The sequence below is a fragment of the Ammodytes marinus genome, assembly GCF_949987685.1.
Source record: "Ammodytes marinus genome assembly, chromosome: 8".
Classification (NCBI taxonomy): domain Eukaryota; kingdom Metazoa; phylum Chordata; class Actinopteri; order Uranoscopiformes; family Ammodytidae; genus Ammodytes; species Ammodytes marinus.
In genome coordinates, this window is record NC_137212.1 from 19628696 (window position 1) to 19771431 (window position 142736).

The 142736-nt window shown below is 40.9% G+C and overlaps 9 protein-coding genes across 15 annotated transcripts in view; 4 read left to right on the plus strand and 5 right to left on the minus strand.

Moving 5' to 3' along the window:
- Positions 1–13531: 13531 nt before the first annotated feature.
- lpxn (leupaxin) lies at positions 13532–20285 on the minus strand. 3 transcript variants are annotated; one of them, XM_080033021.1, is made up of 9 exons: positions 20264–20285; positions 19344–19429; positions 19058–19125; positions 18747–18843; positions 18157–18417; positions 17830–18003; positions 17264–17345; positions 16987–17135; positions 13532–15113 (listed from the first exon to the last, which is right to left on the minus strand). In XM_080033021.1, the coding sequence occupies exons 1-9, from the start codon at positions 20274–20276 to the stop codon at positions 14847–14849; spliced, it is 1197 nt and encodes a 398-aa protein (XP_079889147.1). In that variant the 5' UTR covers positions 20277–20285; the 3' UTR covers positions 13532–14846. The 3 variants fall into 3 exon arrangements, with proteins under 3 accessions (XP_079889147.1, XP_079889146.1, XP_079889148.1); XM_080033020.1 differs by having other exon boundaries at positions 17264–17396; XM_080033022.1 differs by lacking the exons at positions 19058–19125; positions 20264–20285 and having other exon boundaries at positions 17264–17396; positions 19344–19430.
- Positions 20286–21953: 1668 nt separating this feature from the next.
- Positions 21954–28736, plus strand: scyl3 (SCY1-like, kinase-like 3). Of its 2 annotated transcripts, none has more exons than XM_080033013.1 (14): positions 21954–22215; positions 22350–22534; positions 23120–23305; positions 23485–23598; positions 23731–23787; positions 23869–23971; positions 24083–24194; positions 24277–24354; positions 24666–24805; positions 24937–25127; positions 25434–25605; positions 26199–26369; positions 26468–27255; positions 27891–28736. In XM_080033013.1, the coding sequence occupies exons 2-14, from the start codon at positions 22370–22372 to the stop codon at positions 27951–27953; spliced, it is 2340 nt and encodes a 779-aa protein (XP_079889139.1). In that variant the 5' UTR covers positions 21954–22215; positions 22350–22369; the 3' UTR covers positions 27954–28736. The 2 variants fall into 2 exon arrangements, with proteins under 2 accessions (XP_079889139.1, XP_079889138.1); XM_080033012.1 differs by having other exon boundaries at positions 21954–22209.
- Positions 28737–28816: 80 nt separating this feature from the next.
- firrm (fignl1 interacting regulator of recombination and mitosis) lies at positions 28817–40413 on the minus strand. The gene is made up of 22 exons (XM_080033016.1): positions 40333–40413; positions 39576–39680; positions 39267–39407; positions 38759–38921; positions 38579–38663; positions 38303–38441; positions 37820–37909; positions 37626–37690; positions 37359–37507; positions 36882–37011; positions 36494–36680; positions 34093–34175; positions 33607–33658; positions 32975–33064; positions 31770–31955; positions 31016–31135; positions 30801–30896; positions 30602–30715; positions 29911–30018; positions 29729–29809; positions 29518–29646; positions 28817–29059 (listed from the first exon to the last, which is right to left on the minus strand). The coding sequence occupies exons 1-22, from the start codon at positions 40396–40398 to the stop codon at positions 28850–28852; spliced, it is 2589 nt and encodes an 862-aa protein (XP_079889142.1). The 5' UTR covers positions 40399–40413; the 3' UTR covers positions 28817–28849.
- Positions 40414–46785: 6372 nt separating this feature from the next.
- On the minus strand, positions 46786–47784 carry LOC307254588 (14 kDa phosphohistidine phosphatase). The gene is made up of 3 exons (XM_080033027.1): positions 47545–47784; positions 47096–47220; positions 46786–46995 (listed from the first exon to the last, which is right to left on the minus strand). Exons 1-3 carry the CDS (start codon positions 47762–47764, stop codon positions 46903–46905), a joined length of 438 nt encoding a protein of 145 aa, XP_079889153.1. The 5' UTR covers positions 47765–47784; the 3' UTR covers positions 46786–46902.
- A 2296-nt stretch (positions 47785–50080) lies between these two features.
- On the plus strand, positions 50081–65614 carry selp (selectin P). The gene is made up of 26 exons (XM_080032824.1): positions 50081–50156; positions 50286–50364; positions 50479–50883; positions 51067–51171; positions 51502–51693; positions 51852–52043; positions 52174–52362; positions 52489–52674; positions 52770–52976; positions 53126–53305; positions 53415–53544; positions 53643–53670; positions 59892–59970; positions 60298–60669; positions 60858–60965; positions 61047–61232; positions 61335–61526; positions 62176–62361; positions 62448–62633; positions 62840–63025; positions 63136–63321; positions 63647–63832; positions 64054–64242; positions 64325–64513; positions 65104–65226; positions 65331–65614. Exons 1-26 carry the CDS (start codon positions 50154–50156, stop codon positions 65393–65395), a joined length of 4329 nt encoding a protein of 1442 aa, XP_079888950.1. The 5' UTR covers positions 50081–50153; the 3' UTR covers positions 65396–65614.
- LOC307254587 (L-selectin-like) lies at positions 56659–59342 on the plus strand. The gene is made up of 8 exons (XM_080033026.1): positions 56659–56739; positions 56860–56914; positions 57071–57466; positions 57552–57662; positions 58279–58458; positions 58678–58770; positions 58876–58897; positions 59071–59342. The coding sequence occupies exons 2-8, from the start codon at positions 56890–56892 to the stop codon at positions 59105–59107; spliced, it is 864 nt and encodes a 287-aa protein (XP_079889152.1). The 5' UTR covers positions 56659–56739; positions 56860–56889; the 3' UTR covers positions 59108–59342.
- A 2137-nt stretch (positions 65615–67751) lies between the features above and the next one.
- On the minus strand, positions 67752–79006 carry lmx1a (LIM homeobox transcription factor 1, alpha; the record flags this gene model as incomplete). Its single annotated transcript, XM_080033025.1, has 7 exons — positions 67752–67894; positions 68836–69009; positions 69282–69372; positions 69853–69930; positions 70277–70476; positions 71327–71547; positions 78828–79006. The coding sequence occupies 7 exons, from the start codon at positions 79004–79006 to the stop codon at positions 67752–67754; spliced, it is 1086 nt and encodes a 361-aa protein (XP_079889151.1).
- A 2394-nt stretch (positions 79007–81400) lies between these two features.
- On the minus strand, positions 81401–113364 carry rxrgb (retinoid X receptor, gamma b). Of its 4 annotated transcripts, none has more exons than XM_080033152.1 (11): positions 113190–113313; positions 107071–107226; positions 92097–92332; positions 88139–88283; positions 86208–86387; positions 85000–85160; positions 84633–84762; positions 83406–83538; positions 82865–82956; positions 82557–82662; positions 81401–81964 (listed from the first exon to the last, which is right to left on the minus strand). In XM_080033152.1, the coding sequence occupies exons 2-11, from the start codon at positions 107135–107137 to the stop codon at positions 81817–81819; spliced, it is 1398 nt and encodes a 465-aa protein (XP_079889278.1). In that variant the 5' UTR covers positions 107138–107226; positions 113190–113313; the 3' UTR covers positions 81401–81816. The 4 variants fall into 4 exon arrangements, with proteins under 4 accessions (XP_079889278.1, XP_079889277.1, XP_079889280.1 ...); XM_080033151.1 differs by having other exon boundaries at positions 86196–86387; XM_080033154.1 differs by lacking the exon at positions 107071–107226 and having other exon boundaries at positions 113190–113364.
- A 6122-nt stretch (positions 113365–119486) lies between these two features.
- atf6 (activating transcription factor 6) overlaps positions 119487–142736 on the plus strand; it is a 31316-nt gene continuing 8066 nt past the window's right edge. The window contains exons 1-14 of the mRNA XM_080032039.1: positions 119487–119707; positions 120653–120735; positions 121187–121265; positions 121639–121739; positions 123063–123186; positions 123599–123802; positions 125185–125354; positions 131492–131677; positions 131790–131881; positions 133463–133609; positions 135360–135455; positions 135558–135660; positions 137235–137305; positions 138733–138844. Coding sequence (XP_079888165.1) covers positions 119602–119707; positions 120653–120735; positions 121187–121265; positions 121639–121739; positions 123063–123186; positions 123599–123802; positions 125185–125354; positions 131492–131677; positions 131790–131881; positions 133463–133609; positions 135360–135455; positions 135558–135660; positions 137235–137305; positions 138733–138844 — 1674 coding nt within the window. The 5' untranslated portion in view covers positions 119487–119601. The remainder of the gene's footprint in view (positions 119708–120652; positions 120736–121186; positions 121266–121638; positions 121740–123062; positions 123187–123598; positions 123803–125184; positions 125355–131491; positions 131678–131789; positions 131882–133462; positions 133610–135359; positions 135456–135557; positions 135661–137234; positions 137306–138732; positions 138845–142736) is intronic.

A 142736-nucleotide genomic window follows, 5' to 3' on the forward strand; every position in this document is an offset into this window, starting at 1 on the left:
GATGCCTATCTGTCTATCTTCATCATCCAGAATGAGCAAAAGCAGGAGGAGGGGGAAGATGAGAGGAAGAGATAAAGTGACAGGGGTCATGGTCAGGGCTGTTTTTCTGGAAGCTATGTCTCCAATGGGGTTTCTTTTTTTACTCGTTGTTTTGGGGTGACGTAAGGAAAGAGGGACATGGATATGAGATGCATTAACTTTTATTTACAGTTAGTGAAGAAAAGTTTGGTCAGATCAGAGGAACTTTTATACAGGACTGATGAGGAACTTTGGAATGTGAATTTTAAAACATTAAAATTGCCAGCACATACAACAATTCTGCTCTATCCCAATAGCAGCAACTGCAAGACATTCATATACAGCAAATCAAACAGCAGCCGGTCTTAATCACAGTATACTGTATATAGCTCATAACTGTGGACTGGTGAAAGTGCATACTGTATATGCATGCATCTGTAGAGTTAGTGTCAACAAGTGACAACAGAATGTATGTGTGTAATTCACCAGCAAGAACATTTTGAGATATCTACTGGCAGAGAGTTAGATGAGAAGAGATGTAACTCCCATACCTGTCTGTGAGATAGCTGTTTCCTTTAATATGTCAGCCACCTAGACAGCTCTCTATAAAGGAGATTTTTCTTGGCAGTCCCAAACAAACTACTGTGTTTTAGGATGGCTCCTGTGCTGAGATTTTAGTCAAGCAACAGTTTTACCATGGTGCCCTTTTTGCACAAAAACACACATACTTACTGACTCTTTCCACTGATAACCATGTCCTTTTGGTTTCCTGGAGCTTATAATGCTCTCACATCAAAGGCTGGGCTGACAAAGTCACCCCATAATGCATTGTGTTCTCTCCCACTGATCATTGGCATTGTGAGTTAATGTATCCCCCCCTGCTATCTCTCATTCTGCCCCATTTACCCCTGAGAGCCAAAGCAGGAGAGGTGCAGGAGTGAAAGGCCCCTCATGCTGCTAAGCAGGTCTTCCTATTAGCTATCCCGATGGTAAAAGAAGGAGATATTGAGGAATAATGATATCTCCCCTTTTGTCATTTCAACAACCACAGTGATGCTGCTGCAAATCTCAGCACTGGACTATAGATGTATTCACATCATAATATTATGGAAATATGCTATATATATAGCTAATGTTAGTCTCTATAATACTTTTTGTGTTCATTGTCAATGTCCTGCTTGTGAACAATCCAAGCCAGGGGGGTTCAAGAGAGGGTGCCATTGTCGAATAAGGCCTTTTGTGTTGACTAAGGAACACAGAATAAACAGCATGCGTTACGATATCATTAAAATCAAAGCCTTTGGTCTGCACTGTTGTGCATGAATCACACGTGAATTCCAGCCTGAAGCATCTGATGATCTCTTCTTTAAGTCGAAAAAAAATCTGGATTTGGCCTTGACCTTCTTTTGAAGATGGTCATCTGCTCTAATGAGGTCCTTTGAAGATTATCTCATTGTCCAGGGTTCTTTTATGCCACACATGTATAGTCAATGCATGGCATCAAAGCTTGCCTCGGTAGAAAAATATGTCATCCTTAAAGATCAACAGAGATGGGGAACCAATGCTTTAACCACTGGTCTGCCCACATTTGTTTTTGTACACTGTGCTCTTCCTTGTGCTTGTGTAATGTGAGTTCACAGCACTGCAAAGCCTGGCCCTGATGTGTCTGAGTCAGTACAGCCTCCGTCAGCTTTGGATGGAGAAAGTCTGCTTTGGTGGCAGTGAAACTCTAACCGTGTTTATCCTGCATATATCCAAAGGTTTATTTGGTGTATGTCTAGCACACCTCTGTCTGTGCTGTTTCTTTTTTATCCTGGCTCCTGTGGCCGGTGTTGGATGTGACTGTGTTTGAGGGGGTAGTCTTAGGTCATTGGCTGTCTTGAGCTGTGTGTTTACCCACATCTGTGAATCCAGGTGTCCAAAATGCCACACAGTGGGTGTGCCCAGTCTTTGGACTTGAATCAGCTGCTCTCTCTTGGAGGGACATGTGGCTTGAACACATGTTCGGAAGTATAAAAACACTGCAAATGCATGACCTGTATATTGGCTTCCTTGCGGGTCAATGTGGACTTCAGCAAAAGGCTTCGACTGTCTTAGACTCAGCTGCTCTGTCAAACAGAACCATATGATGCTTCCAGGCGCTCTTTCAATGTTAATAATACTGGACTTGAGCAGTGAGGTCATAACCAGTGTAAGGCCGTGGGAGAGAGAGAGGGGCTGAATGATGTGAAAGCCCCCCCCCCACCCCTCACTATGCATGTAATGTTGTTTTGGTAACAGAAGATGACATTTCATGCTTCCTCTCAATCATCTGCACCTTTCCGGGGTCTCCGTGTCTTTTTCCCCCCACGTCTGCTTTGGGTTTTTCGGGGCTCTGTTCACTTTCAAGATCAATGCTTAGGATTCTGTAACACTTGGCTGATCTGCTCTCTCAGAAACCGGAGGCTTAAGCTTGTGCGTCGGCGGCGTGGATGTGCATTCGACTAAATATGAGACATGACGGGAGGAGGGGAGAGGGGAGAGGAAAATTAAAAGAAAAGAGACAGGAAGGGAAATGTGGTGATGGGAAGCAATTGATGTGAAGAGAAGCCGGAGATTATTAGTTCTGACTGACTACTCCGCATACTGATAGAACACAGACATAATTTATTGCTTTTAAAGGTCACATTTCAAGTGTCTAGAATGAATGGCTTGCAGAAAAAGCACAGAGGAGGAGTCGGAGGAGGAGTCGGGGGCTTTCATCATTTCAACAACCTGGCTGTGGAGTCAGATGAACACACAGGCACGCATAGACACACATTTTAGTTACACACACCCCAGACTTTTTTCCCTGCTCTCTATCTGGGCATCGCTCCTGCTGCTACTCCTCACTCACACATTGAGCTGTTCTCGTGCTTGACAGGGAGCAGAGGAGCTGTCAACAGGCCCGGAGCCTGTCAAGAAGCGGGCCGCGCTACCACGCTACACTGCTACACACACACACACACACACACACACACACACACACACTGATATAAACACATGCACACGCAGTTGAAAGATATCACAGACCGTGGTTTCGATGACAAATACACACAAACACATAGTAGGCAAAAGAGACGCACATTAAACAGCATGGCTTGTATTACTGAATTGTATGCGCACACACACACACACACACACACACACACACACACACACACACACACTCACACACACACACACACACACACACACACACACACACACACACACACACACACACACACACACACATACACAAACACAAGGAACAGAAACACACAGAACAGCATGACCCCTATGACTATATACACAAACATGCACACTCACTCAGACACACGCAGAGACAAATACACAAACAGTCAGCAGAGGAATGGTCTAGTGAGGTAATTTTCTGCTTCTTCAGCTGATCCTGAACATGTGTCAAGGTTTATACTGTAATCTACTGTAAGAGACTGAGAAAAGAAAATACACCAACTTCTGCCTCTCTTTTCATTTGGAGATTTATTTATGGTCCTGCCTGGAGCTCTGTTTGGACTGCCACAGGACGTGTGTGTGTTGTTCTGCCATGTGGGAGTGTGTGTGGGTGTATGATAGCTTTAACCACTCACTATATGACTTAACTTGCTGTTAACTTCACTGCATGAGGCAGATAATCATTAAATGTTATGTTAAATCCGGATCATCTTATAGAGTAAAGATTTCCCTGGTGTTTTCTGTTAGCAGACCAAGCCTAGAGTATAGCTCAGTTCCTTGTGGCTTAGCTCAACCCATCAATAACATGACGATGACAGGCTCCAGTCTCCACCTGGCCTCATAGAAGATGAATTACAGCCTAAGTCTGACTGAGCTCTGATGCTCACGTCCAGGTGGAGGACATACTGGAAGCCTTTATGTCCCACCAGGGAGGCCAATAATACAATAGGAGCAATGCAGATGCATATACAAACTGTATCACTAAATACATACAGTATAGACTGTAACACATTTAAACATCTGTGATGTGTTCAGTGTGCAAAAGGAAATTGGACATGATTCAGTGAGTCACTTACTGTCTACAGTTTTCAAATATTATTAAGTGTATTCAAATATATTCAAGTGCTAAATGAAAGAAAAACTTGCTGTGTAATCTTTCTTCAAAATCAGAAAAAAACAGTGATCCTTGAACAAACAAAGGGAACATCAGTTTTTGTGTTTTCAACAAGGCTATAGCAGGCAGCTCTGTGCGGCTGTACTCACACACAGTGGTGTTGTGAGCTAAATGCTAAAGTCAGCATGCTAACATGCTCACAATGATTGTGGTGGCCATATTCATTTAGTTAAGCGTATTAGCAAGCTAACATTTACAATGCAGCATTAAACACAAAGTATAGGCCTGCCACTGAGGCTGATGGGAATGTCAGTATAATCTGGGAAACATAAATGCCTGTATTGTGTTTTTTGTCAATCCATCGAGTTGATATAGTTAAATATAGTTAAAATATTGCTCAAGATAAGTGAAACTCTTGACTTGCTGGTGGTGTTAGATATAAACTCAATGCATAAACAAAGTCATGCTTGAATCTTTGGGCACTATAACATTATAGCAATCCATCCATTAGCTGTTGATGTAGTTCAGACTTGACCAAGTGATGGAAAACCCAACCAATTTTCCCACAGGCTGTTAGAACATATACTTGGTTCATTTAGCCCCTAGCAGTAGTAGCCAGTGGCTCTTCCTGACCTTATATCAAAAGGGGTCTGTTAAAAGTGAACCAGTAATGTGACTACTGTGCAATGGCTAATCTATTTTCTCTACACAGCTAACTTTTTTTTATTCTCTGGAAACAAGGTTGTGAGCAGCACAGTACAGCATGTTAACCCTCTGCACTCCTGCCGTGTTCCACTCTTTACCTGCTGACAAACAGCAGTCGTGTACAGTACAGACATGAGGTGTACTAGTGACCCTGCTGACCACTGGGCCTGTATGAAGGCCTGATGACAGCATGCTGGCCTGACTGCAGAGGGTTAAAACATACAGTACATTAGACTCTGGGGAGTTCAGAACTCTACAGCCGACTCAGTGAGACAGTCGGTTGATTTATGAGCCTGAGCTAAGCCTAGCGCAGTCTACTGGGTCCAGGCACGCCACCATGATTGAAAGTCACATCCGAGCCAATGTGCGAGCCACTCACTCACCACACTGCACACGCCCAGAGATAACTGTGTTCTGTTTTGATACCGTATGGTTTCAAATGAAGTTGACAGAGTGGCATTTACAAAGTAATTTGAGCACACAGGATACAGAGTCTACTGTTCTTGAGACGTGGCATTAGACTGTAGTCCCTCGTAAGTTTTTCTCTTTCACTCCCTTTCCCCTATTTGCTGCCATTTTATCTTTGCCTTCCCCTTCCTTCACACACACACACACAAACACAAACACACACACACACACACACACACACACACACACACACACACACACACACACACACACACACACACACACAAACACACACACACACACACACACACACACACACACACACAATATTATCCCCTGTAGGCATGCAATAATATACAGTAAACTGAATGTACTGAATTCTATAAGCAATTTAAACATTTTAAATCAGATGATGCAGTCCGAAAATTGGAGAAATTCTCTCAGCTCACATTCTACAGGGATTACTTCTGGCCTTCCAAATTAAGCACAAAGATTGAGTATTGTGACAGTTACTGTACCACTTACTCATCATCAGGTTGAGATTTTTAATTTTCAAATACTACAGTTTATGTCTAAACATCTGTACAATTTATGACATTCCCACCAGCCACAGCTGTAACTTGTGCTAATAACAAATATAAGCACGCTAAAATGCTAAACTAAGACGCTGAACATGGCTCCCTTGCGCCTTATGTGTTCATGTTATGGAGAATTAATCGTACAAACGAGTTTCCTTTTTGTTAATAGTGTCCCCTCTCCAAGTCACAATAAAAACTGTAAAAACCTTGATTCTTCTTAAAGCTCTGACATATCCAACTTGGCCTTATGTGCCTAAAAACCAAACAGATATGGAGCCATCACATAAGCCTAAAAACGATGATCAGTGTAATTGATCAATTGTTTAGTCCAAATGTTATGGATATGCTGTTGCAAGTTGTTAGCATGAGACTGTAATTTATTTTCCACCCCATATGACGTGAACGCGGCCTCACAGAGCTGCTAGTAATAAACTGTATGCCTGCAAATGCTTTTTTGCAAACACATCTTTTTTTACACTATTGCTGAAACTGGTAACATTGTAGCCACTGCAAGCAGTACGTTCTACATTGTCATACAATTCATGTTTGTATATACAGTTTACTTTCCGATGGATTTTGACAAAAGAAGTACATGCAATGCTGCTAGGCTGCTAAGATGCAAGTTCTGTATCACAAAGTGGTTCCTGATCACCACAACATACCCTCATCTCCTGAATGAGCTTGTGAAATGTTGTGTTTGGATGCAATGGGGGCATAGCAATTGCAACTGAAATATCTCAAACCACCGCTCTAAGCCAGCTATCTGGCAGCATTCAGTGATAATGTCTCAGAAGATGGTAAACAGGGCATGGCATGCTGTCAACTCTGTGGTTTTGCAGACAGAGGAGGGAGATAACAATAGTTGGGTGATGCAGGCTTAAGCAAACCACTCACACTGCAAACGGACCGATGAAAAACAAAATATTTTGCTACACCAGTGACCAAACTATTGTGTAGTCAGTGGTTAGAACTTCATGACTTTGTTGAACATATATTTAAACTTCAGTATAAATGACACTTGACCATTTTGTGCCAATACTTGTTTGATCCAGTTCCAAAGCTTTGTGTGATTTTCCTTATCAAAGCAATAGTTACCGAACAATTTCCTAAATAAGAACTGGATCAAAGGCGACTGTTGGGGGAGTAATTCATAATGTAAATTCAAGACTGTTTACACAGGGAAAATTGATTTGGATTGACAATAAGTAGGTCACTAGTGGGAAGCGGTATCATTAATCACTTTGGGGTCATTTTATCCATCGTTGACATTTGTGTTATTATTCTGTCCTCAGTTCAGCCTCATGAAAATGCTAATGGTGTAATGAAGGCAATTAAATGAATTTATGACGACCAGTTGGCTTACCATTACAACTATAACTCTTATTACTTGTAGTGCTATACTGCCAACAAGTCCACTTAGTATTTGTTTTACTCTGTTTTTCTCAGATAAATTCTAAGTTTCTTCTTACTACCTCATTCTGTCGCTGTCTTGTTCAGCTTGTTCAGTCCATCAAAAAGAACATCTTAACTTTTTATCTCTGCTTCAGCCTTTCACATCCTCTATGTGTATGTAACATCAAACGTTACACATAAAAGCCTCTCGGCGGCCCTGGAAAGAGTGTCTCTCTTAAAATGTGTTTCTCATTTCATGCTATTATCATATCACTGGACATGTCCGCATGCAACTTTTGTTTTGAAGACTGTGGATTCAGAGAGTAAATGAGCCACAGAGTCAGTAATTTGAGCCCTAATCCCGCCGTAAGCCCTGACGGAGACTCAACTGTTTAGTGGGAACATTTCCCAAGCCAGACATCATTCGGAGGGGAGTGAAGAAGATGTGGATTGAAATGACCGAATAATCTTAGAGTTCCTGTTTGTCTTGGCTTTGTTGGTTGCCATGTGACAATGGTGTGTTTGAGAGGGATAAGAAGACAGATGGAGAGAGACAAGGAGAGAGAGCGAGATAGAGAGAGAAAGAGAGCAGATGAGCTGCATGGGGAGAGTGGTGTAAAGGGAAAAATTAAATTTGGTGTTAAAAATCCAAAGGTTACTGATTCTGTTTGGAAGGGAAAAACTGATATGAAATGGAATGGTCATGTCATGAATCTGTAACAGTTGGTTCTCATAAAATAAAGCAGCATTTTTGGATAGAGTAACCAAGTGGGACAGACGTTGGTTCATCTTCTCACATACAGAAGTGTCAAACACAATTATTTTGAATTGTTCGTTTTCCCATTACAGTTTACAAGAAGAACTAAAACATAAGAGTCCATAATTGAACTTCCATCACAAATAAAGTCAAACAGGGGCGCCCTTAGCTCAGTTGGTAGGGCGTCCCCCCCCCATGGGCCTCGGCCAGCAGCGGACCCGGGTTCGATTCCAGCCCACGGTCGTTCTCTGCATGTCACTCCCCTCTCTGCCCCATTTCAACTCTGTCTCTACACTATCAATAAAGCATAAAAAATGCCAAATAAATATCTTAAAAATATATATATCAATAAATAAAGTCAAACAAATAGAGGCATTTAAAAATATAATTTCATATCTGCAGATAAATGCTCTCTTATAACGAAAGTAAAATGCAACGTTCTTCTTCGTTGAAACTACCTGAAAATAAAGGAAAGTTTTTGTGGGCGAATTCACTGCATTTGTTTGGATAATTACCGGTAACAACAAATAGAATAGATAGGGGCAGCTCTACATTGATGCATATAATTCCTCCACATTTCAGTATTTTCACTTTGCCAAAGGAGATTTTCAAAAGAAATGTATCCCAATTCAGATGAAATGCAAGTGAATTAGTCTACTAGCGTTATGCGATTTTGAGATTGAATATTGCATTTAAAGAATTTGATGTTTTTTTTATTGTAGTATATCCTGAGGGATAACTCTCTGTAATATTCTTACAAATGAAGTGAAGTTGCAGGATTAAAAAGATGAAGATGTAATCATTATGATGAAAGCAATGCAGTGGTGTTGAATTACTGCGCACTAAATCATTTTTATGCAAAGGAGTAACTGCAGCTCCATCAGCACATAGCTGTGGACGAGACATAGGCCCTGACAAAGGCTTATGATTGCTTCTTAATGGGTTTAGTGGGAACAGGGTGTCACAGAAAATACTGGGGGAATAGTGATTAGATAAATGTCTCCTCAGACCATAAGGTTTTGAGCAGGCTGCTAATGTATCCTTAAGCAGGGCAAAACTGAATCCTCTCAGTCCCATTTAAATGGAGGTTCTGTCAAATATGCCAGAGCTGGAAAGTTGACACCTGATAATGAAATTACTGTAGGAACCAATTGGAGATGCCAGGGTGAAATTTGTGTGCGAGTGTGTTTTCGCTATTAAATTCATTAAGGCAATTATAGGCCTCTCTATGGATGTGTATGTAACTGTCTGTGTGGTTCTACACAAAGTTTCCAAGTGTTTTCCATAGCAGGCCTGGGGCTCCCCCAGCAGCGGCTGTGATTTATCAACCCCGATCTGCTTCTCTCAGCCCTCAACCAACCTCCACAAGCTTGTCTAAACCCAGGAGGCCATTCAGCTCTCAGGCAACAGGGCCGTATTGCGGTAAACCATCACTCTTTAAAACAAATCTTATAATGATCCATGCTGTGGCTGCTACAGCGGCAGTGGATTTGGATTAGAGCCATATTACCAGTTGGCCCCTTCCCGGTCCTAGGGCCACTCTGCTGAGTGTCTGACCCCTGGTCCAAGCCTCAGCCCTAGCCACCTATAGGCTTAGCCAAAAGCTGCTGTCCTAGCTGTCAACAATCTATCGCAAACTGACAATGCAGGGGTGCAATGGAAATCCAAGTCTGCACAACTTCAACCTCCAGTCCAGTGTTGAATTCCCAGATTTCAACCCTTGTGAAAACATGGTCCTAACCTCAGCTTTTCAAACCAATGTCCTGTGATCTCAAGGAACTCAACCAAATCGTTGCAGGCTTGCCCACCGTTCAAAACATGTTCAAACAATTAATTGAAGGGTTTGACTTTCTCAAAGGGTTCCATCCATTGCAAGCCTAGTTTCCCTGAGCATATCACAGACTCGAACGCTCTGGCACACTGCATCAGCCACACATGGACACAATGAAGCAGCATAATGAAACCATCTATCTTCTTGACACTAAAGGCTAGCATACAGAAGGAGCTTACTGTCTTATAAATCTTTCTCATAACCCCAGCCAGTTTGGTCAGTGCCTTTTTCAGCATCCAGATAAAATGTGCCATGCTCTCTTTCTCCCACCCTTTCTCCTTGTTTTTCCCGTGTTAAGCATGGAGGTCCAACTGAGAGACTTGGCAGGAGATGTAAGGGAGATGAGAAAAAGACACGCAGCGAAGGAAGAGGAGCTGAAGTGTTTTGAAGTTGAAAACCTCCCATAGCATTCCCCCTGGGAGCTGACTCCATTTAACCCATAAAACTCGAGACCTCAAGTTCACTTGGTTAAGGATCAGCAAGCAAACAGAGAAGGCAGTGATGCTCGCACAGATATGCTTTGTATCAACCGAACCAAAGAAGACCATAGTCTTCTTTATGGGTGTGTGTGTGTGTGTGTGTGTGTGTGTGTGTGTGTGTGTGTGTGTGTGTGTGTGTGTGTGTGTGTGTGTGTGTGCGTGTGTGTGTGTGTGTGTGTGCTGCGTGCGTGTGTGTGTGTGTGTGTGTGCATGGGAGAGAGAGAGAAAGATGGAAAGAGAGACGAGAACAAAGTCATGAATAGCAATTATGTTTATATATGTGCATGTGTTTTGCATCTGTGTGTATACGTGATACTGTTGACCAAACTGGGAGATAGCATGCATATGTATGAACTGATTTGTGTGCATGTGTATGCATTTGTACGTGTGTGCGGGTAAGCCGAAGCTATTCATATTAACTTGTTTTTGTGTTTGTGCATGTCTATGCATGTGATTGTGTAGACCAAACCCAATAAAGCATGAATAGAAAATCCACAAATAGTATTTACAAGTTTGTTGGGTTTTTTGAGTGTGTGTACACATTAATATGCCTGCTGGTGTGTGAGAGAGTGTGAGATAGCATGGAGCACTCAGTGTTCAGCCAAGGACAACAAGAAGTTCCTTTTGGACAGAGAAGCCAGTCATGAATCAGGTGTGATACCTGCACTCAGCATCAGCAAAATGCCAAAACAAACACACCCAAAAGTGGAGCTGCGCTCCAGCTCAACTTCTCTCTGTGTGGAAGTAATTACTGAGGTGTTGAAGTTGTCACTTTTCCTTTGCTGTTAAAAACACATTCATTTGAACTCTCACACAGAAACACTCTATTTCTCTGAAAACGTTGCCCTTTAAACAGGCTTTATAGGCTAACCAGCTAACCTTTGTGCAATTGATGGAATTTGCATGAACTTGTTTGGCGGATAACGATGGAGACACCAACTCTTTCCATTTAGACGACTTTAGTTCTTCATAGTGTTTTGATTTGATGGCTGTTGAAATGGCAGTTACCTTCTGGTCCCTCCTTTGCCCTCTCACTGCTGTTCAGTTTCATGATGAGGGGATAAGACCGTTTCTCCAAATGTGATGAAGAAGCTTAAACTTTCAGCAAACAAGTTCAAATGTATAATTTTTTCCAGTCTACATTGGGGCATCAGCAGCTTTTAATGCAGCAATGAACTCAATGACTCAAGACTTGTTGTGTTGAAAGCATTGACATCCTCCAAGACTCACAAAACAAACAAAGATGGCATAGATGGCAAATTGACAGGTGCTTACGCCAGGTTCAAGTCATATTGTTTAGACTGCCGTTATGGGCTAGCAAGTCAGAAAGTCATGGTCAACAAGCTACGATGCATTCTTGTGAAACAGATTGGAGACTCATTGTTCACTGAGGGAACATTTTTGTACTGGCAGCAAATGAAGATAATTGGTATGTCTTCAAAACAAACTAAAGGTTTGTTAAATGAGCTGACTCAGTTATGTTTGAAAAAGGAATTGGCCTATTTCTGCAACACTGATGCAATCACAACTGCATATTCGATGAAGATTTTAAAAGGATTTCTAAAAATAAAACGGGACAAATGAATGCAGATTCAAAAAATATTGTTTTTCCTAATTATCTTAGGAGCATATATGGTAATTTCAAGTGATGTATGAGCATTCACTTATAGTCCTAATGGATGAATTGACCTGTTACGTCCATCAGTACATATATGGACATGCCTATAGTAACGATGCTTCAGTAATCTGATCTATCTGTGTTTTACTGCACCTACTGGAGCTGTGATTTCACATTGTGTCAGGGCAGATTTGCAGCTGGACTTGTCTCCAGATGGCGTTTCCATGGATTTGTGTCTACAAGCAAAATGTACTGATTGGCGAGTGGGTCTGTATCTGAGAACTATCTGACAGTTATGGGTTCAAAGCTGACGTGAACTGCTGGGTTTACAGGGAAAGGGCAGCAACGCGGCCGGGCGTGACCCATACTGGGGCCACTGAATGGGTCTGCGACAGGCAGCTCTATACCGTCCCCAACACGGGGGTGGCCGAGCGGACACACTCCTGAGCCTTTTTTACAGGAGACGAGGTAAGTGTTGGGTTTCGGTGTCACGCAGGGGTAACTCTTGCAACTACTCTCCTTTCTCGCCTCTTGCCCTCATCACCAGTCTCCACTGTGTCCCAATGTAATGCCTCACTCCCTCATTGAGGCTCTATAGCTGCCATCATGGCCCAGTGCACACCCAGACTATTCGTACTCTGTTTCAATGCCGTAAATGTCACCTGAGTTACACTCTCCCTGCTTTCCTACAGACGGCCCTTTATTTGCCACCCTTTTAAAAAAGACCCCCGCTCACATTTCATGTTTTCTCATTTTTACTGCGTGCCAGAGAACCCCTTTCCTCCCCATTCACTCAGCCATACGATAACACTCATATTTCTTCTGTCGAATGCCAGAATGTCTTTCCCTGCATCGTATTTTTTAGTTTTCTTCCGTTATACTCAAGGTTTTGCAAAGCGTTGGCGTTGTTCGTGTAAGTAAGTAAATAGCTAGAGTGTCAATATTTGTGCGCTAATCTAAATTTAAGCTAACCGCTAGTTTACAGCTCTTTGATGCAGGAAAGCAAGCGTTAAACAAGTGTTGCCACTTATAAGACAGTGCTGGCAAGTTCACTCACAATAGCATGCAGTTGTGACAGTGAGTGGTGCGGAATGAAACTAATACTAGAGTGAATATAATCGGCCCTCAAGTCATCATGGTCATCATGTGAGGATGTGAAATGTAATAACTGTGACCCACGGTCTAGGACTCGGATCAGTTCCAAGCTGATGTTGACTGTATGTAGGCAGGTCCAAGCTGGACTTTTATTAGACAAAATACAAATCTCTCCGGTGTGTTTAAAAATGTTGAACATTTGACATTACAGTATGTCTTTGAGTTCAGTGGGAATCTGGGCACAAGGCTGCTCGATCATTAAACACTTACGATCTTGGATTTTGACCGAACACGACACATTCACACTTCTTCCATGATGCAAAGTGCATATTCAGCAGAGGTCGGTTCTGACAGTGATGACAGCAAGATGAATGCCCACCTCCGTTCACGCTCACACACTAGTTTCACACAGCAAGTCTAAGTGTTTTGACGAAAGCTGCCAACAGGTCCAACAAAAAAGTAGCCAGTGTTCATCTGAGGATAAGAGGCTGTTTGATGAGATACACTTTGACATTGGCAAGAATTCTGAACGCAAAACTGCTTTACACCATGTACTAATAAAGTGATTTAATGGTCTTTTCTTATGTGCCCATCAGCTTCATTTACTTGTTTTACCTCACTAAATTTTAGTACTGCATCAAAATTGTTTGCAGAGACTTGAAATTTCTTAATCCACCACTTCTTTAATTTAATTGAGGGTTGTTGCAGCATCCTTAATGGTGTGTAAAAGAACAAGCAAACATCAGACATTTGCAAGCTGTGCAGATAACTCATTCAATTCCAAATCTTGCAGCAATAAGTGTAATTTAGAATTCACATTTTTCATTGGTACAGCGATTTTGTAAAATCTCACATTTAAACAGATGAGCAAATACCTCACCTTGACATATCCCAACTATTGTGCGAATGAACATAAAATTGTCCAACGGCAACACAAAGAAAAATTTGGCCCAGACAAGCAGGGTACATCACCAAATATAAATCAACTCTAAAACACTTAGTGGTGGATTCATCCCTCAACAGAAGTGATGCAGTGATGTGAAGGAGCTCCTTCTGAAACCACCTTTGTTCCCATCATGAGCATCATTAATCTTCCATAGGCGTCTATAAAGGGGTCTATGTGGGGAATGAAGAGGTTGTTTCAATCCAATGCATGCCAGGGGCCTAATGGTAAGTCAGAGTAGAAGGAAACTCAGGTTGGCACGGTGAGTCCATGCCAGTCACTGCCAATACAAGCTATCGGTCCACATAGAAACAAGCCCCTTGACAAACTTCTCCATACTGCCAGAGAATCTTTCTGGACTGCCAAGTTTTATGGCAAACTGAGGATAGCTTAATGGAAACCATGGCTTAAAATGGCACCTTTGGGTTTTTCTGTCTCCATTTTTACATTTATGTGACTGTGATGTATTCAATCCCATTAAATAAGGCACAAAGTGTCAGCAACACACCTTTAAGAACCATCTACATTTTGGGTGTAAACGTTTCCTTGATGTTTTTATCATTGGAAACCGGCGTTTTCTTTATGTTTTACAACCGTGTCATTAATTATGTTACAACTTTAGTCATTTTCCCTGTTATAATTCTTTTTTTACATAATCTATTTATAATTTATAACACATCAAATGTGACAGACTCTTAAATGGAAATTCATCATATTAGTTTCTACCATTACCTAAAATGCAAGGTATTTCAGTTGGCCATGAAGAAGTCAAACATTTATTGCTCACCTGTACCAGTGGAAATACAGTCTTGTAATGTAGCTAATGTATTCTGAATAGCTTAGTTTCCTCATTTTAATTAATCATCCATAGCATGGACATTTTTAACCTCAACAATGACAGTAGTATTTGTATGGTATATGTATCATTTGCATCACACAAAGAGTTTGTCATAGCAAGGCGAGCAGTAGGGCTTCCCTTTCTGCTCCTTGAAGAAGCCTTGGTTGAGCTGCCGCAGACAGAAGGCACACACAAAGTGCTCGGGGTGAAACTTTCGATCCAGAGCAGAGATGCAGCGGCCCGTGATGGGCTCACCACAGCCACCGCACAGAGTGCCCTGACGGGAGTGGAAGTGCTGTGAACACAGGGGTCGGCCGTTCAATTCCATGAAAGAGCCACCAGCGAAGGGCATCAGACAGTCCTGGATGCAGGAATAGAGGAGAAAGAGGCGAAGTGATGGGGGAGAAGATGGGAGAGAGGAAGGGAGATTAAGAAATACAGTTAAAAAGGTTTGCTTTTATCAAACGACTATACCAGTGATATATCATGATTCACCCCATACTTATTATTTTCCAACTCATACAATAGCTTTAGTAATGCATAAAAAAATTACTTTTTGAAAGAGGCATTGAATAACATATTTTTTCTAAGTTTTATGATCATAATATGGTAATCAGCATGCTTAAATGCTTGCTCATGTTAATGTTTATAAAGCATAATGTTACTGTGAATGTTCACCATGTTATTTGAGAATAAGCACTAAAGTGTGGCTCTGTAAAATCAAGGAAGTTACATCATCCCTTACTTAGAAAATGAACTAGGAGTCTGGGATACAGCATATTGCACTTTGGTTGATCACACACATTTTTCTCTTGGCAGACATTTTGGATAACAGTAAAGCACAGGTGTAACTCCTAACATTACAATGGCTATGTTTCAATGATATATGTGCCAGAAACCATGACAGTGTGCGCCAGTATGCACAACACCATGGGCCTGGCACAGGGACACCGGAATGGAAAAATCCATTAACAACATTAGTATCACCTCAGTCAAAATACCCACAGTGAGAAAGGTCTGTTTTTCTCAGTGTTGGTGACAACTGTTTCTCAAAACTTCTTGCAGCTAAAACTGTAGCCATTCCTTGTGATTCCTAAAATTCCCATACAGACTACCATCAATTAAAAATCTGTTTTGAGTTGAAAGTCATCTCTCATAAATGAACTTGAATGTTCAGACAATTAACTTTCAGTAACTTGACATGTGTCAACTGCTATATTCCTGCAGCCTTCCTCAGAAGGCCAAGGTACTAAAAGTTTATACTAGTTTGAATACAATAACATTCAAGTTAATTTATCAAGTACGACTAAATGAACCTTCTTGGATTGTCATCTGTAATAGTTTTCTTTTTACTGACAATACCACTGCAGCCTGCAATACAGCTCAGCAATGCTTCCAAAACCTCCAATTTGGGTCTGTTTTGTGGTAACATTAATGGTATGGAAATCCCTCCTATGTTTAAAAGGAGCAGGCTGCTGCTTCATAGTGAAACTGGCGAGGAAGACCAAATGAGGAGGAATTTGATTATTAAAAAGGCTCTGTCCACTTCGTACTCCTAATGCAGTGTTTAACCTCCTGCCTCTGGAGTTAGATTAAGGTTACCAAGGGCCGAGTAAAATTCTCACGTTGTTGACAATAACTGCTCCACATGAAATAATGTTTAGTGGCTGTGCTAATTACTTGCAGTCATGACTGGTTTAACTCATAGTTTGATGTAATCCATGTTTTATTTGATGAATATTTGTATGAATGTCATATTGAGTGGAAGGTTTAAACCACAATGTATTTTGTGTATCTGATGTGCAGGTTTACGAACATAGTATTTTTCAGTAAATAAAAAGTTCTTGAGGAACATTAAGATATTACAAAGTAGAAGTTTCTACCTTGTCACAACATCTCTACTGAGGGCATTTTATGTTTAACAATGGCTCTCGGCTGAGCATAGCAGAAGCCGAGATGCACACTGAACCGTTTTTGTCCAGATGCTGCATACACAAGTACTTTTGAAGGGAATGTAAAAGATACCCACACTAAGGAATATGGTTTCCCTGATTTATTTGCATCATTTCGACCACAACGTATTCATCAGGCATAAGGTTTTCATCAGCCTTGTGGTCTCGATGTTGCAAATAAAGCAAACGTGTGGCTATCTCTCTCCATTTTTTTTTGTTTTCCCGGGCGTGTGTGTGTGCGAGCCAGAGCCATGTGTGTGGTCTGAGGTATGAGAGACTCACTGCGCAGACGAAGCACTCTGGATGCCAGGTGCCATTGGCTGCAGTCAGGTAGTTCTCCCTCACTGACTCCCCACAGCCCGAGCACTTGGGAGCAAAGAGGTGGTAGAAGTCCTTGCAGCAATACGGCTTCCCATCCTTCTCTAGGAAACCTGGGGGCAGGAATAAGACATATAAGATGAATTCCCGCAGTCCTCCTAACAGATACAAATATTTCCAACTGTATAGGCTGAGGGTTGTGGTTTCCCGGGCAAGAGAAATTCATGCTCAAGCCTCTCACCTTCAGGTCCAAAGCGGCCTCCGCAGTGTGTACAGAAGAAGTGCTCGGGGTGCCAGGTCTGGTCGAGGGCTGTCAGAATGTTCTGGTAAAACCAGCCAGACGTAGACAAATTACCCCTTTTGCTTGTACTTCCCTTAAGGATTAACAATGTTTTGTCTCATCTCACATGTTTCGGATGTCAGGAAAAGCACCAAAAATGTGGATTGTGAACCGCACAAAGTGAATGGGAGAAGTTGCATTCGTTGTTTGATAAATGACTTTGGGCTGCAGCGAAAGCCCAGACTGGAGAGTCCAAATATGGTTTTGTGCTGTATTTATTAAGATGACATGTGGGATACCGTCTAAAAAATGAACTACATACTACTGTATGTCATCATCCAATCATCAAACAATTACCGTGTAAATAAATGGATGTAATATATGACAGGACAAATTAAAGTATGAATAAAGAAACAAAAGACAAGTGTATGAGATAGGAGCTTCCAAAAGTTAGAAAACAATTATCTATTTTTAACATCATCAACACACAATTAACCAAAAATAATATTAAATAATGGTTATCTCACCTGCACGATGGGCCCCTTGCAGTAGGCACAACGAGGAGAGAAAAGCTGATGGTAGTCTTTGTCACAGTACGGCCGTCCGTCTCTCTCAAAGAAACCTGTGGTGCTCAGCTCCGTCTTACACGCCACACAAACAAAGTGTTCAGGGTGCCACACTTCACCCAGCGCTGTAATCATCTACAGAATAAAACAGAAATAAATGCAACAATTACAAGAAGAGGATTTTTTTTTCTGTTGCTGTTTTGTTTTCTTGTCCTGTGGGTTCATGGTATATAAGGCTGACATAGATTTATCATTTCTATATTTATTTGTTTGTGTGACTTATTGTACCTTTCCCACAATGCATTTTTTGCAGGAAGCACAGTGGCCCTTGGCGGAGGTGTGTACACCAATCTTCTCCAAGTCAGAGCTCAGCCCACCTAGCAGGTCATCGATAGCATCTGTTTTCTTGCTAGTGCTCGAGGCCTTTGCTTCTGAACCTGCTGTGCTGCTGCTGCTGCTGTCCTTGTTCTCCTGTTGCCCATTTTCTGTTTTCCTTTTCACAGACTGTTTTTGCGTGAGTGGTGGTGGGGTCGTAGAAGATTCTGGATCCTAAGTGATGACACAAATAAGCACAAAAATTCTGTTTTCTGCCATCAATTTTTTTTTCTTATTTTCTTTTAACAGTTGGTGCTTAAAGATGATTTGACACTGAAATTCTATTAGGATTATTAGACGCTTTGCAGTGTTGACATTAGTGCAATGCTGCCCTCTGCTGTTCAACCAGTTTAATTTCAGGAATGCATGGAAAGTTCCTATGCTGTTCATCTATTGTGTTTTATCCAATCACTTTAAGGAATTGTTCTTTAACAAGCAAAGAACAATGAATATTGACAACGTTCAATCCTTCTGAGACATGCACTTGCAGACACCGTACTGACCCCTTGTCCCAGACTCATCAGATCCTCCAAGATGGATTCCAGCTCCTCTGTGGGTGAGATGGACTTTGGTGGCGCAACAACAGGAGCTGGCAGATCACTAACACCCAGAGAGGAGCAAATTAGAAAAGCTCAATATATAGCTCACTACCCCATGATTACTACACATTTATAATGAGGAAAAAAACTGTGTCTCTGACTATGGTATGAGGTCTTATGAGGTGCATTCATGTTCCATCCACACACAGTTTACACAGTGATAATAGAAATCAATAATGTTAACGGTCAACAGGAGCTTCAAGCTTTTTCTTCACCTGTAGACATTTGAGCAGACTGGGCCTTTTTCTTTTTTAGTAATTCCAGAACAAACTGCACCTGGAGCCTGTGGACATGTAACCAACATATACTGGAGTTTCTGCACCAAGTACCATGATGACATATCAATTTGATCATATGTTTGCTCTGTTGAGAAACGTTTAAAGTTTTGAAATCTTGTCAGCTGGTTGTTGAGAATACATTTTAGGTTCAACTAAAATGTTAATAGGTGATAAGATAATTACGGTACAGTCTTAGTATTAACAAAATATGCTTGGTCTTCACCTCTACATCAGCTGGATCATTGTTCTGGTTCTCACTGACACTCGCTGAACTTTCTGAATTCAGGGCCAGCTCCTCTAACAGCAAATCTGTGGCAGGACACAGACCATTAACCTTCTAACCACACACATACAAACATAAATACATAGGCATCATGCAAACTTATACAGTAATTCAACAACGCAACCACTATTACATACTGATTGCTCGTTCAGGGTGTGTAATGTTGTATGTGTCACTTCTACTTTTGAAAGATTTCCTGTGAAATGAGGCAGAGAGCACCTCGCGTATACAGATCAAGGTGCCGGCGGATCAGTTTTAGGTTTCTTCATGCATGTCAGCTTCCTCAGGAAGTGATTGCAGACGTGTGGCAGAAGTGAAACTCATAATAATGTTGCAAGTCTCTGGTGACACATATTAGACCAAATTGAACTCTCTTCTGCACACAGTGTATTCTTAGATATACCATGTAAGAAAATGGGAAGATATTTGTATGAAGTCTTAACTGGGAAGTAGACAACATAGCTGTTAAAAATAAAATAATGTTTAGCTTTTAGCACTGTTGTCTGTTTGTTTAAACTTTATTCTACCATAATACTTGTATTTTTAATAAAATAGCAGCACAGCCAGACCATAAACAGCAATATTGAAATGACAAAACAATACAAAGACACAGTAACAACAACACTGTTGAAAAATAATAAATGATAGCACACATTTTAACAGAACAGTATACTGTTCTTTGTGTGAGTCCCAAAATACTGTAAATAACATTCTGTTTTTTATGATAAATCATTCTTTGAACATCTATTGTCTACATGAATGTTTAAGAGTTATACAAATCGTTCCATATCTAAAAATCTGTCTACTGATCAACGCAAGGGTGATCTTCAGTGTAAAACATGACGGACAGTTTTTCTTACCAAGCTCTTCCATGTTGTCTCCTGCTCTCACTACTTGACTGTGTGTGTGGTTTTTTTCTTCTTTTTTCTCTCTCTTTTTTTTGCAGCTGTTTAGTTACTAAGGTAACCAGCCCAAGTTTTCATCTAGTCAAAACCGTCACTTCCTCTGACGGAGGTTTGTTTTTCGTTTTGTTAGTGAATCAAGACCTATTCACAGTCAGTAAGAAGGAATACAATTTATTGCAATTTCAGTGCTCTTTACCACTGTTTGTCAAAAAGCAGTGGCCCTTTTTTGAGCAGAAAAATCTTTCCCTGTCACACTCAACCCTGTTATTTGTTTCACTGTAACAGGGTTGTGAGGTCAAGTTGGTTAGCCTTTATATTAAATAACAGCTTAGTAAATAATATGAATGGTTAGTTTATGTGTAGTTAATGCTTATTTAGCATGAAATAACCATTAATAACGCTTAATAAGCATTACTAAACACTAACAAACCGCTAATACCATTAACTACTGTTAATAATGTGCCATTATTGTACTTTACTGCATTTAAATCTTTTGTCTTTCTTGTATGATTACATAATGAAATACAATGTTTATAGAATATCTTACAGTGAATTTGATCTGTATTTGTCCCTCCAACCCTGTTACCATTTTTCTTCAACCCTGTTACCATTTTCAACCCTGTTACCTTACATTTATAATGATTATTTTTTTAAAGCATATAAAAAGATAATTAATTTTTGTTGAACTCTGTCTGAAATGCTTACAGCAATCATAAGAATGTAAATTCTTCTTAAAATTTAGAAGATAGACCACATTTTTCGATGATGAAAAATGGTGCCATCCCTGTCACAAAAAGTACCCCTTCTAGACCTAAGTGCAGAGAAGGTCAAATGGGGTTAATTTTAATATTTGCAAATATTGAATAAGTGTGAGGGACATCTGATTAATACAACATTTTAATTTGTTTAACATTAGTTTTTTATGTAACCATATACAAAGAGATTCCATATTGTCCATAACAGGGTTGAAAAATAATAGTGCCCATATCATAAAAAAATTGCCAATATTTCAAGGCATTTGATGCCTGAGATGGAAAAAATATTATTTCTTAAAGTTAAATATGTCCTTGATGTTGTAGGATGTTGAGAAAAGTAATACATTTTGGTAGAAAATTCAATAATGTCAAAGTCTAAATCGGACCGGTTTCATAGAATGACTCAGGAATTCCACCTGTCATGTAGGCTACTGTAGCTGTAATTTAGGCCTAGCTTTTATACTACACAACTTCCTAACTTAACTCTCCTAACCAACTCTCATACTGTTGCACTAGCACAGAAACTTGAAGATACTGTGATTTCCCAATAGCAAGGCTCCAGAGTTGGGGTCACTTCTGTCCCCACGGCAGGGGCACCTCTCCTCGCCTACACCTGCGGTTATCTCGCGCCACTATGGTCGCAACCATTAGCCTCAAGAGTAGGGGTATTTGTGTTTTTCTTGATTTTGAAAACATCCAAATTGAATACTTTAAGATGTATGAGTAGGCGATATAAATGTAATATATTCTGAAACGTTTTAATCCTAACAACTTGAAAAAATGCGTTTCAGAGAGTCATTTTTAACATATTTTAAAGTAACACTGTCCCCTGCTCTCTAGGTTCGGTCTCGTGTTTTACCGGAAGAGTCCGTGTTTACAGGGCAGCTTTCTCTCCACGTTAGCATCGTTCATTTGACAAGAAGCGACCAGGAATGTGTCGTGTTTTTTTTGTAACTAACAGTTTGATAATTTTGTCAAGTGACTCGTTTAATTTCACGCCACAGTGCGCTTAGCATGATTTTTTGTAAGAGAAAGTGCTACCGCCAAGCATAGCAATGACAAGCTGGCTAACGTAGCCAGCTAGGCAAACATAACAACACCAGCTAACTTCCACGTAACAGCGGTACATCCGGTACGGTGAAACAGGTAAAAGTATGTTAACTTCACGCTAAAAACAAGCGTTTATAAGTCTGTGTATGACGTAGTACAACTTTGAATGACCGCAAATTGCGTTTGGTTTTGCATGGTTCACGACCCTCTCTATCCCTCTAACATTTGCCCTCCAGGTGCGGGAGGAAGCTTTGCCATGGGTGCGGAGAGTAGTGCGGTACGAGGCTGCATCCTGGAGGAGCAGCTCCTCACCATGCCCTCCGGACTCACCATGTACTCGGCGCTGCTACAGGACGGAAAGCCTGCCTCTGTTTTTGTTCACAAGCGGGGCAATGAGGACAAAGTCAACAAAGCTGCTAAGGTAATTTTAACTGAAGCCTCGTCCGGATGCAATATTACACCAGCTGTGGCTGCCCTACAGTTGTAGTATTAGTAGTAGTAGTAGTAGTAGTAGTAGTAGTAGTAGTAGTAGTAGTAGTAGTAGTAGTAACTGTCAGGACAACAACGTAACGTTGCTGTAGTGAAGCGTCATCACTCAGAAAAGTATACTATATACTATAACTCAGAAGTAAATGTTTTCAGGGTTCTAGCAGATCCTTAAAATGAAGGCTGTGGTCGGTATTAAAAATATCTTAAAAACTCAGAATAATTGGTAGCAAATGTTTCTCTAAAGTAATTAACAAATGCCTTTTTGCGTCAATGCAACAAAGATCAGCACGTCATGATTTGATATGGTCAATTTGCAACATTGGGTCTCATAGTGATTTGAGTGTCATAAGATATTTTTAAGATTTCTACTGGCGGAAGTCTGGATTTGATTTAAGTTGCTTGATTTAGTGGTTTTGGCTTTCTGGCTTCAAACTGTTTCCACACATTGATTTTAGATCAGCTGCATTGCATTAGCTTTTTACAGGAAATGAAAATAAAATACTTTCATTCCCTGCAGCACCTGAAGACCTTGAGGCACCCGTGTCTGCTGCGTTTCCTGTCATGCTCGGTGCAGGACGGAGGAATCCACCTGGTGACGGAGCGTGTGCAGCCTCTGGAGCTGCTGCTGGACAGCCTCTCCCCAGAGGAAGTCTGTGCAGGCATCTATGACCTCCTGCAGGCACTCGTCTTTATGCACGAGAGGGTGAGCAAAAATGAAGCACGGAGGAGTCATTCTGTTTTGCGAATGACCCCTGCACAATTATCATAATGCATCATAACAAAAAGTAACTATTGAGGTGCTGTTTCTGGTTTCACAGTAGTCATAGTCCATTCGGTGTGTTAAAAAGGCATATGTCCTAACCTGTCTTCTTTATCTACCAGGGCAAATCAAGCCACAACAACGTCTGCATTTCATCTGTATTTGTCAGCGATGATGGCCATTGGAAACTGGGAGGGATGGACACCGTCTGCAAGTTCTCTGAAGCAACGCCGGAGGTAAGAGATTATATAATAAAAATAATTGGTTTCCTTTAAAAAAATAAATGTAACTTATAAAACTATTTATGTTGCACGTTTAATGTGTCAAGTATGTCAGTGCTATATATATTTTTTTCTTCAACTCCTCAGTTTCTCAAGAGCATTGAGAATGTGAGAGAGGCCAGCTGCGTTCCCCCGGAGGAGAAGGTAAGCACATTGAAGGTCAGAAGGGAAATTTTGCCCCATTTTGTTAACAAGTTCTCATGAAACTTTTTTTTTCGTTGATAGATTGAGGGCTTCAAAATGCTTCCAGATAGAAATGCTCACTCTCGGGACTGTTACTCTTTTGGAATGATGGTGGAGACACTCATCTCTCTGCTGGATGGCTATGGTGAGCGGAGTAAATGGCTTTTTGACCTCAGCTTGAATGTAGCACAGGGTATACACACATGAATCTTCTCTTACACATGCTGGTCCGTGTCTTTCCTCTGTTGTTTTCCAGTGTCACAGGAGCTGTCTGACAGTCTGAAGAAGACCCTGCAGACAGACCTGCTGAACTCTGACCCGCTGTGTCGACCTCCACTCAGCTCTTTGCTGACTCATGACTTCTTCAGGTTTGTGGCGTTATGTTTGCTTTCGCTATTGTCAATACATACTTCAAATGTTTTTATTTTATACAACATTTTCTATCAATAGGAATGACTTCCTGGAAGTGAAGAACTTTCTGAAGAGCCTGACCATGAAGACGGAAGAAGAGAAGAATGAATTCTTTAAGTGAGAAAATGATGTGATGTAAATAGTGCATTGTGCTCATGCAGGACAGAGTAACATATACATTAACTATGTTGTCTCTTTCCCAAGCAGTCCACAATTTTAGACTTTTCTCAGAATAGTATTGTTTTTTTATATAATTGTGTTACACTGCAGGTATATGATAACCACTACTGGGAATTTGAAATAGATTTTCTTATTAATTCCTACGATTAAATTAAAATACTTTTGTCTGCACTTAATTATTCCAATGATCCTCTTACCATGCTCATTGTGTGTGTGTGTGTGTGTGTTTTTTTTTGCTGTATGTGTAGGTTTCTTCTAGACCGGGTCCAGAGCATCTCTGAAGAGCTGATAGCCACACGCCTTGTTCCCAAACTCCTCAACTCTCTCATTTTTGCGGAACCTATGGCTGTCAAAAGCTTCCTGCCTCATCTCTTAAAGCCAAAGACGGGTAAGATGGATCTGCTTCCACTAACACAACCTTCTCAAAGTGAACTGTAGCTGCAGGGCACAACTGTTTGAGTGACACTAAACGTGTTTGTTTGTCTTGCTCCTCTTCTTTCCTTCCCCTGTGTTGGGCAGATTCCAGCGGTGGTAGCGGTGGTGAAGAATGCCTGCTGTCTGCATCGCTTTACCGCAAACATGTGATTCCTCAACTTCTGAAGCTCTTCAAGGTCAACGAGGAACACATCCGAATCGTGTTGCTGACTCACCTCCATATCTACGCCGAGTTCTTCTCTCACGATGAACTCAAAAACCACATCTTACCTCAGGTGGAGTGTTGAAATAGCACCAGATTTTTTTGTTCAGTTTAAAGGAATTGTCTGACCGTTTGGAAAATATACTCCACTACTACACTTTTTGGGCTAGAAGATAAATGCCACACTCATGTCTGAGCATTGCTTATTAAGCTTATTGAGACTGGAGCAGCTCAGCTTTGTTTCAACTTATTGAAGTGCAAATTGAAATAACATTTGATGTCTGTTTCAAATGGGGGGGGGAGGGAGGGGCAGGGATATGTCATTCTTCAATTATTTTAGTTACTTGTTATTACATTGTTTTGTTGTTGCTGGCCGCAGGTTTTGCTCGGAATGAGAGACACCAGTGATTATCTGGTTGCCATGACGCTGCAGAGTCTGGCTGTGTTGGTGCCCTTGCTGGGGGCTCAAGTTGTGGTTGGTGGACAGAGAACCAAGGTCTTTAAACGCACCACTCCCAACTTCTCAAAGTCTACCGAGGTCACCCCTGAAAGTAAGCAACACTGACCTCATAATGACAAGGCGATAGGAGCGGCTGTATCTTTAAGGTTTTAAAACGCACACAACAGATCGATTCAATTATGTCAAGGGCAAACCAAGATACAATATACCAAGAATACAAATGCTTGCGGAAGTGATTGAAGACTGGAGTATTTTTGACTGTTGAGACTCCTCGGGGGATCCGAGTTTGTTTTGTGAAAACAGTTTAATTTTCAGTTAACCTGTACAACAAGGTACAAGGTAGGTCGAACTGATAAGGTTGTTTGACGAGAAAAGCGTTAACAGCGTTATTTTAGATATACGTAGGTATAATCTGTCTCCATTTCTGTGTCAGTCAAATTATAACCGGTTGGCCTCAAGGTTCAAGAAACTGGTTTGTCTGGTTGTATCTGTTGAAGCTGAAAAGACTGGATTTGGATGAGTGCAATGTCACTCTTGAATAATCAAACTGCTCTTAAACAGCCAAGCATTAAATACAAAATCCCAGTTTAAAACCGTAAAGGAGTGAGCACCATATTTAGTATTGGTGAAGGTGTAAACATTTGGTTGACTCTAATTTTTCTCCTTTCTACCTCTTTTCTTTAGCGTCACCTGTCCACATAGTCGGAGGCTCCCACCCACAGATGGCCCAGCCTTTGAAAGTCTTAAATTTGTTCCCGAGACCGCCTGGGACTGAAGGCCTGGTCCTGGGTCACATTGGTAGCTTAGTGGCTAGTAAGGAGACTCCCAGAAGACATCCTCTGCCACCAAAATCAGGTATAAACCCCCTCCACATGCCCCCAATACTTTGAATTCAGTTCAAGAATCTCGAAGCCTGAAGCTCAGTCTGTCTCTTTTTGACCTTTTTGTTTCAGATGTGACTAGACAGATGTCTCTACCTCTGAACGGCTTGGGTCAGGACAGTGAGTTGGCGGCGCCGCTGTCATACAGCTTGGAGCAAGCTGACGGACTGGAAGGCCCAGTGGAAGACTGGCCTGACTGGAGCGACCCTGAGGACAATGAGAAAAGAAACGGACAGTCCATCCAGATCCACATTCAGGCCTCAGACAGAGAAGATCCTGTGGACAACAGACTGCCACCCTCACACCCCAACATGGAAGAGGAGCCGTGGGACGACTTTGAGGACACTGAAGCTACCTCAGATCTCTCCCCCACGGTTCATTTACCAGTAATACTCACACCGCCAAGAGAGGGCTCTGCTACACCCATAAAACATGCTCCCGAGGCACCAAGGCTGGGTACCTTCCAGCCCCTCAAATTGACCCCGGCACTGAGACAATCCACCCAGAGCCACACCACTTCTTCTTCCTCGTGGGACAATGGCTGGGCTCAAGAAGACGTAGACTCAGAGATATCACACAAGTCGTTGAGCCCCAGGCCCAATGCTGCGGTGAGACAAAAGAACGGTGGGGTTGGAGGTCTCGGGGAGGAGTTCACCATTAAGGTGAAGAAAAAGGTGGAACAAGACCCAGAGCTGGATTTGTTTGCAGACATGGTCCCAGACATCAAGCTGTCTTCACCGGCTCTGCTGTCACTGGACCAGAGCAGTGTGAGCGGTGCTGGATTCTCCTCTTCACAAAACACAGACTCCATCGATACTGTAACACTCACTGCCAAGTTTGCAGCTGCCAACCAGACTGAGGTGAGAGTGTGCGTGTGAGTGAGTGTGTGTTATTGGTTTGTTGATGATGTATTGTTGGATCATGTTTCTAGGTTGGAAGTAGGGCCAATAATGTGCCAATGCTTTTTAGGCTTGCATAGCAATCTTAACAAATGGTACAACGATCATTCAAACCTGAGCTGTAGAAATGCATATGTTAACACATGAAAGACATAAAATTATTAAACATGTTTATCCTTAACCTTTTTTCCTTTGTGATATGATATGAAGCAACGTATACTTGCAACCCCCTTATAACAGAGCTCATGCTAAATAATTGTGAGCTCAAACAAATTGCAATATTTTTTTATACTTATATACTGTTTCTTTTGAATCGTTTTTTAGAAGCCTGAAAAGATTAAACTATATTAGTACACACAGGATTGGAAAACTAACATATTTTTGTGTTGTAGAATATAATAGTATAGTAAATATACTTACTATATGTAAAAATATACTACACTTTTTTCCGCAACCTACAATTTTGTAACAAGATTAGAAACAGTTAAGAAATATGGATAAAATAAATACGTTAGAAATATGACAAAGTATATAATCATATAATCTAGTACAGTATATAATCAATGTTTCATTCATTTCCTGTTTTTCTTTAAAAGACTGAAACAGATGGCTGGGGAGATGGAGATGAGCTGAACTGGGAGGACGAGAGCGCCTGGTGATGACATATGAGCCGTCTGCTTCGTCTTGAGCAAAGTACTTGACCGTTGAAAAACTTAAAAAATTCTCAAGATGCACCATTTCTGGAAGCCCTACTTTACAGACAGCCAGTAAAAGCTCTACTTTACAGACAGCCAGTAAAAGCTGAACGTTCTCTCATTTAACGGCATGGATGCAGTTAGAATGATAATGATGGGCTGAGATCCTATTCTGTTGGTCCTCAGATTTTTAACTTGACGGATGGAGGCATATCAGCTGGGTTCTGCTGGACCTGGACAAATGAAACTGTTTTTTTTTTTTTTTTTGCAAACAGTCACCTTGAGAAAGATAAGGATCTTAATCTGAGGTGAACTTCATTTTGTTTTAATCTGCTTCTGAATTAGTTTTTGTTTTATATGTGCCAACTTCACTACTGGCATTGAGATCAAGATATACTTTTTGGGGGAGACACAACTTGTGTCAGGTTTGATTTACGGAAGGCTTGCACTTTGAATGAATGTGAAATAGATATTAAATAATTTATTAGTAGCTTTTTGGTTGCCGGTGAAAGTAAAGATTTTACTCTATCAAATGTGACCCTGTTCTGTTTCAGAAGAAATGTGTCCAAAGTTATCCTAATTGCTTAGGACTACTGAGAGCAAGTACTACTCACTATGGCTTTCATGAAATTCAATTAGGTGCACGATACAGGCATTTCTTAAGCGCCTTAATAAAAACAAATGCACAATGTTTTGTATTCAAACAGGTTTATTAACAAAATAAATCAACAGACAGGTTTTAAAAAATGTGAGGTTAACCTTTCAGCAGCAGCAAATGGTAAATGTAAAGACTTTAACATGCCCAGACCAAGTTTTCTATAAATTAAGGTTATCATTTTGGTTGAGAAAACAATGAAGAGCTAGGTTGTGTGTCTGGCTGTACTGATGTGGGTGATCAGGGTCTGCAGTTCCTTTAATCTGGATTCCAGCCAGTGTGGAGGTGGTGCAGTGGTGTTGGCTGTATCCTCAGTGAGGGCCTGAAGGGCTTTCAGAGCACTCTCAGCTGTCTGGATGTAGCGGTTGTACTCCTCCTCTGTGCTGGTCTCTTGCCGAGCTCTCTTTGGGCATGGCTGAGCGGCAGGGATAATTACAGGGAAACATAACTTAAAAATCTTTTCATGAATCAAATTTTTTCAAAAGAACAGGCAGAAGTCTTGCTTGTACACATTTAAAGTGTTGCCTTGCCGAGCATGACATAATCTAATAGTTTTAACTGGAAAGTATTTTGATGAATAAATATATACTATTTTACAGTTCTCGTGTTATTGCTAAGGGAAGTTTGGACTGAGCTACTAGAAATATTAAATATTAGGATTGCATCAATTGATATTTATAAAACATACATACATCTGCTCATTGGAATCTACCAGTGGGGTGTGCACCATCTAGTGTACATGAGTTATGTGTATAATACTGGGAGGTAGTGAGGTAGGCTCAAAGTGTCTCAGGCAGTGTGGATGTAAACCAACTCTGCATGAGCATGGATATTCATGAAGCCAATTAACTTGAACTTAATGCCACCACTAACCTCTGGATCTGCAACTGCTTCAACAACCTCTTTGTCGTTCTCCAGCTTCTCATTGTGTCGCTCAATAACTGCCGTCTCCAGTTTAAGCCTTTGTAACCGTGCCTCCACGTCTTGCTGTGCATTCACAGTCTACAACAAAACATACTTGTTTACATGATCCATCCGTTTTATACAAGGTTGACCTTCATCAGAATATGTTGGCATCCCTTACCTTGCTAAGATAGTTCACCACCTTGGTCTTGGTATCTTCTTCACACAAACTCTGGGAAATGACCTCTTCATGGTTTGTGATCTTAAATAACCAGGGCGACACATTAAGGTAACGACAAGGCATGAACTATTGGTATATTTGAAACATGAGTGACACCTACAGTAATGAGCCCTCCCCCATACCTCTGCAAAGTGAGAAAAGGCCTCCAGGGTGTGCTGATGTAGCAGCCACGATTTGTTGTCAGCCAACAGGAATCCAAACAGGCCGCTCAGCCTCGGCAGAATTTGGTTCTAAGTGGAAGTGTGAAAGAGACAATATGAGCGGATATTTACATTATAGAATTCAAATCTCTTATCTCCGGTTTCAACCAATGATTAAAACAAATAATTTATTTAATAAATAGGTCAACTATAACCAATGCAAATAGCAACCTTGGCAACACTAAACTATTAACTCCATTAATACATGAAGAGACTAAACAGGTAAACAAACTATTGGTATTGTTGTTTTCAAAAAAGGGTTCAAGAGGTTAATTAATTTGCTGACCTTTGAACTCACTTCTAGGTATTGCAGGGTCAAAAATGTCAAGAGCCACTCACAGTTGATTACAGTTTTTTAGCAAATGTTTACGTGATGCAGAATTTTTCTCACTGTCAACTTTACACACTGGCCAAATAAGACACAGCACTTAGTGATACACGTCTCCCTTCTATGTCAAAGTGAAACTGTAATGTTAAAAAACCAAACAGTAGTATATAAAAGGATTTTTTTTTTTTCAATTTCAGGTTTTTGCAAAAAACAAAAACAAAGAAGACTTGATTTACAGTACAGTAATCAATTCAATGTTTTACTGTAAAGTCTCTTTTAAATTACCTGGCTGTTAGGAGGGACAAAGATCTTCCCCAGGGAGCAGAGGAACTCCAGTGATGCCAGAAGCACCTGATCTGCACACTTTTGAGACATCAGGGTATCCACACACAACAGAGCCTGGGACACATACACAAACACACACAACAGTCAGAAGAAGAATTCTACATCTGCTTTATATCAACTGTGGAAATGAACAGCATACCTGAAGAATGACTTGATGTTCGAGGCTTTTCACTAAAATGGCCGACATTGACAGGAGCAGCTGCAGAGTTAACTGGAGAACTGCGTGGGTCTGCACCTGAAGAACGAGAGGTTACAGAGATTGTCATGCCTTAACATAGCATTGGTGCGTGCGTCTGTGTGTGCAATGCGTCTGTCTGTGTGTGCAATGCGTCTGTCTGTGTGTTAGGACCTCACCTGATCTGGACTCATTCGTAACCAGAGCTGTGTGATTATCCTCATTGCAGACAACACACATTGTTCCTCTGGAGATGACTGGCACTGGACCACCGCTAGGAGGGATAACAGGACCACATTCTGGGCACAGGAGGAAATATTACATTTGACCTTATTTTCCATTGCAAATGTTCCTACCCCTGCTTCCTTGAATTGTTGTCCTGGCTGGATATAATCATTCTGGCAAGAATCGGACTTGATAGCAGCTGAAAAACATGACAAATATACTGCAAATCCCTTAAACAGGAGATTGTTTTTTTTTTACAATTACTAAAGGTGGATGAAAGGACAGATGACTAGTGTACGATGGACCCATTTTCCCATTATAATCATTAAAACAACCTGATGATTAACTGCAAAAAGTATCAATACTTAAAAAGGTTTTTAGAAATACTAAAAACATTAGAAAGTAGCCTTGCCCCCAATACTATTTGCGGACATTTTGGCTCTCACTTCAACGTGACCAACAAAGGAGAGAGGTCACTAATAACAATCTTATCTTAAATCATTTGTTTTCAACCATGGGAACAAGGTTATCTAACTCTTGATATGCCGTTGTTGTTATTTTTCATCTATCTATCCAAGTGCTCAAGGACAGAATCTAAGCAGCAGCCTTGCCCTCGATTATTGGTGTGCCCATTTTCTCAATATCTATAACAATCGTTCTCGAGAATCAGACAGATGGCTGCACCACCGCCGCTACAACTGTCCTCACCACTTTGTCCACCTCTCCTAGTCTGTAGCCTCCATTCTGCCAGTCGCTCAGAGCTTTTTGAGCGAGGTCAATGATGCCTGACTCTACATGGTGACGGGCATCAAGTGACAGAGCTCTGAGGAGGACGTGTTGCCACACTGGAAGGTTTTCCACCTCAGAGGGTGGGAATCGCACCACCAGCTCCATCTGGAAAACACAAACACTTTGGATTAATGAAGGAAAAAAAAACTGCTCATATCAAGGTTATGAGCTCATACATTTCAATGTGTTATTGTTTATTATCATATGGACACACAATCAACAAGCATTATCCAAAACAAGAAACTATGGCTCCAGTCTGGTAGTTTTCTTGGGGTTGGTTCAAATGATTGACTAATAAAAAAAATTAGAGACAAACCCGAATAAAGGATGGGGGAAACAAACAAGTGTAGCCAATTTCATGCTCGGTAAAGAGTCTCAGAATGATTAGCATAAAAAGCATCAAGTACTATGGCTTTGCAGTTACCAAATCTCAACCCAACTCAACACCTTTGGGCAATTTTGGACCAATTTGTGAGACAGCACTCTCCACCCCCATCTTCAAAACATGAAATGAGCGAAGCTTTCTAAGAATGGTGTTTATCAAGCAAGTAAAAAAAAAAGACTCTACACCAAGGACCACTGAGACTGCTCTGGCGGCTCAGCCTCTTTAGTTCATTTTGAATTTCACCAATACATAAATTAAATGTACGTTTCTTTTAAATAAATCCCTTTTAGTGCATAAAAAATATAATTTATAGCCAAATCTCTCTAAATGTTAAAGGCCACGACAAGAAAAAACTACATATTGAGAAACAATGCAATCCATTTCTAAATCTCTTATTTGCCATAATCGGCAACAAACTTTTGTGGCAATAGACGGTTCACAGAATAATATTCAAAGACACCCTTTTGTTCAGTTCTATGACTTCTGGATGTATATCGAAACCAAAAGTACCTACACAACTTTCATTGTGTAGGTACTTTTCCTCCATCCTTTCATCTTATTTGGCCACACATTATTTCTTCACAAATAGTTACTGAACTGTCAAATATGTAACTCTGGATACTGTTTTAGTGAATTTCAATACAAGAGCTGTCAGTTACATGAGATGATGATGATGATACTCTACAGTTGTTTTGTGGATTCATTGAACCTTTTAATTTCAGTTCTGAGGATCTCTAACCTGGTGGTTCGGTGTCATGAGGAAAACCATGCGTTTGAGCAGCAGGCCCAGGTGGAAGGACTGGTAACACTCAGTGGTGCCAGCTTTCACCTGGAGGAGAAGCAGAGAGAGTGTCAGTGTGAAAGCTCATGAGGAGCCAAATCACCAGGACATCAGGGCAGAGGAAAGTTGGACAGTCGATGGTAGGGGGGACAGATATGAAAATGAGTGGGATCCAGTCCGCTCTAATGAGGATATGACGTAACACATTATGAAACTGTGACCCACAAGGCATCACAACACCAATTGTCACCTCCGTTGGGGGTGCCACAGAAAACGGGGAGGAACCCATACTGATCCCTAACCCTACAGAGAGAGATTAAGGGGATTTAGAGTTATTTTAGGGTGTTCTAACATGGAGAAAACACAAATGACCTTGTGGGTGACTACAGAAGAGAGGCAAGTGTTGGGATGAGGTACTGCAAAAATTTAACAAGTCTATGTAAAAGGTCTATTGGGCATCGTTATAATAATAATAATATCTGAGAATGGGTTGTACAGTACCATTTGCTGAGATATCTCTTGCTTTCCAATCAAAGTTCCTAAAATATATTTCCTTTACTTTATTTTCGCTCTTGTCGTTTTCTACCCACCAGCTGAGCAATCAGAAGGACATGATGTAGACAAAGTTCTGCTGCCCCATACCTGTAAGCAGAGAAGACACAATCACCAGTGGATTCAATATAAACTACAGAGAGACATTAGACTTTAGTGAAACAGTATCTGTAATAAATCCAAAGGTGCCTTAAGCCCCGATCAGACCAAAGATTTGCAAGAACGACTTGCAACAAGACGGTTTTAGAACGTCGCGGGGGAGAAGTCGCAGCAGTCTGAACTGCTTGTTGCAGCGCGTTGCAAGCCGTTTCAAGCAGTCGCCAAAGATTTAACATGTCAAATTGCCAGGTCCAGTTTTAGAATGTCCAGGCCAGCTCGTTGCGAGCAGTTGCGTCTCGTTGCGAGACAAATTTTTGGTCTGAACTTAGCTTTAAACATTGGGCTTGTGATATACTGTAGAATGCGACAGAGAATGCCACATAGTATGCCGCGTAAAAATAAACTGTTTATGTAAACTCTCTCACCGTGCTGTAAAGCACCACACATCTGTTGCCAGTAGGGCTGTCTGACTGTCAGCCTGCAGTACAGCCTCCACCAAACAACACTCCTGAAAAATAGAGATAAAGGAGAGGGGAAGTCTGAGAAGGGAGTCTGCACCAATAAAATGGGAGGCAGAATAAGCCAGGAATCAGGACCTTTCAAAGAAACAAAGAAAACGAAAGTAAAAATTTGACTTGCACTAAATGAGGGGAAATCCTTCACCCAAACACACCCAGCATTTGATTAGATATCCAAAGTAAACCCAGAATGCGATTCCATTCCAAAATAAACAGTTGCTAAAAGCTGGGGCCTATTGCATAAAAGTGGAATAAAGACATCCAGGATGATTGATAAAGCCAGCCTTGACAACGTCTAGCCTGGGCACTTTGGATTAGTCAATTGCATAAACGCCAATCCAGGATGTAAAGGGGCTGCTTTGTCAAGCCAGGTGTAAGTAATTCTGTTAAGTGCCAGCCCACAGCTTTCAGAAGTAGACCCAAAGATCGAACACAGATTTACTGATGGAAAAATGGAAAAGATGGCCCATTTTCCCACAATGCCTTGCTAGTTTAAACCGTAAGTGAGGGGGCAGTTCATTTCATACAGGAGATGTATTCTCTGCCAACTGTTCTTGATGTCCCTGCATTGTTTTATGATAAAATAGTTGACAGTGAGCAGTCTGCAGGTGCATCTAAAAAATTGAATATCATGGAATGTCCATTCAAAAAGTGAAACTTTCATAGATTCATTACACAAAGTGAAATATGTCAGGCCTTTTTTTTGGATGATTGATTGATCATGGAATAAAAAATCCAGTATCTCAAAATATTAGAATGTTACATACAACCAATCAGAAAAAGGATTTATAATACAGAAATGTCGACCTTCTGAAAAGTATGTTTATTCTAGATTAATTTCACTCCATGTGTAATGAATTTCTAGAATATATTTAAGTTTCACTTTTTGAATTCAATTACAGAAAAAAGGAATTTTTCATTGATATTGAATTTTGTTTTAGATGCACCTCGATATAGTGATAAGTACAAAGTGAATTTATTTGACCCACACTTGCAATATCATCTGCCATCGATAATCAATTGTATAAATATAGCCTGCAATATTGAACACCAATTATTATAATCTATATCATTGCATCTTAATCTAATTATAATTAAGTTAATTATAAATGGTTCAGGTTAAATAAATAAAAAAGAAGAACTATTTAACTAAATGACAATGCAGTCTTTTATGTGGTACCTTAAAACAGGCTAATGAATTTAAAGCAATACACAGAAGATCATGGAATAACTGTTAAACACCTTGATTTCAGATCGGAGTGACAGCTGACTGAGCCAATCAGGCAACAGAATAAGTTTATCCTTTACGTTTAGCCTGGTCGGGACCAGGCTAAACGTAAAGGATAAATCTCCATGGTAACTTCTGTCCCTCCGCTTTTATGCAACCGGATCATGGCTAACGCAAGCCAGGATAACCGAAATATCCTAGGTTAATCCCTTATCCTAGTTTTATGCAATAGGCCCCTGGTCTCCATCTACTTCGGATGTGCACGTGTACACGTGTTACTGGATAGATAACCATAAACGGTTAGGAAAAATCCATAAATGAAAACTATTTTTTTTCTGTTTTGTTATCAAAAAAAGTTTTGAATTTTCAATGTCTTTGAGACACGCATTCAGTAATTTAATTCATCAAAAATAACAAAACTATTTATAGAGATTTACTTACACTAACTACGCCCGTAGTTACTGTAGGTGCAATAAAACCTTCGCAAGTTAAAACCCAAAACTTTATCAGTACACCTGTTCAACCTGTATAAATGTGAACATGTAGAAAGCGATATTTTAATCTGATATGTCTAGAGTAGAAATGAACCCAGAAATTCAGCACGCTAGCTCAGCAGTCAACTGCTAAGTGTTACAAACAAGCTAAGCTGTCTGTTTGTATGTCATCTTCGCCTGAATATACAGTATCTCTAATCAATTCTTTAATTTATTTAAAAACATGTTGGAGGGGACCGGGAAAAAAACAGTTATTGCTAGTAAAGGAACTCAGAAAGTGATAGTCAAATTCATGGCAAGTAATGGCAAGTAACTCTTTGTTACTCTTGACTGAGACTCAATACAATTGAATTGCAAACACATTCTGGCAAGTTCCATCGTAACCCTGCTGTGAGGTTGGCCCCTATTGTTCTCAAGCACTGCAACCGCAACTGGGACAAATCCTGTTTGTGTTAAGCAAGTTATCTTGATTATTTGCAAGACAGCTTGCCAATCGGGTTCCTCTGGCCAATGTAATGAGCAAAAACTAGGTCAAATACCATGTATGCTTTTGACACAGTGTATGTGATATGAGTGTGTACCTTACCAGTACAGGGAAGTAGACTGGGGGAAGCGCAGCTACACTGGCACAGAGTTGTACACAGATGTGGTGGTGCAGAGTGACCTGGACCTGGGCCTGACCCTTCATCATCACCCCTGGCAACAGCACCGGTACCTGGCGCTCTGTATAGCAACGCCTGAAACTAGAGAACAAGGCCTGGTGGAGAGGAAGCCTGGAAACAGAGGGCATGAAAAAAAAACTGAATACTTTTTGATATACTTATGGATACGATTTACAAAATTAAATACATAGCTGAATAGTGTATCTGATTTTTCAATCATCTATAGTTAACTGCTGGTCCCAGCATACACAAAGCCCCAAAAGTTTATACAAAATACATGTTGTTGATGACAACAAACCCTATATTTATCACCTGGGTGTCTCTTCTGAGAAGTGGCTGCCAGTGTACCAAAGCTGCAGCACCTCCTCTGGTTGGGAGTTGAGCTGCGCCAAGACGCTAACCAGCAACAGACACTGAGGAAGCTCATGTTCAGGACTTAACCCTGCAGACAACAAGACAGGTTTTTTTTATGATTGTATGTTGCATATTTTGTTGGACAAGTGTCAAGAGGACAATATTGGAGAGTCAGCAAGCTGTGCCCAACTGCATAGTGTACTATGCATTATATTAGTGATGCAATATACTGAACTGGTATGAGCGCAGATGCTGATCCTATTTCCACGATCGGATGTATTCCTACATCCGCATGAGTTTTGAGAAGTAGTTTTATTTGATGATTAGAATTACACTTGACTGCCAATTTAAATCACTGATAAAATACTGCAAAGTATCACTACATATTATATTACCTGGGTAAAGGAGCACACAAAGGACAAGCTTTAAACTCACGCATTTCCTTTTGGAGCACAACTTCAGCGAAAGGCCTTAAGGGCAACAGCTGGAGCAGGAGGATGTCTGTGGGAACCAGAGCCGCTGCATTCAGCTCCTCAGACAGAGCGGAGGGAAGCGATGGAGCGCACAAGCTGGGGGGAAACTTACTGAAAGACATCGGGCACATCATAATGTATTCAACTGCACCACTCAATAATTGTCAACTCAAAAGGATAATTTGCCATTTAAGCCTGCTTCTTAAAACCACAGCCAAACCCCACACACCTGATGATCTGGAGGTAGAGTTGGTGATAGGAACTGCAATACTTTGTCAGCAAAAACTTAAATTCCTGTTTGGATAGGAAGGATGGGACATTAATTCAGCTGCCTTGTATTCTGAAGTAGAGAATTAATGATTCACCATAGATATGACATGTTTTTTTATAGGAGGGTTGCACAGAAGTTCCACACTTTTGTACCTTTATGTAATGAACCAAAGTGTTGGCAAAAAATCGGCACATCTTCGCAGATTTCTGGAAGAGCTTGTATTCTGTGCTTTGTGGCGCCTCCTTTTAAAAAGGACAAGAGAGCATCAACAAAAAATATGACAAGTATGTAGACGATGTCTGTATGATAATTCTGAGAAAAAGGGGTAGAACAAAGTGAAAAAAAATCCTTATTTGTCCTATAAATAGGATACGGTGAATTCTGACTATCAAATATCCACCACAGTGGTGGCTCAAGTTGGTATCTGGACAAAAACAGATTAGAAGAGAGTACTGGAATTAGGCTACCAATTTTAAATGCATTATACTGAACTTAAACAAAATAACTGCTAAAATCGTAGGATTATCGCTTTAGAATACATTCATACATGCATAGCATAAAGCTGTAAAAGGCTGCTGAAAAAGCTGTTAATAAAATTTGCATGATCTTTTTTGTATCAATCATAGCTTTCCTACCTGTAGACCAGCATCTCTAATCTGTTCTGCCATCTCCACACAGTTGTGGAAAGAGGCCAACAGGTTGTCACACAGGCTGTTGCTGATGTCACCGTGATGTAGATGTTCCTCCACCAATGACTGGTACTTCAGACTCTGTCTGGACAAAGTAATGGCCGCTTAAAGTTAGTCACTCATTCACCAAACTAAAAGCATAATGAATCAAGATCTTATTGCAAAGCGATTGCAGACAATAGGACATAAATGTAAACATGTGTGTCAGGTTGCTTTACTGACCTGATGAGGAATTTCCATGTGTTTGCATGCAGTGCTATGTCGAGGTTGGAGATGATAGAGCAGATATCCAGCAGGCTATGGATCACTGAGGAAGATGAAAAAGAAATTAATAACAAAAGTGGGTGGCAGTGAAAAACAGAGAGAGATTCACACACAGAAAATCAAAAAACAAACACACACCTGTTACAATATCAGAGACCTCCTCTTCTGAGGCACTGTTGTCAATGGAGACCCCGTCCAGCAGCTCCAGCAGACCCTTCTGGAGGGAGTAGGCCTCCTTGAAGAGTCCCTGCAGCAGGTCAGCCACCAGGGATAGACGGCCACAGTAAACCACCTCACTCTCCTGAGGACAACATGCAGAGTGCACTTTTTACTTCTTTGTTTTCCCTGCACCTCGTCTTTAAAGTTGATCATCACAACACTTTACAGTGAGGTCCCACAGTGAACTGTTTAAACCTCAGATAATACTCATAATAATGAGCCGTATCTGACATATCTTAAGAAATATCTGAATATGCTATTTATGTTCTTTTAGTCCAACAACTCATGTAATTAATCAAAAAAATGCAACCCATTTTACTGGGTGGAGGTGTCTTGTTGTCAAAATCACTTTTTGTAAAAAACATGTCACACATCTCCTCTATATGGAATGAATTCCCACAGTCAGTGGTGAACTTAACTGACCAACCTTGCAGTGCTGGAACGTTTCCCTCAGGACTTTGAGGATACAAGTAGGTAACGAGCGGATAGCATCAAGGTCAGGCGCTTCCTCAAATGTGCCAATGTGACGCACGCAAGTGGAGAGTGCATCAATTATCTGCATCATTGCCTAAAATAAACAGCGGGATCTTGGTTATAGTGGGTGAGGAGAGACGTGAGAACAATGTCCATAAAAACATATAATACTTACAACAAACTTTCAAGGTACTTATTATATTATTTTGAAATATACAGCATTACTTTATACCAACGTCATCAGTATATCTAAAAATAGTACCTGCAGAATGTTCCTTAGTAAGGCACATAGTTCAGTGTTTTGACTGGAAAGTCCTCCAACTTGGTCCAAGATTTCTCTCATCATGCTGTCAAACATCGTCCCCACCTGCAGACATTTGTGCCAGATAAGGACAGAGAGAGAGACACACACAGGGCCAAGAGAACAAAAAACACTTATAGATGAGATCTTTATGTTTGCTTTTCTTTTCTTTTCTTTTGTTTGCGTCTGTTTCCTTGTTGTCCTACTGTGAAATGTGATCACCATTTACAGGAAGTGAATGTTATCATTTGAATTTGATACAGTTGTTGGTGTCTTATAATCCCGAAGGGGATGGGTCCTTGTTTGGACATGACACAATAATAAAAATGTATTAATTAATTCATTCATTCATTCATTCATTCACACAGATACAGACACAGACACACACACAATATATAACAATACTTTTATTCTAAGGGAAAGTGTAAACTGACCAGTTATTCAGAAGACAACGTTCGTTCTATCAAAAAAATGATTTGATCACCAGAAAACAAATCCTTTACAAGACAAATACAAAGACATCAAACCTAAGATATTTACATTAGCTCTAATAATAACTAATATAAATGCTGTTAATTTAGGATCTTTAAATCACCTATAGTTTAGATATGTTAGTACATTTAAGGACTTAACTCAGGACCTAAAGCCACCCTGTTCTATGTAGTGAAGTTATTCATCTCAGGCGCTAAAGACAATATGCATTCATCATGTTGTTTACCTTTGGTAAGATCTTGGAGAAGCATTCATCCTCCAACTCCGACAAGCCAATATGAGGGAGGAACATATCTGTAATTATCTTCAAAATACCTGCAGGGATGTTGTGTTTTTAAGAAAGTTCATACTTAGATCACCAATGGTACACAGAGTAAGCAGTTTGTAATTAGAAATGATTGTGCAATGTACAAACTTACGTATATGATCATCCCAACTCTCAGACTTGTGATGCAAAGAGTGCAAACAGTCAAGGTTAACAACAGTGTTACAGCCAATTAATGTACACTTCATAAATGTCAAATGTTATGTCAGCGTTTCAATTATAGTGTAAGAAAATGATAATGGAGTAAATTGAGAAAAAACACATTTGTGCCCAGCTTTGAAAATAAAAACGTTTTTCAATCTTCATCCTATAGAGAGGAATATAGATTGTAATATTTTCCATACTTCAAATATTTAGTGCATTTTATAAAACTTTACAACACCTGAATATCAGGACTCTTCCTACAGAAACAATAAGTATGAATGATATTATGAATCATGATATCACAAGAATGACACCGAGTTACTTGAGGAGGATATAGTGAGTTTAGGCAGGGCAGAATTGAGCTTCTGGCGGCAGGTTTCCTGACTCCACTGCACCACTTCGTCCAGAAAAGACGTGTTGGTCTGGGACATGATGACAGCAGTCACCGGTGAAAGTCAGGACAACTGTCGAGTGACAGAAAGTTTTAGAACAATGTCTCCGACTGAGTGAGTCAAAGTGTATTATCTTCCAAAACAGTTGATGTTATTTGCTCAAGTGAATGAGACTAGCGTTAGCTTATGTGTCTATTTGTTATGGTTTGGTGTGCTAATGGTACCGTTCAACGTTAGCATGTTAGTAAATGTTCATTTGTATTATAAGAATAGCTCCTAACCATAAACGCAACACTGTACCTTATGTTCGGAAGCATTCAATCACACACCCGTTGCGTTAACTTCTATCAACGTTACTGTTAATATTGTGTTAACCACTCAAATGTACGACACAAGGAAGAAAAAAAAGAGCAGAGAGTTTACTGAGCAAAAACATACCGCGCGCCGTTGTTGTGTCGGATATGACGTCGTGAGCGAGGCTGCCCATCTGACCTCACTCTGATTGGTTGACATGTTGAACTCCATAGCTTTCGACCAATAGAAAGACTGCACACTTTAGATTAAAGGGAACAAAATAAATACATATTTTTTATGAAGTACAGCTTCAAACGTGTTCTTGCACAACTGCAGTTTTATGTATACATATATACAGCTCCGGAAACATCAAACGTGTTCTTGCACTACTGCAGTATGTAGGCTATACAACATTTAAGAGACCAGTCTGGATTTTTCTTAAATCTTCCTCTCTACATAACTTATTGAAAATGCTTTTAATGACAAAAAATGTATTGGAATTTGGTAGAAATCTTGTCAGTAGTTTATATTTCAAAGCCAAAATGTTCATTCTACTCAAACATATGCCTATAAATAGTACAATGAGAGACACTGAACATTTGGAGTGGTCTCTTATTTTTTTCCAGAGCTGTATATGTGTAGGCTACTGCTATACTACTGTATATATGTGTGTATGTGTGTTTTAATCGGCCTATAGATATAAAGTGAAATCATATTTTTTGGGAAATCTTTCATTTATGTGAAAAGGAATATTTTGACCGTTCCATGTGTCCGATTTAATCAACTTAAATGTTGTAAGTATTTCAGTGTAAATTTGATACAAAATGCCATATTGCTCCATGATATATAGTTATATCAGAAATTTCTAACATAACAATATACATTCTGAAAAGATTGGATTTATCCTGAAGTTAGACTTTTAACAAATCATCTTTCATAAAAGTAAAATACCCAAACTTATAACCTGGTTCCTGTGTTATCTCCATACAACACTATAGATTCACAGAATCTAAAGTCTATTTAAAAATATATAACAATATGTGAGTTATGTTATGCACACTTTCACATTGATACATTCTGCCTTTTAACTTGCTTCAAAGATGACACATTTTAAGAGTTTTTAATGTTTCTGTGTTTTGAATTTAACAAGAGTTTAAAAATAAAAATGGGCTTAAAGGTGCTCCGAGGAAGGTAGCACATCTAATTCAAATATAAATAGTAAGGATCTCATGACGATATATAGGCAAAAGTAACAGTCAACACTGATGTTATGGTTATACATGATGTACATGGTTATATTTTGTCTTATAAAGTCCTGCATCTTTTCCGGTTTCAGTTCTGTCCCTTTCAAAATCAGTTTCTACACTTTCAAAGTGAGCAAAATACATCTCTGTTTAGGAAAGTCTACTCTACGCTGCTTATCAAGTTTGACCTGATGAAAACTCTGCCTCACAGTATGAGGCATGCCATTGATAAACATTGGAAAGCATAAACCTACATGTTTTTTTTTGTTTTAACTGGCTACATACATTGTAATACATGTTTGTATATATGTTTGTAATAAAACACTTAATCAAACAACTACCAGGACCGTGCAAGTGGGCAAAAAAATTATGTTTCAGTATTTTTAGATTTGTATTTAAATCAGTCAAGGGAAGGCTGATGTATACCCTTTGGGATTTGGAATTTCGGCTGGCTTTGACTCCATGGTAATCAGTGTCTAGCAAGCTATTGTTTCACTGATAAGATCTCAATCATTGAAGTAAACTATCACGCTTTTGCTGCAGCTTTGCTTCCCGACAACCTAAGGTGTCAGCGGCAGTTGCTGCAGGAAGGGCCTAACTTCTTGTTTAGGAAACAGGACTCCACATTGATGCTTATCTCCCTTCACATGTAGTATATTGTGGTGCGGCTTGCAGTGTACTAACAACCTTTACAAATTATACAATATACAAGTCATTCAAAAGCAACATGCAGTGTACCAAAAAAAACAAGTCACTTGGAACAAAAAAGAGAACAAATGAAATTCTTCTGTGGGGTTGAATGTTTAAGGCTTCCAACTAGATTGTAATTTGCCCTTTTAACCATAAAGATGACTTCACAGACTGACTACGAAGTGTTTCATGTGAAATCTCATTAATACCTCGTTGAAACCAATGCATTTTCCAAGAAGAGGTTGGGTCTCTAACACAGTTTAAGACTCATCCCTCCTGTGCTGACCTCCCTGTTTGTAGATAATGGAAAGGTTATCAGTTTACAGGAAACTGGGAATTGGGATGGAAACCAGGCGGAAGATGTCTTTCTTTTTTTCTTGTTTTGGGGTCACAGGGGAACAGGCAGAATGCGGTCAGTATCAGTATCAGTGTTAAGTCTACTGATGAGGGTCAAGGGGAACGGAGCTCTCCTCTGTCTGTCGACGGTAGCTATTTATGTTCATGTAGTCAGAGGGTCTAGCGCAACTCTTTCTCAAAATGTTTCTCTAAAATGTACCATATAAACGTGAGTCACAGGCAGGAAAAAAAAGTAATCGAATGGAATGTGCTGCACTGCTAGAATTCAACATGTTACTTTAAAGGGCCAGTCAACATCATGTGGGAAAATCCAGAGGAAAAGGATTTAGACTCGATATTGAAATGGCATGGGACCTATTGAAGATTTAGAGAAGCATGCAAATCTGTCTCGCTTATTAATTCATCTCTAGTATCATGACTTCCTGAGAACACAGATTCAAACATTTTAACTTTAGCATGGATCATTAAGAGATGCTTCATCTGCCCACTACTTTGATCTAAAAAAAACTCAAACAATACAAGAACCACTGGATTAATTACTATAAAGCAGGGCTGTACGCTTATTTTTTCAGGTGGTAGCACTGGTGCTAGCAAGCAAAAAAATTCAGTAGCACAAAAATAAATTTGGTAGCACACAAAGTAGGCTATGATTGAAAACTTGCATAACCTTAACCCTTGCATTTTGCTCTAATTACCTTTGAGCATGTCATCCTGGTCTCATTTGAGATTCACAATTAATATGATATCCTAGTGGGTGCAGTAATAATTGTAGAAAAATTAATAGGGGTGCACTGATTGCAATTTAGAAAAAAGAATCTAACCTGCCAATTGCAATTTTTTGCTGATTCAGAATTATTATTATAATGTCCTTCTGTTAATTAAAACCAAACTTTAAAACATTAAACATAGCCTATTAAATAAATAAGTATAAATATTGGTACAATTTAGGATAAATTAAATAGGTTGTTGTGAATGTGTTGGGAGTAGCTTTTCAGTGGCTTATTTAAAACTTTGTAAATAGACTAGGCTACTGTTGACTGCTCTCTGCAGCTGAATGAGTTGCCTTTCAAGCTAGAAAAAAGCGCTAACTTCCTGTTCTTACCGGCTTCAAAATAAAAGTCAACTCACGTTTGGCTAATAACAGGCTTTTAATGTGAAGGCGCACAGGAAATGTTCTGTTTGTACACGAGCTAACTTAACTGCGGTAATGTGCCGTCTCCTTCCGGTAATTGCCGTTGGTGAAGTTTTTATACCTAGAATCGCTGCACCCGCACAGATCCCGAGGACACATCTTTCACCAGCCAAAGTGGAGGGTGGATTCAATAACTTACTTGCCTAAGACTCATTTACCCGCAGTGTTAATGTAGAGCCCTCTAAGCAGTGTTGTGCATCTCTCCTCTGTGTTTCAAAGACAGCCTCTCCTCATTAGCAAGCTGTCGCACGAGTGCTAATGGGTTCGTATTCATCATCGCACGTGATCAATTTCAGTAGCAAATGCGATCAAAACTGTCGCACTGTACAGCCCTGCTATAAAGTGTTGTATAGACATGTGCGGTCCCCAGGGCCCAGTTGTTGTTGTGTCACATTTTTGTGTGGTTTAAAAGAAAAAAAGGGAAACTGAAAATGACATAATCCAGTCTTGGTTTTGATCTGGATTATACCTCCAGGATGGATTGTTCCAAACTGTTCAGTAGGATTGTGTGTACATTTGATCCCAAAACACAGGAATATCCTGATCCAAGTTGAAGAATGGATTCAGGGTGGATTTCTGGAACAAAATGTGTTAAAGGTTTACAATTGGTATCATGTATTAACAAGACATTTATCCATAGTTTGCACTTGATGTGTCACCCATGAAAGTGAATAAAGTTGATCAAATAAACCTTTCTGTACAGAAAAGTAAAAACAATGATAAGAATATAATTATGATCTATAAAACAATTGCCTGAACTGCATTCAATATAAAAAAAACTTTTAATTGTCAATCATCACTGTTGATTAATTACAATGACAACATCATCAGAGATGAACAAGAACTCTTTATTGTGTTGGACATTTAATTTAACCTTTTTGTGATCAAAATATCCACAATGCAATTGTGCAGAATGTATATATCTTTGTTTTTATTTATTTTATCAGCTGAGGGGTCAGACTATTCAAAATATATTTAAAATGGAAGAAGTTTGAGCCATAAGGATGAGGCCTACTAACTTTGGTGATCTCTGACTTTGACTAACGCTAAAAGCAAGTCAAAGTGTTCACTCATCCTTTGAATTATACAACCGGATGGTGTGGCACAAAGTATCTGTACAGACTTTCATGGTTACGACCTGAAACATTTTGGTGATCCCCTGCATTTCCCCCGGAGCAACCTTGAAGTTCACTTTAATGGTTTTCTAAGAAAAGTGGAGGATTGTCATGCAATTTGCTTCAGACATTAATGTTCCCCCTCAGGATAAGTTCTTGTAACTAACTTACTTATTGTATACTGTTTCTCTAGCACCATCATCAGATGAAAATGTATATTTGTCCAAATTGTTAAATAATGACATTCCCATCAGCCTCAACTGCACTTTGTAAATGTTAGCATTCTTTACAGTGTAGCGTTTCTTGATTTAGTCCATTCTCACGATAATAATATAAACCTGCTTAAAAATAAAAGTATTGATTTGAGACTCCGTTTTTGTCTTGTTTTTCTTGATATGTTTTCCAAGAAGGAAAACGTTAGATCTCACAGTTGCTTCACATGTAGTTTCCCTTTGTAAAATAGATTTTGTGATTCTGGCCCAGATTCTTTGGACTTAATTCTTTTTCACTTTCGTGTGTTATTGTATTTGGTAGGCATATCATTGTTGAATCCAGTTTGAAGTTTATCATTATTTAGCTTTGCCCAAAAATGAAAGTGTGTAACCATGATAACAAAAGCCCCCCAGCCCAGCTTATCTGCTCCTGTTAGTTTAAACAAGAAACTTTCCCTCAGAGTAACAGGATATGCGTTTGTGATTGATTCCCCCCTTGCTCACCCTTTCCTGTATGGACTTCACGCTTGGCACCTGGCCTTCAACTCTGATTAAAGCTGTTTATTTCTAAAGGGAAATGCCTTTAGCAGAGCTCATACCACATGTGTAATGCTTTGGATGACTTTGAATGATAAAGCAATAAAAAAAAAGTTAAAAAAATTGCAAAGTGCTCAACACTTTCTTGTGCAATCAGAAGCAGAAACAGTTGAATGAAGTGAATGTGTATTTGAATCAAACAGTGGTTGTACAGAAGACTCAAAGCATTGCCTTGTGAAGATCTTTTATGGGAATGGGCAGACTATTGAAATGAGATGCATGTTGGTTTACGCTCTATTTTTTGTCGTCAGACCAGGTGATCTCATAGTCAGCGAAGGCACTCTTCAGCTTATCTGCAGACACAGAATGGTCAGCCTTTCCAAACGCCTGCAAATGAAAGAGAAAGTGTCCACACTGTCAGATTACAATATGACTGAGTAACCTACTTGTTTCAGCTCGTAATGCCTTTCTGATCCAAATAACTTACAGTTGATTCACCAAACACCCTTAGTTTTTTCTCTTGGCTGTTGTGCTCTAGCTTCCCTCCTCCAAGGCATTTACACTCCATCCCCAAAGCCTCCATAGCTGGACTGACCTTCTCGAATATATGATCTGGAAATAAATACAAATCATTCCATCATTTGAAAGTAACATACAAGCTGGTTTAGTTACTGGGCAGTCAAATAAGCAAAGCAAAAGTGTTTAAAGCATTTAGCAACCCTAGTCATTTACTGTCAGTAGGCTAATCTACCACACCTGATACATATATTAAAAAGATAGGGAAGCTTTGCATCCGCCTTGATTTTGCAGTATATGCACGTGTTTGCAGGGTCAAATCAGTCCATGCTTATGCAGCAATACATTTGCGTAAACTCGTGTTGAGCTGACACACTTAACGCTCCTCAGAGCCAAACGACAGTAGCCTAATCAACTTACTGTGGTACTCTGCACTTTTTGTGCCACGGACTATGTCTTTATGAGAATCGCCATCTTTCACTTTCACTCTGACCAGTATGTACTTAAAGGTTCCTTCTGGATCAATCTCAACCTCGGGAATTTTAGCCAGAGTGTCTGCCATTGCGACTGTAGCTTTAAACACGGCACCGGAGACTAGTCTCAGACTGTTCAGAGGTCTACCGACGACTGACAGCAACATGGTGCGTTGCCGCAAATGCCTTTATTCGGATCAGGACTTCTATTTCCTGTCTTTAAAGAGACAGGCCATTTGCACACACAGCAAATGGCACCAAGCAAACTCGCATGTTGGCGCCCCCCTATGGCAGGAAGAGGGAACTGCTTGAATTGTACAGCTCTCCAACAACAGAAATCCTGTTATATAGTACATTTTAGTTATCAGTGGACTGCAGCTTATGACCAGCCCAGTTTAATGGAAAGGGAAAAGATCAACAGCTATGTCTAAAGTTGGCACGCCTATTTTCCACCCACTTTAATAATATATGTTTCTGCTTTATTTGTCATTTCTTGTCATCAGAGAAGATTAACAGCTGGTGTCTTTCGTGAAGGCCAGAGGTCAGAGTAGAAAGTGGTGGAATGAAGTTGTTGTTTAAAGAACCCTCAAGCAGACAGCAGGATGGATGGTTTTCGCCCATACGTGCTTGAACCTCTGGTTGCTGTATCGTCTCTTGAACCAGGAATCCATCCCGCAGCCTTTCATTTTGTGCCAAAACAGTTCAGAAGTTGGTGAGACAGTCACAGAACCTTTCCCGCTCTATCACAACAAATAAAGACAGTGTGATAATCAAACAGTGGAGTTTAATCCCTGTTTTGATGTTCTGTGATTTCAACTAAACCTGTTTTTTCCTGTCCTGTCAAGTGCAATCAATCAAAGTGGTAGGTGTTTTTATCAATCTATACACATAGTCTATAACAGTAATGTTGTGCTATGGTTGCTAGTCCCACTTTTTTTAAATGCATGATGAATTACAAGAATAGATGTGTGCTGTGGCCCTAAGCGAGACCCCTGATAACTGACCAGCTCACTGCAATCAGAGCACACATCTGAATCAGCATCTGTTTAGGAAGTTCTGATCAAAGCTGAGTTGCTCCCTTGGGTCTTGCTTTTGTTCTAAGTTAATTGAAGAGTTTATATAATGTTTTTAGGGGAAGGGGTGGAGGTAAATAGGTGTCAAGCGACCGTGGCTACTATCCAGTACTTCGGGTCAGAAAGGAAGGATATGGACTGTCACTTACGGAAACACAGGCAGCCAGCAGGCGCCTCTGCTCCTGCACCATACATTTCCCGTCCCTGGACACTCATAGAAAAAATACCATAAAAAGTATTTGTGAACTGTCCTCCTTTCTTCTTTTGATGAGCACATCCTTTGACGGGACATGTCCATTATTTTTCCTTTTTTTTCTTGACTGTGAAAGCAGGTTCCAGTCAGTCTATGGATTTTCTGTTGGCACACTTCGTACTTCTATTACTATGCTTTAACCTGAATAAATGGACACACACAAGGGTCTCATATGTGCTGCATTTGATTTCTTTTGAAGTATTTAAACTATTGAATCCACAAAAAACTGTGGGAATATGGAGGGCACTCGAATTCTCTCTCAGACACTCACTCTTATCAGCTTGCAGTATTTCACAGCTTTCAGCACAGCAATTTCCTTCTCAGTTGCCTTTCAAAGTATACTGCAAAAGAATGTGCACTGTGTGTTATTGTGCCCTTCCCCAGGAAACTATCTTATGTTGTGCTAATTATTGTTTATTTGCTAATTTGCCAAGCTTTTAGGCACATTAGTACATAATCAGTATAGTACATTTTAGGGATATTGTATACCGTTTTTCTAAAGTACTAACACAACTATATGAAATGCTCTATTAGCTAAAGTTCTGCACTGAAAATTGTACCTAGCAGCACATTTTTAAAAATAAAACAGCCCCTTTCACTGAATTATTGTATAATTTATAATACTGAATTATTATTAGAGATGCATGAATGTAAACAGCATGTTGATGTCGTAGCTGTTTTTACTGACGCAACTTCTGAATACTTGAATACTATATATTGCTGTGTAGGTTAATCTATTAAAAACATACCCAAATATCATATTTCATAAGTTCATCAAATGTTTTAGTTTGTTATTTTCCCCAGAAAGAAGTACAAAGTAGCTTAAAATAGAAATATCCTTCTCCCAAATCGTACTTAGATTCAGTACTCAAGTTAATACTTACTTTCCGGTGACAACAATATCAATACCAACAATATATTTATAATATTCACAGACAAATCCCCCTAAAACAAAGGATTTTTTTTTAGGCGAGGAAGAGAGAGGGAAAGCTTCCGAGAAACCCTGTGGGATGGGGTCAGTAGTGGTAGGTGGGTGGGTGTGTGGGTGGAATTTCCAGGGAAAAGCCAGAGTGGGAAGAGAGCTTCCAGACAAACCAGAGCAGTCTGGGGAGGAGTATAAAAGCAGAAACTATGGCACATGCAACACAGTCATCTCATCCTTAGATGCGCTGAGACTAAAGAAAAACTTAAAGAATATTCTGTCTAGGGTTATTACACATACAGCTGAAAATGGTGAGTGTAGATGTATCACTTTGAATACATTTCTCATTAGTGCAAATTCCTCAGTGCTTTTTCCTGGGGGTCCATGATGCATCTATGGTGTCAATGTATCTGAATATATAATTTGAATCATTTTTACAGGACTCCTGCTTTGGATTACCTTCAACCCGTGGATCTAAGACCTCTACCTCATGGATCAGCTTGACCTTTCTTTGCTCAAGTATGTAAAACTAATGCAAACAGAAATTTTTTATAACTAAGTTTTTTAATTTATTTCTTACATTCAACCTTGTTACCCTACCATTTAATACCTGACTTTCTCCTCCCTCCTCAGTGCTGTGCATGTGGAGCAGAGTAGAGTGCTGGTCCTACTACTACTCTAACACTACCATGACTTGGCAGCAAGCAAGAGACTGGTGCAAGGAGCACTACACGGACATGGTGGCCATCCAAAACCAGGCAGAGATCGCCCATCTCAACAGCAAGCTGCCTAAGAAAGACACCTACTATTGGATTGGGATCCGCAAGGTCGACAATATCTGGACCTGGGTGGGGACCAACAAGGCTCTGACAGCAGAAGCAACCAATTGGGCACCGAATGAACCAAACAACGGCAAGGGTTCGAAGCGTAAGGGCTCGGGCGAGGATTGTGTGGAAATTTACATCAAAAGTGAAAGTCAGCCAGGCAAGTGGAATGACGAGAGGTGCAGCAAGGTGAAGACCGCTCTGTGCTATGCAGGTGAGAACAAGTTCAGAGTTGAGATACAAGAGCTGCTCATTTAACTCGCCTAAGTTCTGGCATTTAAGTTCATTATTAGGGAATGTTTTCATGTAAGAATAAAGTTAAGAGAAAAATCTATCATCGATCATATCAATTAACATCTCATTCAAAACTAAATGGACGTTTTTTATGTTTCCCTAGCTGCCTGTAAGAATGACTCGTGCCTCTATGGAGAATGTGTAGAAACCATCAACAGCCACAAGTGTGCTTGCTTTGAAGGCTTTTACGGAGACAAGTGTGAGGAAGGTAAGAAAAACATACTGACGCTGTACTTTAGGTTAAAGGTGCTCCGAGGAAGTTTCAGTTTTTGTTCATTCTTGCACCCGCTTTGGACGAAAGCAGTAGTGTTTTTACTATGCTATAGTTCCAGGGTGAGGGACCCATGACAAAGGCATTAAGAAAGACTATGTTAAAATATCAATCTTTGCACTGATGGTCTCGTTTGCTGTTACATGTCATTTTTTATGAAAAATTAGACTGTTTCAGAAATATCGAAAAGTTCCTCGTAGCACCGTTAAGGCACCTGCAGCCAGGACCTGATATCTAACCTTATCTTGTGTGTTTCTTTGTTGGTAGTTGTTAAGTGCAACAAAGAGGAGGTGACCGTCCCTTACAAAGGAAATGTAATCTGCAGTCACAAGTACGGAAACTTCTCCTACGACTCCACGTGCCGGTATTCGTGCGAGGAAGGATATCAGCCGAGTACACCGAGACCCTTGAAATGCACTGGCTCTGAAACCTGGTCGGAGCAGCCTCCTACATGTGACTGTGAGTTGAAGTGTATTGCATACCTGAGAAAAAAAATATTAAATTGACCATTAACATGACCATGATTTCAAGTGATAACATTCAGAGCAGCTAAATATTGTTATTACAGTGATGAGGCCTGATGTAATTTTGTTTTCTGATGGTCCTTTCGTCCACAGTGGTTCAGTGTCAGGAGCTGTCTCCTCCAGAAAGAGGCTCCATGAAGTGCTCAGATCCCCTGGGCCCCTCCAGCTACCAGTCCACCTGTTCGTACCGCTGCGATGAAGGGTATGTGCTGGCTGGTTCCCCGTCCAACACTCTGCAGTGTGAAGCATCAGGACATTGGAATTCTTCGAAGCCATTTTGTGTCGGTACGACCCACCTGTTTTATTTGCTTGCACTTTATAATTCGGCCTCTGATTATGAGGAGAAAAAGCAATATGATGTTTTACAAAAAAGGAAACTGTTGACCTCTCCCTCTTTCCTCACTGTGTTTTGCAGCTGTCCAATGCCCTGCTCTCAGAGAGCTAGAGAATGGCCTTGTCAGCTGTGGGGACGATGCAGATGTGCGCTTCAGCTACGGAGACACCTGCACCTTCAGCTGCGACCCCGGCTACAACCTGGTGGGGCTGAGCGAGGCGACGTGCACATCGGCAGCAGAGTGGAGTGAGAGGATGCCTCGCTGTGAAGGTGAGAGCGCACCTCTTGAATCTAATCCTTCCACCTTCTGTCCAATAAGAAGAGCTTTCTTGGGTGGAGTGCCTTCAAGATACACAATACTAAATATACTTTTCTTGACTTATTTTCCTGTTTTAGCCATCACCTGCCAGAATCCAGAGGGAGAAGCTCACCTGATCACACAGTGCAGCCAACCTCTGACTGAACTGTGGCTCAGTTCCACCTGCAGCTTCAGCTGTGAAGCAGGCTTTGAACTACAGGGGGCACACACCGTTCAGTGTTCCGAGGGAGGACATTGGAGTACAGCCATACCCACCTGCACAGGTATGGTGGTATATCGAGACAATTCTTTTTACTATTTGTACTTACATTAAGTATGATGTACTGACATCTAATTTCTTATTTTTTCTCCTTTTTAGCAATAGGATGTCCTGCCCCTGAGATTCCAACAAATGCCCAGATCAGCTGCAGCCCTTCTCTGTCCTCACATGTTTCTACCGTGACCCCCCATCCACGTGGCATGGTCTGCACTTTTAGCTGTGATGAAGGCTTTGAGCTGCAAGGGAAACTCAGCATGGAGTGTGCACATCCAGGCCGCTGGACCTCCACGTCACCAACTTGCACAGGTATACACACACGTCATGCCTGTTTCATCGTTATGTTCATGCTCAATGGTTTTGAGGCAGTGGGTTACTGATACCTCACTAGAATGGGATCTCCTTTATCAATATATATCATGGTTAACATTTAAATTCTTCCTTTTTTTCCCCCGCAGCCGTGAGATGTCCGTTGCTGGAGGCTCCTGAAAGCGGTCGCATGAACTGCTCAAACGATGAGCAAGTTTATAACTCACAGTGCTCCTTCACCTGCAATCAAGATTACTCACTAGAAGGGCATGAGCTGCTGACCTGTGATCGTCATGGCAATTGGACTGAAGGGACACCCACCTGCCAAGGTAAAAAAAGGGACAAATGTCAGATGAAGTGTAAAAACAAGATAATAACAAAAACATGTTTGAGTTCAAATGGGAAAAATGATGATCACATTTGAAAATGTTTTCGCAGCTCCCTCGTTGCCAATTACTGCCATTGCTGCTGGTGTAGCAACAGGGGGCACTCTTTTGTCTGGTCTGTCGGTGGCTATGTGGGTCCTGAAAAAGCTAAAGCAGAAAGCCACCAAGTTTGAGTTGAGCAGGTAAGACAGGTTATCTCATTTCTCTCTTTTTTTATTTTATTTTAAATAATTGTGTATAATTGCAGTGCTCATCCTTTTCTTTTTGTGTTTTCTTACAGCAACTCCGACATAGAGGACCCTCCACAGGTCTACAAAAACAGCATTGACAGCCTCATATAGAACACAGCTCTTAAGAGACAACTTAGGACAATTGTATATATATGTACATAATTGTATGTGAATCAACCGTCATAGTAAGGAGAACAATATGACTATTTCAGATAAACATAAAACGTGTGAAGAGGACAACTCACCATGTCAAAGCTACCAATACCATTATGATTATTATAATTTGTGGAATTTCATGACTTGCTCTGAAATGACATTTGCTCCCAAGGGGAGTTTTTTTATTTATTGAACACGTTGTTCTACAGCTTCATGAATATGCTGGAAAAGTGGCTCTATTCGTATTATTTTGAAACGTTACTTAACATGGTGGGTAGATAGCCATTGTCATTGCAGAACTGTGAATAATTGTACGGATTTCATTATTTATGTACTATTTATTGAAATATTATTTTGATATTTGTGTATGTTTAAAGTAGTGCTGAATTATATTCCTAATAAAAATTCAAACCATGATTTGCTTTTGGGTTTCTTTCATTTCCTTCTTTTTTGGATCTGCTATGACCATTATCCACTGTCCGTATTAATGAATATGGTCAGTCATGTCACCACACACATCCACCATTACAAATCAAATCAAATATTTATAGAGCACTTTTCAATCAAATAAAATTTACTCTACATAATAAAATAATAGCCACCCCCACTCAAAACAATTAGTGCAAACTGCAAATCCTAGTGGATAACCTGCAAAAGTACGTCACTTGCTCAAAATGGATAGTCTATTCCTCAAAAGCAAGTATTCATGTCAATGAAACTGCCAGTGTCATCAAAATGAGAAGTCTTGACACCATTGTTTATGAACAAGATAGTCAAATTACTTTGTCATGTTTTCATTATGACAGTTTATTCTCTCAGTGTTTTCCAATGCAAAAAAAAGGTCAGAACTCGGTGACACTACCTGAAAATGCTCAAGACAGCACTATACACTACTTGTACAGCCATTTGAAAACTACAGTAAAGTTACACATTGCTGTAGTTAGGGGAGTAAGTGAGTACAAGACACTGAATACGTATGTTTCACATTTTTACTGTATATGCTCTTTGCAATTCTACAGCATTGTGCAAAAGAAAAATACACTTCAGTCACTTATTTAGAACAAACATAAAAAAACACCCTTTTGGTAGAGCTGTGCACAAATGTGAACAATATAACAGGACATATTGTAACTGAACATATATAGGTAAATCATTCTGGCACATCCAGACGTTCCTGTCTGTCTGGGCACATATTTTCATCTACATCACAACGGATATTATCCCTTGCAATGCAGCGAGGAAAGTATCTATGATAAAGAAAAGGTATAAAATTTGCTTGACAGAATTTGATAACTAGTTCAACAATTTTGTATGTAATGACTCAAGCAATGAAATGAAGACTAGTAGTTTTATTGGGAACGACTATTCAGCATCCATAAGTATAGTTCATTTTGACTGACATGAGATAAGCAAATGACAATGTTATAAAACAGCAGAGAATTGTATGAAAGCAACTGATACATGTCCAAAAGCATTTGCAATTTGCTCAGAGGAAGGAGAAATTGCTACTATGAAGTGCTCAAATTACTAAATGTTGCGGCGGTTGAACTAATAGTTATGAGAATTTTCATTCTGATCTGAGAAAAGCACCAAAGCAACTGAGAAAAACTGTAATAAAAACATTTAATTATAGCACAAACTCCATAAGACAGGAACTGATAAAATACAGGAACAGAAGAAAAACTGTTGCAGAAAATCTTGGAGAAACCACAGAGACTGAACCCCCAGCAGTTGATGTAAAATCAGTGTTAAAAGTGGAAGTTAAAAATAAATAGACTATAGAGTAAATAACTAAATAAATACTAGGAATAAGTCAAATCAATACAAATAGAATACCAAATAAAAGGATAAACTATGAGCAAGTAGAACAAGATATATAAATAAAGTTAAACAAACAGCATTCTATTAAAAGCCTAGATAATCATAGAAGTAATAAATTAACAAATAAATAAAAATGTCAATAAATTAATAACTTAAACGGTACAGGTCTTGAGTTTGCCTTTTAAAAATATGAACACTCAAATGTTCAACCCAGCACACACTGTATGACGCTTGGCACTGGGATAATTATGCTGACATTGCAGGAGGATAGCATTTTGTTTTTGTTTCTCTCAGGTCCAAGAAGAACCTGTTTTTAAAAAGAAAATACAGACCTTTTGTCTCTCTGTGTGACCTCCATCACAATGGTCGTGACAGAGACAAATGTTAGAATAACAGTGCGAGGGAGGAAGGGCTATGCTGCTGGGCTAATCTGTTTTGCAGATCATCACCATCGTTTGTTTCACCAAATTGAGAGTCTTCTGTGTCAGCATTTCAGCAGTAACCCCAAACAGTGCTGCAGCTTACATCAGACCTAAGGTGACAGCTTGGGCATTAGTCTGTCTGGCTTTAATTTGCTAAAAGGATGCAGAAAAGCAGTGTCCCAAAAATACTACTGGCTACTGCGATACTGGAAGGCGTCACAAGTCAATAATTCAAAAGTGACGAAGATTTAAAAAGACCAATGTGTTCTCTCAGTAAAGGTCATGACTCATGATGAAATACATCGACTGAAAAAAGCGTTCAGGTTCCTCGCGTGTCATTGAAATATTATCACTTGTTTTCTACATGGTATTTATTTGTGTTGGCTCCCAGGTTCAACTGTGAAGCTCACAGTTTTCCATTGTTTTTTATTTCCTTTTATAGATTTTTTCCCCCCCATGCGCCCCTGGTCCCACGTTTACCAGAAACAGGTGACATTATTTCCCAAGAGGCCTGTATAAGTAATTCAGGCTGTCGTTCAGTCAATCATTCATCACTCGCATTTACTCTGTAAAGTAAACATCCAGGTATTATATGATAATGTTGTACTGAATAGCTGAGGAGAAATATAAAAGGTGGACACTTGCCCCTGTTTTCAGCAAACTAACATTCACTTACAGTACTGCTGTGGAATAGTGTTTGATTTTTCTTTTTTTATATGATCAGAAAAACAAGGATTTTGCTTTAGAGGTGAGCTTATTAAAAAACAAATTCATATATCAAAATATGGATTCTAGGTAAGTAAGAAAATCCTTTGTATTTTTGATGATTTTTGATGTGAATTTTAATTGTATTTATTTATTTGGACAGACTACAGGCTTTTGTGGGTCACTCTTGAAAATGAAGTGGACATTACTCCTCCTCTGTGAGTATTAGTTTAGAACAGCAAAAGCAAAAATGTGTATTCGATTGCATCTCGTGATGTGAGACGTAACATTGTGCATGAACTCTTTTCCAAAGAATGATGAATTCTCACAATCGAATTTTCCTTCACCTTTCTCTTTCAAACATTATATTTCAGGTAGCACCTTGGCCGAGACGACCTTGGGCTGGACCTACCATTATTCAAACAAGACAATGAACTGGACCCAGGCCAGGCAATGGTGCCAAACCAATTACACAGACATGGTGGTCATCCAAAACCAGAAAGAGAATGACTATCTGGTCTCACTGCTGCCAACCAAGCGCAAGGCTCCATACTTTTGGATTGGAATCACTAAGAAACACAAGAATGAAAACTGGACCTGGGTTGGGAATAACAGCACGTGGATCAGTGAGCAGTCATGGGCAGCAAACGAGCCCAACAACAACCATAGCAATGAGTTCTGTGTAGAGATCTATGTCAACAAAGGTGGCAACCGTGGCAAGTGGAATGATGAGAAATGCGCCATACAAAAATACCCTGCTTGTTATAAAGGTATGGTACAGCTGAATGTGTTTAAAGGTTGTTATGGTTTCAAAGGTGTTAGAGGTTGATTTAGTATTTCACTTCTTCTCAACAGCCCAATGTAACGTGACATCATGTAACAAAGGAAGATGCTTGGAGACCATGGACAACATAACCTGCCTCTGTGAACCTGGCTTTGAAGGAGACAGGTGTCAAACAGAAACAGGTGAGGAGAGCTGTCTCTGAAATAAAGTCACCAATTATTGTTGCAGGTGATGATTATTCAAAGGGTATAGGTACACACTCTTGAATGCATTCGAAGCAATTCTTACCTGTACACGTATGTACATTGAAACTGTTTTTGGTCACTGTAATGATACAGTCTACAATGATAAAGATGACCGTTTTCATACTTGTACAGGGCTCCTGTCCTCTTGGAAGCCTTTTATTTTAATTTTATTGTGCCAGACAACTTGTTTTTTGTTTTCTAGACAAACAGTAGGCTACATGAAAACAACCACAGTCTGCAAGATCAGGCTGCAGAACATTCATATTACATAACAAACCATCATTCATCGACTTTTCACTGTTCCCCCCGGCCTCGACAGGATATCCCCCTGCATAGTTCACTCTCTAATACTGCACTTTCTTCAAGAAAAAGTAAACTGTATGTTTCACAGAATTTTAACCTGGTCAGCGTAAGCCCTGAGTCAGTTTCCTCGTTTTCCTGAGACCATGCTGAGGATCAAAATACTGAGGAAAATGCTAAAAAAAAAAAAAGTACGCGATGGATGTTACATAACTGTATCTCTGGCTAAACATGGATCTGTTTGTGACCCTAGCTCTGGAATGCCCCCCTCTGTCTCAGCCTGATAACGGATACCTGCGCTGCTCGGGAGGAAACCTGACATCCAATTCGACCTGTCGCTTTAAATGCAACCCAGGCTTCCTGATGATAGGCTTGCCCACTGTCACCTGTGAGAACCCCGGGATCTGGAATGGCCCGAGACCTATTTGTACAAGTAATTATTTGTTGTCTGTCTCAAAGGATAAATACATCAAAAACAAAAGGCAGATCATATATCATTATACTGTTTCTCTTGTTGCATGTATTGTCTGCTGCTGCTCTGTTTTTAACACTTTGTTACACATCCTCTTGAAAGGTGCTTCCGAAATAAACTCTTTATTATTATAGATAAAACATCCCTGTGTTCCCCCCCCCCCCCCCCCCCCCCATGCAGGCTATAAACTGGCTCTGTTGGCTTTAGTTGGGTGTGGAGCATTCTCAACCATCTTCTGCTGCTGCTGTTTTTGCTGCATGAAGCACAGAAAAAGTTAGTGTTTCTCAATAACATTTCATGTAAAAAAAATAGGGATGCAATGCAATGTTATTGCAACAGACCTCAGTAGTGAATCGTTTGTCTGTTACTTTCTCACAGGAAAGAAACTTGCCCAAGGAAGGTCAGTGTCGAAATGTACTTGTCCATAAAGCAGCTCCACCCATGCACATTCACTGTTTGAAAGTGACTGAAATGTTTGAGATTATTGCTTTAAAAAAAGAAAGTATATTGCTTCTGTCAGTTAAAATGCATGTGTGTGTGTCCCTATAATGTCTCCCTGCTTGTTCTTCATAGGCAGCCTGAAGAAGTGACGTGTCAGCCACAGGGATGAAGTGCAACCTCATTTATGTCTTATTAAAATAGATATTTAATGACCCAAATGCAGTTACTTTATTTTTTTCTACTTCTTTTGAGTATACAGTATATACACTAGTAGGCATCAGCAAGCTTAGCGTTTTGTTTAATGAATTGCGAGATAAAGCTTGATTTGGATATATTGCATGAATATTAAGTGTGTATGTGATGGTTTACTGTATTATCAGGTCATGTAAATGTACTCATGGCATGTACTTAAGAGTTCTACAGTTTAGGCAAACTGTCAATTTGATTAAATAAAATACAAATGTATAAAGGTTTTTGTGAGTGTGTGCGTGTGTGTGTGTGTGTGTGTGTGTGTGTGTGTGTGTGTGTGTGTGTGTGTGTGTGTGTGTGTGTGTGTGTGTGTGTGTGTGTGTGTGTGTGTGTGTGCATCCATTTCTGGGTCTCGCTCTCTATGTGTGTGTGTGTGTGTGAGTGTGTGTGTGTGTGTGTGTGTGTGTGTGTGCTTGTGTTCCCAGGGCGTTTTATGGGTGGTACAGTGGTGCCCTTCCGGTTGCGGTGATATTTCAAAATTGGTCATTGACTCATTCCCTGAAGGACAATTAATACCATTTAGTCATCCATCTTCAGCAAAACGGGGTAAATGCAACGACTAGAAGACTGACTGAAGACAGCTCAAACGGTAAGACCTGAGAAATATCAGTACAAGTGGTATGCACTCTCATACATGCCTTAATATATACTTTACATTTACACTCAAATGACATTATGAAAAATAAATGCTCTATTTATTTCAGATGTTTCGATTATCAGTTGGTACTAAACAGAGCCTGCATCAGAGGGTGCTGATAACTGCATTCATTGTATTTGCGCAAGGTAGGTCTGCATAATCTTACAGGCTCAAACCTTTTCAAAACCATGTTTGTTTCTTGATTCAACCGTAAGACTCTATCTATCTATCTATCTATCTATCTATCTATCTATCTATCTATCTATCTATCTATCTATCTATCTATCTATCTATCTATCTATCTATCTATCTATCTATCTATCTATCTATCTATCTATCTATCTATCTATCTATCTATCTATCTATCTATCTATCTATCTATCTATCTATCTATCTATCTATCTATCTATCTATCTATCTATCTATCTATCTATCTATCTATCTATCTATCTATTTCATATACCTATTTTAAGGAGGTGCACAGGCATGGACCTACAACCACAGCATCGGTTCAAACCGCAGATGGTTTGAGGCCCGCCAGTGGTGCCAGCAGCACTTTACAGACATGGTGTCCATCCAGAACCAGGCGGAAAGTGACTATCTGAACCATCTGCTGCCATTCAACCCAAAGTATTACTGGATAGGCATTCGCAAAGAGGGTGAAGGGTGGATCTGGCCATCGACCAACAGGAAAGTTCCCGAAAAGGCTCAGAATTGGGCGCCAGAGGAGCCAGATGACATAGCGGGTCAGGACTGTGTGGAGATGTACATCAAGAGGGGCACAGAAACAGCCAAGTGGAACAATGAGAACTGTCGCAAGAAAAAGGGAACCGCCTGTTATGCTGGTAAATAACTTGTCTTTATTTAGACGGACACCTTTACTGACTACGGTCGACTTGTTATAGCATGTGAGATCTGTGTGTGTGTGTGTGTGTGTGTGTGTGTGTGTGTGTGTGTGTGTGTGTGTGTGTGTGTGTGTGTGTGTGTGTGTGTGTGTGTGTGTGTGTGTGTGTGTGTGTGTGTGTGTATTTAGCCTCATGTACACAGGATTCCTGCAGTCCCCATGCCGACTGTGTGGAGACCATAGGGGACTTTACCTGCCAGTGCCATCCTGGTTTCCTTGGGACAGGCTGTAAGGAGGGTGAGGACATTGTCATAATATATTTAAAGCAGCCGTGACCTCTTTCTGTGAGGAGTGGGGAAAACAATTTTTTTTTCTCAGCAATTGCATGCACACCCTTGCTGGATCCAGGACAAGGTTCCCACTACTGTTTCCACCCCTATGGGTCCAATCGTTTCAACTCTTCCTGCCATTTCTACTGTGATCTTGGCTTTCAGTTGGTAGGCGGGCCCCAACTACTTTGCCAAGCCAATGGAAGCTGGAACCACCCGGTTCCTCTGTGTCAAGGTATATGCCAACTGAATATCAACAATGTCAATGTCCATAGTCACTTAAGATGTCCAAGTGGCAATGACAGATGATCTTTCTCTCTGTTTATCTTACTGTAAGTTGAACAGTGTCCAGTGCTGAACTACACCAACGTCGATGCAGGTAGTTTGAACTGCAGCCACCCCATTGCACCTTACAGCTACAACTCCACCTGTGATCTCACGTGTGATGAAGGCTATGAGCCCAGTGCACTGGACCGGATACATTGTGACCACAGCGGCCAGTGGACGGCCAGTGTTCCAGCATGCTCAAGTAAAGTCATTGTCATTGCCTTTGAATGTTAAAAAAATAGACCGTGCCTTGTAAACTATATCAATAATGGGTTTTTTTAATGTAATAATTTAATGTCAGATTAGATTAGACAACTTTATTGATCCCAATAAGGGCAATTTATTTGCAGTTTACCCCACCTACAATCAAACCAACAAAATCCATGTTGTAACATGTCAGAACCGCATAGACATAGAGAGATTGGTAAAGGACAGCAAGGTAAAGATAATAAGGTATGAAATAATATAACTGAATATTTTTTGCATGCCTTCATGTACTAAACCCCTGTGACGTCCACCTTGTTACTAACACTTTGCTTGCCTCGGTGTGTAGTCACATCCTGTCCAGACTGCACGGCAGATCTGAATCAGGTCACTCCTGTCCTCACTTTACTTCACACTCATTTACTTCTGCATTGCGAAAACAACATTGTGATTTGATGTGGGTGAGCCGACAGACAGACGCTGTTTCCCTTGACTGTAAATAATGTCAGAGAGGTTATTCATACCACCATCCTCTTGCTCATGGTATGTTTTTGAAAGTGGAGTCATGAACTAAACGTATTTCGTAAGAGCATTGATTTCAATTGAGTGAGGTTTTTATGTGTGATAGAGATCTGTATCTGCCGCAGGGAAAAAGTGCTCCCCCATTTTGTTTCCTGTTACGGGCAACATGTCATGTTTGGACGCTATGGAGCCTTTCTCTTTTGGCTCACGGTGCAGCTTCAGCTGCCAGGAAGGCTACCACCTGAACGGAGACAACGCCCTCGCCTGTCAGGCCTCTGGACATTGGAGCAAACCCATACCTACCTGCACAGGTGGGTCAGAGGAAGAATGACTCCCTGAAAGAAATACAAGTATCTTAAAAAAAATGATAATTCAATGTGTCTTTTTTCTCCTCAAGTGGTAAGGTGCAACAGTCTAAAGACTCCACCCAATGCATCTATGCAATGTCAAGACCCCCTAGGAGAGTACAGCTATGGCTCAACGTGCACCGTGCAATGTGACCATGGATTTGATCTGATTGGCACAAACCTGACGAAATGTTCTCCACAGGGCAACTGGAGTCATGCACGTCCTGTTTGCCAGGGTATGACCCCAGATGACTAAGTGCTTATGTATAAATAAGCATGAAATGCAATCCGAATAAATACTGCACAGTCTGCACTCATTGCTCCTTGAGCTTGAATTAGGCAGCCAGTGGCTTAGTGGCAAGTTTGGCATATACATGGTACATTTGTAATATATTTATCACTTCATACTAATGTAAAACTCTCCATTGTCTCTGTTTTCCAGTGAAGAGATGTGATCTAATACATTCTCCTCCTCATGGCTCCCTTTCCTGTTCTGATCCAAATGGCTCCTTCAGTTTTGGTTCTCGATGCACAACAACCTGTGACGAGGGCTTTCTACTGAATGGGTCAGCCGTCACTGAGTGCACCTCCCTGGGCAAGTGGGGTGCGGACACACCGGTTTGCTTGGGTAAAAAAAATTAAATGTGTGAATCATAATTTATTTTCTGGTATCATTTTAAAATATAAAGCTCTCACGTTATATTATTGGGTGATCTCTCTGTTCACTTTGCCATGCAGCTAAAAGATGTCCTACTCTGAGCTCTGCCTCTCATGGCTCCTTATCCTGCTCTGATCCATATGGAGAGTTCAGCTTTGGCTCTCTGTGCACATCCACCTGTGATGACGGCTTTGACCTGAATGGGACTGCAGATACTCAGTGCACCTCTCTGGGCTTGTGGAGCACAGACATCCCTCGTTGCTTGGGTGAAATATAAGAACTTTTTTTTAAAATAAAAAATGAAACCTCTGCACCATTAGGCCATAGGACATTCTGTTGTTCACACCCATCACATGAGCTTTTTAATTTTTAATGGTTAGAGTGGCATAACTTTATCTTTACCATCTTAAGTGCTTAAATATATATCAGAAATCCCACATTGCTTGGGTAAAGTATAAATCTTTGTAACATCTGTTGATGATCATCCATAGAGGCACTCCTAATTGAATGGGTCCAATAACATACCTACAATTCTTAACCACTTCAAGGCCTTGAATCTCCTCTTTTCTCCCTCTGTCTGTTCCCCTGCAGTTAAGAGATGTCCCACTCTGAGCTCTCCCTCTCATGGCTCCTTATCCTGCTCTCATCCATACGGAGAGTTCAGTTTTGGCTCTCGGTGCACATCCACCTGTGATGACGGCTTTGACCTGAATGGGACTGCTGACACTGAGTGCACCTCTGTGGGCACGTGGAGCGGAGAAATACCCCAATGTCTGGGTAATAAATCAAATAATATGAGACTGCAGCACTTGGCCCTTGGACTTACATGTCTCCATAATTTATATCATGATTTTTTTTTTAAAGCCACGTCATTAACTTGTCATGTCTAATCAATGGTTAATGGAAAATATCCCTTTTTTGCTGATTTGTTTCAAAATATGAGGATTATTTGGGCTGCAGCTGATGCTAATATGTTTTTGTTGATTTGTTATCTACAGCACGCTTATGCCCTCTACTGGCCAATGCTCCACAACATGGGAGGATGAACTGCAGCCACCCACACTGCCCTTCCAGCTATGGCTCCCACTGTGAATTCAAATGCAATGAGGGATTCAGGCTGAGAGGAACACCAACCATGTCATGCAACAACTTGGGCCACTGGAGTCAGGGTCTACCCACATGCCAGCGTGAGTAGCCCAGCCGCACAAGCTTATAGGGTAGTCTTACCAACGTAAGTCATTTCACATTTGTGTCCTTTCCGCATCTCAGCTGTACAGTGTGAGGCCATCCGTGCCTTGTCTTTACCACTGTTCATGAACTGCTCACATCCTGTGGGGAACTTCAGCTTTGGCTCCCAGTGTCTTTTCACCTGTAAAGAGGGATTCTCCCTCAATGGAACACAGGTGCTGTTTTGCTCCTCCACTGGGTTTTGGAGTGGCAGACCACCTAGCTGCACAGGTAACTTCACTTTTGATTGATTACAAAAGCAATGCTAAATTAAGCAGGTATAAAGTGTTCAAAGTCCCAGCATATTAGCATTCTAACTTTTGCTTATAATCAAAAACATACTACAGCGGAGGCAGACGTTTTGCAGGTACTGGATGACATTATATGTTGACCAAATGATAGCCTAATGGTGGTGCTAGAGGAAAGTTAAATGTACACTATGCTGTTTTAGGGTCAGGTAGCTTTCTAACTTCAAAAAGTGTTACAGGGATCCAATTTTCCTATGATGTAAGTTTGTTTATTCAGTTATGAGAAAATAGCTTAGAAAAAAGTACACACCTAACTTTTAAGTGTTCACCAAAGTGATTTGAATTTACCCTGTGGAAATCCAGCCGCTAGTTGTTGATACTTCATACTAAAAAAAAACACAAAACCTCACCTCATGGTGGCACTAGAGGAGAACAGAATCATAAGGATTCATCCTTTGGGAAACATGAATGTGTGTACAAAACTTCATGGTAATTCATCTAGTAGTTGTTGAGATAGTTGAGTTAGAGTTGATAAATAAAAAAATAGTTAACTGTGTTGTTTATGTGTTCCAGTGAAGGGTGTGCCAGTGGGGACTGCCTTGCTGATATATACAGGTGTAGGAGCAGGCTCTGCTGTTGTGCTTCTTGTCCTGATAGGAGTGGCTTTGCTGATTATAATGAGAATTAACAGAAAAGGTGAGAAGAGTAACAGTAATGATGCTGGGCAGTTTCATACAGCCACATATAGAGTGTTGTAGCACTCACAGTCTATCCTCTCACCTTATTTCTGGACTTTGCAGCGAACACGATCAGGTCTGACGCACCACTGTGGGGAGTCCGAGAGAATCCAGCATTTGAATTTTGATTTTTTTTTTTGCAGCAAATTGTTTCAAAAACCCAATGCTTGCTATGAAGCTTGTAGCTTATAGTACGATACTGATACCAAAAAATTACAGTAAAATTTGTTATGCACATTCACCGACATTTCAGTTTACTACCAATCCATAGAATGTTGCTAATCATGCACATTTATGTATGCAAACCTTTATATTGTGTATTTAAAGAACCCTGATGTTTCATTCATGCATGCTATGATACATGAAGTAAAGTTTGCGTGTAGTTTTTTTCTTTGTGTCCTACTTGTATATTGCTCAATTGTTAATAAACTATCAACAATCCTTGAATGGTTTATTTTTTGCCAATTCCCCCAATGTTGGCATTATTTCAACAATGCTAGTGTGATATGGTGCAGTATAAAGTGACCTTATCCTGCTGGTGCCCTGAATGGCAGCTGAATTGACCCACGTTTGACAATCCCCCATAAGAACTAATATGGTGGGGTCGATTGGGGGAAGTGAATTTGAGATTTGAGGACTGCCGCAAAGGGTCAGTTTAGCACATTTACTTGCCATAATATTCCTGTCACTGAGTGGTGAAGAGGTGATCTATTGTCAGTCTCATCTATGTCACACTGTCACACTGGGCACCGATCCCACATGATACCGCCGTCACTATATTTAATTTAATCGCCCTGAACTGTGTTAAAAAATTTGCAATGATTGACATTTTGTAATAACCAAATTAGGTGAAAATCCTTTGCTGCATTAAGTATGAATTTTCTATTGTTCGTATGGCTGTATCTGCTGTATAGAACCATCCCTGTGTATCTGTGCCAAAAGTATGCCCCCCGACTTTAAATATGTGCTGCAATTGGCCAATAGACTATCCCTTCAGCTAAGCGTGTGCATCTGTCTTGGCGCTGCAACAGCATGAAGCCAATTATAGCGGTTAAAAGACAGAGGGTTTGTGGCTCATGGTTGGCATGAAGGGTGCAATAAATAACCGAACTGTTGACAGGAAACTGTTTGGCTACCATCAGAATAATAATGAGGTTATTGCTACCCGCTGTGACCGTATGATCACACTTTGATTATTTTTCTCATCCCACCCACTGCTGCTGGCAGCCATATATGTGTGTGCCAGACTCGAAGGGAAAAGGCCCCGCAGGTGAACACCTTGGCTTCCTTCCCTGATATTTACGTCTGGCTCTTCTCCCTTTATCTACCTCTAAAGATGCAAGGAAATACAAGGAAACACATTATGATTCCTTCGGTTCCTACAACAAAGAGTGTTGTTTCTCTTCACACATGAGCGTGCACTCATGCGGCATGCCATGCAAGCGCACACACTTAGAGCAGATACAGACATAGATATTAAGACTCAAAGAAACACACACTCTGCTGCACACTTCTTCAGCTCTGGTTGGCAGAGGCATTCCTTGGTGACAGACAGTTAGATTGTTCCTGACCATTGACTTGGGGCTGCTCTGCTCTGCGAGGCCTGGTTTCATAGTAGGGAAATATGAGAGGGTTCACGGCTGGGGCAAGGAGGCACTCCATACAGTGGGGGGCTTCATATCTCTGCGTCACCCTGGGCATTCTCCCCTGACACAGCTTTCAGCCCCTCCGTTTGTCCGCAACTTTTCTCTCAACCTCACCTACCCTGGGATTGGTGCATTCCGGCTGGGCACAGTGCCTGGGTGGTCCACCCCCCCCCCCCCCCCCCACCCTGCTCCCTACCCTCCCATCCTCTACAACTGGAAGGAAGGAAAAAGCAGAAAAATGCAGCGAGGGCCTTTGACCGTGAGGAGCACAATGTGAGCGTTGATGACGGCGGCGTGCATGTGATGCTTACCTGCCACTGACCCATACAGCTGTCATAGCCCGGCAGTTTTTTTCCATCTCACGATCCAAGCCAGCAGCCAGGGGAAGATGCCTCGCTGACCTGTCACCTAGATCGGACGGATAAGCACCGAGGATGGACTGACCCTGCTCTAACCCCTTAGTATGAATGCCCAATCTTCATCCGCCTGCCTCACGCTCCACCACAGCATTTATACATAACATATATTTTTATCATAACCATTATTTATTGATCATTGTTGACTGATTCAAGTTGAACGGCATACACACACAATTGTGAGAATAAATACACACACCCAAACAGCTATTTACATTAGTACTGTAGATGCCAATATAATCTCATGATCTAACATTCAAACATAGCAAGAGAGGTCAAACAGTATGGTGCATACACAGGAGCCTGTGTCACACACACAGTGGGATTGTATAGGAGGCAGTATCGTTAATCATGTTTACATGGAGGTGAACATGGTATATTGCATGGTACCACATGCTCCTCGCTAAGCCCATTTTCCACCCTCAGGAGGTGAAGTAAGAGTCCTGCATGGAGTAGAGGCGGTCAATAGGGGTGAGCAGAGAGGATTCCCCTAGAGACAGGCAGTCGCTGTCAGCCATGTGACACAGAGGGTCTCTGTCCATGTCACAGTACAGACCCTTAAAACCTAAGGAGAAAAAAAGGGAAACTTTGGCTTCATTAGGGGTATGACTTTGCCTCAGTTGAATGATGTAATTTGTGGACAAAATAACCGTGCTGATGTCATCAGGGTTGTCATGGTCCTGTCTACCAAACTTATATTTTTTTTATATGAACAAATTAAAACAAGTCACTGGCATTGTGGGAGATGTAGGACCGAGCATTATTTGATCTTGATAAAGGCCTGAAACTCAGCCTCTGCTTTACTAATTGTGGCCATTTCTGACTCTAGTTATGGAAGTCCAATATTAAATAGGTAAAATATAAGAAATAATTTGAAGAATCTGTGAAGGACTTTTAAGTTATTTACACTCGGCATGGGATGGACAAAAAATAATATTATGAAATACAAAGGCCCAGCAATAAATACTACGTTTACAGAATAATGTTCTATAATGAGCCTATTGATTCAGGTGATTAGAATTGTTTATACTCAATTATATTGAAAGATGTTTCCTTGTTTTAATTATAATTATTTATTATTATTTTGTCCACCCACAATATTAATACCCTGAAATTATTCTGGACAGCCAGATAGAAAGTCACACGAGAGTACAGTACAGAAGTGCACAAGTTTTCTAACCTCTGTTTGCTAACATGTAAGCTAGATGTTAAACAAATTTCAATACATCAGTAAAAATGTATAAAACTATAATATTTGAGTAAAGAGTAAACGTGAGTTATGCTACAGCAGAATGGAACATAACAGCACCCCAGGAACAATTGCTACATAGTAAAGCTAATTTTAAAAAAAATAAACCAGTGTGTACTTCAGAATTAATTAAAACTAAAGTAAACTAAATAATAGTAAACTAGGAGAAAAAAAATAATGGCGATAAAATGACATGGGCCCTGCTTTAAACATTTAATTCTCTCATCATGGTATTACAGCAGCACTGAGGGCTTTACCGTAGGGGTGCATATGATCCCCTGGCATCTGAGGTGGGGTCAGGCCCTGTCTGAAGGGGTCCATGTCGTAGTCCTGTTGCTCCAGTGTGGTGAGACCCATCTGCTGCTGCTGAATGTGGCCATAAGAGGAGCCCAGGCACTCCATCTCAGAGGTTAACCCGCCACAGGAGGGCGCTGTGGGACAAAGCAGACACCCAGTGGGGGTGGGAGTGTTCACTGCTGTCTGTACAGTAATGTCTTTTCATGAGCTTTTTACTGTGCTACTAACACGTTGCCAAACCATTTAGCCACTTCAGAGCTGTGTTAATTAGCCTTACACTTTTATAGAGTATATTTAATAATAAGTCATTTTTATTGTATGAAATAAATAGATTAGTTTCCCATCAGTGATAAGTCAGAGGTATAACATGTTTGGGATATCATATTTTTTCCATGCAGCATTTTACCTGTGTGATGTGGTGGGTGCTCACGCTGATCCTGGGTCTGCTGCTGCTGCTGCTCCTGCTGCTGCTGCTGTCTCCGGGCCAGTTTCTTCATCTAAAAAAATGATATGCACCGGCAGACATTAATAACACATAGAGGGCCTATAGTGTGAAACTTTTCTCTCACTCCACACAGTCCCTCTGCTCTGCCACCCAGGCATTTCTAGTGCGTCCGCTCAATTGCAAAATATTAACAGCGAGGTAGAGGACATCTTTCAGTGGAGGTATGGGGGGAAACCACACACGAGCCCACTTTGTGAGGAAATGTGGGCTTTAATCTACAGCGATCTCGCAGTGAGATGTCATCAGTTTCCTGTATGAGGAGATAGCCGGGCTGATTTCCACTCCTCTGGCATACAAACACGGTGCAGAAAGAGTGCTTTTATTAGCAGCGCATATGACTTTGTATGTGTGTGTGTGTGTGTGTGTGTGTGTGTGTGCGTGTGTGTGTGTGTGTGTGTGTGTGTGTGTGTGTGTGTGTGTGTGTGTGTGTGTGTGTGTGTGTGTGTGTGTGTGTGTGTGTACTTTGTATTACCTTGGCTCTTTGGTTCTGGAACCAGACCTGCACAACCCGGACACTAAGACCAGTCTCTGCTGCCAAGGTCTCCCTTACCTTGGATCAAGATTCAGGGGGAAGGACAAAAGTAAGAAAGGGAGGGTGAATAATAGAAAAAAATAGAAACAAAGAGGAGGGTCACTTGAAGGTTAAGAAATCTATATCGCTTCACCAATCTGTTTCAAACAAGGGGAAAATAATATAAATGTATGGTTGATATATAATAGTTAATATAGTTATTTTCAAAGAGTGCCCCTTCATGAAAAAATAAATCGTGCAACAAAGCCTATGGCATATCTGGAACAGAATCTAAGAGGGTGGAGAAGGGACTTCAGCCCTGTTTCCACGTACCCCTCTGCGGTGCCCCCAGACTGCCGTGTCAACACAGAATAGAACACTCTACCTTTCGGCAAGGCTTGGATGACACTTCAAAGGAGGCTTTAAAGGTCCGTCTTTGCTGAGTGGTCAGAATGGTGCGAGGCCTCTTTGGCCGTTTGCTCTCCGGGTCTTCTAATCGAACTCTTCGGCCTGTCGCCTTTACAGATCCCTCCTCCTCCTCCTCTTCCTCCTCCTCTTCTTCTTCTTCTTCATCGTCACTTTTACCTAGAGGGCAGACATGATTAAAAAGCAAATGTTTATCCGTCTACAAGGTGTTCGTTCAAAGAAAACTAATGTCGAGAGACAGATACAAAAATATCAAATCTAAGTCATCACTCTGAGATGCTCATTGCGTCATTTGCATTTAGCTGTATTGTGATTAATAGTTTCCCTCAACTTGCCTGATCTCTACTTCAGTATGTGGTTACCTACATTTCCCAGAATGCTTTTTAACAAGCTAAAGGTATGAGAATGCCCCTGGACCTCAATGTCTTCATAAGTAGATGGAAACGTGGTTGCCAAGTTATAGTTTTTAGTCATTGTCATGAACATTAGAATAAAAGCAGACATTTGGTCAATATTTGACACCATATCCATCTGTCCATTATCGCTTAGATGCAAGGAGACTGTTGGGTCATTTACCTAAACCAAAATATGGTTATTTTGACCCAGTGATAGACACAACAAGCTAAAGTTTGAAATTCAATCTCTCAAAAAAATGTTGTCAACCCATACAGTGTATATGAATATCAAAACTGCAAAGGAAACACACATTTTACAGCGATAATCAGTAAAAAATAGTGACACGAATAAAAAGCCTGCAACCGCACCATTTAAGTTTGGGTAAACATGACATGAATTAGAAACTAATACTGCGTCAAAACAATTCATTGTCTTAGGGTTTTTATCTTCTACTTTTGTGTAATAGACAAATGTAACACATTGCATTGGTATTTGGGTCAGGTTTGATCCAGTGATTAGTTAAACACACACACACACACACACACACACACACACACACACACACACACACACACACTCACACACACACACGCACTGCAAACAGCCTGTATACCTGTGTCAGAGGAGACGGGGCTGGCCAGACACCGGTGGTAGTCCTCTCTGGCACACAGTAGCTGTCCCTCCCTGAGGACACAGTGGTCTCCGGTCTGCAGGCGGCAGGAGCACACGCTGCAGGAGAAGCAGCGCAGGTGGAACACAGCGGCCCCCGCACGCATCACCAGCTCTGCAGGAGAGACGGCCTCCACACAGCCCCCACAACGCACTGCAAACAGACTGGATAGGAGGGGAGTGAGAGGGTGTTTAGAAGGGAGGAAATACAGAGAATTTGTGAGAGACTCAATAGATAACAATAGAATAATGCTTTTTGTTTGGCGGACTAGAGCTAGACTAGAGACACTTGAGAGGACCCCTCACACCTCAGTAAGAATTGGACTCCACGAGAAACAAACAATAATGCTTGGTTGACTTGGGGAATCTTGCTGAGTCGAGCTGTCACTCAAAACAACTGCCAACCTGACTTCTCCCCTTTCCCTCCTCCTCCTCCTAGCCCCGAGCACTCAGACACATACCCTTAGCGTGGCGGTTGTGCGTCTTAGCGCCCGGCAACCAGGACCGGTGGGCTTAAGCCTGAGAGACTGTTGCCGTGGCTCCGGCTGCCGTGTCCGAGGCTGCGCTCCCGGGGAGGCAGGAGAAAGGCTTCTCGGCAGGCCATGGCTCCAGGCAGAGGGAGGGAATCAGGTCTCCCGGTGGGACAGGCTGAGCCGCCGGTCCCATGAATTATCCGCGGAATTATCCTTAAGTCTGCTTTACCAGAGCAGGACAAAGACATAGCCAGCCCCCAAGCAGCAGGACCATTGTCCGCTGGCTGACACCGCGGCATTTTGGGTCTGTCACGCAGGATGATGCGTCATCATTCTGGAGCTGGTGTTTGTCTCTAAGACCTGACTTGGGTCACCAGACCAGTCAGTGCCGGAGGCATGAGAAAAAGTGATAGTGATTTTTTTTTCTCCCCCATGTTTTTGTTGTCAAAAATACAAATCCTTCAGGCAGCCCAGTAGAGTCTCATGTATTACTTATTCAATGTTAATTATTTTTATTTATTTTCTCTTTAGCAAAGAAAACTCACTTAAAGTTTTTAAGATTAATGTACAATAATAAAAAAACTATAACATGAAATGTTCCTGAACACTGAATTTTTTTAAAAATATATAATTATTGAAGAATAATAATTTTCAATATTAATCTTGCTGACCGGTGTGTGATACAGTCAACCACAGCGATAATCTGTGTGATCAGAAAATCACAATGCTTAACTTGTCTATTTTTACAGTGAATTAATAATTGTATTGTTTGTTTATGTGTTTTGTCTCAGGCAGTTATGATTTCAGTCAGTGAAAGGATGTGTGCCATACGGTCTTTCAAAGTAGGCCAATTTGCACTATCCAGACGTATCAATTAAACAAAAATTTAAAAAAGTCCATTAAACAAATATTGTATCTGACTACCTTTCGAATAATGTTAGGTGCAATATTCACAAACAAACAAACAAAGAAACTCAGAAAAACAAACAGCAAGGTTGATACATCCCTATCAGAAGAGGCTGGAGCTGCAGCATCCTAAAGCCACACATTGCTGGGGACCTTTCAATGTTATTGCGGGGTCGCCAGGGAAACGTTAAAGCCCATTCTCAGCAGCTCAGGAGGGTCATTTGGGGCTTCTTGACCCATCCAAGTCGTCTGCCCCACGGCCTCAATGGTATGTGCTTTAATATGGCCAACAACATACCGTCTGTGGTATGTGCATTCCTGTGGCAACACAAGGTGCAACAACGTATACACTTTCAAAGGAAAGTGTGGCAGAAGAAATACCCGGAATGTTTGTATGATACGGCAAAGCACTCGATTTGACGTCTTAAAACATGATGCTAATGCTACGTGTCAGCAAAGAAAGAAAACTAAAGGCATTAAATGTGCTGAGATCAATTCAAGAAATGCTCTTCCATTATGGGCCCTGTGCAGTTCGTCTTATCGTACCCATGTATTCCTAAGCATTCTTAATGCAAAGGTAAGAGTAGCTCGGATACTTATGGAGCGTTTCAAGGTGTTTAATATTTCAGAGTTTCCGTTGACATGATTGACCTGGAGGCCCTGTTAGGAGAGCGGGAACACTCAGTCACGCTGGATTTATAGACACAGCAATTAGTGACAAGATCGTTCTAAGAGAAATAAACCAGCAAAATGATGCACCTTTCACCGGAGACATGGCCAGGGTCAGGCACTCACCAATCGAAGATGCACTGTTTAAGACAGTGTGTTGTTTAGACACATTTACTCCAGAGCAAAGAGCCATCCTCTCTCATTGTTTTTGCACCTGACTTCAGTGCTGACCTTTGGCAGTCAGACAAACAGACTGCTGGTCTGGTGGACATGCAGAGGCGACAGATCCTGTTTCTTGTATCAGGTTAACCTGGATCCTTGAGCTGAACACACACACACAGAGACACACACATACACACACAAGCAGAGGCCACATATCAGATATAGATCTGCGGGTCAAGTGCACCGCCAGTCACACCGCCGATCCGACGACCAATCTCATGTCCATTCCACCCGCCAACTGAACCGTTTAGCCAACCTAAATCTAGTGACAATCCAGCCAACCCAAACATCACATTGTCAGTCAGGCATTTGCATTCCGCTTTATTAAATTACAGTTGGTCCGTTGTTTATACTGTGTGTCCTGTGCGACCGCCGCGGGTCAAGCAAACAAATACTTTATGAGGACAATAAAATCACGTCAAGAGTATGTATGACCTGGGGCGCCCTTAGTTCAGTTGGTAGGGCGTCCCCCCCATGGGCCTCGGCCAGCAGCGGACACGGGTTCGATTCCAGCCTCTCTGCCCCATTTCAACTCTGTCTCTACACTATCAATAAAGCATAAAAGTGCCAAAAAATATCTTAAAAAAAAAATAAAAGAGTATATGACCAATAACGCAGACGATCTTCTAATGTGTTGGAAAGTTATATATCACACAATATATATGTATAGAGATTTTCTTTATCAACATGATCGTTATGTAAATACTCAATCTAAGTGCCATTGTTTAAAATAAGGAAATAATACAACACATATGAGGACAGATCTTTTCATTTACCATGAATGGCCAAAATTAGACAAATCAAATCCAAATACTATCATCTCTAGATTAAATTGTCATTATTACTGAGTCACTAAATTGAGATAATCTCCAGTGGTTATCTCTCATTTGGCTTTATACCAATACCATGAATATCAATATAACAAAGAACATGAATCTGTTAGTAGTTACATCTAAAAGATCTAATCCACTTTACTACATTTGCATAGTCCAAACACTGCAAGTTTTTTTTTCAAGACCTTGTTTTTTGTGTTAAACTTTGCTTTTGTTGTTTGTTGGTGTTGATCCTGTTTGTTTTCTTGTATTTTATGTTTTTAATAATAAACTGGGAAGGATTGGAATTGGTATCGCCACTCTGGCATAAATCTACACATTAACCCTTAACATGTGAAATAAGGTAACAAAAGCAAGCACTGATACATTTGGAATGACACCATATTCAAATACGGGCATTTTTTAATCTTTAAGCCTCCATTAACCGGCCAAACCTGGTGGTCTGCCTGGCATTGATTTTCCACGCGAGCAACCGTAAAAACAAGACGAGATCGGGGGAATTGATACAGTGTGTGGTCGGAGACAAATGTTGTCACAGTATGGAATAATCATCACTTGGCTTCCACTCGTCCCAGATCAAAAGAAAGGGGAAAGTTTGCAATGCGAGAGAAACACTGGCACAGGTTTTATTTTAAACCTATTGTGGACAGAAGTGGTGCTCATCATGTGTTATAAGGTATAATACCACAACCCCAGACAGGACTAGAAGAAGGTAGGTTGGAGACATGAGACCTCAGAGGCAGTACTCTGGCACCAGGCCTCCTGCTAATTGGTCAGGTCAGATAACTCACGGTCGGCTGGGCGTTGTCCCATCGCTCCACACAGGGGCTGCTGTGAGCAGAGCTTTCCAGATGCCACGGCACATAACGCCAGGGCCCATGGAGCGCTCTGTCCCCCAAAATAAGTTCACACCACTAGCCTCTCTTGTAGGGATGCCACAGATCTTCTGACATATGGCTTCTACTCTCTCTAATTACCTATCAGTCCTGCTCTTCCCTTTGTGCTCCGGCCATCAAGCGTTAGTACTTTAAATTGGGTGTTTTTACAAGAATCCACTCTGACTTCCATCCATTAGAATGCCAGTTTATATATCAGGGCTGGGTCATCATTGAAGGAAAGTTTTATATTTTTAAATGTTCTGCTAAAAAAATACTCTGCTCACAAAAGGTACATAGGCCTTCAACCACTGCAATTTAGCAGAGTGGGAACACTATGGCGAGGAGCATTCTGGACCGATGAGTGCAACACTCCTTATTTCCCTGCCTGCTTGGCAGAAAGACCATCACTAAATTGTTCAGAAATAATGTGAGCTGCCTGTTAGGGTGTGCAGTTTTAGTCTTGGCTCTTGTTATGGTGGTAGCGTGTTCTGGAGGTAGAAAGAGGGAATGAGGCAGCGGCAGTGGGCGATTGGTGATGACGGTGGGACTTTTGGGGGGGAGGGACCGCCTCATGGACGAGACCATATGTTGTCCCCAGCTTGCAGTTGCCACGCCAATGGGCCTAGCAATTTTAACACATTTTGACAATGTGTCAGTTGAGCTCTACCCCTGGTTGTGTGCTGTACGTGTGTGTGAAGGTGTGAGCGTGTTGGTTTTTTTGTTTTTGTTTTTGTGTGTGCATGTGTGTGTGTGTGTGTGTGTGTGTGTGTGTGTGTGTGTGTGTGTGTGTGTATGGGTGTAGAGTAGTGTTCTCACATTCCAGCTCCCTCGCCTCCCCTTCCTCCTACAGTCACCTTGTTCTCTTAGTGCCCTGTGCCAAGTTCCCTGGAAGTAAACTTATACCATATACGCAGGTACACAACCACACATGCACACACACACAAAAACGTACATAACACCATGCTTTTCCCATTAACTATAATTCATAGGCTATTCCTACATATTTAGTGCAAAGTAGGAAAAGCTGCATTTAGATTACAAATGCACACACACACACACACACACACACACACACACACACACACACACACACACACACACACACACACACACACACACACACACACACATACACACACACATACACACACACACACACGCACACACACACACACACACGCACACACACACACACACACACACACACACACACACACACACACACACACACACACACACGCACATAGACACACACACACATTCTTAGTCAAGGTCAGATCTGCACAAGGGTTCTGTTGTAAAAAATAAATGGCTTTGCAAGATTAAAAACAAAAGTTTTTGGACCTTGTGCCATGTAATGAGACTAAATTAAAAGTACATTAGCCGAACGCCATGAGATGTTTTTCATATAACATGGATTATGATGATAACTTCACGATGACAAGAAGACTATGAAAAAAAGGAAATTATTCTGTAAAAAAAGAAATGGGGTACAGTTAAATGTGTATATTTTTAGCATACACATTTTAATGGTTACTTTTTAATCACAAACTGTATTTATATAGGGTACTCTCTCCCAAAATGTACTGTAATCTCATTGAATTAGAATGTCTTTTACCTTGACTTTACAGTCTTATCACTCAGAAAAATTGGCATGATTACACAACTTACTGTAAGAGGCCATTTCTATAAACAAGTTTAACTTTTGTGATTGCATTTATTAATGAAAAACTTCCGAGAAATAATGATATTGATTAGTTGAGCTCGACCTGGAAAATTCCTTGGATGAGGCTGCAAATGACAGTCTCTCTTCGAGTTTGAAAAGTGAATATGAATGCTTGTGAGTTTATTATTAGGGGGCCAAGCCCGAGTAGGGCTGGGACCGCGTTTTGCAGAGCAACGCGGTTCCCAAGCCCTGCGGGGCAGGGAACCCTATTGTTCTTGTAGGGATTATTATTCTTTATTCTTCCATGCGTAAAAGTGGTGCTGCAGCCCAAACCGTAAAGGCTTGGGACATGCCACTTGCATGGCTTATCCAGGTCCATGGTACGTACGCAGACACAAAAATTCAGACATGCTGGCCACTAGGTGGCGCTACAACAAAGGAAAAGGCGTTTTGGGCTATAACTTCCGCACCGAAAGTCCGACAGTCAAAAACTTTATATCCACAGATGCCCACAAGTCAGTTGCATCGTTTGTGATAGGCCACGCCCATTTGCGATAGGATATATTTTTTGCTACTTCGCAAAAACTGTTTCAGTCACCAAAACATACTCCTCCTACAGTTTTCGCCCGATTTGGACGAAACCAAAAGCATTATGCCCTCTTAACTCCCACGAGCAATAGTTGGTCAATTAGTTTTTCTACGACCATTGGAAGACCAAACGGTAGCGCTTTAAAAATTTGCGAAAATCTGTAAAAAAAAAAAAAAAGAGGGATTTTCTTGAAACTCAAGGGAGACTATCATGGGGCATACTTGAGTCTATCGAAAAAATATGGGCAAGAAATTCCTTTGTGGGCCGGACTTATTAAAAAAAATACTTTTTCAATTTTTTTGCCTGTTTTCGCCATTTCCTAAGTCTTTCGGCGGGAAAATTCAAAAAAGTGTCTTTGCAATGGAGAGGTTGAGAATTTGATTTTGCTATAACTCCCCAACCGAACATCGCACATTCAAAAACTTGACATCCACTTGTTTGGTACATTGAGCTGCATCTTTCTATCTAACGTAGTTTTGCGAATGTCCTCCATAGGGGGCGCCAAAACCACAAAAAGCAAAGAAAACGCGTTTGGGGCTATAACTTCCACACCGAACATCCCACAGTCAAACACTTTATATCCACAGATGCCCACAAGTCAGCTGCATCTTTTGAGATAGGCCACGCCCATTTGCATATGGGATTTTCTTTCGCTACATCGCAAAAACTGTGTCAGTCACCAAAACACACTCCTCCTACAGTTTTTGTCCGATTTGGACGAAACCAAAAGCATTATGCTCTACCGACTCCCACGAGCAAATGTTGTGTAAAGAATTTTTCTACGACCATCGGAAGACCAAACGGTAGCGCTTTAAAGATTTGCCTATTAGCTACCTTTTACCAAACTGCTCCTAAATCCAAAACGATTTATCCTATTAACACCAAACTTCACACATGTGTTTGTCCTATGGTTCTCAGGCTGGTTCTACTTTTTCCTTAAATTGCTCCAAAAGGGGGCGCCAAAAACACACTTGAGCATCTTTCTCTGCCATTGTTTTTGCCTTTTGGTCTATAACTCCCAAACCAAACATCCCACATTCAAAAACTTTACATCCCCGGATTCCGTGAGGCGAGGGGCCGGCGCCGCGGACGACGACGCCCGATCCCGAGTCGCGTGGGAGGCTTGGCCCCCGTTCACAACTGCTCGCAGTTCTAGTTTCAGTTGTAACACCGGGACAAAAGAGTAGCCTATAGGAGAGCAGCACTCACTCAGCGTAGTCCCGTTTGCAGTAAAGTTTTCGGTCACGCAGAAAGCAGGAGTTCTTGAGCGCGTCCCCGCACGCCACGCACCGCACACACTCCTCATGCCAAAGGCCGTCAGTGACTCTGAGCAGGAATCTGTCTGTGATCAGCCGGTGGCATCCGGCACACACTGCCCTCTGATCCATATCTGCAATAATGGGGAAATCCTTTAATTAGCACACTTTTCCAATCAGCAGGGCGCAGCTGAAATATTGGCTAATTTGGCCCAACACATATGGATGGAGGGGGCATTCAAGTGCAACTTCACCAGTAGCCTAAATTGAGATGTCGATTGTTTTTAATAGTTTTTGACGGTTGGTAAAAAAAAATTAACTACCGTAAATAGCATATTAATTTAGTTTGAGGACCATGTGCTACAGACAGGGCTAAAAATGGCACACCACTATCAAATAGAAACTACGAAACAAAACAAAATTAATAACAATGAAAAAAAAGATAAATAAAAAAAACTATAGGTGATTGATTAAATTATGTCATAACTCATAAGGTTTACACACACAAGCATACCGGTCGAGCTACCATTACATACATCCTCTGAAGAAACTTTGTAAGATATATTTTGAGTAAAGTTAATTCAAAATAAATAATAATGTAAAACGACACTTTACACAGAGTTAGTTGAAGAAGGCCATTGCCTACCTGTAAAATGCGAGTTTTCCGGCAGTTGGGGAAAAGTATAAATATTTTTTCCTTCTTTTGTTTTGTTTTGTTTTGTTTTGTTTTGGTTCTCAGCTATCAGTTCTCAGCTCTCCTCAGAGCATCTCCGACGCTCAAAGTCCTGCTGCAACTTGCTGCTCGGAGCAGAGAGCAGCGCGTCAAAGTTTCTCCTCGGCGCTTCCGACGGCCTTTCTCAGTCCAGTGTTATTGACTATTTAGGCTATCTATCAATTATCCTATTAGGAGTGAACGGGAAGAAGAGAGAGAGAGAAAGAGAGATAGATACTTCCTCCATGTGCAGGTGCCGGTTACCTCTCTCCTCCCTCTGTCACTCTCTCCCTCTCCATGCCCCTCTCTCTCTCTCTCTCTCTCTCTCTCTCTCTCTCTCTCTCTCTCTCTCTCTCTCTCTCTCTCTCTCTACCCCCCACCCCCACGTTGAATGCCTTAAAGTTACTTAGGCTACATTAAAGACAATAACTTGTCATTAGATACTTAGATACTTATAATTCCTATAGTGCTCAGGAAGGAAAGTGCAGGTTGAAAGGTCATACATATACACAGCTACAATACATACACAGCTACAATGTCAAATTGTTAGCAATCAAGATTGCTTCATTGTTGTGCAATAGATAGATAGATAGATAGATAGATAGATAGATAGATAGATAGATAGATAGATAGATAGATAGATAGATAGATAGATAGATAGATAGATAGATAGATAGATAGATAGATAGATAGATAGATAGATAGATAGATAGATAGATAGATAGATAGATAGATAGATAGATAGATAGATAGATAGATAGATAGATAGATAGATAGATAGATAGATAGATAGATAGATAGATAGATAGATAGATAGATAGATAGATACTCATCTAACTTTACTATAAAGCTATTATTAAATCTGACAGTTGACAGTTTAAACAAATCTGTTTTTGTCAATTTTCTTCCTTTCTTTATTCAAAAAGAAACTCTACAATACCTCATACACAACTTTTGACATTTCTGTAGAGTACTGAAATTTCTTCTCATTATCAGCAAATCAACAGCTACAGTGGCACTGATATATCTGTGATAGGCGAATATAAGTCAGCATTATCGGCCTGGCTGATTTATATTTTGGTAGGTTGTTCTTTATTGTTTTTGCAGATGTTAACATTTATATTCCCATGTTATACCAGCACCAGCGCATATCTTTGTGATGTTGATGCATGTAAGCTCTGTAACAGACTGGAACCATGCAGATGAGGATACAGGAATCCGATATGACGGATATGAAACATGCTAAGAGAGGCTGCGTCCATCTTGCCAGTGTTTTCACTCTGTGGGCGCCATCTGGTGGCTAGGCCATATAAAGAATGGACAACAGTGGTTTCAGCCAGCACTGATTTAAAGTTCAATTTGCACTAAGAACAGAACATTTTTCTGCTCGTATTCATGAAATGCTAGAATGAAAAATAAGCTTTAAAAAAAAGAGGAAAATTAACTGGTATAGATAAATATTAAGTTGAGCTGATTACACTTTTTGCTCAGTTTTTCAGAAATGTGTTTGAATTTTGTTTTCATAATATATTAGACATTTTCTCCACCAAGCTTTATGGCATCCTGCCTTGCGGAGAGACAACCTTAAAGAGATTCCCTTGTGTTGTCTCAGAGTTTCAGTTTGCTGAAACTCTGAGACAACCACATAAAACAACAACAACTTTTTTAGAAATCGGGTGCAAAACATCCATCAATTAAACCATTTTTGCACTGGCTTCAAAAACACAACTACATTCCACTGTACACTGAGAGGCATATTTATCATACATTTTTCTAATAAGGAGAATAACAACACATTTCAGGTACATTTTTAAATAACTTTATTCTGTAAGAATTCTCAAATGTGTTTTAAGAAATGCAAGGATGGTTTCTGTTTTTTTTATACAATTCCTCTTTGAATAAAATATGATTCTCTCTTCTTTTTTTCTTCAAATTGCATTGGGTTGCTTTAAAACAGACACCTGAAATTATCTATTTACAAAAGAAATCTGTTAACAGTTCTATTAGAATTCATTTTGACAACAGTGTACTCGATCGTCTCTGCCACTCACCACTCGGCTGGCCCCACAACCTCAAAATACTTTTTTATTTTTTTTAATTACAATGCTTTGCTAGGTACAAAATATGCTGTTTTACAATTTGAATCAAGTCTTTTTTCTTTTATTCCATCTTCATACCGCTGACAATGTGGGAGTATATACACGGGGGAAAGGGGGAGGGGGGACTGGTGTCATGTGATCTGGTGAGGAGCCTCCAGCATCTCCATCAGGAAGGTGTCGATAGGCGTGTCCCCGATCAGTTTGAAGAAGAACAGATGCTCCAGACACTTGAGGCCAATTGAGCGCAGGGCGGGCAGGCGGAGCAGCAGCTTGGCAAACCTGCCGGAAAGAAGGAAATAGCGGGCGTCATAATTTTTTCTATTATGTAGAAAGTCACTGTCGGGGTTTGCCATCCAAAATCTCTAGAATTGTAGCATTTACCCATTAAACAAGTTGCTACTAAATTATTAAAAGCTAACTTTTGCTGTGTGTCATCTTCTATTTCCGTTTAATAAGACTTCACACTCAGAGAGGTTTTTGATTGCGCTGCATTCAAACCTACATACTAAAGTTACAAGTTACTTTGTGGATCAAGATATTAGCACACCATGCAACAGCAACAATGCATACAATGTGATGCATTCCTCTTGAGTTAATCATACAATCGTGTATTTGAATACATTTGAATGCATCCTTACTCTAACACTCCCCCTGATAATGTGGACTTTTACTGACAATATTTTAGATATATTTTACTAATGCTAATGTTAACTAATGCTAAGCTGCTTTACTAAGTTTTCCATTTTGTACATCTACAGTAATGCTGTACTGTTGAACTTATAGGAGCAATTTTCATCGCTATGCACTAAAGCAGCGATTAAACTAAGCTTGTTTGATATTAGTTTATGCTGTAATGTGAGGCCTCTCCTACCTGCCAGGCTGGTCGGGGTATTTCTGTTTCGTGTACGATTCCAACGAGGCGTAAACTTTTTCCCTCAGTCCCTCAACCTCTTGTGGGTTCGAAAGACCTTTTGCGTCTGAAACAAACAAACACACACACACACACACACACACACACACACACACACACACACACACACACACACACACACAGTCAGGCCAAACATTACACATCTCCACCTATTCCATCATTGGCTTATCATGATCGAAATAAACAGTGGTCTTGCTTTTTTTTTGGAAACTGTATACAAATGAACAGTGAGCTGAGAATAAACTGACCTGGGTTGAAGAGGACGATGGCTCGCAGGCAGCCAAGCTCTGTCTTATCCATGTGCATATCTTTCATTTTGGATACCAACTCCGTCAGGACTCTGCAGGAGGTCAAGTGGATGAGACGGTATAAGAGTTTTGACATTAAAGGTCTCTTTACAAACCAATACTCCAGGGTGTATTCCAAGGTTGATTAATTAAGCAAAATTGCATTCAACAAAATGTAAAGTCTATTCATTCCAGTACTTTTTAGAGCCATTTCAAGGAGTTAAGAGTTGTAAGAATATTTTGACCATTATCAAGATAAATATTGTGAATCAAAATAATTGAGACAAGATAATTGTGACTTGACATTTTCATACTGCTCCATACTAAGCTGATAAGAGTTGTTGATTAATACCAACGCCTCACGTTTTACTCGCATTTTCACTTCATAATGATAGTAGTTGACACTACCAGAATACGAAAGGAACATCAAAGGCACATTAGAAGAAAAAAATAAAAGGGAAAAAAAGCGCTAAATCTGGCCTTATCTTCTAAGCCTACACACCTGTCAAAGATGGAGCCCACTCCAGCACTGTGGGCGCTGCTTCTATGCACGTGGAGGCCTGTCGCCAACAGGATGCCATCCTTTACTGTGACTGAGCGATGGGAGAATGAGGCGATAAGAAGCTCGTTCCAGCCTGGATTCAAAAACAAAACAAAAGAACAAACAATGATGACCTCCTCATCCCTTCCTTAAAGTCTTCCTAAATAAACCTGCAGTGTGTAGAATTCATAGCAGACTTGGTAGAAAATAATTATAATATCCATAAGTACATTTAATTTAGTGTATAATAGCTGATTCTTTTTCCCTTAGAAAGGGTCTCATATATCTCCGTATTACTCCATACCATGGACCAAGGCATGGGCGCCGCCATGTTGGAAGTGTCATGGTTGGAATGTCATCAGGTGCATTGTTTAGAATTTAGAATTGTTCTTGTCCTTGAAGGCCACTTTAGCTTCTGTTATTATTCGAAAGGGGTGGGGTTACCTAGGGAGTGTTGCATTCTAAAACTTTGTAGAATTTTCTAGAACTTTCTTGATGATGTCATATTACACACTGTGAAAGTGTGAATGGGTGATATATGACATCACAGCCGTCATTTGTCAACCATCCACCGGTTTTCTTAAAGCCACAAAGATTCTTATGAGGTCCACTGCATGGCTTTTTCACATCCTCATCCGAGCATGTGTGTGAAATCTCTCACCAGCAGAGGTCAGCCATGGAGCGGCTGCAAACCGCACTGTGGGGACTAGGCAAGTAGTCCAGTTATATTTGGTGTCACACTGCTCCATTAAACTAGATATATAGCAAATAAGTGTTGAGCAAATGTGAAAGACTTAAATGGACTGACTGCCTGAATAACTTTGCCATGAGGGCAACTGGTTGTAGAAAGGCCAGTTTACTGTGGTTAGGAAATATATGCATGTGTATGTTTGTTTTTTTATCAATGGTGTTCATATCCTCCGTGTACATATAGATGTGATCACACTTTTGTAGCATTCATGGGATTTTTTAAATATTTTTTTATTAGTCAATTTATTGAACATGTTAAAATAATACAAACACAAAATAACACTTATAAGGAAAATGCTTAGTAATATACATTGTGTGTGTGTGTGTGTGTGTGTGTGTGTGTGTGTGTGTGTGTGTGTGTGTGTGTGTGTGTGTGTGTGTGTGTGTGTGTGTGTGTGTGTGTGTGTGTGTGTGTGTGTGTGTGTGTGTTGTGTCTACCTGCTCGTAATAGGATGACCTGGTCATCTAAGGGGAGTTCGGAGAAGTGCGGGATTCTTTTGGCCCACTCCACCAAGGTAAACAGCTGCTTGTCTGCTGCTTGGCAGATATTAGTGACAGGGTCGTTGGTCTGGAGAGGAACAAGGAGAGAAAACGTTTCATACATCATGTAGACTTACACTGACAATATTTTATCATTCAGCCTCACATTAGCAAAACGCTTGGCCAACGTGATATAAAGCAACACATTCTATTGTACATAGTGGTTCCCCCATCTGTTCAGTGCCACCTCAGGCTCATGATGAAAACAGTGATAAATAGTTCATAGGCTTGGCCCAATCAAGTATAGTATACTTGTAATGCTAACCGAGTTGCTGGGGCTACCGTCGCTGTACGTCTCTGTTTTGGGCTCCACGGCCACCTCAGCATCCAGGATCTTGTCCACGGGCATTTCCTCATTGTAACTGCTGCTAGATTCCACCTCGCTCTCTCCCCGCTCCTTCCCACGCTGCCTCTCCTCCTGCACCGCTGCGCACACACCCACACACACAAACATACACATTTAAGGTCAAACACCCCATACTTATTGTCATGGGCTACAGATATCAGCAAAGCCATAACATCCCTACTATTTACTCAAGCACTGGAGAACACTGAAAGAGACTTTTCAGCTCTACCGTTTGAAATGTAAAAAGGAATGACATCGCAATTGCCTAAGGCCCTGTTTGATATCTTCCTAATGAGGAGGATGTATAAAAGTTATTTGTTTTAAAACAAAATTTAAATTACTTAAGAAAAGCTACAAAGAATCTATGTTTTATCTTCAATATTTCCATTGGTTGAATAATCAATGGTTTGAACTACAAACTGAATTTTTTCCTTTAATGTCCTTGAGCAACAATATTAAATCAAGTAGTTTCACTGATCATCACTGATCCTTTTAGTATTAGCTTATTCCAGCTCTTACATGCTTAGTGTGAATTGAGGGAAATAAAAATAATTCCAAAACACAATTTTTACCTCTGCACCATTACAGCACACATACAGTATGCTTAAAGATGTGTATCGTGTGTCATACATAGTTCAGCTGGACATGTTTAGTATTTTTGGAATCTTGGAGAATTTCAAATTTCAAATACATTTCTGCAGGGCGGAATGATGCTTATCCCCACAACATACATTTTTAATGATAGTTTTGTCAGGTACAGGATAAAAAAACAAGCCAAGGCATATACCATGGCTCAGTTGGTAGAGCGGGTTGGCCAATAATCAAAGGGTTGGCGGTTCGATACCCGCCCGGCACACAACATGGTTGTTGTGTCCTTGGGCAAGAAACTTCACCCACCTTGCCTCGTGTAAATGTGTATGATTGCTTTATGTTTGAGGTGGTGGTCGGAGGGGCCGTTGGCGCGGAATGGCAGCCACGTTTCCGTCAGTCTGCCACCGGTATGGCTGTGTGTGAATGAATGGAACCTGCAACCCTGTAAAGTGCTTTGAGTCCTTAGGGAATAAAGCGCTATATAAATCCTATCCATTATTATTAAATCCTTAAGCATCTCACACATGCACACATACCTTCTCTCTTCATGCCCATGGCCAGGCACTTCTGGTAACGACAGTATTGGCAGCGGTTTCGCTGGCGCTTGTCAATCAGGCACTCCTTGCAGTCTCGACACGTGTATGTTAGATCTTTACGGACGGTTCTCTTGAAGAAGCCTTTGCATCCCTCGCAGCTGTACACGCCATAGTGCTTTCCTGTAGATGTGTATTTAAGCAAATCGTTGGAATCACAATTTAAAGCGCATTGCACTATACTGCACAATGACAATACTTTTGTAAACAGCAAATATAAAACAGAAATTTTAGGATCCAAGAAACAGCAAAAATGTAAAGGGAAGGCAGCGTTATTTCTAGAGCACTTTTAAAAAGAGAGGCAATTCAAAGCATTTTACATAGGCGTTAGGCAATAGAAACTAGAAAACAAAATTAAAATTAAAATTAAATAAAGTACATAACATGAAATGACGAATGAAGTATAAATAGAATCTACCAGGAAGTTTGAATGCAGTTACAGTAGCCTAATATTAGTTGTAGAACCAGTAGTTGTAAGCTGATTTAAAAAAATAAAATAAAAAGAAAGAAAAGGGAATAAATGAATTGAGAAATAATTGAATAAAAAAAAATACATTGAAATCTAATACATAACATGAAATCAAAATGAAATAGAATAGATCAGAAGGTTTGAATGTAGTTGTAGTAGCAGTAGTTCACAACTGCCCCAAATACTAGAGGGGAAATAAAAATAAAAACTAATTAAAGGCACAGTTTTTCATGAGGAAGTTGGTTCTAACTGTGGGCAGCATAGTGGTTAAAAGCATTATTACTTTATATTAGTCTGACTCAATTTCTGAACTAGATGATAAATGTATTTTGGGCCAAGCTTAATGAGTCATTTATAAATCAAAAGCAGTAGTATTTTATTATATTCTATGAGTAACTGTACAGATTTAGAGAGAGTACTGTGCTCAGGCTCTCTCTGGCAGCGGTGTTTTAAATGAGCTGAAGTTGTGTGGCAGTCTTATTACAGCTTGTCTTTATTTAAACATGCATTTGCATTCAGCCATTGACTTGATCTTATCATTCATAGAGGAAGTCATGGAGAGAGCTAAGTAAATCTGAGAGGAGTGTGGCCTGTGTAGCTGTCAGAAGCAATGTTATTGTGTGATTTGAGCTAGAGGCGGCATTTACAGCTTGATTAATAGTGGCCCGAGAATCGATCCCTGAGGGACTCCCTGTCACAAATGGTGTCAACAGATATGTCTTTGAGATATGATCTGGAACAACTGGGCACTGTGGCAGATATCCTATTCACTTTTCCAGCCAAGAAGTTTTTTATGGGCCACACTGTATCAAAAATAGCACCGAGAACAAGCAGCACCAAAACTGATGTTTAACTTTAACACCTATATCGGTGCAGCAAGTCTGAAGGTGGTTGAGTTGAATCAAAACTGATTTTTAAGTAATTTTTCCAATTACTGAACAAAAAAAGATTCAAACTCGTTAGAAATATTGGGAGATTAGTTAGCTTCTCAACAACGGTAAACAAAGCACACAGATTATTGTTTATTATTTCTGTTAACAATGCTAAATAATAGGGCATGTCTAAGCCTATTTATTTAATAATTAGAATACAAAGCCTGTCCTTAAATATGTTCTAGAATCTGAAGATTACTTTTTCATCCTTTTTTGATCAGCTAATCCTGCATTGTCTTCTCTGACTTGTTTTGGGGTGTTTTGTGCAAGTATGTCTATAACTTTCAGAGTTTTACAGACAAAATTTTCAAAGAGCAAATCAACATTGGACAAGTCAACCTGACAATATGCCTAGTAAGTCACCTTAAAATTGACCACTCTGAACTGTCTTTGCCGAGATGCGATGTACACTGTGAGTGGGAGTGTACATGTGTTTACTCTTCCCTCTCCTCCATCTCACACTCTAACATTACCTGAGGAGCGGTCCCCACAAATGGAACAGATGTGCTTTGACATTCCCCCGGGGCTTGTACACTGGTAGTTGATGTTTCCCAGGTTCTGTAGGCCCGGCGGAGGCTTGATGTCCTCTGAGCTGCTGACACTGTTCATAGAATTCATCTAAAGGGAGAACAGCAAGACAGAAGGGAGAACAGAGACAAAGAGTTGAAGCTGAGTCGGCCAAAACTAAACGGAACACAGACAGCAGAGGAGGAAGCAGAGGGGAAGTAAGAGTGAATAGTGCTCGGCCGTCTCATGACACTCTCCCCCTTCCCCTATTTTTGCTCATTTTGTCTTCCGCTCACCCATGCTGTTTTTTCTTTCTTTCTTTCCTCTCCCCACCCACACACTTTATTGTGAAAGTGTCTCAGGGTGCGATCACATGCTCGGTTGGTGGGTGGCGCTGAGACTGCTGTCTGTCAGTCTGAGGCTTGTCATACAGGTTTTTTAATGTTTGTTGACAGGGAGAGGCGTTTCGAGAGGAGTCACGTGTGCAGAACGCGCAGTTCTCACACACAAACAGCAGAGGGCACTCCAAAGGTGCTGTTGAGACTTTAAGACTTCTAAACAACAATTGTTTATGCCAATGTATCATTAATCATTAATGTGTGTTTCATTAATCATCAGCTTCTCATACTGTATATATATTTTGTTTAAATACTCACACTCGTAGGTGGGTCCACAACATTTAGACCTAAATAAAAGTGACTCTAGTGCGATGAGGCATTGATACATCTCACATGTGACCTCAAAGAGCCCCCTGAGACATAAAGGTATGAACAGTCCTATGAGGTTAAAATAACTGGCAATCCCCACCGCTCAAATGGAGCTGACTAAACGTGGGGCGAGACTCAGCAACAAGTCCGGTCCTCCTTTGCCTGCAACATATCTGTCTCGCTCTTATCACCTCTGAGCCCTTTGACCCTCTCCTGCTGACGAGCAGCATGCTGTGAGATGCATATTTGTGTTGCACATTTTTGTTTGTTTAGTTGTTTTTTGTGTTGCAAACCTCTGCAATCCAAGTGGAAAACAACAAGGCTGACCGACATGTGCCCTCCTGTCCTACATATATTTGACGCAGCAGGACATATAGGACATCTTTCCCCCCACTGTCACCTCAGGCTCTCCCAATCACTTATTTACAATGTGTGCTCTTTTCCGAGTGTCCTCTAATGGCAGAGCAGATTCAGGCCCGTGACCTCACAGCAGACGAGCGTATACATAAGAGAATTCTTATTCAGTTCTTCGTTGAGTTCTCCGCAACGCCCGCCACCTTCTCCCACTGTAGAGGCCCCAAAGGCAGACAGTCCCACTTAAATGAGCAGTCAGCCCTCCGTGTGGGCTACTTGCTGATGCGAGGCCAGTTATTCCTCCTGAGTGCACCATTCAACACACGTTTGACAAATAATTCATTTTACACATGCATGGTTTTGAAAAGAAAAAGCCTTGTGGTGAATTCAAACAGTTGTTCAGACATGCATTCCTTTTTCAGACGGACAACACACTGGTATAGAAAAAGGGTTACAAGCGCTGTGTATGGATTATTGATGCATCATACATTCTTTATACAACACACACGGTATGTAGAACACGTTGCATCATACAGGTTTACTTGGGCCCTTAACGGGCTAGACATAGCCTACTGTACATATCCCAGTAGAGAAAGTCTTTCATGTCTCAGATAGTTGACTGACAGAAAAACCTTTCTGATAATGGATTATTAATTTAAGTCATTTTGAATTAAAAATATCGCACACTGGTTCTAGCTTGTGCTTTTCTTGATCTTAAACTAAATTATTATTATTATTATAGATGGTGGTTGGACAAAACAGGCATTTTGTATTTGTTTTTTTTTAAATAATAGACAAATGAATTGACTTCAGTGGAAAGCCTAGCTATCTCAAACTGACTGACACTACATAATATGCAACACAACTTAAATGAATATCGAATCTGAGCTTTTAATGTTTTTCTCTTTAGCTGACTTTCCATATGCTTCAATACTTCATGTCAGCTCAGGACAGCAAACGAACTTCGGTTCACCCGTGAAAATAGTATAAGATGTTAGGTGACACAATGGCCCGGTGGTGGCTTGGTCAGCAGCTGTTGGCGAGCAGTGAAAAGACGGTTTCAGCCACCATACAATTGTGTGAACACTGACTGTCCCCAGAGGGCACAGATCTATACTGTGATTGAACCAATGTATATCATTGTCTGCTGTGCCCTGCAGCGATGGCCTGCATCCAGCCTATGAAGCACTCAGTGCGTGTACATGTGTGTTGACGTGCGGCCGATCATCAAAGCAATGAGCCCTGTTGGGTTGGTGGCTCAACCATGAGCCAACTTCAAAAAAAGCGGCTACATTAGCTCTCTCTCTCTCTCTGATTTGTGGCAGACAGTAAAAAGGGCAGTATTACAGGTGTTTCTGTTTCTATAATTTATTTAATCTAAAATATGCAACACTTGCAACCTCACAGCAAAAAAAGCTAAAGAGAAAAGTGACAGGAGAAGAGAGTGTGGACAAATCAGGAGAAACTGTCTGAAAGAGCAGAGAAATCCACAGAAAATGGGGCTTTTTCTCCTAGTCCTTTCTCTCAGTAATCCATTCAAGGGCTAATAGTCGGACTGCGTCTTAAGTCCCTTCGCATGACGGCGGTAACACCGAACTCAGGGATGACCTTTAGGGCCATAAGTTTAAAGGTCAGTCAAAGGCTAGGGGACCAAGAGGAAAGCCAAGGTATGCCAGCCAAACACATTGGATATGGCTAACCTTCAACCTCAAGGAATGAGAGCACATGGTGGACCAAAGAGCAAGATAGTTAAACTGTAGACTGATTTTGCCAAAGGTAGTAAAATATGTAGCTCTGCTGATGAAGCTTAGGAGAGGGAAGCAAGTAATAGAAAGATCATGTTGAGCGGTCTTGTCCAATTAAGGGTGTATTCACACATGCTGTGTTTAGTTCGGTTGAAACGAACTCAGGTGCACTTCCACCTTCGGTGCGCATCTTTCAGACAGGTGTGAATACAGCAATCGCACTCGGGGGCGGACCAAACAAACGCTCCGAGACCCAGCTGAAGAGGTGGTCTTGATGCGCTTCAAAACGCACTCTGCTGCAGTTCGTTTGTGGTGTGAATTTGGCCGGACTCGATCCGACCCAATTGCAGGAAGCACTGCGCCTTTTCTTTCTTTTCTTTTTTAATAAATCGCCATCAGCTTCACATTATGGGAAAGTGTTGTTGTCGCCATTGTTAGGAAGATTAGTTGTGGTTTGACCGGGAGCCCCGAGCGAAAATATTACATTTGATAATGACGCGTGCGGATCAGCGATCAGATGGAGAGGAGCGTCTCCCGTAGCCTACAGTGCCAACAGGTTCACGCTGCGCTTTGCATGAAGTGTGTGTTTTTATTGTTCTTCCCAACGGGACCGTCAATACTGTCCCCGTGTCAGTTTGGTGCTGAACTGCGCCGAACTGACACCCAGCTGATACACAGCTTAATCAGCTGTGTTTCAGTTTGAGCCTATTCTTCACGCGAGCCGTGAAAAATTAAATTGCGAACATCACATGAGCTGTCTCTTCATTTTAAGCGCAAAAGTATATTTTACTCAAGAAAAGGAACTTTTTAATGTTTATTTCTGAAACATTCAAATTTTTCCTCTGACGGTTATGAAAAACATGTAACAGCAAACAAGACCATCGCTGCAAAGAATGCTATTTTGATATAGTTTTTTCTTAATGCCTTTGTCATGGGTACGCTCACCCAGGAACAACAGCTGGCGGAGTAAAAACACTACCGCCTTTGTCCGAAGGGGGTGCAAGAATGAACACAAACTGAAAGTTCCTTGGAGCACCTTTAAAGGTTGAAAAGCAAGCCTTTCATGTCCATCATATCTATCTGGTGACCATCGAAAAAACACAGACACAATTCTTTACCTGTGGACTGTGGAGTTGTCCAAAGTTCATAATAGGCGTGGACGGCAGCGATACGGATGGCGAGCCCAGAGAAGATGTGATGACCGGGTATGGCGAGGCCAGGCCGTTCATTGGCGAGCCCAGGTTGGACATGGGGGACGGTAAGGGCCGGGAGCTGCTGATGACTGACGGGTGGCCCACCATGCCACCCATGGGAGGGGGGTGGCTGTGGGCTGTGCTCATTGGCCCTGTAGAGTCTGGAGTAGGAGGAGGAGAAGAAAGGGAGTGTAAAGAGAGATGCAACTAAGATCCTGAAAAGATTTACTCAGTTGATAAGGAACACAATCGAATGAATCTATTATAGCAAGTCCTGTCTTTGAGAAGGCCTATGAATCTTCAATTGTGGGCAGTTAGTAAGTAAGTAAAATGTATTTATATAGCGCTTTTCACAGACAGGGTCACACAAAGTGCTTTACAATGTGCATAGAAAAGAAAAGTATAATAAAAGAATACGTCTAAGAATAAAATGAATTAAAAAACACAACAGATAAAATAAGTATAAGTACATATAAAAGACAGAAGTTACCCAAATGCTAGCCTAAACAAGTGAGTCTTCAATTGACCCTTAAAACAGCAAACCTAATGTTGGCAGAGCATTCCAGAGTCTGGGTGCCAAAGCGGCAAAGGCTCTATCCCCACATGTCTTCAGGCGAGTGCGTGGCATGGCTAGCTGATTTAACAATTTGCCATGTGAGGTCATATTTAAAGGCATAACCTATGTGTGTACAATTACTTATTCTCCTTTTTCACCCTGCTTTACCCATCACTCTTTTGAAAAAAACAACGGAGTGTTCACTAATAAATTCTCGATCAGCTCGTCGCTACCTTTATCAATACTCTGTTTGGTGCTGGTCATTTACTGTGCAGTGGGTTTGACAGAGCTTTTAAGCTTATAAAACAGCTGCCTGTTGTGGCTGGACAAAAAGGCTGTGAGCAGTGGAAAGACAACTTTAAAAGTAGTGGACCAAAACCATGAGCTTAAATACTAAATTAATTAATTAAGCCCAACAAATGTGGGGAATATATTGATATACAGTGCAATAATATGGAGTTACTGTTGTGTAAATAGTGCTGCTCAGAGTGAAGCCGGCCTGACTTTGGTCACAGGGTGCTGACTTTGCTTTGCATCCGCTGATGTAAACTGACAGGCTGGCATTTACATAGATGACCTACTTACAAAAGCTGTCAGTCATCTGGGCAACAGGGTGTGGTGTGTAATTTCATGCATGTACTTTAGCTTTGAGGACATCCTTTCATCATCAACGCAAATCACAAATACCAACATACAAACACACACACACACAGCATGTGCATGTAAGGACCGACGTCATGTACTTTACGCATAACGGACGGACGCGAAGAAATGCCACAGGCTGACGCAGCTTGTTCTGATTTGGGACGGATGCAATAGGCGCTTCTCCTCTGTAAGGTGAATGACTCAAGAGAAAATGGAAAAAACTGGGTTTTATTGAACAAAATGTTACTGATGTGGAGTGACATGCCACCCTTCTGCAACATGTGGACTAATCTCAACGCTCACGGAACTCAAAAGCTTCTGCTTGTGGGTCAGTGCACCATCCCCCCATCCACCTTTACAGTTTACACACAAATACGTACACACACAAACACAGACTCAAAAGCAGTGTGACACATGGGTCCAGTGCCACTGTTCTTAGTTAAATGTCAAACTTCTGTTTGCATGTGTGTGTGTGTGTGTGTGTGTGTGTGTGTGTGTGTGTGTGTGTGTGTGTGTGTGTGTGTGTGTGTGTGTGTGTGTGTGTGTGTGTGTGTGTGTGTGTGTGTGTGTGCGTGTGCGTGTGTTTGTCAGTGTGTGTGACTGTTTGATGTACTGCAGGCCATCAACAGCCCCTCTGTTTTAGTTTCTAAAGACATGTAAACCAAGGTACATAATATTTGTCTTCTTTTAGTTCAACAGGATGCCCAGCAAGCACTGTTCATTGCATCCCTGCCAAAAGGAGACATCAACTTGTCTGAGAGATGCCTTTTGTAGCTTGTTTTTGTATCACTCGTGAGTCGCCAAATTTTAAAAGTTTCTAAACATAATATCAATTGTATTCATCATTTTCAGAGTCTGGCCCTGAGCCGCTCTAATCTATTCACATCAACATGAGTTAAAGGTACACTGTGTAACTTGGTGTGTGTAAGAGAAATAAACATTTTCTAAGGTATATTCTGATTACTGAATGAAAAAACTTTCCTCACAGTAAAATTTAATCCCCGGACCACTGTTTTAAGTTAGAAAGCTACCTGAAAAGTTACCGTTTCACTGTGTTTTACAGCAGCAGGGCACCAAGTTTTGTTTACAAACTAATTATGTTCTTACGTTTGGTTCCAGGTTCCTCAAAATAATACATTTAGTTTTAATTTATGATGATAGAATTATTCAATTCTAAGCATTACATGATGTGAAAATATGTTTCGTAAACTAACACCACACTCTGCAAATGCAAACAAATACCCATCCTTAGAGACTGCATGGATTTAGATCTATGACCATTAGGAACCCAGGAATCTACATTCAAAATCTGCCCCCCTCTTTAAGCCTTGTTTAAGGTACTGATCTCTAATCAAAGGTCTACACAGTTCCAATTTTAAACCTCAGCTTGATGTATATGTTTGTGTCATCACTATACTTGCCAGTATACAGTATGTTGCGGCAATGGCTCTATGTGTCACTCCTAATTTAACCTCTAGTGATGTGTGCTACTGAGCTATCAAGAAAAACTAGTTTTGAAGTTTAAATGTACTTTTCCATGTATGTTACGTGATGCTGTGTACATATGCCTTAAGACTCTCTCCTTTTACAGTGCGCATTTGGTTCTTTATTTCAATTTCCCATATCTTGTTTTATATTTAACTTTTTTGGATGTGGCTCTATGCACTTTCCTTCATATGGAATACAAGTAAGAGTATGGCTACGTTATCTCATTTGATCTAAGGGGAATGCTAAATGCCAACTCTATGAGATCAAATTCGTGGACAAAAAGTTCTGCTTGTAGCTGTCACAGGAACATCTCCTATATTTTTACAAAGAGGTGTTTCTCGGGCGTCAGTCTACTCCTGAGAAAGCACTGCTTATGTGATATGCATAAATAGTGTATGGACTATTTCTCACTATCAGGTTTGCTAAAGTGACTTCAGCTTGCAGGCTTTTTTTGAAAGAACGAGTTGCTAAATACTTAGCAATCGTTTTGAAATGTTGCTCTGACACTTCACCTCTGGCACCGATTGAGCCCAAAGTTTCTCCACTGGATATGAGAAGCATAAACTATACATTGGGGAAAAGGAAACTTTGACTAATGGAAGAAAGTTGTGTTCGGATTTCAAGGAATTGGGAAACAAAGAGGGATGTCACATTTTGTCTGCTCGGATGCAACACTTTTTTGCATGAGGACACACTCTAAAACACACAGCTGGCCATTCATTCCCCCACTAAATGCCAAGGAACAGATGTTGTGCAACTTCCTGTTGCAAGACTATAGCCGCCACCCCCTCTCTCACTCGCCCACTTTCTCCAGGCCTCCGTGAGTGATCCCTGCCAGGCAAATATGTATTGGGGCCTCCCCCCTCTCGCAGAGCTAACTGGATATACGCAATGTTTATTGCCATAAAATGCAATTCAAAAAGCACCAAACTCTTGAAACCTGATTGCATAGCCTTTAAAGCAAAAAAAAAAAAGTACAACTTGGAATTCAATTCCTCACTGGCGGGAGTGTATTCCAAACTTTTTGGGTGAGCCAATTCATCTAAATAACAAGCTTATGTAATGGACGAGCACTGCACAGCATGTACTGTGTCTGATTTTGTGCAGTGACCCCTCTCTTTATGTGCATGACAAATTCCCTTTGGGCCTCGTAAAGATCTATTCTATTCTAGAAGTGCTGAGTAGGAGATATAGTAACAGGGCTATTGCAACTCATGCCAACAATTTTGCCAACCGGCTCTGATAAACATCCAGACCAACAAGTATTCTGATCTGATTCAGACATAAAGAATGACAAGATTAATGTTCCCACGAAGGGATATGAAACAGTTGAGATTGATTGTTTGATTGGTGCCATAGACAAACAGCAACTTGAAGAAAAAACATTTTGTTACTGCACTATTGATCATCTCAAACTAAACCCACAGGTTGGAGCAGTACATAAACGCTTATGCCTTTTGTACAACTTTGTGTTTACACTTTCTCATGTTGTAAAAAGCCGGAAATTGGTAGAATCAAGCAACGGTGCACGGTTTAGAGATAAAAATCAGCTCCCTCCCAAAAATGAATACATTCCATGCTGCTAGTAACTAGTAGACCAAGAACGTAAAACTAATACGGAATTGAATAGCAGATTATCGACGAGTTGAAAATGATTGAAACTTAGGCCCTGTTCTCACTGCAACACGAAACTGTGCAAACGCGGAAAAATTCCTGCGGTTGCACTATATCATGTACATGAAAACAGCAAACGCAGGCATGAAACCGCAAGTTTTTGAGATCTACTCCCAGGGAGGATTTTTTGGAAAACACAACGGTTTTGGTTTCTTGTAAACACCGAAACCATTTCCCCTGATAACGCTGACGTCACGGCTCCACTTCACGTATGCATAGTCTATAACATTTGCTGTCAAAATACCCACACGCGAGTTATAAAGTTAGAAGACAACATAACATGCACGGTGTCTCCGCGGCACCATAACTGTGATCAGCGGAGAGTCTATTAGTAAGTTATTGATACCATGCAACCGCCGCGCCACTTTGTCTGGGGAAAGATTTGTGCTCTGCCAGTTTTTCTAGCAAAATAAACGTGTGTAGCTTCTATATGCCAGGGACACGGCTCTCTACATTAAAAAACACTATCCATAGTTCGCAGCGGTTAAGTTACTGTTACTGTTCAACAAAAGGAGCATTAAGGCTACGGCTTCACAGTAAAAGCATGTCACTGGCTAAACATTAATAGCATTTCACTGGACAAACGTGAGTTGACTTTTATTTTGAAGTACGCCTAACAGGAAAGATAGCCGCTCACAAAGCCCCTTCACTACCAGCATGTCTTCTATTTTCACGAGTTCAATGGGTGAAATAAGAGGACAGAAAGCTTGTCATTTACAATACTTGTAACCCCAAGCTTACACCAACTGCTTTATGAACGTTAGTGGCATTAATTTTCGGTTACAGTAAGGTTTTATGCATCAAATTGTACCGGAAAAGCTATCTACTACTACCTCGTACCGCCAACTGCTGGCATGGCATGCTTACAGCGATTTCGTCCCATTTCCTCTGAAAACATGTGTACGAGTGAAGATGTCAGATAAATTGTGTCTGAACGGGGTTTTTTTTTAAACCAAAAACGGGAAAACTGTCACGTTTTCACCGTGAGAACAGGGCCTCAATTATTAACTTTATCTAGTTTCAGCTTTTCAAACATTAGGGTTTTCTGCTTTTCTACCTAACGTTTTAACGATAAGAATAGTTTTTTTTTGGATTTGGACTTTTGGGCACAGAACAGATGTATAGACAATAGACATCCATACTAACTGTCATTAGATGTCCTATTTGAAATCTATCTGGGCTCTGTCTTGTGGAAGTGCAAATTTCCTACAGCATAACATACATTTGTCTAACACATAACCTGCACGTATGGGACAACAAAAAAAATGGTTTCACTGGGCATGAACATAGCACATGGACAGTCAGCCGGTGGGATGACTAAAAGGGAATGGCCGGCGAGCTGAGCATGCTTTGAAGGGAGTGTGTGTGTGTGTGTGTGTGTGTGTGTGTGTGTGTGTGTGTGTGTGTGTGTGTGTGCGTGCGTGCGTGCGTGCGTGCGTGCGTGCGTGCGTGTGTGTGTGTGTGTGTGAGAGCAGCTCAAAGGGGCCTATCCTCAAATGACCCGCCTCAACCGGCTGTTCCATCCCTATTCTATGTAAATTATCTCACAAAGCCTCTGGAATGTACAGGCCTATCAGGTGTTACACAACGGAGAAACATCCATTAATACATACTTGGTGGTTGTTAAGAGAGAGCCCCACCAAAAAAAAATCTTCACAAGATGCAGAATTCACACCAATTTAGTTCTACTGCTCCCTTCTTTGGTGAAGCCTGCACAGTGCTAGAGACACGCGCATCTGTTTGAGAGCAAACAAACAGACAGCGCAGTGAAGGGCACCTTTGACCGCCGGCGCCGCAAATCAAAGGTCGCCTGTTGCCAAACTCCTGAACCAAGTTCAAATGAGTTCCTATCTGCAGTAGCCCTCAGAAACACTGATCATTCCCAGAAATCACTGCAAACACTGTTTATTGGTCAGTCCTCATAATATGGAAAGATTTAAACAATCGTATCTTAAAATCAAGAGTTTATCTTGGAAGATTTTAGTGTAATACATCGCGTACAGAATATACTGTGTAGTGCACTTAAGCACATGGTAGAGGGATATACTGTAGTGGCACCATAACTGGAAAAGGGTTGTGTTACTGTGTGCTAGTGCTAAAACCATTGGTCAATGAATCCATAAAAGGAACGACAAAAAGAGTTTTTCGCTCTTTTATAGAATTTTTTAAACCTTATTTTCAGATTTTGGACTTTTTCACTACACCACTTTTTATAGACTTTTATTTTTATATATACTATATTGTAGGATCATATAGTATTCTGATGAGTTATTTTTACATTTACATCATCCTACAAACAATTTTTTTTAAAATAAATGTAAACAATATAAATAAATGAATAAGTAGATAAATAAACAAAACAAAAACAACAAAATACAGTAATGATAAATAATATATATATAATATATATATATATATATATATATATACATATATGTACACGTACATCCACATATATGCCTAGGCCAAAATATATTCATCAGTACACATATACTACATATGAAAAAAAATAAAAAATAAAACACAAAAAAGGAACATAGAAAGTACATATATACACGAGTTAAACTCTTCCTGCTCTTCACGACTATCTTCAGAATATTTAATTACAATCCATATATGTTAACCATTTATTCCATCGTATCGAAAACTCAGTTTCTAAGTTTCTAATTCAATAGGTAATTATTTCCATTTCTAAAATATTATTTACATTTGACTTCCAGTTTTTAAAAGATGGTGGACTAGGTTTTAGCCAGTTCCTTGTTATCTGTTTAAACACTGCTATCCTAAGTATCCTAAATAAGTATTTGTCTCTTTCTGATATGAGTTCAGCCGGTGTTACACCTAAAATTAAACATTTTGGTTCAGGTACCTGGTTAATTTGGAAAATGTTCATAATAGAATTTGCAATCAGTTGCCAGAAGGTCTTTAGTGATGGGCAAAAGTAGAAAGCATGTGAATGGTCTGCGTTATTTTCCCCACAATTTCTCCAACAATCTGATGAATTTAATGTCCTAAACTTTGATTGTATTTTTGGTGTGATAAAGAATATTGTGTATATTTTCCATGTGTACTCCCTGTGTTTTATAAATGTTTTCCCAGTCCTCTTCTTTTAACTGTCCCCCTAATTCTAAGTTCCACTTCAATGCCACCGTGTCTTGTGTTTCATTCTTTTCTTGTAGTATTTTATATATTTTGGAAAGTGTATTCTTGATGTCAATATTATAGTTTTTAATCATAAATTGTACTAAGGGATGCTGCTCGTGAATGCCTGCTCTTTTTTGAAAGGTTTTTATATAGTTTCTAAGTAGTAAATATTTGTAGAAATTTGACTGGACTAAATCATATTTCTTTAAAATATCATCTAAGGAATTTACTTCATACTTAGTTATTATTTGTGAATATATTTGTAGTCCTTTTAAGGACCAGACTCTTAAGACACTGTCCATTTTGTTTGGTTTGAAATCTGGATCCCATGCCATTTCTCTAAAATAGAGTAATTCCTTATTTATATCATGTTTTTTACAAATGTGTTTCCAATTACATAAAGTATTGTTAATCCATCTGTTTTGTCCTTTCAGTTGTGTCATATCTTTTCTATCAATGAATGGTAATGTTTTTATTGAAAATGGAGTTTGTTCCTTTTCTATCGGAAGCCACTTTGCTTTAATATTATCATTAGTCCATTTCATTATGTTATTTATTTGTGTGGCATGAAAATAGGTTTGGAGGTCTGAAAGTGCTAGTCCACCATGTTCTTTTGATTTTATTAATGTTTTAAATTTGACCCTTTTCCTTTTGTTATTCCATATAAACTTAGTTATTATGCCATTCCATCTTTTAAAACTTTGGGAAGGAATTGATGTTGGCAGGTTCTGAAAAAGGAAAAGGAATTGTGGGAGTATCATAATTTTAATTGTGTCTACTCTACTAAAAAGAGAGTCCGGTATAGTTTTCCACCTGTTCAGATCCTGTTTGATTTTGTTCTCTAGATTCTGATAATTAACTTTGTGAACTTTATGGATTATTATTCCTAAATATTTAAGTTCATCTTGGTTCCACTTAAATCTGAGGTTTCCTTTAGAGTAATCTGTCAATTGTTTACCTGTGCATATAGACTCACATTTATTTTCATTAATTTTGTATACTGAATGGTCACTGTATTCTTGTATTGTTTCCATTAGTTTTGGGAGTGAGTATTCAGGGGAAGTAAGATATAAAATAATGTCATCTGCATACAATGCTAATTTATGACATTCTTGCCCTATAGTTAATCCCTTTATGTTGTCTTGTTGCCTGATTGCTTCAGCAAGAGGTTCCATACACATAGCAAAGATCAACGCTGACATTGGGTCCCCTTGCCTAGTTCCCTTATGAATGTGAAAGCGTCTTGATAGGGTACCATTGACTCTCACTTGAGCAACTGGGTTTTTGTACATTAATTCTAACCATGAGATGAAAGTGCTGTGAAATCCAAAAGCTTTTGCTGTTTTGAAAATATATGGCCACAGTACTCTATCAAAAGCTTTTTCCGCGTCTAGTGTTAATAATAGTAAATCCTTATTATGTTTTTGGGAAAATTCAATTATGTTAAGAGTACGTCTTACATTGTCAGATAGGAATCTATTACAGATTAAACCAGTTTGGTCACTATCAATTAAATCTGTCAGGATGTCCTTACAGTTTTTGCCGAATGCTTACACACATGTTGCAGACTTTGTCCCACTGTGTCAAAACTTAACACACAGGCCGAATAGGACAAAGCACATGGAGATAAACTTCTAACTTATACGGCAAAATGAAACCCTAGAAACGAAACCTAACAATCCCATTCTGAAACTGTTTTTAGCATCAAAACAATACACACACGCACTTTTGAATTACTCTTTCCTAGCAGCAACAACACACAGATGTGCTATATGCAAAACACAACTGTATTCAGTACTTTGGATGGTTTTTGACTTAAAAAGTCTCATACAGATTTTTTTTGTGAAAGATTGATCAACTACAGTTGATCTAGACACATGAAAACAAAATGTAAATGCTTCAGATTTTTTATTTTATTATTCGATTCTTATCGAGTTTGTTTTGTCTGTTTCATCTTTGTACAGTTCTTCATAGTATGCCGCAAATGCTTCTGCAATTTCATTTTTGTCTGTTATAACTTTAGATGTGTCAACCTTTAATTGAGTGATATAAGATTTACTTTTTTGATTCTTCAGTCTATAAGCTAACGATAAACACGGTGTAACTTAACTTTTAGGGCGGCATTGATCGGGAGCGTCTGTCTTTAGCTTTCTCTCAGCGCGTCATCACCGGAAGCCCCCCTTTCTCACTTTTTATAGACTTAACGGTAAAAGAAAGACCAAATATTTGTGGCTAATTTGCTGATGTGACTTGTAACCTGCATGTATAACTCCTCATATGAACCATTAATTGTTGTTTTACTGTATACACTAAAAAGGAACCTCACATAATAAAGTTGCTGCTGGTTAAAACATTAAGCTTAAATCGGTATATCGTATATGTGTGTAGCCTGGAACCACTACGGTTTAAACACAACCCATTTTCCCTTATGCAGAGGACTGCCAACACCATCAAACAGCTGCTGCAACCTCAAGATGATCATTAATGTAAGCCAGATGCGTTATTTATCAAAAGTTTGTGATGGATAACAGCCAAACAGACACAGCCACATATTATCACACTGATCGAATGTGTCAACAGGTTTCAAGAAATAACACAGACCGCAAACTCTCTACGTCCCTCACTGTTAATTACTGGGCAGTGGCTGGATGGAGTGCTCCACTGTGAGGTAATTCAATAAGTCCATGGACTGCTAACTAATAATATCTCCTGTCTGGAGAGCACAGCAGCACTGGGAGTGTATATTGAGTGGGGAGTGGAGGTTGTGGGGGGGAGGGGGGTGGTTAAGGAAGCAGATCCAACCTGAACAACAACACAAGACTCAATATCTATCAGATTAGGTGCTATGAAGACGGATCCTCAGCCTGTGCATTGATCTCTTTAATACCAGATTTGTGTGTGTCTGCATGTGTCTTGTGTGTTTGTGTTTGTGTGTGTGTGTGTGTGTGTGTGTGTGTGTGTGTGTGTGTGTGTGTGTGTGTGTGTGTGTGTGTGTGTTTGTTTCTTTATTGTGTGTTAATGTGCGTGTGTGTGTGTGTTTGTGTGTGGTAAGAATGCATGCTCACATGTTCATATTTGCGGCCGACTGTGCTGTGACCGTATGACAGCGAACAGAATCCATCCTAAAGTGCTCAGACGGACAGCCTGCAGAGCTCATTAGACACAGCGGACATGTAATTAAGAAATCTCTTCACTGCCAATCTGGCTCATGAGTGCCTGGCACTAACCCTCATCCAATATGCACACACACACACACACACACACACACACACACACACACACACACACACACTTCTCAAGGGCACACACACACACACACACACAAACTTGCGATCTTTCACTTCGGAAAAGAGAAAAGTCGCACATTTTTTATGCGCACCAGGACAAAATCACAGCCCTCTAAACATTCAACATTTCTTTTGCTAAATGAGGTTGATGTCTGATCAATTGTGTCAGTAAATCCTCTTATCCCGGGTAAGTATCTGCAGCTCAGCAGGCCAGCTGTCAAGAAGGTGGGAGGCAGAGGAGGAGGGGACAGAGAAAGGGATAGAGCCAGATAGAAGGTTGGGGAGCAGAGGATGGATGGATGGGTGGTTGGATGGATGGATGGATGGATGGATGGATGGATGGATGGATGGATGGATGGATGGATGGATGGATGGATGGATGGATGGATGGATGGATGGATGGATGGATGGATGGATGGATGGATGATGGATGGATAGATGGAAGGAAGGATGGAGGATGGATAGATGGAAGAGATGATGGATAGATGGATGAGGGGGAGGGAATTGTCCCCGCTTCCCTCCCCAACGCTCACATGATCCCAGCACCACGCATGCCTGATCTCTCTGCCCAGATCCTAAATTGAGAAAAAGCCCCACTTTGCTTATATGCACAGCTGTGATTCAAAGAGCTACAAATGGTTATTTTGTGAGAGAAAATTAAGATATTCCCTACTGTTACATTAACAGTAAACTTTCCAAATCAACGACAACTGTTCCATTTTCTGACTGACTTGTTGGAGTTGAAACAGCAAAAAAAAAGCAGAAGCTAATAGTTTTAGGGAGTCTTTCTTCTCTTGCTGAAAACATTCAAGAAATGTTTTTCCCATTAAGGCATACGGCTGTGACAACACTAGCACTTGAGCTAGTGAACTTCTCTGACCCTCAATTCTGCCCTGTAGTGAACTCGCACAGTTTCTCTGAAAAGGAAAAAAATAAGAGAATTTAACCCCCCCCCCCCCCCTCATCCTCTCTCCACAGTTTCCCTACGGAGGAGCTTCAAACAAACCAATGAAAATGTCATTCCAGCTAGTGAACATAAAGCACACACATCATACTCTATTTCCCATATGTAGGCCATTGCTGCTGTCACAAACACATGCAGACTTGCCGAAGGGACAACTCTTTCACCGTGGCAAGCAAAGGGATCGATGAGGAGGCCGGGGCTGAGACAGGGATGAGATAAAGATTGTTTTGCAAGTGATGAAAAAATAAAGTTTGGAACTTAACCAACCAAGAGATAAGACAATTGTGCTTGCACAAAAAAACGAAACAAAAAGGTTGACCAAGCAGTCCCGGACAACAAACAAACAGTTGGACTTAAAGACCCAATCGTACACAAGTTTTGGCTCTGTCTGAGGGGGCGACTCATAATAGTTCCTAGAAGTATTATCTGGCTGTAGTTACAGAGGGCTAGGGCGAGATATCTATGCACTGTCAACAAACAAACACACACACACAATACAGACGTGGTCACTCATCTCATGCTGGGAGCCAGTTAGTGTGACCAGGGCGACCTGACCTCTGGACCTATGACCAGATCCTGGAAAGACAGCCAGACTACACAAGCAGCTGAGTAGCTAACTGGAATTCAGTCTTTTTTGGGTAATCAACTGAAAACAAAAGACAGACCCAACTGGAGATTACTAGAAGAAGAAAAAAAACTGAATATGCACATAAAGCAAAAAAAATAAAAAATAGAAAAGGTGTTTACTCTTGCCTGAGGTAAAACATTGGTGTATCAAGGAGAGCAAAATGTGACACACTACAAAAAAATAGACTATTAAAATAGGTGACTTTGCTGAAAAAAAATGTGTAACTTAAACTTCCTGTCAAATATAGGAGGATCAGTAGAAAACACCAGCTCTGTGTGGACCGACGAGGAAACCTCAGAAAGAACAAATAGGAATACATTATTTCCATCATGTCTTCTACATGCTTTTCCAACGTTTGAGGTGTTGCTCTTTTAATAAGTATGTAGCCAAAAAAGTATTCTTCTGCAGTGGTTTAATGGCCCCCCAACCTGTAACTTAGCTTGATACAACCTAATCACTTAACAGGAGTGGATGGAAACACACACATTTGCATGTTTCCTATTTCAGATTCCTGGTTACAATTTGCTCTACATTTGGATTAAAACTTGGCAATTGAATGAGGTACTAACAAGACTCAAGAGTCTACGGCTACATAAGTACTGTGTGAGGCTGTACTTTGTCACATAAGTGCTTCCGAGCTAAATACGTCTCACATGCTCACATTGACAATGCTATGTTGACTAGCAGGTACACTTTTTACAATGATCACCATTTTACTTCACCGCATGCCGAGGCGCAATTCAACATAAAGGATGGCTGCGTCTGTTAGGAGTGCCCTTATAGTTTTGGAGTTGCTTGATGAGTAAACTGGGGACACATGGATATTTTGACCTGATGGTAGGGCTATAGGAATTGGTCGAGGGTCACTTAAGTTATCAGGATTCGTCTTGAGGGGAACATGAATATCTGTTCATGTCATAGAAATAGTGCTTGATATATTTCAGACCGGACCAAAGTGGTGGACCCATCGACTGATCCACACTGTTATCCCTAGCATGGCTCAAAGATCCTTAGACCATCATCCAAAGCATATAATAATCATTGATTTATCATTGACCACAAAATCATCTCATACAGACTCCATATTAGTTTGATATAGAAAGAAAATGCATTATATTTTAGGTTTCTTGGGTTCTAGGTTTATTTTAAAATAGCATAGCTCTTAAATGCTGTACGTTTTGGCGGCAGCTCCAAGTATCAAGTTCTCTATAAATTTGAGGCTGTCACATCATACATGGTACGGACCATAGACTGTAGGTATGAACTGCGACTACTGGCTGTCTGGAACATAGAAAATTATTAAATCAATGTGCTTTACAAGGGCTGGAGTTAATGTGGAATGTGTGGAAAGATGCAACAACCCCTTGCATAATCTTGCAGCCACACAGTCCAATTGTTTCAACACATAAATCCCAAAAAATAGAGTAATGATGAGTATTATGGTTTTGGTCACAGCTGTCTGTCCTGTCCTGCTGTGCTCTTATAGTGGTCAATATCACAGGCTGGAAAAATCATTTGTGAACTTTGCTCTCTACCCTCTCTTCAACCCAGACTTAAAGTAGGAAAGAACATCTTCATGGCAAAGACTTAGAACTACAGTTATAAACAGGGGCGTCACATTCTTCTCTCTCTAGAGAAAAGAGTAAGTACTATCTATACATTACACATACATACACACACACACACAACAGTACACACTGAGCCAGAATACAGTGTGGAAGTGAGCTCAAATCAACACTTCCCACACCTCCTCAAACACAGGAAAGGGGGGAAGAGAGCGAGCGTTGACGGAAGGGTGCGGCGTGACGGATGGCAGACAAAAACAGAGAGAGAAAGCAGGATGGAGAGGGCAAATAGGAAAGGGACAAGTGTTGAGAGATAAGCAGATAGTAAAGGACGAGGCAATGAAAGCTGGAAGCGATCTTTGAAGTTGAGTCGAGCATCCTCAAGTGACTCGCAAGCTTTTCAATTTTAACGTGCAATTGGTTCAAATGATCCCATGATTTCTGAAATGGGAGAACGTGAGCCATTGGGGGCTGATAAAATCATTAAATCTAGTCTTGAAAATACAATCACTGGCAAACTATAGTCCTCCGAAAGGATGCAAACAAATGTATCAGTGAGGATCACATGTAGTCTGTGTGTGAAAAAAAAAATGCAAAAGAAAGTTCAACAGATGAATTTGCCCATCCTACTAGACAGGTTTCTTCCACTGAGTGAGAGTCATTAATAATAACTTGTGCAAAAGAGTGCACAGGGATTAGAGACATTACTGTAATGCATCTGTGCAGCCAGCGCAATAGCTTTTAGTGGCCAGGGCTTCCCTTGTCACTTCAGAGCAGCAGTTGTTGTCCATACCGGCAACAACAACTTCCGCCATCGCATAGTCAGTCAGTCAATTGTGTGATCTGTGTATTTCAAACAACAACAACACATACACCCAAACACACATGAACACACACACCCACAACAAGCCCACACACACAGATAAGACAGAAACCCAGGCTACTCACAGTGACCATAACCTATCTCCCTCCCAGGGCTGCCTCCAGTTGTAGGTGATACCGCGGGGTGCCACATGCCCTCTGGTGCAGCAGGTGCAGGGGGGGGGGACCCCACCAGCCAAATCAAGACCCGGACTCAGATTCAAGTGTTGGATCTGTGACAAACTAAAAAAAAAAAAAAAAAAAAAAAATGTGGATACTGAAAAAGTCAATCACAGAAAAAGGACTCTGGAACAGTGGAGAAGGAGGGGGCAGGTGTAAGCGAAGAGCAAAAGAGGGCGGAGTCCTGCAGGGCTCCAGTTATAGGATTACCCAGATTAGTCTTCCCCAGAGATCAATCTAACGGAGAACTGTTTAGCTGTCCGACTGACTGCTGCACAAATCAGCTCTCCTATACCGCCCCGCTCAGCTCGTGTCTCCCTCTCTCTCTCTCTCTCTCTCTCTCTCTCTCTCTCTCTCTCTCTCTCTGTAAAACTATCTGCACAGAGACACCTGTTTTAATAAAAAGGCAGAACAGCGTGTCTGTGAGGGGGGAGGTGTTGGTCTGGGGGGGAGGAGGGAAGGAGGGAGGGCGCTCATGTTGCGAGGGTGTCACACTTAAGAGTACAGTAAAAGGCAGAGGCCTTTAAAAGGGTTCAAGACATGGAGAAGACAGACACAGCACAATGCAGATTTACAGAGGTTTTTATGTGTCAGTTCTATTTCCTTTTTTTAATATCCTCATTTTGTTCTCCTTTGCTGAGAATTAGTCATGGAACCTTCTGTCTAATGTGTAGGCTATTATAAATGGGACGTGAGCGTGGTGAGGAAGGAAGTGACACGAAGTGGCCAGAGGCTAAAGAAAAAAATATCACTTATATCTCCCTGAAAAATGCCAAGATATGAGCGCGGACAAGGCATGCATGAGTAACGCTACGGTGCACACACATTGTTAGTATGTTTGTGTGTTTAACAAGTGTTATAGCATTCCAGGAAGTCAGGAATTGTCTTTTTCCAGTTGCTCTAAGGATGGTTCGAGAAACACACACTGCAAAGTGAAAACCCAGATGCAAGCGCAGGCCAAAAATATACCTTAAAGAGATGAGGAACAATACATGACAAAACCCTAAGGGAACCCCCAAGTAAACTACAAAAACAAAACATGCTGGGATGGATTCAAGCATGAAGTCTGACCCTTGTAAGACTTCATCAATCAAAAAATATCAATACAATGGCCCTGCAAAAAAGTAGGAGTGAAGTTTGTTCAACAACGACAGAGGCAGCAGCATGCATTCTCGTCCATGGAGGTATAGCACATCGTTATCGCCAGAGAATAGCACACCATTGGCCCTGATTTGAGGCCACATCTGCTCCTTTTAATTTATCCTGCCACCCTATCAAATGTTGCCCCGGCTCTGCCCTTCAAGCCTTTGAAAGACGTTTTCATTGAAAAACTGGCTTCCCCCAATGTGTGCAGTCTATTTTACTTACATGACTCAACAGAGATTTTCTTGTTGCAGTGCACCTGCAAGAGGTTGGATTAAATGTCTATACGGAGCTTGAAGGATAGCCACCAGTAACCAGATCCCCTCAGTGACAGACAGCAGCCCGACACAAGAAGAGGGGAAAGGAGAGGACACACTTGTCTCTCTTTCAGACATAACAAATCCCGCAGGGAGAAGCTAAAATAATACAGTCCTGTGTTATAATAGTATGCCGTGCCGTGGCCCACATTAAACATGCCGAAATTAACCCGGAGAGCCATAATTAGCTTTCATAGATGTATCATTCGCTATGGGAGGATAATTGGCAACCCTTAAATTGAGGGTATACACTCTTTCATGTTAACTCTTAAATAATGTAATCGCCATTTTGTCATCGGTGTTACTTTATATACTTGTGTCTACAAATTGTAAATCCTATACTGAGAAACAAATCAAAGCTTTACTGTAAATCAGCCAATTTGCGCCAGAGAACTGACAGAAGTGGAGATAGTTTCTCTCTATGTCCTCATCCTACAAAAAGAAACATGTGCTTTTGTGTTGTGATTAATGTTTAGAACACGCTTACATGTGTGGGCGTGGGATAAAACGGGCGCACTAAAATGGCACTCAGGGCTCTCAAAATAGCCAAGCGAGGTTTGCAAGTGTGTTCTACATTTCTCTGAATGGAGAGGTTTAATGAGCCCTAATGTACTTAGCTGGGACCTGTTGCTGCATTTTGTTGACCCGAGTGCCTAAGAACACTTTGACCAACTTCTACTGAGCCATACACATCCCCTCATCAATCACACTCCTGTTAAGATATGGTGTAAATGAAAACTGTTGATTTCCTTATTGATTCATCTCTTAATAAACTGTATGATGTGACTAATTGACTTGTCTTAAGCAAAAAAAAATTCTAACCACTTGAAAGTCACTGATCAAATGCAACAAATAATTCATATTCAATAATTAACATTCAAATAACATATAGAACCAGTTAGATTAAAACACAGTCTGGGACTAAGAACACAGGACTAGACCCAGCCAGTCTTTTTCCACCTTTTGAGTCTTTGATTAATGTTTTCCTGCATTTGTTTTATTGGGATCATTAATTGAATAAAGACATATTACTTAGAATCTATTGATGTTAAATGCCACTCTCCTGTCCCCCACATACAGTGCCAAACCATGCCCTTGCTGACACCCCTTCAACCATTCAACCTCCACCTTTGGCCCGCATTGTATTTTGTCTTATTCAAACTAGTCTCCTTGCTACCTCAAATATAATGGATTCATTAAAAATCCATTAGATTTTTACCTGCGGAGAACATGCTTACAACATCACCATGAGGTCCTTTCCTTCATGGCCAAGGGGAAATGAGAGGGGCTTGAAAACATAAATCTCACATGACCAAAAATGTGTTCCGTTGCCTAGATACAGGGGGTGTCTCACATTACCCAATGTCTCACATTCCCCCGTTCTCCCCTACATAGCGATAATATATTAATAAAACACAGAACGAGTCTGTTTAAACTATGAGTACTTTTTTTTCTATTTTGCTGCTAATACTTTTATACTTTCACTGAAGTAATTATTTAGATGCAGGGTATTTGCCTATACTGGAGTATTGTTGAATTAAATTATCTGAATACCACTTAATAGCCACATATTTCTCAAATACGCAACCAATAGTGTTTTGTCTCTCTTACTACACAGAGTCTGCACTGAGATACAACATAAGGGCAATAGGACAGTAGCCTACTTTATTTAGAGCTTTTGAAGTCAAATATTGCCATAAATTAAATGCCTTGTTGAAACTAATAGATGAATAAGATCAGAGGGATGTGTAATACATCCCAGAGATACTTGGAACATTTCCACGGTTGTTGCATGGAAAACTTGAGTGAGGTAGCGTCCACGCGTGACATGATGTGTGTTGTTACTGCGTAATTAGCAAATAAATAGCTGTATACATCTCATAACCTTACACCGCTGCAGCCTGTGGGCCTCTCAAGGTTTCTCCGCTTGATTAAAGCTGGAATTAAATCAAGGCTTTGACCTTCTTCACTAATGACTAATTACTGGCAATTAGCCCATGAGAATGGCCTCCTTTCGCCCCTGCTTTTGCCTCATCCTGCTATCACAATTAGCACCCACTCACGCAGTCAAGACAAGCGGAGTGTTTTTTACACCGACATGTCAAAAACACACACTCAATCAAAAAGGTGCCTGGGAACAAACCTATTGTATGTGTTGTTGTGTGCTAATGCACGTGTCAGCGCTGGAGGGAGGAGGGCGGGCATTTCAGGTCTCAAGCTATAGAATTCTTGAGCAAATACCTGCAGAGAGCCACACCCTCTCTACCTGTGTGGTTTATTTGACTCTTGCAGGAGAGGGTGGGGAATGCTGTGTGCAAGGATCAGCCGTTAATACCGCCGGGACTTCACAGGCAAATAGTACCGCCCACATTCTTTAGCCACATGATATGGCGGTCACATTTTGTCATACAATAAGCTATAGGGAAAACATCATATTTTGTAGCTTTGACGCTTAGGCACGAGTGTGTGTGTGTGTGTGTGTGTGCGCGCGCGTGCATGTGTGTGTGTGTACTGGCCTGGGAGGTGAATCACTGACCCCTGGCAAGCGATGAGAGTTCACATCAACTAGGGTGACCTCTTTCTCCACCCACCACCACCACCCCCTCCTGCCCCCTCTTCCACTTCCCCTTTATTTGGCTCCCTTCACTCTCCTATCCCGTTCTCCTTTCTGCCATGACTTACCTGAACTGCTCACAGCTAAAACACGTTCTCACTGTCTAGGAGGAACACACTTCCACTAACGGAAAATGCAAAAATGCTGAAAAGCTTGAGAGGTGGAAAATGCTGATTCAACTTTAAAGCCCTGGGGCGGGCCTGCACCAAAACCTGCTGAAACATAGCATGTTTGGTGGGAAAAGCCAGAGTCAAACACTAATCTGCACAAAATCACCGGACAGTTCTTTGACTTTACACTAATTACAGTTTCCAAAGGGGGGCTTATTTATATTAAGAGTGATCATCTCCTATTCAAGGAGTCATGCTTATGCCACTACTTTCATAGTTTGTGTTTTGGTGAGTGCGTGGGCTGTTGTAAAAAACTAAATACATCATTAATCCCAACTGTGTACCAACACATAGACCAAACAAGAACAAACTCTCCTTGAGAAAATCTTCCCTAATATGTTCTTTACTTTGAAAAAAAAATTGCAAATATTCAGCGTTTAACTCAGATTGCAAGTTGTTGCGGGCTGGGGGAAGTTGCGACAGCACTTCTGTGGAACCATAATGGGATACCAAAACTCTCTGTCGAAACCAAGATTGATCAAATTCTTTTAGATGAGTAGTTTTTAACTATATATTTGTTGGGTAACCCTTCATACCTTCTTACCAGGGGGATAAACCCAGAAGTACCGCGTTCCAAAAAAACTGTTTACACAAATGTATGGAGCTGTACCCAGATCAATAGAAGTGTAACATAATTGCGCAGTAATACACTGGTCTTATGTGCTGCTGATATCTGCTTAAACCTTAGGATGCCACTAGAGTCCGATCAGATCTTTGAAAAGAGACAGAAAAGGACTGTGTAGCCTAGGGGGACTACTCTGTTACTTCTGTACACTGTGGGCTTCCCTCTACATGCTCTCACATCCAGATGTCTTTCTCATTCCCCCAGGAGCCACATTCATTATGGAAACAATTTCCAGCCCCTCGAAACAGTGCCCGGGATATCTGCAAGAACATAAAGGGGCTGCACAATGTTCTCTTCAAAGGAAGACCCCCCCCCCCACACACACACACACACACACTCAAAAGACAGTGGTTTAGAAGCACATGGCATATGTGTCTACCACAGTGGTTTGAAAATGAGTGGATATTTCAGGGAAAAAGAAGAAGAAAAAACATCACATGATAAATGATGCATGACTCAGTAAAGCTCTTAATGTTATGCTGTCACAAAAACCCTAACAATATAAGAAATATTTATGCGGGTTCAAGGGCAAAGTCACACAATCAGAGCAGAGTTCAGCATTACAGAGCAGAATCAGGACATCGTGCTGCCTGTCACTCAGCTCAATATCGCCACAGCGCTGACTGGGGCGCGTCTGACTCCTTTCTATACCTCAAAGTGCAAGTTTGTTTATCAGTGGAAATCCGCCATTTCTCGGAGCTGTTTCATCAGCATTTTCTCTTTGGATCTGACGGCCAATCCCAGACCAATAAATTGGGTTTCTGTCTCAAACAGTTTAGGAAGAGACGCGCAGCAAGCGCCATAAATTACATAAGCGCAATTAAAGTGCCAACCTCTGACCTTGCCTGACCGGCACAACCACGATCACCTGACTTTAGCATTGGCCGCAGCTTTCGTTTCAAATGACACAGTTGCGAAGCGATTAATAACAAAGAGAGAGCAGCACAACAACAATAACAACAGCGATTCACAGACAGGAGTCGGTTTGTTAAAAGTCCACGGCTGCTTTTGCGTATCGGCTACAGCTCGCGGACTGGAGAGAGAGAGAGAAGACGCCATGAAACCAACGCAGTTTAGTCCAAACAAAACGCAGCAGCTTTCGCAGGGAGCACAACAGGCACACGGGGCTCTAAATAAACGGCGGAGGCGTTACTTACTGAGGTGTAAATACGGATCATTACTGTCCATACTGTGCGAGTTGTTGCGTCGATTTCCTACAGTCGCTGCTGCTCCGCATCCCAGCGCATTCCTCTCGCAGCCCGACTCAACTCTCTGTGCGAGGCGGCTCTACACGGGGGCCCAGCGAGGGGGGGAGGCGGCGAAAACAGGGCTTCTCCCAATGACAACGGTGGTCGATATCAAGCTCCAACACGACCATGACGAAACATCTCTCATGCAGCAGTGACACTGTGTTGCAACATTTTCACAGTGAAATGTCACTTTCCGAACTCACGACCAACCAAGTGAGACAGACAGAGAGAGAAAAGATGGTGGTGCTTTTTAGAACACAGCCTGCCTTTTATTTTTTTCTAATCGCTTTCCTTCAAAACCTGAAAAATCTCCCTCAAATTTTGAACACAACTGCTGCAGCCAGTATAAGCCCGGTAAGGTAGCATTTAAACAGATTAGTGATGCCAGGGGATTGGATCGCACAGGGCTGTACCGATTTAGATCATAATAAATACCACAATGTTAGCATTTCTCTTATTCTGATTATTTTTGAACGGCTTGTGCGGGTTTGCACATAGCCTATGAGACGCATGAATGGGATGACCTACTTTTAATGTCTACCGCAATTTACATTTATTTTTAATGGAGCCTAGGATGTCACAGTTTGACTATGCTACAGCAAAACTCTCCTTTTCCAAACCATCCTTGTCAATCCGCTTTTATTGACAGTAGCTAATTTAATAGGCCTATCGCATTGGGAATTGCTTAAACGTCGTGTCTAATCTATAATTCTGACGCTTTTTAGATTTCAAATGCAGCCTAACTGTTTTCCTGCTGTCTCCCACTAAAGGGGGATCTCTCTCCATGTGTTTACCTATCGCGAGTGTGAGTCCTGGCCGGTCTGGGTACCCCCCCGGAGTCCCCCCACACACCCCTCTCTTCGGAGTGCGGGGTCATGTAGGGGTGAAGCTCCTGGTACCTCAGAAGGTTATTCAGGAGTCAAGCCGAACTGAGGCATTCACTAGTGTTGAACTGCGGAGCGGGCAGACGCTCCGTCACCGCCCGGGCCGCTGACCACTCAGCGGGCCCATTGGGTTAGACCCGCTAATGGGACAAGCACCCCCGGCTCCACCGTCCTTGCAACAGCGACCCATAAAAGAGCACAGGAGGATGCTAACCAAGATGAATGGCGTTTTCTCTCGGCTCATTCTACACTAATCAGAGCTTTTCATTTGTTATGGCCTCGCGCCAGCCCCTCCGCCGCAGCTTCCATTAGGGCCCAGATAACGTATAAATTCATTAAAGTCAAAGAGGGACGTTAAAATGGCCATTTGTCACATCTCTCTTTGTGAGGCCCTAATGGTGGCACATGGTTCAAGGCATTGAGATGATTTTTGGTAGGGCCTTTTTTCTTTCTCTCTTCAGTGCAATGGAGAGGGGAACGTGGGAACTATACAGAAACGTGTGTGTTTTTCTCTTTTGAGTGGCAAATTCAACATTTTAAAATAGGATTGTAACAGTTTATTGTTTATTTTATTTTTCAACAATTTATTTCTCTTATAATTAAGGCACATTCATGGGGATCCTTGCAGCCCAGATCAACCATGTTATTTTGTAGGCCTACTTCTCTTACTTTATGATATTGCTTTGATATATATTTTTTAAATAACATTTGTTTTCAGCTAATTAGAGCAAAATGCTTTATTCATCTGTCCAATTCATCCATCAACTTCAGTTCCCCTCCTACCCCTTCCCCTAGACACACACACAAACTCACACTCAATGAAGCAACCCTTTTGCACTAATCCCTTTGTATTCACACCAACATTCCCACCAAACAATTGTCCTAAAGCCTAATCCCAAACCAAACTCAACAAACCTGGACCACCTGCTAGCAAGTCACAGCGCAGGCTGCGAAAAGGCCAACACAGACCTGAGCAACAAAACGCTGTGTTTAAACGTCACGTTGGAGCAACAACACCTGATGAGTCTAAAGAGTGCCAACACGTTAATGCATGGACTAAACAACACACACACACACACACACACACACCTATACACTCTCTCTTTCTCCCTTTTTGGCTCCCTTCCTCTCTGTATATCCTTCCTTCTCTGGCTTAAGGATGGAGGTGCTGGCTGCGTCGTCATGGGAGATGGCTCTGTCCATCTGCCTGTGCTGTCATTAACCAATCTCCATCAGGCTTTATCAGGGAGGTGGGTGGGTTGGGGGACCCCCAGCCACAGCCACCCCCCCAACCCTGCAACCCTGCTGGACCCTCTTCAGCATTCTGACAACCCCTGCCCCCCTGCTCTATACATAAGCCTGAGATGATAAGTGTTCTCCCTCTTTGTGTCGGTCCGGGATAAGACAATGCCACACAGCACTACAGAACATCATCCATCTCGTAGGTCATCAATCTGGGACACAAAAGATGAAATGTGGCTCAAACTCCCTTTTTTCTCCTCCAAAGGGGTTTCTATTCTCTTCTTTGCTTAGAAGAAGCTGGTCCTCCACTTCTCTCACTCCTTTTCACTGCTAGGTTTGTGGTTTCATCGACAATTTCATCCGCCCGGCCGCATGTCCAACCGCTTAGTATGTATTAAAAACAAAAACAAACAAAACAAATCTCCTATTATCTAGACATTATTTCAGCATCTAAAACCATCTCTGTTTCAGGTCTTCTGCAGAAAAAGAAAAAAACTGTTAGATCCCTGATTGGAAACTATTGATTTACTTAAGTGTCTTAAACTGTCACATTAACCGTCCTCTGCTAAAATTTACATGAACTGAATTGGTGTGGTGATAAATACTCATCAACAGGCCTGTGTCGTAAATAACCCTATGGTTTCCTCCTCCTTTCTGCCTAATTAGGCTCACATTGTCTGATCATGTGTTGGATCATGAGCATAGGGCTTTTTGTCTTTGGTCATTGTCCCGGACCCTGACACAGCAGTGTCTCTAGCAAGTCTTTTTCATTCGATTTACGTTTGATAACACCGCTGATATCAAAGTGCTCAATCGGAAGAGGCCAAGAAACAAATACACAGACATACAAAACATACTCATTTCATTCAAGAAAAAAAAAATCAAATCACAGAAATGGTCATTAATATATGAAGCATCACAGGTTTATTTCAGTTTTGTCCATGAATGCGTTCAGTCTTATCTGCTAGGACGTGATATTTTCTCAATAATATTGATTCATATGTAGTTCTAAGTTATTGCAGGTGGCTGTTTATCCTGCAAACCAGTTAATGTAACAACTTTTGCAGTGGGAGAATTTGTGAGCAAAAGCAGATTTGTATGATAGTTGGTGTGTTGTTTTGTCTTGTTTCGCCTCTACTCTCTCATGTGCAGATAACATTTTATCAACTTTAGCCATCAAGACTGCAGATAACAAGAGGAAAGTGGTTTAAATGTTTGAATACGGTTCCTATTGTGTGGTCATGCTTTGTTCTTAGTGGTCTGACTGCTGATCAATGAACTACTATGCTATCATGTGATGTGAGTATGTAGAGCTATAAGCAATATACTGTAATCAAACAACATCATATGATACTATACTGCCTTTATTTTTGTTTATTGTAACATGATAATTTTTGTATTATATCTGAATTTTTTTTTTAATTCATTTCGCTGACTAAAATAGACACACATTTTTCATCAATTTCACATTACATAAATACTGTAACATTATCAGTCTTGAGGTATTTATTTGAAAACATATGCCATTTCACAATATGTCTTTGTCATACTTTCCTCTGGGATTTTTTTAAGGGTGAGGCAAACAAAAATGGGGAATTGTTTCAAAAGGAAAAAAGGAAATAGTCTAGTCTAAATGTCCTAAGATTTTGAAAATAGTTTTTAACAAACCATCAAAAATGCATGTCATGCTTCGGATAAAAGATGGGATGCATTGTAGAAGCGTCAACATAAAAAACAATGCGACCAAAGGCCTCAGACTCCCATTTTAATGCAAATGTTCTGTTAAAATGCTAAACTGTGTCGACATATCAAGTTAACCTGTTAATCTGCTCTCTGTGTCTGGGTCTGTGTGAGGGGTTTTACACACAATCAATATGATGAGCTCTGATCTGTCCACAGACGACTGACACGCCCACTCCAATCAGACATGGTTGCATTATCATTTCCATGATATATTATAGACCAACATGGCTTATCTTTTTTATGATTTGTGAATTTGATTCTAAGGCAAACTTTGTTTTCAACAACATGTATATAGTCACTCTGTCGCAATAGCACTGAAGATCAAATAAACATAATGCTGGATTTACCAGTGATTCATGAAATAAGATTGCTTACATTAGTTGATTAGGTTTTATGTTATAGGTGGAGCACGGACACCAGACAAGATGGTTGACCTCTTTATTAGTCTTTACCTTTCTGTAATAACTTAAGACCGAGTGGGGTTTTGTTTTTATAGAATGGAGCTGATGAACCGATCTAACAAAACCACCTCAGGTTAATCTCAGGACGACCTGAAATGCCCATGGGGGATTAGGCTACTGAGGCTACTGATTTTTTTTTTAGCACACAATGTCACTTACTGCTGTGCGTTTGCCATTTAAACATCACAAACAAAGCCTGAAGAATATGCCTCATAAAACAAGGTGTGTTCAGATCAAACGTCCATGTCTTTTCTGATGAGATGACCCTTTGGTCAACATTTTTGGAATGCACACAACATGAAGCTGACATAGCTGTTTTTTTCCCGCCTGTTTTATTTTCTGCTATGTCACAAAACAGAGATCTTTTTTATAAACAATTTTTACGACATGAAATCCTGTATTTTAAGGGTAGCAACTAAGCATTGCACTTCCACTAAGTTTCAGAGAGATGGGATCAAAGGATTAAAAAAAAGGTCAAATATATTACTGATTTTTACATGCATTTTGCATTTATTTTCCTGAAATAATAATTTGTCAATTTCTGGCCTACGTCCACATATTACTTTGATCTCTCTTTTCCTTTATTTAATCGTTCTTTGTAATGCTTTCTTAGAGTGCTACATTAATACGTTTAACCCACTTACAATAGGAGGGTTATGATGGACAACCATAATTCTATTTCACACAGGATTTGTCCTCAAAGAGGTTTTACAGTATAAGCTTGAAGGGGTTCTAAGCCAGATGCTTGCACTTGCTTTTGTGACACACAAGTAGAATCGTATACCAGAATTGACACGTCAGCAGCACATATTGTAAGCCTTATTGAAGCAGCCATCCATTCCATGCACACCAACTTTGACCACTGTTATGGCTGTCACTGTCCTCACCAAGGAAAGCCGACAGCCAAATGACCTTCATCAGACCCACTGACAGAAGAAATACTACCAAACCAATCAATCTATTCAAATGTAGTTTTTTTAACAACATGTATTTGTTCCTCACCAAGGCTCTTTTATTCCGAAAAAGAAACTGACTCATCAAATCTGGCGTCCCCAGCACACCTAAGATACTACAAAAAAAACATTTAATCACTGGTAAAAAAAAGAAAAAAAAGAAGGCTCAAGTGCACAAACTGTGCAGGGGACCACATACAGTATCTGGAACAAGCTTCATGAAAGCTTGAAACCATTCTATCTCAGTCTTCAAGAAAAACCTTAAGATAAAAACTGCTCTTGTGATTAATGATTGTTCATAATATAATATACTTAATAAAACATATAACCCATATGTGTGGTATTTGTCTGTTTTGTGTCTATTTGTTTGTATTTTTGTCTATTGTGTGTATTGTGAATTGTGTCTTACTGTCTTGTTTATTCCGTGTATTGTGTCTATTATGCTAAATGTCTTGTTTATCCTACCATACATACCTGCATTGCCATTAAGTGTATTATTACAATTATTTCTTAATGACAAGATGATGATGTGTGACTAAACTAAACTAAACTAAACTAAACTAAACTAAACTAAACTAAACTAAACTAAACTAAATTATAATCTACATTTTTCATAGCCTATTTAACATGTAGCCTAGTAGGCTATAGGCCTATCATCATTCAGCCTAGCCTAATACATCTTCTCAGTTATTCTTTCATGACCTCAGTGACTTTTATCCTCTGAACAGAGAGGTCAAATGAACGGACACATTGATACACAAAAACATTTTCTTACCATGCAACACACTGCCTGCAGTGCTTTCCTGCCTCCCTGTGGTCTGATGAGGCAGCACCAGTTTACAGTTAGAGGCACCTTTTGCGTTTGCTCTTCCGCACATTCGTCCCTCGACGGCACTCGTAGATTGACGGTAAAGTCAGACGTGTATCTAAAAGGGGAAGTTTCCTGCCAAACAGCTGCAATACGAACCGTCATAGGAGCAACCACTTGGCCGCCAGTTGTTCGTTGAAGACAATTCACTAATGAATTCAAAAGAGGATGTCGTCCTGCTTAACATTAGACTTCGAAAAGCATCAACAATACCCTAACCCTGTGATGGATAGCGAGACAGGCACCATGTCCATCGACCATGGAGGAGAATGGGGTAAGCGTCGATTAAATTACGTTAGCGTACACTTTCTAGAAAGTCCAACATAGGAAGCAGGCAGATGTGGCTGTCTACTAATTGATATAACGGATATAATTAAGACATTTGATCCATTAGTACACATTTTGACAACGTTACCGTTTCAGAAACCTTAGTTCAGGCGTCTGAGGAGTGTGTGTGTGTGTGTGTGTGTGTGTGTGTGTGTGTGTGTGCGTGTGTGTGTGTGTGTGCGTGCGTGCGTGTGCGTGCGTGTGTGTGTGTGTGTGTTAGCAGTTAGCAGTAGCTAGCCGTCAAGCCTGATGTAACATCAGTGTAAATAATAGTAATAACAATAAGGTTGCAGACAGTAAAGGCTATTTTAGGAACAGTGCACTTAATGCTCTCGGCTCTCGACTTGCATCTCTCATATTGAAAGATGGTTTGCTGTACTTGTTTTTGGAACAAGCTTAAGCGACGACTGTTTAACAATACCACCCATAAATGCTAAACAAATCAATTAAAAAGCAGGTTAAAAACAACACCATTGTTTTGAATTATATTTTATTTTGTTACATTTTCACTTACTGTTTTTGTGAGTTCCGTCATTGTGCTGTATTGCATATGTGTGTATTAGGCGTTGTGCATTGTCTATATTTATTGACAATAATGGTATGTGAATGTTGGATTTATAACAGAAACAAAAATAATAGAACTATCAAAAGACATTTTACATTCATACAATTAGAAAAAATGATCTAGTCACAATTAAAAAATGCACAATAATTCATAAAATGTATTTGCCAGTTAATTTCTAAATTATAATTGTATTAAACTAAGCCATATTTGACTGATTACACTTCAAAGTATTTTTTGAATATCCATAGACATGATTGGTCTCTTTCTCAGATTGTGCAATGGATCAAAATCAGTTTGACTTGATGTTGAGTGCTTGTTGTTACACAGACATTAGCCCTTTTGATGAGCTGGGTGACCTGGGGGATGAGCTAGCGGATGAGCTGCTGGATGCCCTGGAGAATGCTGGCTACGTGAGTAACCCGTCCTGTCATTTTGCAAATGGTGGGAAAATTGTACAACTAAACTGAAAGTTCTGCATTAAAAGTGGACAAACCTGAAAAGTAACTGAGAAATTGGTTGGATTGCAGAGGGAGATATAATTGCATCATACGCTAACCCTGTTGCAGACTCGGTTCAGTAAGGACATGTGATGCAAAAACGGTAGCAATGCACGCAGATTGTTTAGGTTTCAGGCAAACTGTGGCCAGCAATTTTTACGAGAGTTTTATGGACTGCTTCTTGGACATTTGATGTTCTCTGGCTCTGCTTTCTATAAATGACATAACAACTGGCTTGTAAAAAAATATATAAAGATTTTACAAGCACATTGCTTAGACTTTTCACCTGACAATGCCTTTGTTTCCATACATGCATCCTGATGAGGTCTGTTGTTTAAAAAGCATGTGTGTTTGGTGTTCTCAGGCCTGTGCGGGTCCAGACCTGGACTTTGATATCGACATGCACTTGTGGAATCAACTGGACTCAAGCAGCACCTGCACAGGTACTGTCTGCAACACATGATGTCAGCTGTGTGAACATGTACATCTGTTTTAAAAATAAGACCATTGTCAATATGATATAATAGCTTAACAATCAGGGTTGTATTAATGGGGACATAGTGGTCTATGCCCAAGGAATAAGGAATATACAGCTCTGTAAAAAAAAATGAATAGAGAGCTCTCCAAATGATCAGTCAGTGTCTTTTGTTTTTACTATTTTAAGGTATCCATTGAGTAATGTAAGAGCTGTAAAAAGGTTGTTGGAAAAATGTGTGTAAATATGCAGCGATAGTGAATCACATTGGCCTATGCTGATAAGCCTTCATATTATGTGACACATTTTTTTTCTGTGCCTTTGTGTCCTTGTGGGTCCAGATGGTGAGGTGAGCGTGGACTCTCTGTCACCTGCCCACACTCTGAGCTCTGTCCCCTCTCCTTCCTCTGTGGAAGCCCTGTCCCCATCATACTCCTTACAAGTAAGTCGCCCGTGTTCAACTCCTCTTTGTCCTTCTGGCAGTTGACTTTTATTTCCAATGCAAATTTTACCCACTGTTTCCAGGATGTGAATATTTACATATGTGCCCCTCTCGTGGTGCAGCGTTTTATCATCCAGATGGTGTTCAAACATTGACAGCCGCTCTTTGCTTTTTTTTCGGATTGCCACGCGCACACTTGAGACACTTATTAACAAAAGCCTTAAACACCTTGTCACACTAATAATTTGCTGCCCTGTCTGAGTCTCGTTCAAGAAAGAAAAAAAGAAAGAAAAGGTGCTGACAACTTCAGCGACATTAGCATAATTTAGCAGGCAGATGTTTTCGCAGTATGTCAAAAAAAAAAAAAAAAAAAAAAAGGACCAGGGTTACATCCAACACCGTCTGCTAACTGAATCACGTTGACTGATTCCAAGGACACACATTCATCTACTCACTGCAATCTTTGAATATCGACAAGGACACTTCATTCAAGTAATGTACATATACTTTGAAACATAGTATTTGGGTGACATTGTGAAACATGGACAGGACATGATGAATCACATTTTGTCAGGTAGTCTCTTGTACTTTCTGACGTTATCATGGACCATATACTGTAGCTACTCTCACTTAATGTTTTGGTAAGAAGCTTAGAACTGTGCATTTTCAGGAGGCAGAAGATTCAACTTAAAGGTGCTGTAAGGGGAATGGTTCTTTTAGCTAACTTCCTGTCAGTTACTGCAGTTAGCAGTCCCCTCGCTCGTCCCTACGTCACCACATTAATGCACTGCGGTCTTCAAGCAGCGAGTTATCTAGCATCATCTCAGATCCATAAGTGTGATAAAACATGATTAAAACCATCAAAACAGACATTTGGAAGGATTTTTACCTGCTCCGCCATTGTAGGAGCATACACATTCACCCATCTGTCGCTCTGGCGTGCACCGGCAGTGAGACCATGAGTGAGACGGGTGTCGGTTTGTAGCGTTCTCTCTTGTGATTGGATATTAATTTCGGGATCCCCCGAAAAGTTTATTTGCCGATTACATGCAGAGCAGCTGACTGAGATCGGCTTTATGAAACGCGCACATTATGTAAATGATCACTGTATGAATAAAGAGCGATTTAACACTTATATTAACATAAATAAACCGCTTACTTCACTTTTAATTCAAACTTTTGTAGGAGGTTTGTTTTCATTCAAATTTCCCTTTTAGAGGTCACTGAAGTGCAACCATGCTTTTGTTTACTACTGACGTCAAGAGAAATGCAGGTCCCGACTGAGTCTAGTAGACAAATAACTTCTCTGATTTCCCCATCTAGGACGAGGCCCTGTCTCCACTGTCGCAACTCTCTCCTGTTTCAATCTGCTCAGACTCCAGTGGTTACTCTACAGTCTCTCACCCAGCTAAGAAAGCTCCAAAGAGGATCAGCCAGACCACACGAGGTGAGGCAGTCTATCACCACCACACATCTACTCCTTAGTCTGTCTACTACATTTGAACGCTTTGTGCCAAAAAAAATCATGTGAGGAAAAAAAGTGGTCGCCCATTAGAAAACAATTAAAACAAATTGTTTGTGGAAACCTGTACTTAATCAGCCTTTACTTGTATTCACCTACTTATATTCACCAAAATCACATGTTCATCTCTCATTTCTTCCACCCCTCCCCTAACACACACACACACACACGCACACGCACACACGCACACGCACACGCACACGCACACGCACACACACACACACACACACACACACACACACACACACACACACACACACACACACACACACACACACACACACACACACACACACACACACACACACACACACACACACACACACACTAACACTAGTCAAACAAGCTCAGCCAGTCAAGAGGCCCATTCAAATCGGCCCAAAGGTTTCTATCCAGCCAAGGCCTCTGATTACAGCCTTGCCATTGGCTCATGCAGCAGCTTCCCTGCAGGCCAAGACAATCATCCTCCAGCCCCTGCAGACCACTGTGCTGCCTGTGGTCAAACAGGCTCCTATCAACATCCAACCAGCGCCCCCTCAAGGTCAGAGCTCACATTGCCTCATATCACAATGTATTGCATCAGACTAGTCGTGCACTGGATTTATTAGCGTGCAAAATGTGTTTTTCTTAACTCTTAGTGTTTTGCTTTTCGTTAGAGATGACGATGATATTAGCAATGTTTGTCTTTCTTTGCTGATGAATTTTGCTTTCGTTTGTGCCTAGACGATCATTTAATTGTGGTGTCTTTACCAGCAGAGGGTGCTATAACCTTAGTTTCTGCTCATCAATAGTCTAAAGTCCTCACTGCACTGTGCTATTTTGCTTAATGGTCCAGTAATGATACTTAAATCAAACATTATGATGTTGGCTTTTTCCCTTTTTGTATCCAAGATATGTCAAACTTCACTCGGAAAAATATGTCAAATAACCTCACTGGGAACAAGCATTCATGCCTATAAATCAAAAACTTTTTTCTTTATAACCCACTTGTAAACCAAGAGACTATTTATGGGATGTTTTGTGATTTTGCGTGTTTCATGGATTTAAGTCATTATCATGTTGTTTGGTGGGGTTTGGTTTGGCTTGCCTGGTCTTCTGTGTGTTACATCAGCAGCACCCAGGCCAAAGTAAATACTCATGTCATTGACTAGGACCCAAGTGGGTGGAGTGTCTGACCTCTCTTGACTTGAATTTGAGCTTGGCTCTCCTGTGAAATAGCCAAGATGGCAGACGGCTGGGGCCAAGACATCCAAGTTTAGGAGCCCTGATAGAAGTCAAGTCTGTTTAGTGTTATTTAGTTTTACCATATTCACAGCTGAGGAATGAGCCCTGTGCATCATGCCAATGGGAGAATAGAATAAGCGATATTTACTGATGCTGTCACGTTTTATAGAGGAATGGCAATATTGTGTTATGTTGAGGTAGTTTCTTTGTTTCGGGCCATAATCCATTATGAAAGTGGGCCCACGTGCATGTTTATGTGTGTCCATGCACATAAAACTTGCTCACCTCTCGTTTTGGAATGTGGAAGTTTAAGTGGTCGAGGTGGTAAACATCTTTTCCACCTGTACGTTAAAAACAGAGAGTCCTGTTAAAGAAGAGGGGTTAATGTAGGTCAGGGAGGGGAAAGGGAAGGGGGAGGGGGGTTGTACCACCTGCAGCAGAAGGTTCTTCCAACAGCAGTTTTTCCTCCAGCTTGTGTAAAATATTGTTTTAAAGTAATTTTTCTTTATAGATGCCATGAAAAATTTGTGGGTGAAGAAATAAACACAAACCTTAGTGGGGGGAAAAAAAATGACAGATGCAAATAATAATCACAATGTTATCCAGTGTCGGCGTTAATCATACAGGTATAACATGATTATAGTATAGCTAAGACCTGTAATTCTGAAGATGTGTATGTGTTGTGTGTCTCTTTCACAGGACATGCTATAGTGCTGTCTCCGTCGAGCCAGGTGCTACAAATCCAGACGCCGCAGACCATTACCGCCAATCTGGTCGCCATGCCAACGCTCAGCCAGGACAGGCCCGTCCCTGTGGCTGCTCCTTCGCTGGTCTCTGCCACACTGCGATCCCCTTCCTCCGATGACGACGTGAGTCCAGCACACACTCTTTTTATCAATGACATCTTCCTGCCTGTTGAACTGCACTGAGATATTAACACAGAGGATATGTTAGATAAGGGTCAAATGTCCACTTATTCATAATCAGTCAAAACCAACAAACTATATAATAATAATAATATAATACATACAAAAGGAAAAACTGCATAACTGTAAAAGATGCAATGTGATAAAGGGTCTTAAGCATATTTTCAGAACGTTCAATTTGCATTAATTGGTTACACCCCAACATAGTCTACTGTTTTTCACATTCAAAGTCAGGGAATACAGTAACATACATGACAGTAAGCAGTGTCGTAAAACCCTTACAGGTCTAAAGGGACATCTGATTGCACAAATAAAACTTCAGAGACAAAATCCTTGTCAAACATTTAGTCTGTGCACACATGACTCTCATAAATAAATACCACAGTGATTTATTGGCAAGTTTTTAGTTGTTCTCTCATCGTCTCCGTCATACTTTTTAATCGGCTGCCAAACTAAGAATGTGCCCAATTGATTTGCAATTTGTCATAGACATGGCCTTCTGCATCAGACATAGTACCATCATCAGCAACAGTTGTGTTTGTTTGTATGGAACATGTGATGGCTTGCCTTGTGTGCAGCTGCTCGGGCGTGCATGCACTTGCCTTTTTTTTCAGTAACTATGATGTCGGGGTTGCCATGTTCACACTTGGGACTGGATCCTGTCCAATATTAACTCTCTCGTTGTGCGCTATTTTTAGTATGCATTTCACACACCATTAACTTTAATGTCTACTTAGAAAAACACTACCATTTTCTATTTATTTATTTATTTATGATTGTTAATGTGTTTTTCCACACTTACGGAAAAGTAATTATTAAACTGCACGGACCATGTCAGTCAGTGAAGACGCAAATGGGACCTCCCTTCTTAAGTGAATGAATAACAGGAATATTTCTTCATTTAAATCTATTATGTCATAGTGAAGGATTTTCTCTTTGTAATAAGAAATACGTATAACTTTGTAAGAAAAATATACAGCAGTAGCAAGCAGATGAAGTGATTCTACATTGTGTTAGTTGTTAGGACACACATCTGCTTGATAGTTATATATTAAAATGATGGTAACGGTTCAAGAACAACCCATGAACCTCTGCGGCTTTTATGGAGCAACAAATAATCCCCAGATGATCTTTATTAGTCCCTGCCTTCTATGCACCTGTAGGGGGGTTTATTGGAAAGATGCACATTATGCAAATGCATTTCAGACAGCGTAAATGTTTGTCATGGAAAGGACATTGCGCTCTGCTTTTGGACGACAGAGGGTGGATGCTTCCGTGTGTGCGGCACATTCACGGGGTGATGTCAGGACAGCTGCATTGAACAGAGAACACATGCAAAAACAAACACACATTTTCCTCATTTTCAGTATATTTCTCCCTCACACAATCATTTGTCTTAGGTCTGTGTAATGACTGCTAAAGAACAGCACAGAGCTTTCAGTGAGTCTTTTAGAAGGTAGTACCATTAACTTCAGCAGAGCCCGGTCCAGAGATTTTAAAAGGTTAAACAGCAAACTCAATTACAGTACTTTTGTTTATAGTACAAGCTTGTGGTCTCTCGCAATAAAAGCTCCCCCTCCTTTCGTGGGTGCTGGTCTTATTGTGGGTGTGGGAGAGTCTGATAATGTTTTTAAGACCCGAGGGCTGGTTTACTTTGCATGTGTTTTCTGATTCTCTTCTCTTTGTCACTTGAATAAACATGCAAAGGCCTGTTCTGTTAGTCGCAATGGGTCCGACTCCATTGCAATGTCAGAAAGATGCCGTGACTTTGGGTGTTGTTTCAGGTTGAACGGTGCTTGATGACTAGCTTGTGTGATCTTCTTTAGTGAGTTGAGAAGACATGTTCTCCCACTGTTAGTCTTGTTTTCTTGAACAGCAGGACCTCAACATTCACACTGTTTCACCATTTGCCATCTTGCTCACACACTGACCCGGCGGTAAACTGGACAAAACCATATGTGTCACATTGGTGGGATCTCCCCTTAAATCATCTGCAGCGACTTGTGTGTGTTGACACTGTGACGACCACAGAAAATGGATCTGATTTTCAGCTACTATTATCCTATAAGAATAATCACCGGTGTGACCCTGATGCATTACTCATCAACACGAAATAAAAACATTCGTCATAGTCTGCTCACTTCTTCTTGACATTAACAATGTTTTCCATCACCCTTTCGTAATGATTAACCTCAAGCGAAATTTGGAAAAGTGGATGTTGTTTTATGAATGGTAACGGTTGACCTCTGGCTGTAAAAAAAGAGCCCCGATAAAGTGTCTGAGAGGAACTTGTCCAGTAATCATGGGGATAATCAAGTCTGGGGGGAAAGCACTTTTTGTGCCAGACGTTTAGAACAATGTAGAGGAATTCCCAAAGCCCAGAGGCCAAAACAAACACGCCTCTCAGCCATTTGTAAAGCTACCAAGTCAATAAAGTTTACTATTTGGTGATTAAAGGGGAGGGACTAAACACATTAGTTGTGCAGGGGGGCAAATAAGTCTTGGTTTTTGGAGCTGAGAACTATATTAATTTCTCAAGATGGAATAGTGAGGAAAAAGATTTATATTGCCAAATCAGGGTGTTAACTTAGATAGCGAGACTATCTAAGTTTTGCTAAATGGCGGCCACTGTAGGAACGAGTGACACTTATAATGGTGGATGGTAAAACGTAGTGTAACAATTGCACTTGAGAAATAAAGGCATAAAGTCAGCAGATCAAAAAACACACACTACAAGCCAATGGTCATACCAGACCAAGTAATGTTTGAGCTGCCAACCCCCTGAGTGTACTACTGTAATAGAGTTTGAGTTTATTTTAATGTTTATGATTTCAGCTTATTTGTATGAAAAAAAAATGTATGTTTTTATAGATGCACTTCGGTGATGTTTTTCGCGGCCCACCAAGAAGCACTTGAGCCGTGTCATGCTGCGCGAGTGAGCGTGTATGCTAGTGGTTCGGACATGCTGCAGCTGTGTTCACTTTATAGGCTCACTGTGATTTGTTTTGCAGTGCAGTGGTGGACCTGGTCGACTGGGGGATGTGTAAAATGCTTTTTAAAGATGGCATGCCAGTGCCAGGTGTTACTACATGATGTATCTAGAGTGTGTCTGAGGGGTTCTATTCCCATGTTGTTTACAGTACTGTATTTTGTGTTGCAGTTGGCATATATAAGCCTGGGCATTAAGCGGCTGCGAACGATTACATGCTTCAGACAGGTGTTGTACAGGACGACACGTTTGGGACAGCTGTAAACAGCCATCAGGGATTGGGTCACTGTAATGTAACGAGCTCTGACACAGCCAGGGATTTAGCTATGCGTGTGTGTGCATGTGCGTGTGCATGTGTGAATACTAGGCTTTATATACACCTAGGTATTTGAACATTTCATCAGATGATGTATTTTAAAGAAATAGTTAATTATTGCAGTAATCTGGACTTTTGAGTTTATGCTATCTGGTTGTTTTTTGTTATTGTTAAAGCTGCTTTTCTGCAATGTAATGCCTCAGGAAAGCTACTGTAAATCCATCACATATAACCCCATTGTTTCATTACAAAATGAGACCCTGCTGGCTATTACCAAAAATGAAAATGTAAATTTGGTCATTTGTTGCATCCCTAAAACGTACCTCGTACCTCGTTTCTCTGCTAACTGTCGCCTAAGTACCACAATTCAAAATCCGGCCACAAGACTAGGTCTATTGGGACATGTGCTTTCTTGCTCTTGCTATGCGCCTCCATGTTTAACCAACGCATTTGCATGGAGATTTGGGGAAATGAAGTGGCTATAGGGTGAATTGCGACACACACTTGCTCCTGGAAATAATTCAACATCACAGGTTAACAGTTATTTCACCCGTTGAAACGCATGGCACAGTTCTAAGGTGTTTATGATCCCTTGTAAAATCAGAACACGTTTTCACCATGACTTGTTAAACTCCCCTCCCATTTGGAAAGGTTAATGGTTCATTACACACTTCCTCCTGGAGTTAACCCTTTGTACGCTGAGTGGAAAGAGTAGACCCTCATCAGCAAGTGTGAAAGTAAGGCATGCTGGAATCTCTTCCACTTGTCGCATGTTTTTTCTCTTTTCATCTATACGTTTATCTGTTGGCCAGTTGTTGAGCAGCCGTACTCCCTTTTCCAGGACATTCAGGATCAGCTGGGAGCATGTGCCTTGCTCATGGGCACCGTGGAAATGGCTTGACTTTTGACGCTGAGACTTTAAGTATGAAACAGTCAGTGTCAGTTTTTTTTGACCCATTGAGTGATATTCATTGAGAACTGCCGCTCTTGCCTCCTGCCCCACATTTCTCTCTTCATCCTGGTGGCTCTGTGAAGTTCTCCCTGCTCTCCACTCCCTGGTAACTGTGTACTTGCAGCGTTCCCAGGCTCTGGCTGGTGGCACGGCTCCCAGATCTGGTCTGGGAGACAGGAGGGTGGGGGGGGGGGGGGTTTCTCAGGAGACAGAACACAAATACAGGGATCCAAATAACTTAATCACCGGCGGGGCTATTAGGTCCAGGATCTTAGAGGCTTATATACCCTGTTTGTGTTTTTTTGAGAAGGGGGCAGAAGAGGAGGAGCTGGGGGACTGGACGGCCAGTGAAGGTGTTTGGATAATCACCACAGCCACGGGTCGTGTTCATTTTAAGATAGGTCACGTTAAGACAATGTGCTATTTGAGATAGCGTGCAAAACCTTGATTTCAGTTCTCACCTCACTAACCCTGATTAGGAAGATTCCCATTTGATATGCTTATATCAAATTACTAATTTGTTTATTTTAGATGTATATTTTTCCAGCCATTTCTGCTATATATAATATAAATATATATGCCCCTGTGTTTATCTTTCTCAGAGGTGAACCTCAAAAAGTGCCACAGGTCTCCCTTCACATATAGAACTATGGATTTGCGAGCGACCTCTGACCTCTCGGAGGGTGTCAGTGTAAATATTTTCAAGCATAAGCTCAATCGTGTGCACTTAAGGGCTCTTTGGGGCCATGTTAAAGCCATGATGTGTTGCATTAACCTTGTGATCACATCTCGAACATGTCTCTTTATTATTCTATGGCTGTAGTAAACTGGAGCATCAGAGGCCGAGGTTCTCACCAGGTGAGCATAACAAAGTCGACCCTGGCTTTTATGTTACCACTCTTCCATTTTACTATTACATAGGCTTTCCTCTGGCGGTCATGTCAATGTTTCCATTTTCAAACATCTCCTGCCTTCTTGCACTTGTTCTTGTGAGGAGTTCCTTAGTATATTAAATGTACTAAATACATCCCGAGTGTTAATAAAAGTAGATGTTAGATTTCTAGAAGGGAAACAGCAGTAAATGTGAATTATCATATACTGTAGAACATACTGCTTTGAGATTGACTGTAAAATGTTGTTTCTCATGTCTAAATGTGTGTTTGTCCCACTTCTCCTATGGAAACTTGTTTGGGTGCTTTCACAGAGAAAGATTGCACATATGAATTTGTAAAACCATTTCTAACCAAACGCCCCTTGAGAGCATAGATAAACATGATGTCACGCGAGTGAGCGGAACCTATGATCTACAACATCTACAACAGTGGCCCAGGCAGGCAGGCCTTTTTCACTGCTTTCTCACAATAACCGGGCCTGTTTCCTGTTTGGTTAGGTGTTGAGTGGATGCCATCAAATTAGCCTGGTCCTACCAGACCAACGTACTTCATTTCATTCATACAGAGGGTCTGGAATCGCTCAATTGACGAACGTTAACTCACTAGAAGGCAGGTGTCTGTTGAAGTTTAAAACTATTGGGTCTGCCCATGCCACTCTGGATCTGCCAACCAATCGCACAACGTTTGGTCGTGGCATTGTTCTCAGCCACTCCCTCTGTTCGCTGATTGGACCGCCCAAAAATCTGGCGGAGAAAACCCACTAATATACCGCAGGCCCAGACTGACTACTGAAGGGAAATGAAAATTGAGCGGAAGTACGTAGGCGGGCGGTGCAATGCTACCATCAAATGTGATGCAAATGAAACTTGACTTGACTTAATAACCTAATGTCAAATATGTTTTCTTCTGTCTGTGCTTTTTGTCTTTTAGTCGAAGTTGTCCCAGAGGCAGCAGCGCATGATAAAGAACCGCGAGTCGGCGACCATGTCCCGGAAAAAGAAGAAAGAGTATATGCTCTCGCTGGAAGCTCGCCTGCAATTCGCACTGTCGGAGAACGAGGTTCTCAAGAGTGAGAATGGCAGTCTCAAGAAGCAGCTGGAGGGCTTGCTGAGCGAGGTGAGAGGCTAGATGACACAGCTCTGCGTATATAAAGATGCTTGTGTCCAATTTCCTCAGCAAGAAATTAGTTCGTCATTTAAAAACGATGCCTTTCTTTTCCCCCCCGCAGAATAACATGCTGAATGTAACGGCCCCCAAGAGGAGAGCTGTGTGTCTCATGGCGGTGTTGGTGTTCCTAGTGCTTAACGTTGGACCAATGAGGTACGCATATATATACAGTATATATATACAGACACACATTCTCACCACATGCTTGGCTATGTCCTCCCAAACTGTTTGGTTTAGTGTCTAAAAGCATGAATTCAGTTCCAAACACAATCACGTTGTTGATGACAGAAGATGATGTAGCTCAAAGATACAGGAAGATTACTGGTGGTAAGTGCAAATGATGTTGCGAATGCACAGTTGATTATTGTAGGAAGACAAATGGGAAGTCCCATGACTCATTGTGGGAATTACACCTCCCATGTTAGATGTTGAGCATGAGCGTTTATTGAAAACAGTGCAGTTGACAAAAATAATGAACACTAGCCTACAAGGAACCAAAAATTGTTTTGCCATCCTTCAATCTCTCTTTTCAACAGTTTAGCTTTGACTTGTTTATGTTTTTTCGCAATAAATTCTCAATGGTCTCCCTTTGAGCAAAATCACCTGAACCTAATACTTATATTGTGGTACAATCCAGTCTCATCCCGAGCGAAAGCTGTTCCAGTTTTTTAGAAAAATCCAACGTTGACATCCCTGCCAAGTGGCTCTTGTGTGTATGTTCCAATCCTCTGTTGTTGTTGCCAGAGTTCATAGAACTTGATGACTAATGGGTGAATAAGTCTCATCTGGATTGAGAGGAACAAAAGTAAACATTTACCGCTTACAAATGTATCCATTAAAAATCATTTCAGGGTGAGAAAGAAGCGCAAATCATTTGTTTGAGGGTCATTTGTCTCATCTCAATTGTGACGGATAAAGATGAGTTATGTAAAACTACACTGGGGAGAGAGTGCAGCTGATTCCAACCAGTGGGGCAGATTAGAGAGATTGTGTGATCTACAAACTCTTAACTGTACTGATGAATTCTTTGAACTCGTGTCATACAAAATGTTTGTTTTCTCCGGAGAATAGCCTCCTCCACTAGGATGCAAGACTTCACTTGTTCAACTTGTTGGCTTAAAAAGCTGTGTGCGCTCTGTGTTGGGAAAGTGTTCTCTCTCAGTTGTTCGCCTGCGCTGAAAAACATATAAAGCTTTCTGCGGACCCACAAATGAGTTTGCTTTTGAGACTTGAGTGGTATTTACACTATCCTAAAAGTCTCTGTGTCCCTACCTGCACTGCTCCCCATCTGTGTGTTTTTGTGTTAGGGCTCTCCTTTGGAATGTAAAATATGCCCGCCTTTTGAGGTCAGATCCCTTTGAAATGAAAATGCCACCCAGTATAGTAATACTGTTGAAAGAGACTGTGTGTGTGTGTGTGTGTGTGTGTGTGTGTGTGTGTGTGTGTGTGTGTGTGTGTGTGTGTGTGTGTGTGTGTGTGTGTGTGTGTGTGTGTGTGTGTGTGTGTGTGTGTGTGTGTGTGTGTGTGTGTGTGTGTGTGTGTGTGTGTGTGTGTGTGTGTGTGTGTGTGTGTGTGTGTGTGTGTGCCCCTGCATGCTTTGGGTTATGAAGTTCAGATCAACGTTCAGATTCTGCTTGTGGCTAAAAACCAAAAAAAACATGGAATTGGAAAGTTGGTCATTTCAGTCCAGTCTTCCTGATTTTCCCTCACCTCACCTGTCCTCTGTGTCTTCAGTCTAATTCAGGGTGGCTCCAAGCAGCATGAGGCTTTTTCCACGCAGCACAGCGGCAGACACTTGTTGGACTTCTCCTCAGATGGAGAAACTGAGGTCTCGATGGGCCCCGATCCCCTCGGCAGTGCCCCCGCTGAGTTCGCTGACAGGTAATAAACTTACCCCCCCCCCCCCCCCCCCTCCGTAACCCCGTAAGTGGACAAGGATGCACCTGCGCCTGAGCTATAGCGCTAATTACGCCCAACCAACTCTGTCCAAACGTCTGCCTTTCAAATGCGTCTGCCTTTCAAATGCCTCCGTGCCCCTGGCTAGTTGGCCCACCAGTTGAGCTTTGAGTTATACAAGGCTTGGAAATTAGGGGTCCAGCCTTGTTTGACATTGTAGCTTTATATAGCTAGCAACAGTTTATTTTTCTAAAAGGTTTATGTATTTTTCTTTCTTTCTTTTCTTTAAACGCAGTAGAGGCCCCAGCAGCCTCATTTATAAACCGCATAAGTAACATTCTTGTTTTGGTACATTACCTGCAACCCCCCTCCAATGTACTGAAAAATAAGTCTTAATGTCTGTATGGCATTGCCAGCCTGTGTTTCGTCAGATCTCTGCGTAGGGTATATGTTACATGTTAACCAAAACAATTCGGCTGTAGTATCAGGTTTCCCGCCAGCATTAAAGCGGCGCTGGCAGGAAGGAACACATTAGCCTTTTTACAAAAGGGGGTGACAGCCCCAAACGCAGCCGAGAGCGGGATGACGGTGGAGATATGAAACATGATCTCTGGGAGGACGGGGGGGTCCCACTGAACAGAATTGTGTGTGTGTGTGTGTGTGTGTGTGTGTGTGTGTGTGTGTGTGTGTGTGTGTGTGTGTGTGTGTGTGTGTGTGTGTGTGTGTGTGTGTGTGTGTGTGTGTGTGTGTGTGTGTGTGTGTGTGTGTGTGTGTGTGTGTGTGTGTGTGTGTGTGTGTGTGTGTGTGTGTGTGTGTGTGTGTGTGTGTGTGTGTGTGTGTGTGTGTGTGTGTGTGCGTGCGTGCGGAAGGTTAATACAGGCCCCCCCTCAGTTGGAGTTATGGTCAGGCCTCTGAGCTCTGACATGTTGTCTCGCCGAAACCGTTTCCAGAGCGTTCAGAGACAGGAACGCGAGGCGTAGTGGACGTGTCGGCTCTTGATCAGGGAGGCCCAGGGGAGGTGTTGTCTGTGGCAGGCGTTCTGTTAACTAGCCCCCTGCAGGTGGGCACTGCATGTGGACAGTCTACATCATCACCTTAATCAACAAAATCGTTCATTCACTGAGGTAGAACAGTTACAATTTAAGTCACGGTGGAGGAAAGTCAAGGAAGTCATGCAATGCAGTGTTTTGCTAATCCATAATGTATGTAAGGCCACCTTATGGTAACAACCCAGACTGTTGATTTCATCCGTCATTGTCCATATCAGACTGTGTGTGGCCTGCCCTACAGGATGGTAATGACATGTGGACATATCCTTTCAGAATCCCTACACTTCCCCTCTCAGCATGTGTTTAGTGACTGAAGTTTTGCCACAGGTTCTGCACTTGCCACATGTCACCCCATATGAAATAACTCTCATTAGTAACCGATAAAATTCACCAGGGATATAATTGTCCCCATATTGAAGCCACGCTGCTCCTATTTTTTCCTTTTTTGTTGTTGTTTCCAGTTACTCAATCCACTATGGGTGTTACATTGCCGTCAGAGGGCAAGCAGCCATGTTGGCCCTCAGATTGCATTCGAAGCAATTTCTCAACATGTGGAAAAATATTGTTTAACAGTTTGTTATTGTGAAATTCTTACACTGATTGAACAGCATCAGCAACAGCCTTTTAAAGTTATCGCCTCTTCCTTTAACACCCTGTGTGTGCACGCTTTCTCTTGTGTGTTGTAGCTCCGAGGATAAGGCCCTGATGGTGGTTAAGGATCCCATCTACCTCAGACCCCCTCCCCCCTGCCCGCCTCCTGTAAACAGGACCAAGTGCTTAGAGTAAGTTATGAGCTCTCTTTTAATGCGTGGCTTTACTTACCACCACAAAATCGCTAAGATCCTACCAAAAATGTAATGTCTTTAACAACTGTTGATTGGCAGGTTGGCCCATGAGTTGAGGGGTTGGGTCCACCGTCACGAAGTGCAGCAGACCAAATCCAGGCGCATGAGTAACAGCAATCACAAACCCACCCGGACCATTCTGGTAAGTCACAGCTGTACGTTTAGGAAAACATCTGCAGGGCTGTGTAAAAAAAAATGGATGTGATATTCTGTGTTTTCAATAAAGCTTTAAAAAAAGAACTTCAATTGCATTTTAGGCCACTACTTTTCAGAATAAATGGCCTCTCTTTCACCACTTTTTTACCGCTGTTTCACTTCCCTTCATGCCTTCCCCTTTTCTCTTTATTGGGCCAAGTTTGATCCGGCAGCCCTGAGAAAGTAAACGCAACACTTAGAGCAGGGGTGTCCAAACTACGGCCCGGGCCAATAAAAAGCGGGCCGCGGGCCATCTGCCGATTTTAAAAATGTAATGTAATATGGCCCTTTAATTATTATTTATTTATTTTTATTTTTTATTAGTTAACCCACTAGTGCAGGGGTGGCAAAACTGATTGATTGGCCCGCGGCACATTTATATATAATGTAATATGGCCCTTTTAGTTTTTAAACAATTTAAATGCATTCATTATATTACAAAGAAATATGTCCCATAAAAGAAAAAGAACACCAAGCCCATCCCAGAGGACCCTGCATAATATTTTATTTTGAATTAATATTATTATGGAAAATAGCTTCTAATTCATCTGACAGTGTCTCCAAATAATTTTTTCACACAAAATTCTTCAGATTAAGCCTCTTAATTTTCCTCTCAAAGTGCACCAGATTCATGCATTTCACTTTAAAAAGTTATAAAAAAATCTCCCGGGGGGACATACCCCCGGACCCCCCTACGAGGGTCGGGAACTCGGCTGGCTACTATCTTCACCCAGCTGGACATTGGAGGCAATAGCAGAAAACACTGGGTGTCTGAATGCATTTAACAAAAGTCAAAGATTTGAGCAGCGCTAAAATTGGAAAGGGGCCCCCTAATCAAATTCTGCTTGGGGCCCCCTTCGAGGCTTCGGCCGGCTCAGAGGGGAAGTGTGTCTGTTTAATTTGCAAGGAAAGTGTTGCCGTGAAGAAGGATTACAATTTACGAAGACACTATGAAACTAAACATCAGAGCAGCTACATGTCCTGATAAATGTGTTCTTTTTGCCAAGTGGCCCGGCCCTTCGTAGATTTTTCTGTATGTGGCCCTCTGTGAAAAAAGTTTGGACACCCCTGATTTAGAGCAATGCTGTAGGATTAGTGCCCCCCCTGCTCCCTTTTTTCCCCCATCCCTTTTTCCAAATCTGTCACAGTAGGTCTAATCCACCAGGAGCTGCCCAGTCTGTATACTGTATACCAATTCTTCATTTTATTGTAAATAAAAATGGAGATGTGTTTATTTCTGACTGGATTTAAGCTGTTCTAGCCCTACAGACAAGTCTCCCCCAGTACTTTAACATGTGAAACTCTGCGTCTAGAAGTCATGTTGAAGCCTCAAAATGTGTTAACTAGATGGGAATAACAAGGACAAATCTAAATGTCTTAAAATTAATCAGTTAACTGTACGGTTTTGGGTGGAGCCTATATTTACGTGTTGGCAACAGTTTACCCTGCTCTCTCTTAACGGTAAGTTAAAGCGAATACATAAAGCGACTGTAGATAATTCTTGCTTATTTTTCCCGACAGAAAACAGAGAATAAGGAGGCTGAGAGTGCCCAGATTGTGACGGTTCAATACACAGAAACTGCTGAGGAAAAGTAAGTAAAGGCCTTCAACAATGTATGTGTGACAGACTCACATAGGTTAAATACAATTCTTACAAACAATTTGCTATCGATTTTAAAGCTGCATTAAGCTTTTTTTCGACAGCAAAGAAAATACTATAGATATCAGGACAAATACACAGTAAGTACTGCTAAACTGTAAACCCACACTGTGTGCTAAACTAAAACCGTGAGGTGTTAAATGTTTAGAGCTACAGACAGGAGTGTTCATATTCAGCAGGAGCTGCAGAAATACATTAGAAATACAAAGAAAATTGTAGACAAAACAAACTGGTGTCTTTTATTATTGTAGAGCTGTCTTTCACTGAGATGGGTCTGTAAATGGAGCTGTAATGGGATAAAAAATGTCTACCTTTTTATTGCCACATTTTTGGCGTTTGTGCCTTTTTTTTCAATTTTTACAATCTGACGGATTCATGATGCAGGGATTTTAACGCATGACCTTTGTACTCTGATGCAGAGGTTTGGCGGTTGATAAGAACCTATTTTGCTGGACTGAACTGTGCAGCTCATATCAGACAGATGGAGTCCATACTTCTTTGGCCACCTTCAGCGGTTTTCTATGTCTATGTACGCTATAAAAAGTCTGAATCTACAGGACAAAAGATTGAAAAATCAGATGCTGCAGTTAACCTCTGCAGGGGAACTGGTTGACCAGAATAAAAATAGTAAATACAGTACAAACGGGAAAAGAACTTGACTGCCGTAAACATTATGTTCAGATCCGGGGTCTGCCGAAGGTTTTTGCCTCGACTGTGTGTGAAAGCAGTGGGTTGTGAAACAAGGTAGGTAGACCACGTAATTGCTGCAATAATCTGCAGATTGTTTTTTTCCTGATTTTCAGTTTGGTTACAAAAAAGAGTATGGTGAAAAATGGTACAATTTCCCAGAGAAAAAGGCGATGTCATTTGATGTTTTTTGTCCGAAGAACTGTTTCAAACCCAGAATCGGTTTACTGTCATGTTATACAGTGAAAAGAAGCAGATTCTTTTGCTTATAAAATTATATAAACAATGAAGTGTTCATCAAAAAATTGTGAAGATTCATTTTGTAGCACAGTTGATCATTTAATAAATGAAAAATAGTTGCTGCTCCAGGTGACTGAGACGCCCCCCCTTACTGTAACAAGTTATTGACGATTGAAATATTATGACACCAAGGTATAAAACGTCTACGTTGGGATTGAACAGAAAAATAAATCAAATACATTTTTTGAATATAAATTTGACATGAAAACTGTTAAATAAACTTTATCTTCATGAAATTCTCCAAATGTCATACATTTCCCTTGCACAAAACAATGATCCTCCATTGATTGTTTCTGTCTGTGTCTTGTTTTGAAATGTCTTTTTTCAGTGTTCCTCATATTTTTCTCGAATTCTGTTCTTCTTTCTCAACAGGAATGCTGGCAGCGAGCTGCAGGTGTACTACGCACCCCATCACACCTACACTGACTTCTTTGACGAGCTCAATCGTCGTGGCGACACATTCTACATTGTGTCTTTCCGCCGGGTAAGTTTCAACCAGTCGGTTTGCGTTACACTGATTTGAGGAGGAGGAACCAGTGCTGGCTCCCACTCAGAATCTGACACAGTGCTGAAATAGAACACATACATTAAAACAAGAAGAGATTTAGATGGGAGGGTTCACACAGCTCAACACTAATCAGTTTCATCACAATTCTGTCTGTCGTGAGATTTCTTTCCCCCAAACCAGCCATAAAAAAAGTGCGTGGTTGATTATAGGAGAGTAGCTTATGAATCATAAATTATATCTAATAGGTTTGTTCCTCAACAGGGAGGTTTCATTTTAAGGGGAAAAAATTGGAGGCTGTGCAAATGGGATGACACGCGCACGCCCAAGGGTGTAACTATCGCTTTCCAGTCAAGTTTCCCTGGGTTAATTTGCAATCATCGAGAACACGTTTATTTTTTTGTGATTTTCAGGCATGACAACATGTTACTGTTAATTAACTTGGTCTTTATTCATTTGAGAATTCTTTCCACATTCGAGACTCCGAACCTGTTTTTCATTTACCCCTTCTTGGTAGGATTAATCCTGGAAATAATATTCATAAAACGTTTTTTGATTAGCTTTGTTTCTTTGAGCGCTTTCCTCCCTTTTTGACCTTTTACATCCTTTTGTTTTTGAGTGCACTGCTCACCAAACAAAACATGTCCTAGGGGAGGGGGGGGGGGGGGGGCTTTCTCCTTAGTTAAACCAATAATAGTTTGTGTTTCATTATTATGGGAAGTTGTTGCTCCATCTAATATCACCGCAAGCAACACTAATTTATTTCAGAAATTTCAAGAAATCATTATTTTAGCTAACTTAACGGCCTTTTCGAATTAAGAGATGTTTCTTCATCATTGTTTCACATGAGCAGAGCTGAGCTGGTATCTGACTCTGAAGAACCTCTGGATGATATTAAGCCCTTACATCCTAAGGATTACTCAGAGGGGAGGGAGGTTTGAAGCATGCGGTCAAAGATCAAGACCTCTTGTCACAGAGCAATTCACAAAGGATCTGCTCCGGGTTGGCATGGTGACAGCAGGGACAATGGCAATAATGGTGTTACCCCAGGTTGGGGTCTCAACAGGTCAAGTAGCCGTCGTTTAGTTTCTGGCAGCTTTGTGCTGCATGAGAGGTGAAGCTGTTAGAGTGAGCAATAATAAAAAATGCTCTTAAGCTTTAAATCAAAGCAGATCAAGCAAAGCGCGATAAGATTCTAATTCAACTGATGACAAAATGTGACTTTGTAAAGAATCACCCAGATATATTAACGCTTTCAAAATGTAATTCTTGAGAAACATGGTGAAAATAAAATAAAATATAAATATACAAAAATGAATATAACCATCTTTGTTAAATAACAGTTGAAGACAATGACTTAGTACCTAGTGAAAATACTTTTTCAATTATGACCTAATAGATAATCTATAATATTTTCTTAAAATAATTGATTAACAGTGTCCTCAGATCGCTTGCTTCATCGAACTTAAAGTCCCAAAACCAGTAATATTTAAAAAAAAATACAGACTAGTTGCTGGGTTGATTGATCGATTCATTGTTTCCTTTTAATTCTACCTATTTAAAACCAAAGGAACAACGCATGTCCTGCCTCCTTTACAGCATGTCCAAATAAAGCAGCTATTGGGACATGGCTTTTTTTTTCAGAGTGACCTTTATGGTTTCTCACAGACCTTTGTTAGCTTTTCTCAGTCAGTTTATTTGCCTGTATTTTGTTTCCTGGGTTTTTGTGTGTGTGTGTGTGTGTGTGTGTGTGTGTGTGTGTGTGTGTGTGTGTGTGTGTGTGTGTGTGTGTGTGTGTGTGTGTGTGTGTGTGTGTGTGTGTGTGTGTGTGTGTGTGTGTGTGTGTGTGTGTGTGTGTGTGTGTGTGTGTGTGTGTGTGTGTGTGTGTGTGTCTGTGTCTGTGTCTGTGTGTGTGTGTGTGTGTGTGTGTGTGTGTCTGTGTCTGTGTCTGCAAACACGGCTGTCTTTTTTTGTTGAAGTCAGTATGATGAATTTAAAAGGCTGCCAAAGCACTGGATTCATTTGGAATTTGTTTAGATTTTAAAGCCAACCACTACTAACTTTTGTCCCTCATGGATAATATTTTTCAGCAAGTTTGTCATGAGCTGTTCTTGCTCTCGCCTGCAATTGAGGTCACTCTCTGCACGTTGCAACTCAGAGATGGCCATGTTCAGATCAAGGTTACTTTGAGGCCTCAGCCGATCCATTGCTATCCATGGCTTAGTCTAGGTGTGAAATGAGGTGATGGAAACCATGACAAGACCAAAATATGGCACTGCTCTCACTCTCCCCGTAACTTGTGCAACCCTTCTCCACTTCTGGTGTTTCTGTGTAGCACCTGTGGCTTTAGTCTATGTGAGTGTGTGTTGAGGCGGCAGGCATAGTGGAAACACTGGCTGCTTTCACCGTTAACGGTATCCAATAAGGTTGAAGGAAATTTTCACCTGTTGTCATGGCAGCTGCGGCTGTTACGTCAGCTTGACGGGCTCGCCTGTCCCCTGATGATAAACAGTAATGGGGTTGGTGTTTTCCTACCTCCTGCCAACCTCTAAACACACCCAAGCATGTCAAGCATGTGAATACCCCCTGTAGTGGCATGGATCTTACCCTTTTTCTTGCAGTGCCATGCCTATAAATCAAGCCCAAACCCATTATTCTGAAGAAACACTACTACTGAAAGGTACATACTATTACTTATAAGCTGATATTCGTGTCATTTTTACCAAAACTTACTAGTAGCAACAACTCCCACATATGCGCTCTGTTTTTCTAAACATCCTCTTTATTCTCATTTTTATGTCTTTCTGAATTTTCACACCTCACTAGTCTTCTCAGTCGTCCTCGCTCCTTCCCATCTGGATGATGTAATCCCTTTCCTAACCTCAGCCTGCACTCTCGCCTGTCAACACCTTAACGTGCCTCATTTTTTTTATTTCACTCACACAGGCTGAGTTTACAAAGCCAAGTGTGATCGAGTTAACCAATTTTCAGTTGGTCTTGGTAGTTGGAAAGCCACAAAAAGCTTAATTCTTGTATGTGTTTTTCTCTACAGTTAACGGTCTCACTTTTTAGCTCTTCTAAAGCAGCACTCAGAACACAAAGTTTCATTTACTCCTAATTGAGTAGTTGTAGTCGACCCGTAGAACCGGTTGCATGATGTCTGTCAAGCTTGTCCCATGACTATGATGCAAAGTTTAAAAAAAAAAATAACCCTGACGATGTGTGACGAAGAGTGTTATCTCAATGTATAAGACACATCCCATATTACAAATGGACAGATGAGGAGTTTGAAAGAAGAGTGTGGTTAGAAGGCAGGGGAGTTTTAATGGAAGACGCCATTGAGTTCTACCATGGGAAATGTGGGATCCAGGCCCCACCCATACTAGGTATTAAAGGACAGAATATCTTCAATAATGTCTCTTATGAGTCCAACAACGTTATGGAAGCTTCATAGGTTTTCAGTTCTGTGGTGCTACATTTGTATGGCTTACTAAAGAAGACTAGAGAATATCTTATGATGTTTCATCTCCTTCTTAAAGTCCATGAGGTCATCGTTTGAGGTAATTCAGATTATGTAGGATTTCATTAACAATCGATTTCTCTGACATCACTTATAAATCTGGTAGTGGAGATACAGTGTGTGTGTGTGTGTGTGTGTGTGTGTGTGTGTGTGTGTGTGTGTGTGTGTGTGTGTGTGTGTGTGTGTGTGTGTGTGTGTGTGTGTGTGTGTGTGTGTGTGTGTGTGTGTGTGTGTGTGTGTGTGTGTGTGTGTGTGTGTGTGTGTGTGTGTGTGTGTGTGTGTGTGTGTGTGTGTGTGTGTGTGTGTGTGTGTGTGTGTGTGTGTGTGTGTGTGTGTGTGTGTTTGCACATT

Bases quoted from the DNA above. Each gene is read 5' to 3' on its own strand.
- LOC307254588 (XM_080033027.1), bottom strand. From the start codon at position 47,764: ATGTTGCTGTCAGTCGTCGGTAGACCTCTGAACAGTCTGAGACTAGTC. The intron at 47,221-47,544 runs GTAAGTTGATTA...ATTTATTTCCAG, and splicing joins AAAAAGTGCAGAGTACCACA to ATCATATATTCGAGAAGGTC. The intron at 46,996-47,095 runs GTAAGTTATTTG...TTTCATTTGCAG, and splicing joins GGGTGTTTGGTGAATCAACT to GCGTTTGGAAAGGCTGACCA.
- LOC307254587 (XM_080033026.1), top strand. From the start codon at position 56,890: ATGAAGTGGACATTACTCCTCCTCT. The intron at 56,915-57,070 runs GTGAGTATTAGT...ATTATATTTCAG, and splicing joins GTGGACATTACTCCTCCTCT to GTAGCACCTTGGCCGAGACG. The intron at 57,467-57,551 runs GTATGGTACAGC...TCTTCTCAACAG, and splicing joins ATACCCTGCTTGTTATAAAG to CCCAATGTAACGTGACATCA.
- scyl3 (XM_080033013.1), top strand. From the start codon at position 22,370: ATGGGTGCGGAGAGTAGTGCGGTACGAGGCTGCATCCTGGAGGAGCAG. The intron at 22,535-23,119 runs GTAATTTTAACT...CATTCCCTGCAG, and splicing joins AAGTCAACAAAGCTGCTAAG to CACCTGAAGACCTTGAGGCA. The intron at 24,195-24,276 runs GTTTGTGGCGTT...TTCTATCAATAG, and splicing joins CTGACTCATGACTTCTTCAG to GAATGACTTCCTGGAAGTGA.
- selp (XM_080032824.1), top strand. The intron at 53,306-53,414 runs GTAAAAAAAGGG...ATGTTTTCGCAG, and splicing joins AGGGACACCCACCTGCCAAG to CTCCCTCGTTGCCAATTACT. The intron at 64,243-64,324 runs GTGAGTAGCCCA...TCCGCATCTCAG, and splicing joins GGGTCTACCCACATGCCAGC to CTGTACAGTGTGAGGCCATC.
- lpxn (XM_080033020.1), bottom strand. The intron at 18,004-18,156 runs GTACAATAAGTC...TTTATTCTGTAG, and splicing joins AAAAATGCATTGTGGGAAAG to ATGATTACAGCGCTGGGTGA. The intron at 15,114-16,986 runs GTGAGTCTCTCA...TCCTGCATCCAG, and splicing joins CAGAGTGCTTCGTCTGCGCA to GACTGTCTGATGCCCTTCGC.
- firrm (XM_080033016.1), bottom strand. From the start codon at position 40,398: ATGTTCCTCCCTCATATTGGCTTGTCGGAGTTGGAGGATGAATGCTTC. The intron at 37,508-37,625 runs GTGTGTGGGGTT...GATGTCTTTCAG, and splicing joins CTCTACCTCCAGATCATCAG to TAAGTTTCCCCCCAGCTTGT. The intron at 31,136-31,769 runs GTGAGGACAGTT...TCCTGTGCCCAG, and splicing joins TAGGAGAGGTGGACAAAGTG to AATGTGGTCCTGTTATCCCT.
- rxrgb (XM_080033151.1), bottom strand. From the start codon at position 107,137: ATGTGGCACCCCGCGGTATCACCTACAACTGGAGGCAGCCCTGGGAGG. The intron at 82,663-82,864 runs GTCAGTTTATTC...TGTTTGTTTCAG, and splicing joins CATCGTCCTCTTCAACCCAG to ACGCAAAAGGTCTTTCGAAC. The intron at 81,965-82,556 runs GTAGGAGAGGCC...TCTTTCCGGCAG, and splicing joins TACCCCGACCAGCCTGGCAG to GTTTGCCAAGCTGCTGCTCC.